Source organism: Diadema setosum, chromosome 2 (assembly GCF_964275005.1).
Source record: "Diadema setosum chromosome 2, eeDiaSeto1, whole genome shotgun sequence".
Taxonomy (NCBI): domain Eukaryota; kingdom Metazoa; phylum Echinodermata; class Echinoidea; order Diadematoida; family Diadematidae; genus Diadema; species Diadema setosum.
The window spans coordinates 23,699,770-23,821,665 of record NC_092686.1 but is presented as its reverse complement, the minus strand read 5'-3'; the positions used below and the strand labels follow the sequence as shown (position 1 = coordinate 23,821,665).

The window sequence follows — 121,896 nt, the reverse complement described above, 5'->3', positions numbered from 1 at the left end:
TACCTCTTTTACTGTATTATCTGCATCTTCTATCGGACATCTGGTTAAATCCGTTTATCCGTCTGTCTGTCTGTCTCTACCTGTACACCTATCGATCTATATGATAATTACAATACCTATGTACTATTCACCTATGTCCTTATTCTTCGCCGCAAGCATGCAGCTTTTCTTTGCAAGTTTAATATAGGGCCCATCCTATACGTGTGGCAGACCGTACATGTACCGGTTACAGTGTCTCGTACGGCAAGGCGTGACATGGGGATCTGCTTCGAGTTGCTTAATGACATCGACACATCACCCCCACTGCACGAGACTCCGTGCATCAGCCGGCGTACCTCAGTCATCCATCAAACACCGGATAAAGAGCTAATGACCCTGGCACATGTCTTGCATGCTAATGATACAGACACTGACACAGGCTCATCAGGCAAAAGCTATGGTTCGTGAATAGACAAGCAGACTGTAAAACAATGTTGTTATGCTCCTTAATTTCAACAATGGCGGCGCCTTTTTGTTTGCTCTGAAAGTTTTGAAATAATACAGGATGAGGAGGCCATGCCACATATTGTATACCACGACACCTCCGCGAAAGAAGTCTTACGTTTGTGTTTCTGATCCAACCAAAGCGTTACCTGCCCATTAGAAGGACCCTACAATGAAATTTCGAAACAAAGTCATTTTTTTTTTGTAACATTATTCGACAGAGTTTTGAAAAGCTCTTTCATAATGATGAAATCATCATACTTTGTGATTTTTGCTTCTTTTTTTTTTTTTTTTTGAGCGCGCAAACCTTAGGGCTCTTTCGTCAGGCAGGTGACGAAATCTTTCTCAGCGGAATTGTGAGTTGCAATTTAACAGCTTGACACCTGTTCGAAGGGGTATTAATGCATGGAACCATACAAAAAAAGAAAAACAACAACGTTATAGTCTGCATGTCATGTTATATTGAAGAAGACGGTTGCAAGCTCCATGACGCCAATACCAACACTGAGATTGTACGTTTGCTGTACGTGAAACACAGACACACTGGGACCAAAAAGAGCGATTCTGATCGACATGATTGATACACTTTATAATCTGGCAACAAAACCTCAACACTTTAAAAGTATATGAATGTAAATGAAGACGTGACCGCATTAAGCACTCTTCTCTTCCAAGGCAAAGTAAGCGTATACATGTCTTCTAAGCACAGTCAAAAAGGACTGAGCAAAAGAGGCCAAATTATGGAAAGAAGGAACAAAGATAAAATGTCGCTTATAGAACCATGACGATAAAGCTGCCATGACACTTTTAAAAATAATGCTGACAGAACTGATATATTTAAGAGGAAATTAATAGGTTGAAATGGGTATAAAATAAGTAATGTGTCCGTTGAATTAGAGGACATTATTCGTTCCGTTTGAAGCGTTTGAAAAAAAAAATAACAGAATCATGTGAATGCAGTTTCAATCACACTCTCAAGACAAGGTTATATGTTTTCATGATAAACGTTAAACATCACGTCGACACAAACAACTCTGATCAGCCAACGACATGGCATTGGCAATTGTGTTTTCTAGATCTTATTTCCAGTTCAGCACAAAAAGGTTGCACGATGATCACCTTGAAGTAAGCTTCCAAGGTTTGGCGATTGACAATCAATATCCAACCATTATGGACTGGTGAGAAGAAGATAATACAGGCAAAAAACCCCGCAAGGCGCTGTAGATAGTCGGGATAAAGTTACCACGAACTTGTTCGACCAAAAGGCCATGGGAGCTGGTTGCAGAATCCGTGTCAGTCTGTGCCGGGGTAATCCGAGATTCGAGGCTCGGCAATCTAACAGCTGAAAGATTCTCACAACCTCTCCAGCACTGCCATGATAATGCAGTCGGTTTTAAAAAAGGACATAGGAAGCGGCTATCTGATGTGCATGGAGGTATCAAACGGCAACCGTCATTCACAGCATGCACGTCACCCGGGCAACCCATGAAGATATTCGCGGTCGCCACTTGTTTCTCCACACACGATCGCTTATGGCGACGAGGGGAGGAATACTGAGCATCTCTTCTATCTCTCTTTCTCTCTCTCTCTCTCTCTCTCTCTCTCTCTCTGTGTGTGTGTGTGTGTGTAGGTGGGTGGGTGGGTGTGAGCTCACCCGCATAGAATAGGTAGTTTTATGTAGCATTTCATTCTTATCATACAGATTTCTTTGGTCATGGTAAAAAAAAAAATGTGAGTCCATTGAGGTTCAACTAATATTAACATTTTGATGTGATTGAATTTGATTTCAAGAATTTCATGCTCTTGAAGAAAAACAGAGAAACCCAAACTAATTAAGTCGAACAGTCGAATGCGCTTGAAAACTTCCCTGATATGATTTATCTACAAATACCTAAAATGAATAATGTTCTTAGGTGAATTTAACAGTCGCTCCTCTAATTGATCATCGGAGTCATGACGGAACTTCCTTATGCTCTCTTTCTGTATTCGGAAGTGTTTTTGGTTTCCAAACATTCTCTATCCGTGATAATGGGCAGAACTCTCTTTTAATAATGTACCAGTCCTTCGTTTCTACGTGTATGTTTTTGTCTGTTGAGAGTATCAGTTATGAATATCATATCAGGAGTAAATAAAGAAAAACATTATTGCTGCATAACAGTCTGTCTTCTATGAAAAACAAAAAGTTTGCCCAACTGATCGTGAGTCAAGAGCGAATTCATAATTCAGAATGGAACAAAAGCAACTGCAAAGAATTTTATACATACTATAGTGATGAGCACACGTAAAAAAATTGACCCTTCAACATCAACTTAACCAGTTCCATACTGAATCGTGAAATGCCCATAGGTGAAATGCCAACAGGTTCCGTACGGAACGGGTTAAATTGATGCTGACAAGATCAAGACGGCGAATTTCAGAAGCTTGATTCGGTGGTGTTTGTGAGATTACATGAAAGGCCAGTCCTGGAGTGACCAAACGAGGAAAAATACTTGACGTCATTGTGTTTCGGAGATAACAAGAAATCCAAAGAAAAGTTAAATGAGTTCATGTGCAATGTAAAGGCTTGATTGTATAGATGATCAAGGGAGGGATACAAAACCAATAACATGAAATTAAGCACTGTTGTGGTTATAACACACGTCACATTTATTTAAAAAACAACGTGCTTTCAAAAGATCTTTATTAATATGTCTCAAGATACCAAATCGAAACCAAGTGCGTAAAAAAAAGAAGATAACGCAATTTTTCATCACATATTCCAGTTCATGTTGTAGCTGTTATTCAGTGCTCCAGGATATTATTGAACGCAATGCTTTCTAGATGAATATCAATTTATTGCGGTTTTATTTTCTGGAATAGTTGTGTCAAGCAATGTATAGGGATTATGAACATGACCGCGAAAAGACAAATGATTATTGACGTATTCTGCCACTTCGGAAGCAATGACTAGTCGTTTATTACACTTTGAGGACTCCGATAGATGAAATCTGTGTTGTAATTAAACTTCTAATGCTAAACTTCATAATATTTGATTATAAAATACTTAAAATGTTACATACTTCCAATGCAGTGTTAAGTTGGTTTTTTTTTTGTGCTGCTTGCGTCATTAGAAATTGTTAGACGATACACGACGATTGTTAGACGTCCTTCTTTTCCTGAAATGACTTCATGCGAAAAACGGTTTAAAGTTTATATTTGCTTTGATTGTCGGAGAAGTGTTAACACGGCTGCTAAATATTTTGAAAGAACACTGTGGTGGTTTCTGGTCAATAACATTCACCTCTACGGCTGTGTTTATGCGTTCCAAACAACATGTTGACAAGAAACGTTATCCTCCCCCCCCCCCATTTCTTTAACATTGTTGCTTTTATGTAAAGGTTTTTGTGTACTTGTTTCAGTCACCTTTTAAATCTAAACGTATGTCGCGCGAAAACTCTCCCTGATAATATGGGCATGGGGTGCACGTCACGAGACCGACACCCACGAGTCATACAGCCCACAAGTACAGCCCATAAGTTATACAGCTCACGAGTTATACAGCCCATTAGTTCGACACTGAGCCAACAAGGCCCACGAGACCGACACATTACGCGCCGTGTTGTATCTGTCGAACTCGTGGGCTGTTTTTACCTAGTGTCGAACTCATGGGCTGTATGACTCGTGAGCTGTATGACTCATGGACCTGTTTACAATATCGAACTCGTGGGCTGTATGACTCGTGGGTGTCGGTCTAGTGGGATGACCCCTGGGCATGTTGCCATGCTCAATTTAGACTTGTAGGTCACGTGCAAAGTCAATAACTCCAGTATCCTTTCTGGCATTCCCTTTCACGCCTGTTATCCATCAGGAAGTGTCTGCGTAGCTGGGAAAGTTAGCAGAAAAGAAAAGAAGAAAAGCTGTTTGTCAATGCAATGACATCCTTGCACCGCCTTGACAATGCCCCTCGAATAGATGCTCGAGGGTCAGTTTCCTCGGTCGGAGACATTCTCCGGGATTTGTTTACTCGCTGGACATGGCGGCAGAGTTTTTGGCGTCAATTGAGTATTTCAGTTTCCCTTCCCTCCTCTCCCTCCTCCTACCCCCCCCCCACCCCCATTGGTCTCTAGCGTGGGCGATAAAACAGTAGTTTGTGCCATTCTAGCTATCCTGTTGTTGATTGATATTGGCATATTTTTATCGAGCAGTAATATAAGGCGGCATTCTCGTTTATTCCTCCATATCTGGGGAGGAGACCTGGTAAAATACTGAACAGCTCGAAATGAATCATCTCGAAGCTACTTAAGCGGTCAAAAGAGGCTTAGTCACAACAGGTTTGTATTGGAGGCTCTGGATATAATGACATAAATTACATCTTGATTCGGTAATCATTCAGCGTCTTGAATGCCTAAAATCTCTTTTGTGTTTGTGTGTGTGTGTGTGTGTGTGTGTGTGTGTGTGTGTGTGTGTGTGTGTCACATCAATATTCTGATAAGATAACAGTTTTGGACACTACTCATCATTGAAAAGTATAATGGTGTTGGTTTCCATTAAAAAGTATTTTTCATCTCTGAGTGCGGAAATAGGACTCACTTTGGTCTGTATTGCACGGACATCCAAACAACACATGCATAATCCCGTCTTGATTTGAGATAGGAGGTTCTTTAATCTCACATTGTGATAATGGAAACGTTTCATTGATGCGAATGAACAGACTTCCAAAAAGTTTTGACGTTGACTTAAAGTGAAAACACCATCTGTGGTTTTGACGTAAAATAATAAAAGTGAAATCAATCAAAACAACTATTACAAGTTTCAGTTTATAAAGTTTCGCACGTTTTCACAAATCAATAATATAACATTATGTAAATTAGATGAGATAGTGATGTCACTATTCTGGCACATGTTTACCAAACTATTTTCTTTTAGTGGATAATGCAAAAAAAAAAATAGATTAGCTCTACATACATTGTGAGACTGAAAATCAAAACTCTCACATATCGAATCTGTTATATTCTCACTGTATACATGAATGACGCAATATGTTTGCAGACTCTAGTGAATAAGATGAAATTAAACAAACAAATTTTTATTTAGAAAGTACATAGTATCATACCTCGTTTTTCATCTTAAAATGGGTGTTGATGACAATTTGCAAATGTTTGTAAAACGAATCCTCGGACTCATGATCAATCTATTCCGCTTAAGTAGCTGTCGTTACAGTCTCCCCAGCAACGCCCATTAAGATGTCAAAAACATTCTAGCCGTCAGTGTAATTCGACAACAGGAAGGGAAGAAAACATGCCATTTTAAAAACCGGCGACTAATTGAATTGCCAGCTTTATCTTGATGAGCCACAATATACTGATTGAAATGTAGGAACCAGACGATTTTTGGGGGTGTTTTTTCCACTTTCCTTTTTTCCCTCTGCATGAGTATCATGTCGATTTAAAAGGAAAACAAACTTGATTTCAAATGAGGCCAAAATGATGGTAGGGGATGCCCTCAATCGCTCTGTTTTAAAATCACGTTCGGTGCAGCTGGTAGATACATTTTTTCTTTGTTCAGCGGTCAGTTCCCACTGGAGACAATTGTTTTTGATATTGTATAGCACTGACGTAAAACCAGTACATTATAATAAAATTTAAGCAAATCTGGACATAATGTTATCATGAGACATTAATCGCCATTTCATTGCTGGAGAATCTTTCTTAAAGAAGACAAAAACACACACAAAGAACAACGTAGAAGCGCTTGAGAGCAATATTACCGTACATAATACTATAGCATGCAGAGAAACTTCTTTAGAGTATAATGCATCAAATTAAAGAGCTCAGCATCCCGTTTATACTGATTTTCAGGTCCCTTAACCTTCAAATTATTATACCCTTGTATCTAGTTTATTTCAAACAATGCCTTGTGTAAGTTGTTTGTATCATTCTTTTTCGTTTTCAGTGGGTTTCTTTTTGTTTGTTCGCCCTTTATTTCACGTTAACATGTCCCCTTTAAGAACCGGGTGTCTGCATTCAATCTTAATGCGGAGGAAGAGAGCATGCACGGTTCAAATGGATTTGTTTAGCCTTCGCTGACTCCGGGCGGAAACATTTTGGGTCGGACGGCTTGTTTGTTTTCAGCCCTCGCATTCGCATCGATCTCTCGACGTCGGATAACGGAACCGCTCATCTAATAAATAGGTGGTGAAAAGATATTCAAATCAACCACAGGATCTTACATTTACACACACACACACACACACACACACACACACACACACACACATGCACACACTCTCACACACCCACACTACACACAGATAAGAAAGGACTTGGTAGATTATGTAAGTTTCGGAGAATGCATAAAACTATGTCTATTCAAAATTGTGATTACATAATTATCTAGGCCGAACTCTTTATAACCAAAGGGAGTATTTGAGAGCAACGTCTGTCTCAAACCTAATTTCTTCCACATATAAACACTAATTTTACATGGGACACTGCGCACGTTCAGGTCGAGATCGATTTCTCGCAAAATACCACGTCTACATAACTTTAGAATCAAAATAACAATGATAACAATCATACTTGTATTTGTAATTTGTTGAGCGTTATACCCTGCGCTCTCCGCATCGTTGCGGGCTAATTAGAAAGGCACACTGCCACAGGCTGCACTCGGTTGGAATGTAAGAGGAAGGACCTGTCCAGAGCATCAGCCAATTAGTTCGCTTGGTCGAAATACTGTCCGTATCTAACATAGTGGACAGGATCGAACTCGTCTCTCCCACAACAATATACCTTGGTCACTGGCATGGCATAATTTTTGTGTGGCTCTAAACATTTTTTCTCTCATCTTTACAAAGCAATGACACATCAGGGACTAAGAATGTATGGTCGGGAGATTATGTATTTCATTCTTCAAGCTCCTCTTTCTCCTTCTTCTCATTTTCCATCATTATCATAACTCTGTCTCTCGGTTCATCTATATTTCGTGGGTGCATAATCAGCCGACACCTTGCGTTGTACGAGCTGTGCATTCCACATCAGACACTTTCATGGTTTCGTGATTTTAGGCGAGAAAGCGCGATGCCGTCTAGATACCTGATGTGTGTGTGTGTATGTGTGTGTACGTTTGCCTGGTGTATGTTGTTGAGTGAGCGCGCTTTTGTGTGTTCGTCTGCGTGCATGTGTACGAGTATTTAATGACTTGTATGCTTGTGGTATAGGTAACCCACACAGGCCTACCTCAATATTTCGTATCCTGGAACTTCATCAGATAATAGTAAATGGCAAGTAACTGATTGTGTACTAGCCAACCGTTGCATAAAGAAAACGTTCCGTTTGCACGTCAACTGTCATATGTACACGTATATCACACTGTCAAAGACATATGGTGCGGTGCTGTATTAACATTATGGCCCTTTGCACTGCCTTGAATTGCTTTCTGTAAACTTTTTTTTTTTTTGAGAGAGAGAGAGAGAGAGAGAGAGAGATAGATCCCAAAGCGGCTTTCAACACTCTTGTGCCTCTGTCATTGATAATTCAAACATGATTTACCACAGCATTATGGGATTTTTGTGGTTTCTAATCATCAATAACTGATTTTTATATTATACTTTGGCCTCGTTTCAATTGGCAGCATAATTACTAGTATCATTACAGTGTTGATATTCACTTCCTATATAATGATATTACGCCCTATCCTGTTACAACTGATATCCTTATTATTTCAGTTACAAATGTTAATTATCATTGTTGCTGATACTTATACTTTAACTGAATGTCTGCGAAGTGCTGGGGTCGATGATGAAAACTGCATGTGTGTTTTGTTTATGTTTTTTGTTTTCGTTTTTGTTCTTTTTTTTTTGGGGGGGGGTTGTCTGTTGAACGGTGCTTTTATTGGATTATAGTTGGATGATATACGTTTTTCCATTATGTTACAACATTTTGTGTTTTCATGTTGGCCTAAGAAAACTGCAGAAACAAAAAAATCTGCAGAAATCAAAAATCAAACGGGGAAGACCATTCATTACCATTGAAAATAGCATATTTATGACCCTCTGTTGTTTTTAATCTTCGTCATGTCATTGCTAATTCATGAAATAAATCAAGTAGTGTTTCAGTCATATTTTTTAACAAAATTTTCTCAGTTGAAGATTTAATTTGATGATGCTTTCATTCCAACAGTTGTAATCCAATTAAGATATAAACAATAACGGCCTTTAAGCCAATATCTATAGTATTCTTGAGTTTGTAGCCAGGTATGTAACGCTGTAACGACGGGACAGACTTTTTAAAAATTGATAAACAGAATTGCGATAGAACCCCAAGAAATACCCCAGCGAAGTATTTACATTCTCTAAATTATAACTCAGACATGACTGCGAGGGGATTTGGCATGTTTGGTGTAATCAGAAGCATTTTATTATTTCCACCAGGTACATAATAGTGGGACTGTTCGGACGAACTCGGGACCCCGATATCAATAGGTTTAATTTGTATTCACAGTTGGAGTGTCGCGTTTTGGGTTCCCTATAAATGCTTTACAAGTATACACCAAAGATAAGCGACTGAAACGGAAAAAAAAAAAAACAACTTAATGGCAATTAATCCAACACCATTGCACCAATTACCCCTCGACTCGGTGACACGGTGGCAAAATTCTATCTCTCACCCGTCTGTCTAAACAGGCTTTGACAATAATCAAATAACAGGCAATGAAGGCTTGTGGGAGGTCTCTCCACGACCAAACAGGGGGATCAACCGTAGAGATAGGGATAACCTAGAGAAGACGGACAACATTAAAGTTGCTATGCCATCATGGAACGCCATTAATAGGAAACTGTATCATCTCGCCTGGATGTAGGGATGATATTAACACTCACTAAACTGAAACAAAAAGGAAATGGCACATGTCTTTCTTTCTCTCTTAAAAAAAAAAATAGGAGAACGTCAATGCTACAACTTATGTCAGGTTACATTGACATTACGTTTACAGTTCAAGAAAACTCATGAATTTGCCCGAAAATCGAGGATTCACATTGCAATGATATAGCGCAGCGTAAAATGGGTCACTGTTAGGCAGAGCCTTTGTTATTTTCAATTTCAATTCTAATTTATTTTCATATTTCTCAGTGAAAAGATACATCAATCATAACAAAACGATATGACATGATATCCAGCTAGGAAGCATAACAGAATATTGCAAACATAATGATAGAATATTTTAGTGGTCAATATATGAAAGTTGGAATCTGAAAATAAATGCTAAAGAAATATGATGGAATCAATTTAGAAGCAAGCTTGTTGAGCGTATGCCCCAGTATTAAAATCGAGTGTAAAGAGCCTTTGTTATGAGCTTTTTGAGAAATACCACTCTCCCGTTGTTCTTCAATGAATGTCTACTGGATCACTGCAATTTGTAGAAAGCCCTATCTGGAATATCATATCAATCACCTATTCAGAATGGGAAAATAAAAAGAAGCCAATTTCTTTATTGTCAAGGACGCACTTTACGATATGAGAGTAACTCAGTAAGTCAAATTTGTCTATTTTTGTCACAAAAACAGCCACACCAAAACAACTCCTTTAGAGTTTTTAACCAAAGAACTGATCATAACACATGTAAATCGAAGAGGACACCATTGATATTTGTGAACACTGAATGTGTGGGCGGTTTGCCGATATTGGCGGTTTGGGCCTATGCACCCCTTGGCTATAGTATCGACCACAAAATATTGTGGCATCACGAAACTGTCCTTGTGCGGCTTCTGCGATCAGTTTAAAGCCCAGTTATTCGGGTTGATTCTGGGTTGTAGCTTTTTTTTTTTTTTGGTTTCGTGAAAGTCCTGCTAAAACCTACGAAATGTCGCCGTTCTCCCTGTTACTTTATTGAAATCTGTCTGCCGTGTATGTGGGTAAAGACCTGTCTTTTTTGACCTGATGGGATTCACCCTTTCGTCACTCTTCAGCCAAATCGGTAGAACCAGTCCAGCGGGGAGGGTTAGCAAACGTAGCAGAAATACAAACAACGTCAAGGAACGTGTTGATGATTGTACCAAGGGGGAACACTTTACCGGTGTTCATCGCAGTCACAATGTACTGTGTGGATCCTGGGACAGTTATGATAACACTGGCACGAGGTATTGAGCGGCACCTGCCTGGCCCGAGGAGCATTCTGCTTGTCTCATACGCCTTCCTTCCTCCTGTCACACAACTAACTTTTGGACTGTTTGTTGCGCACACGTAAATATACAGTACACCAACACAGATATACAGACATATAGATACACATACACACGCACACACAGACACACCAGACACACCATACTTTTTTCTTCTTTTCTGTCTTTCCTCTTTCCTTCTTCCTTTCCCCATTTCTTCTTTCAGACACCATACACACACACACACCATAAGCATTCACGCACATCTGCACCCACATTTTTACACGATGACACATACCAGCACACGCATGCACACCACTGAACTAGAGTCATGCACACTATATTACATTTGTCTTTGCGCATGCGTAGGCAGCATCCACAAGCCCATACATTTTATGTACCCATACAAGATATTGATTCGTTATGTAATTTTTACAAATCAATTGATGACAAGCAAATTTTAGAAGTAGTCGTGAGACATGAAAACCGGTCGCATACATACCAAATCTCCCCTCCTCCGCCAGTATCCTTCTTACGCAGCGTGGTAATGATGTACTATTCTGAATGCGAAATAATTGTATGTTATGCCTGCGATGTAATGGTATATTTGTTGATTCAAACTGTGTAATCTTCTCCTTTTTTAAGCCACTGGCCGTTGATCGTTTTGTACTCACTAAAGTAAAACTAATGTGTTTGTTATCGTCATCTCTGATTATGCAATGATTGTTTTTCTCTCTGCATTAAAACTTGCTTCCTCTCTCAGTTCTCTCTTTAGTTTGTAAACTTCCTTTTTTTTCCCCTTCACGCGTTCAGGCGCAAATTACTCACTCACACCAGGGGGCACCTGCTGCATAATTCAAGGAACAACAGCAACAATAACAAAATGCATCGTCATCAATATGCACTCACTCACCCCGATGGGTCTCATTCTGTTCCCCTGACTATACCCCCTTTAATATCCATTTCCCACGATGCCGTCTGTGAATTAGCGTCACGAACCGAACTGGAACGTGATAAAGTAGAAAAGAAAGAAAAAAAAAATCAATACCCGCATCGAGCGTGTCAGCAGAGTGACCGGCCTGCCTGCGAGCCAGTCAGCTAGACGGGACGTGATTACTCCATGCACCACGGGGGAAAAAACACCCTCAGTTTCGTGTGCGGAACGTATAGGCCTTTGTATCAAAATGCAGCCTAGTGAGAAAAGAGATGCATACACTCCAGGTATTCAGAACATTATACATAATCTTATCAAAACGTTCATGAATTATACTTTGGTCCCCTTAGTCCTTGCATACATACTGGTGCACGTATATGTGTATGTGTGTGGTGCGCGTGTGTGTGTTTGTGTCTATGCGTGCGTACGCATGTACACGTATAATATATATATTTCATAATATATGTGCTTGAAACATATACACATAGAAAGACGGCAAATCACTTTAAAAATGTGAATGTTTAAATTTCTAAGATTATCAATGTGTTCACACTGCGTGAATATTCTAAACGTGAAGGACAATAAAACTAGGCGTATATCTATCATATTATTGCACGCGTTGAAATCTTACGATGGAAACTTTCCAAATTCTCTGTGAAATTACTTTCATCTAATAACCAAAATAGAACCAAATCTGCCCCCCCCAAAAAAAAAGCAGAGTCAAACGCAATATCAAATGTCTTGAATCATCAACTTAAACGAGGGAACAATAGAACATTCGGTTCTAATGATAATACTAGTAATATAATACACACAATATCAAGTCTGTTATAGTAAATAGCTGTGTTATATAGTGAAAAGAGCCTGCTACAGTACACGAGAATATGCAACAGGAGCACAAACGGAATCATGGAGGGTTCACTTGACGTTTAACATATCAAAACAGAATATCATACTTTTGAGATATATGCATGGAAATTTTCATCTCGCATGATTATGTTGAACCCTTCGAAAGGCTTTATAATGGAAGTATAGGAAGCTATCGGTTTGCACAGTACATCAACATCTACTGCTGATAGCACATGCATAAATCATTTCGGTCCTAATCAAACTTATTGGGCTGTTGCATGGCATCAACGAATCCGTGGAGCAGCATGTTATTATTATAGTGAAATCCTATCACTCTTCAGCGGGAAACTGAATTTTAGCATGTCAAAACACACTGCCTAGTCTCAGTCTCAGCAGACTCTTAAAATCCGGGTTTTTGCCTAGTCTCAGTCTCAGCAGACTCTTAAAATCCGGGTTTTTTCCTCATCTTCTCTTTATTTTTTTTTTATTTTTTTTCCTCACCGTCTTTTTGATAAACTAACGGCACGAGTTTTTTTTTTTCTCAGTAGCGGATCACAAATGGAATCCCCGTGCATGTACGCATGTTGGGGAGATGGTTTATTACAAAACATAAGAATGTTCCCTGGTGGCAAATAAGTGATGATAAGGTCAAAGTTCTTTGCCGTCTGCTGGGCAGGATGTTAAGAATTAGATCATGTTATGTGAACTCTGCTGATGAAACACACGTTCACTGTTGCAGGTCATGACTCCGGTGGAGTATGGAGATAATCGCAAATAACACAACATTCAAATATTATGCCTTTTTACAGCAAGGATTAATTCCTGACAAAAAGGAAGCTTTTCCAATACTTTCTCGAGACTATTATGATATTAAAGGGATGGTGTAGTTTTGGTAGGGATGGGAATTCAGGTTTTAACTTTTTGCGAGATATTTAGAAACCAGATATATGAAATATCAAAGAGCTTATAACAATTTGAGAATTTGATGACAAAACAAAGTGGTCCTAATAAAAGGTGGGATCCACCTTTTATTAGGGCCATTTTGTTTTGCTCTGTTTTTCGATACCGCAGAGATTTTAGAACCGATTTTTATCAAATGTAGATTTTATTCCTCTATTCAGAATATAGTTATACGCTCTTTAATATGAGTATAGATAATAGTAATGATTATGATGATAATGCAACTAATGATAACAATAATGATGATAATAACGATAATAACTATGATAATGATAACAATAGTGATAACAACATTAATAACATTGTCTTTATACTCTATTTAGGGTAGCCTTTTCATTGTTGCCACTGCTCTACCAGGGGGCCCCTGCAATTTGTACCCTATAGTGTTGCCAGGTACCCATTTATACACCTATGTCGAAAGACCCATGGTGCGGTACAATCATTTTGGCAAATTGGTATGTTGACCAAACTCCCAGACTTTTGGGCCCGTACGGCCCATGACGAACAGAGGCGCCATTATTTCTCTCTTTCTCGAAAAAAAAACCCTAACTAACAAACGAGACGGAAATTGTGTTTGGGAATGATCATCAACCAATGCAAAAACAACAGTGTGTGCAATTATGCTCAGACACTAATTTGCCCTGTATCAGAATCGTATGTCATTATCGTTGCTAATTCATGACCCAGGACACGACAACTAATTTGATTATACCAAGGTTGGGTGCTAGGTAAGGGAGATGTGTTTTCGTGAGGTCGAAAGAGTATGAGTCATGTAAATGTTGAAAGAAGCTCGTTCTAAATACATTGTATTGATAAACCCTTTTCTACAACATTTTGGACTCTTTGTTTTCGCTATGTTTCCCGGTTGTGCGATATAAAACTTTGAATTCGTAGAGGGGAATGGATATTGTATATTAATGTACTGTTGCAATCCATTGGTGCATGTTGATAATATTCATGCGGTCGAAGTGCATTTTCAGCTGTCGTGGTATTCTATGTGTTACTTGGTAGTGCATTATTATCATAAATCAGTAAATAGAGTGCAATCGAGATCATACACTTTTACGTAATAAATTCTTAAGTGGTGATTGCGCGGCCGTACGTTTAGAGCGAATTAGATGTTGTTACTCGTCAGGAAACACTGATATTTCTGGTGTTGTCGTTTCAGCTAATTAATAATGACCTCACCTAATATGGCTTGTCATAAACCCATCTCAAACAATGGCAGGGGTGATCGATACAACTGATGAAATCAGTCTCTTATGTTATCATCAGTCAATATATACTTTCACAAACTGAAAACGTAATATGTTGGAAAGTTTATTGACTCGAAGGGCGTTCGTCCGTGCTTTGAAATTACAACACAGCACCAGTTATCCTTGACATTTTTACTCCGTCGGGTCGGTATACAAATTTCCTGCTGATCTCTACGAAGAAGTGACCATGGGAGCCATGGCCATGCAACTTTGTGATAATATTGAGCTCATACAGAGAATAGATCAAGAGTCTTGATATATTTCTCTCTCCCCCCCCCCCCCCCTCTCTCTCTCTCTCTCTCTCACTCTCTCCCTCTCTGGCTAAAGGATATATTCTCCTCGCTGAATGAATTTCACCTTGTTATTAAAAATCGCGTTATGAAGAGAGTGGATTTTTTTTTATTTCATGAAAAAATGAGAGCATAAACTGAGAATATGAAGGGTTTATTTTTCTTTCAGGCTGAGAGAGCCAGTGAGGTAAAGGGGAATTTCAAAATAGATATAACACAGTAGTTTCTGTTCTGGGTGGGCATAAAGAGTTTCAAGTGCACCCTTATCTACATGGATTTTGCATTAGGACTATGGCTTACATTTTGCCAAATTTTGTCCGAGTTGTTTTTTTTTTATACATTTCATTGATTTCATTTTCAAAGAATACAAGAACTATACATAGAACATTGGAACAATACAGGAAAAAATAATGTACAATTTTCCAAACAATTTGACAAGAGACGAAACACTACAGGAAACAGTTAATTCAGTTTGTGGGGATCAGCATAGACCGTTGGTCTTTCTATGGCTGATCCCAAGAATTACAGCTAAAATAGCTACATTAATGCAACACAAAATACTAGAAAACTATACTACAGAAAGAACAAAATACAAAATATTATGATGAGTGGATGTTCATTACTCCTAATATCTTTGAGAATTGTTGTTATTTTGGGGGGAGATGGGTGATTTTTAAATGTGGATATAAGCGCTGAATATTGTATGGAAATTGATTTATACATGGTATAAGATTTAATCATTTATAACGTGTTAATGGCACACCACGTATAATGATTGCGTACGTTTGAATGGCCCCGTGGAAGAGAGCCTCATTGGGGTCAAGTATGAATAATAGAAAGAGGTAATTAAATGAAATAAATAGGTAGTAGATTGGTCGACATGTAGATAAACGAGTACCCAGTTATATAATACTCGTTTTATATCCATATATAGGGTTGACTGTCACTTATCTTCTGCTGCTCATGTAAGTACCAATATTTCTATTGATAAAGACAGAAACAGTCCTCCTCTATATAAACACTCATCCATATGTAAATTTTCTCTCTCTCATATATATATATATATATATATATATATATCATTATATACTGTATATATATATATATTATATATAATGTGTGTATAGTATATATATATATATATATATCATTATATACTGTATATATATATATATATTATATATATATATCATTATATACTGTATATATATATATATTATATATATTATATATATATGTATAATGTGTGTATAGTATATATATATATATATATATACTTTCTAAAAAAACGAGTGAAAATATTCACTCTTAAAGGAGTGAATACAAAAAAGAGTGAATTTTGAGTAAACATTTTCATTTTCACTCATTTTGGAGTGACCTCAGGGATCACTCGAAGATTTTGGAGTGATCCCTGAGGTCACTCCAAAACGAGAGAAAATGAACATTTTTACTCAAAATTCACTCGAAATTCACTCTTTTTGTATTCACTCCTATAAGAGTGAATATTTTCACTCGATTTTATATTATATATATATATATATATATATATATATATATAATATATATATATATATATATATATATATATATATATATGCGTGTGCGCGCGTGTGAGTGTGTATCACTGATGTCGGGGGGGGGGGGGGATGTATAAAAGCTGCCAGCGGCCAAATTACTGGTATATGCATCTGAGTAGACAATATAACTCGAAAATTTTACGCTTGGTGGACATCTCAGAGTCATGTAGTTCCTTGACATGTCATTTGATTGGTTGCACGAATGGGCGTGTGCGAGTTGAGATCGAATGCAATTGGTAAAACATACGTACATATGAAAGAGAGAGAGCAATAGATAGACAGGTACTTAAAGAGAGGGAAAAGGTGGGGGTGAGGTAGGTAAGGAAGATTGCATTCATTAGCAGGAAGCGGATCATTTTGCTGTGCTTCGGTGCTCAGATGCATAAAATACTGCGGATTAATATTGAGATGAAGCGAATTGATGCCGGCATCAGAGCGTGTTGGGACGGTCCTGCGAGCTTTTCCCGTAAATGAGTTTCGATCCATCTTCCATATACAGTGTAGTGCGTGGTGAGCAAGGAATGTACACGAACCCAATGTTATCACCCCCTCCAAAAAAAAAAAAAAAAAAAATATCGTTCGCCCAGTGAAGCAGCAGTGCACGCTGTAACATTGTGCGCGGAGCTATGGAGTGCATTGGTTCCATCATGGGATATGAAAATATGTATATTATGTTGTTATATGACATTGCGCTCGCCACGTATCACGAGACCAAACAGTGACAGCTTCGATCGGTTTCACATTGTACTAACGTAAACAGTGCACAACATCAGTGCTTTAATATTTCACGTGTATGATAGTATGAAATCGAAAATAAAAGCCATAAATCGATGTCGAAGAGTTTTGCCGCAGAAACATTATTTTGAAGTTCTCTAACTTTGGCATAAACCCCACCAAATAAACAGATACATACAATAATCTTCATTATCGTCTGTTGCAGAGAGATTAAGGAAAGATGTTGAATATTTTTGCAAGCATATTATGGGATATGCTAACATCTTAGTCTAGTCTGTCACAGCATGAAGTTAGACATTGTGTTACTAGCATTAAGCAAGATTTACGCTGGAAGATGCAAAATTAACGATAGTCCTCTTCATCGCTTCGGGAGGACTAAGGTCAAAAGATACTAGTAGACGAGAATAATGTCGCCAGTGGAATAAGTTCTTAAAATGTTTGAATTGTACTTCAGAATCCAGTGTATAAATGACAACAAAAAATACCAATACCAATGTCACAGGAAGATATTTGAATCTATAAGCAATAATCCATGTTTGCAAAACTTGTGAATGAAAACTAACAAATCTTGTGTTCACTTACACAAGACTCGATTTGGTTTTGTTCCATATTTTTGATTCCGTTTGCTTCAGTCTATATCATGTATATTATGCCCTTCTTTGCTGTCAAAATATAAATTTGCTCTCGCGACTCAATTAAACACTCGATTTTGATCTCCCAGTTACAGTGCTCTTCAAATACACATCATTTTTGCCTATCTGCATTTTATAATCATACTTTCTGAGACCCTAAACAAAATGAGAGAAGCTTAACACATTTCTTTTTGGGGGGCGGGGGTGGGGGAGGGGAGGGGTTTAGTGACTGTCCAAAAAGCAAACCTCTCTGTATGTATAGATCAAAATCTTGACTTTGCGTTTTTGAGGCAAATACAAATCCACGCCCACTTTAGCTTTCTTAATGTTTGCATAACCCAAGAAATGTGCCTTGGAAAATTCGGCTGTTCGCAGATTCGCACAGATTAATACAAAAGAGAACAAATTTGAATAATTGTCTTCCGTAGCAAATTTGCGTTGAACTGTCTTTTAAAGTTTAACATTCCCTCATCTTTTCTTGTCTTTCTTGCGATGAAGCAACTTATACTGAGTACTAAGTACTTTGATAATAGTATTTCTCCTTCGCTGATAAATCTGGCTGTAGCGGTTATTCTCTGAATCTATCTGGCTCTATTCATCTCTCGGATTATTGTCGGACACATTGCTCATTACAAACCATTTTAAAGCTTTGTTAAAATTTGAGCATGCGTATATAGATAAAGGTCATTGCAGACCTTCCCTTGAAATTGACTTGTAATTGAGATATTTAAAACCTTGAAGAGTCTTCATCTAAACTATGTGATGAAATATTCATTTGTTATGAAACTTGGTGCATTTAGGAATGTACAGGTGAAAGTGCATTCTGTTCAACCAAATTAACAAAAGACTTTCATGCGGTATTTACGTGTAAATTACCACTTTCTGCTGGGCAGTTTTCAACTGCTCTTCTAACAGACTATTCCATGTTTTGTAAAGACTGTGGTTCCAGAGGTCATTGCAGACTGTACAGCATGTCCCCCCCCCCAAAAAAAAGAAGAAGATACAATCGGATTTCGCAGTGATAACTTCCAACATGATCAAACTCTATAAATGTTATACTTCAAGGTCTTCAAATATAACATCTTATCTTTATTTTGCAGAAAACCTCATTCAATTTGGTTGAATGGTCACAGAGAAAAGTGGATCATTGTAAAGCATGTCATATAGGTCTGATTCTTCCAAATTTAGCACATGGATGTTCTTGGAACTGCATAATTTGTGAGCACAACGGACAGAACTTGGAGGGATGGGATTCCTATGACATGCTTTATAAAACTCCTCATTTCTCTTTGACCACTGAAGCAAATCGGATGGGGTTTTCTGTAAGATGTGGATAATAAATTATATTTTCATACCCTGAAATTGTATTTGGATTGATTCACTATCTTTAAAGTTATCATTGCGTAGGGTCCCGTTGTAATTTTTTTTTATACATACGGTAGAGCTAACTGAGAATTAGCTTTAACATCATGTCCTCTTTATCTAGAAAAGAGGATGTTACCCTTCCAGTTAACTGTAGAATGAGTAATATTATAATAGCAAATCATGCTAAAGAAAAAAAAACACAAAAACCTATGACCCTTTAATCAACAAACACATATTAAGGAGCTTCTTATGCCAACGGTGTGGGCGGAAAAAAAAAACCTCAAACGGATGACCATTCAAAATGGTGCCGAAACATTGATTTGTTTTTAAGGCCCTCAAGAAAAAAAAAAGATATGGCCCCGAGAGACGGGGAACCAAGTTTGCCGCCCTGCATGCACACGGGACTGTGATGAGAAAGACGACAGAAAATCAGAGATCAGATAAGATTAATGGCAAGCAGCGAGCGATTCGGCGATGGGGGAAGGCGAAATGGGTCGCCAGTTCTGTGCAACGAGAGACAATATTGCCATTCGAGGGAGTGAAAGGGTGTGCGGTGACTTTTGCATTACAATTAGTTGGTAGATCGGAAACTCGTCATTCTGGATATGTCTTCTTGACTCAAAAGGATTTATCATAGTGTATTCTTTAAGTATCTTTTCAGTTAAAGTCTTAACTTCTCTATTCACACCATAGACGATATGAATGCTTGAGAATATCCCTTTAAAGAACAAGCCAATAATTTGCATATGATCGTTTGTGTGTATTTATACATGGTTTACCACCTTAACTAAATAAAAGCTGCTTTATTATGCGTAAAGTCTGTGCAAAGATTTAGAAGTTATTCTGGCTTTCATACGAAGAGATCAGAGACTATAGCATTGCTCCTTGTTTTCATTAGCTGAGATCAATGTTTCAAACTGTTCGAAAAGGCAACTTTTGTAACCATGGTAACACTAAAACCTGGCTCAACTCGGGTTGAAAAACAAACCCCGAAAACCTCTCAATTCAGGTTCACTGATCGCGAGCTTCATTGTAAAATGCGTGGAATCCTGAATGTTTTTGTTTTTTCCTCCTTTTTGTACGCAAATGGAGAGAAAGCTTGCGGTTATAAAGAGGCTGAAGCACGTAAACACTAGACGAGCTTTTCTCCGAATTTCTCTTTCCAGTCGTTCTTTATTTCGTTGTTTGGTAATCACCACAATACTATTCTAGATGTACATTATTCACCCGATAGAGAATGCTCATGATCAGAATACAAGCAGCGTGTCTTTCCTCGTAAATTTTATGTGTTTGTTTTGCGCAGACTAGTCGTAAACATCTTTCGTGTGTGTGTGGATAAATGAAGTTGAATAAATTGTCTAGATCAATTGAACCTTGGATCCTCTGACAAGAACAGTTGAGTAGCATATTAGGATACTGTGAAGGCTTTATATTCACTATGTTCACAAAAATGACAAACTAGCTGAATAATCATACACACTCACATCATATAACACTTGTAAGAACACAGCACAGGACAGTTACACGTAGATACAATGAAAATGTATGTTTATTGCCTCCTCCCCCATTGTAAACAGTTATATATTTCTGGAGTTGACCATGTTTATGCTGTTTTGAGGAAAAGTGACCATTGTGGATAAGGTAATCATGTACCTTTGTATGCGTGTGTGTGCGTTTGTATGTGGTGTGTGTAAACATGTGTGTCTAAATGTCAATTTTGTGTGTGTGTGTGCATATCATGCATGTGTGTAACCATGTGAGAGTGAATAGCGAGTGAATTTGCATATGTGTTTGTGCCTTTTGTGTAATCACGTTTATCTGTACATGTATTATGTGTGTATTTTGATGTGGTTTTTATGTGTGTGTATGTGAAAGCGCGTGTTCGTTAGGGTGTGTGTGTGTGTGTGTGTGTGTGTGCGTGCGTGTGTGTTTGTGCGTCTGTATCTGTGTGTGGATGGGGGATGACTCGCAAGTCTAGTGCAAGGACCTTGGGAAAGGAAAGCCAGTTAGCATGCAGCCATACGGAGATCCCCCGTGCTGTCTCTTCCGCTCTCGTGAGCAGATGCATTCTCCTTGTCGACGTGACGGAGAACCACATGTTTGTTTTGTCTTCGAAATTGGCCTCTTTTTTCCTCCCAATTCACGCCGTCGTCCATCACTTTCTCCTCATGCACCATGCAGGCTGCTTTCTTCCCAGCACCGTTGTCTCTCGTCTGCTAACATGCAAGATCCACCCCACCCTACCCAGCCTTATTTCCCGCTCTTTTCTCTCTTTTTCTTCCCTATACCAACATACCTCGTGTAAGATTTGTCTCTTCTCGCTTCTACCTGAGACTTACTCGAATGCATGAAGTGATCCAAACGGGATGGGACATTTCGTATCTCTCCCTATCTCTCATTCGATTTCAGAGTCATGTTATATTGTATTACATTTCCTCTATTTCACAATCGGAATTTATTACGCCGCGCAGAACTGCATAATATAACCGGATTTGATATAGACCATAATTTGTATTATATACCCACTACGCTGGATCCGCTAGTTCCTTTCAAATGCCGTAATCTGCACAGGCAATGGGGAAGACAGCAAGATTAATTGTTATGTATCTCCACCACCAGCATTGCTATGTATCAAGCCATTGCAAGTTGGATGTTTAAAGGACAAGTTCACCTTCATATACATGTGAATTGAGTGAATGCAGCAATATTAGTAGAACACATGAGTAAAAGTTCGAAGAAAATCGGACAATCCGTTCAAAAGTTATGAAGTTTTGAAGTTTCAGCGCCGCCATCGCTGGATGAGGAGACTACTGCAGTTTGTAATGTCACATGTGTAGAACAATATGAAGAAATACTGCAGAAAAATCAACATATTTTACTTTTCTCGCATAAAAGAACACCTAACTTGCCGCTTTCAGGAGAGAGGGGAAATGATATTACCCTTAACATACGTCAGTAACAAATTGAGGGAATGTGTCCTTTTTTTTTCAGGCAGAAAATGATTTTTTTTTTTCATTCTCTCTAAATTTTTTTACATTGTTCTACGCATATGACATCATAACTCGTATTGTAGTCTTCTCATCCAGCCGTGACTGCGCAGAAACGTTGAAAATGCATAACTTTTGAAGAGACTGTCTGATTTTTCTCTAACTTTCACTGATGTGTTCTGCTAATATTGCTGCATCCACTCAATCCATTTACACTCATCGTTGTTTACATCCATACCATTTTACCTTTGCTACGATTAAGATGTATATGTTTAGTTCATTAAAAGAGATATGACCGTAATGAATCCATATATTACACTCATAATTTATGAGAACGAAGATTTTCATTGGCTACCAGAAATCAATTCAAGCCCTGGATTTCCTAGTAAAACTCACAAGTGAACGCAAAGTAGATCAGATTCAGGCTTTAACATGGAATTGCAAAGTACTTTCAACTTCCAAATCCAACAGAAGCACCTATAGATATTTTTGAATATACCTTGGGAAACACTCCTTTACGATGGATGAGCAGAAATCGTATCACTGTAGTAACGACAAAAACAAAACAAAACACAAACAAACAACATCTATATACACGTAACAGTTATAAAATGGTCACACAAGAAAGTGCTATTATTATGTGATACCACCTGTATAGTTATAGCCTATTTATCACCAGTGGAAGAGTTCTGCGTTTGTAAAGCCTTCTTACCTCCACGCACCAAGGAAAGGGCGTTTTCCCAAACCCATTTGCACAACACGCATGCGCAGCACCCGTCAGGAATGCCATGACGGGTAATGACGTGCTTATGAAAAGTGCTTCGAAACAATATTCCCCGTTAATGTGTCGAGTTTCGTGGAAAGAAAATGTGAGATTATCATGCCTCATAAGTAGTAGGCAGTGGATTTAATTCCATTGACAGGGGGCTAAATCCAATCGCAACTTTAGCAACATTTTCACGTACTCATAAAATAGTTTTTCCTTCCTTTTTAATTCCATACTGGAGAACTTGTAGAATTTCGTTTATTGTGCGTTCTAATAATAATCTATGCACTGATTTTCTGTGAAATCTCATGAATCTGTTGGATATGGAAAATGAATGAATGAATTAAATGAATGGAACTTCAGCAAATGCGCTAGTATATGATTTCGGTATCCTGCATGCATGCTAGACTACGCATCGTTCTTAATGATTACTGCTGTCTTTCCGCCAGTTTTCACAACCACCTCCCTCTCCCCACCCCTTTTGTACCAAGGCGCCATGTCCATTAGAAGAATGGATAGCGGACAAAACGTTAAGCTGATGAGCGTATTTGTTTATCGCATTGAGTGGACGCTTGAGCTAATTACGCGTATTCTGTTTCTATCAGACGCCAAAGTCGTGCAATTTTTTTCAATCAGCAATGAGTTATTAGTTCTGCATGCGTATTTTGATCATGTCTTTTCAAACCCAGAACCAATGTCCCAGTGATGAGATCCGTAAGAACATTAGACACACCGCAGGTTGGTTGATTGACTTGCATTTAATGGAAGGAGGACCCCCGTGCCGGCAGGGCGTACAGTTGAAACCCATACAGTAAAACATAAGGTAGTGAGTTGGTGCAGTTTATCTCAAGGAGTACGCTTTCATTTCTAATATAATACAATCCTACTTTTATTGCCACCTATAATGTATCAGCATCATGCACAGATTAAACAACGAAATAATGAATACCTGGATGTATTAACGCATCACAAAAGTGACAGCGAGAAACATTGATTCTATAGAGTACAATGGATAATTAGCTTTGTTGATAAACAATAATGTAGTGGTAAATTATGTAATTACAGCAACGGTTACACCGAAATGTTATTTGAGTATATAGTAGAAGGCTTCACGGCACGCCACGTATTCTTTCTTGGGTATGTATAGTGGCCCCTAAAAAGGGCCTACCCACTCCAGACGTTTCGGCAAGCATCTTCTTGCTGTTTTCAAGAGAATGAAAATGTTCCTGCTATATTGTTGACATTGGAAGTATTCTCTTCGTTGCCACAAGAGATATGGAGATCTGCACCTTCGAGTTTATTTGTTGTTTTCAGGTGTGTTTTCCCCTAACACTGCTGAATAGAAACAAACCAACGATGTATAGGGATAGATACAAATTGTAAACAAAGAGAGCTCTGTGCAAGTCCACGAACGACCCGTTAAACCGTGACAGACTATCTTTATTGCAATGAAGTAACCTATTGTTAGCATTATCCTTTAATGGAAAAGCTGTGAATGATTCCAGCGTATGGGTTAAAAAAGCGGTTTCTGAATTTCAACATGGCATGTGGTGTGATTGCTAGATTTGCAAGCAGTCATATATCACAACAGCAGTTCTTGATAGCTTTCTTGCTCATATTATTTTCACTACTCGCTTCATGCTTTTTTTAAAAAGGTTTTTCAGCTGTCAAGACATAAAAAATGTCGAAATCGTCAAGTCTTGGGATTAGACTTTGACATGAGATTAGATTTTGCCATATGAGAATTGAATGCCACTTTTCTTCTGACTTTTCTAGACGTCCTAATTGCATGCACACTTCTTGCAGCTCGCCACTCCATAAGATCTAACATTGCACATGCATTTACGGGCCATGCAGCGAGGACTGCATGCTCCTTTGACGGATGAAAATCCTTGCCTTATCACCGCTGATTAGCACACAGGTGGTGGGCACCCATTAGCACACGGGACGGCTTGTGACGCCAGGAAGCGAAAAAATGCTATGAGTTCAAAAGAGATGTGATTTTTTTTTTTTTTTTGGCACTAAAAGGTTCATATTTTGACAGGTTTGATGAATTACTCTACGCACACAAACACAAACACACACACACAGAAATACATACATACATACATACATACATACATACATAACATATACACATAATATTGCAGAGGCCTATAACACAGCAGGATCTTGATTAAAATCATGAGATTCGTGTCCTACATATCAGCTGCATATAGGTGAACATTATGAGCAATATAGAAGCCAAGCCAAAAATATATTCAAGAAGAAAGCCATACATACATTCAGAAATACATACGCTGAAATGGTACGCACATGAGGCCTACACATAATATACATACTTTTTATGCTTTTTTAAAGTTTTATGCATATTATGTACACACACAAACACAAATCATTCAGTAATAAAGTATGTATGTACAGAAAGAGAGAGAGAGAGATAGAGAGATTAAAGAAATGTGTCAGAGCGACTAACGATGTAGATATTTATAATAGATTATCACTGTGAGCGTAAGTTTTAGTGGCGTATGAACGTAATGCAACCCCAGGCTAAAATGTAGTCATCAAATAGCAATTATTATTATGATCCCAGTGTCACTTGCTCTATTAATGTACCGATGCCAGACTTGTTGATGAGAGAGCAAAAGTGACACCCCCCATACGCGTAATTTGATGGAATCGTGATCACAATATACACATCTCTACATGCCATTCGAGGGAGGTTGTAATATACTGCACTTGCATCGGGGCAGAAGGTCACACCTCGTTTCGCTCAACAAAGCACTCTTTTTATGCCTAGCGATTCCTGGTGTATTCTGGGTGACGAATACTGAATCACTTTAATTGTCACGTTGTCTTGCTCTGCCCCCACGTTCGTTCCATCAGCCTCCTTTTCCATCCGCCCCCTCTCTCATTCTCTCCTTCTATCTGTCCATCTCAAACTGCAATCATACATTATCTAGTTACGTCTTCCCCTTAACCCATCATGTGCCAGACAAGATGATGCTTTATTGGATTCAGCAGTTCCGAGGTCGTCAAAATTGCCTATTTGGCAAGCAGCGTTTTAAGGGAAGGGTGGCGGTAATGGACACGGCACGATTTGCTACTCGGCTGGGTTTGCTAAAAAAGGATCTGATTTAGATTATCTGGTGTGGGTGTGAACCACGTCGCTGTATGTCAGCCGAAGACCCACTTAACCTTATGAGGAAGAAAAATAATCCCTCGAAAAATCTTCAACTTAAAGAGCGAAGCATTCGGGACAAAATGTGTCCCAGTCATGATCTATAAGCAGTGATTATTGGTCTGTTCGGTAACATGCTCAAAATGTGCTCTAAATTTAAGGGGAAAAGAGAGACACCTGCGAATTTATTTCATCTGAACTTGGACCATTCAAAATCAAATCGACAGTTTCAGGGCAATGGAGGGTGGTCTTGGGTAAATTAAGGATGCTCGAAATTAACTTCAGTCCTCCCATTTTCGCTATCCATATATATATATATATATATATATATATATATATATATATATATACATATATATATTTAGCACTTGGAAAGTACACATCTTGCATTATTCGCGTAGTTTGTAAACTTCAAATTGTGAAACTAGAGGTTAATTTTTGGCTTGCCTGGTCTTGGTCTGCACCATCTTTAATGTAGTCCCAAGCTGGGATGCACATATCCACATACACATGCACACTGGAAACTACAGCAAGCTGATCGAAACTTCAAGTGCTTTCATCTAGTCACTAAAAATAAGTTTCTGCTGTTATCCAAAGGTGAAAAGATACCATATGTTTCTGTTGATTGTGCTGAACTGTAATAAAAATGATTCAGCTAGAAATTCTGTTGGATTTTGACCTTTATACATGCTTTCTGAATTCATGTAGAATAGATTTCAATCTCAGTTTCAATAGACTGTTACAAAAAAATTTATCTACGACTGAACGGTTTTGGACGTGTTTGGAATAGTGTAGTTTATTTCATAACTGGCTAACGTGTTGATTAAAAAAAAAAACTAACTCGCTAAAACATCTCAACTACTACAACAACAACTACCAAAAAGACAATAACAAAAGCTTCTAAAGCCATCACTGTAGGAGTAACCCTGCCTACAAATAGAAAGGAAAAATTCTACCTTTCGTTCGATGCAATGTTTGCTTATTTTCAGCAGCAATATGCACGATATCCGAGGCAGCCACTGATTTATCCATATCTACCGAAGATAACTCTCATATGCGCCATTTGGGCAATTAATTACGCCGGTTCCTCAGCCCAAGCGATGGGGAACGTGGCGACATAAACTGCAATATCTGACGATTCCCGTCGGAAGCCAAGCGTTAGATTATAAGTTACCCTGCCATGCTGATTGAACAAAAAACAAAGAAAACAATGTTCGCTTTTTCAAACCCATTCCCCTCCCTCGCTTCCTCATCTTCCTAAAATGCCTGATTTCCTGCTTGTAGAAGACACAAAAATAGTGAAATTGCTGCATTTTAATGTCACATACTGCCAAATGCTCGGCCATACTCGAAACGCTCGTAGACAAGCGAATGAATTATAAGCATCAAAATGACAGCATTGAGTGAAGACATGGTTGTAAAAAAAAAAAAAAAGCAGAAAAAAGAAGTAGTAGAAGTTAACTGTGTATTCAGTTGGACGACTAAGTACATGGCATGGTGAAGCTCCCTTCGACATAATCTAGTTTCTCTATAAGGATGCATTCAAGAACTCCCCGGAACTCTTGAAATACCAGGGGCAGTCTCCGACATTATTGAATAAAGAAAGCCCTGCCATTTAATGTTCGCTTTCTTATTGTGTATAGCTGCCTACATTTTCCCCCTTTATTTCCTTCTTTTTCTCAAGTCTGTTTTCTCCCTTTTGTTAAAAACTCTGATTGTTGCATGTACATTATGCACAGTCAAAAACAGTGCGATGAACAATGATTTTTTTTTTCATTTCTTTTAAAATTTGTTTTTGGTGGCAGGTTCGTGCCACAAAAATCATTTCATTGTGTGTGTGTGTGTGTGTGTGTGTGCGTGCGTGTGTGTGTGTGTGTGTGTCCCGAAGTATAGAAAGTATAAAAAATGAAATGATTTACTGTAATAAAACATTAGAATATACAATAAACCTTGACACCATTGTCAAGCAAATTGTTAGGTGTGATAAAGGGCTTAAAGATATCACGTACTGTGCGACTGAAGGGCCACTACTAATCTCGAGCCTTGCATATATATTCACATATATGTATTATATATATATATTCAGATTCAGGTTGGGATTCACATTTCATTTTATTGTCCAATATGGGATTTTTTTTTCTTCTGCCATTTATACAAACAGCGATATCTACATGCATAGATACATAGATACATACATAATTATAAAACAAAAAATTCATAAAAATTTAGTAGTTTTCAATATACAATAAAATCATATACTCAAAAATAGAGTAAAAGAAATACATGATTACGGGTTTATTGTTCATTACATGTAATTCATTGTATTTAGATATCGGGAGCGGAACAAAAGAGTTATTAAGGAATGTGAAGTTCGTATGTATGTATATATTTATGTAATAATAACATTCGAAGTCCGACACGTGGAAAAATCCAAGATGTATATTATATATTGAGACAGTGTAAAGAAAATGTGTACTAGGCATTATCAGCTGTAATGCACGGACTGAATGTAATATAAAATAGGTAAAATGTAAAGGACAATAAAGGACACACGAAATCTTCTCTCTCTTATTAAGGTCCTGTCCCATATCGTCTAATGTATATATATATTTTTTTTTCATTTATATATATATATATACATAATGCGCATACATAAATGTATTCCCGCACATATATATCTATAAATCTCTGTATATATGTCTTTTTTCGGGGGGGGGGGGGTAGGCCTTTTCGTACACTCTACATAATACAGTAGGGCCTACACAGGTATGCGTCTGTGTATGTCGAAGTGCAGGGTAAAGAATGTGTATAATAGAATGCATGCAACGCACATGAACATACAGACCATGTCAAACACGCCCATGAGCAATGGCATTCAGAGCCGTAGAGATTTATGTGATTCGTTCGTTGCAAAGACGGCGTGACTTTTCAAATTGACGTTTTCCCTTAGAACGGTTTGTTGCCCCAACCTTTTTTTTTTTTTTCGCTTGGAGCAGACCACTTGCGGACCCTGGGGGATGGCAGAGAGAGAGAGAGAGAAAGCATTAGCATCAGCATCAGGCATGAGTGAGGCATGCAAAGCTTTATTTACTAGTATACGACAAGAGGCAGTCGAGGCATTGCGTTGCGAAGCGAGCCAGGGGAGCATCGAAGACGCGCGAAGTCCCCGCTCGCGCACAGCCGCCATTTCCTTATACAATGAGATGGCAAGAAAACGCTTGATTTATCAGGTGAACCCTGGCCAAGCCCGATTGGCACACAAGGCCGCTTGACGCGTTATAAACGTCGGAGTACATTGGCTACAATAACTCATTACAACGTGCTATTACACTTTTTCATTCAGCGACGAGAAAGATATGCTACGCGCTATATCCATGTATACGTAAATACACATAATGTATAAAGGATTACAAACACACACACGCGCGCGCGCACACACACACACACACACACACGTCTATGATTATAATTATGTATAAATGTATGTATATAATAATCATGTATAATAATCATGCATGTATAGATAAATCATGTTAGTGTAGGTTTTGGACGTAACTAAGCGGTTACACACCAATTGCACACGGTCAAAAATTCGTCATTTGAATGATGATTCCAGTGAAAAATAATTCTAATGACGAATTTTTAGCACGTGTGGAAGCAAATTAGAATCACGAATGCTAATCACAATCACGAATTCAAATTCTAGTCCGGAGGTGAATTCCAGTGAAGTTTCACTCAAATTACGGTGCGAAATATGCGTGTGTAATGCTTGATCTCCAAAACATCTTTTGAGGGGCGGAGCTTACGTGACCTTTCAAGCACTTCCAATACGCGCTATAGGACCTCGTTGTTTTGATTGACAAGTCACCAAGGATTACGTAACGCCTTCGCTCGAGAATTCGAATTCTAATCACAGTCTTCGAGCGAGCGTGTGTAAGGTCCGATAATTCTAAAGACGAATTGCAATCATCATTACAATGATGATTCAAGTTACGAATTTTCTCTCGTGTGTAACCGATCTAAGACTCTTAATTTCGTTTAATGTTTAATGTTTATTACAGCTTAAACATTTCGTTTAATGTTTAATGTTTATTACAGCTTAACCAAAATAAAAAAAAAGTTACGTTCATGTTTGGCAGAAAACGTGGAAAAGATTTGATAGATTTTGTTTGTATATTTGATGTTGTTGTTGTTTATGAAAAAAAAAATACAATGGGGCCCAACTGAAAATTGATTTACCCCAGACAATACTGAGGTCAAATTGAAAAGCAGCTCAAACGTTGTTGTTATTGAAAAAAATGCTAATAAAATGTTTAATTTTGGTCTCTATATATTCTAATCTTGAACGTTTGACTCAATATTTTGTTCCATATTCATATTCTTCATTTTGGTGCGGATAATTTCAATTTCGAGTCTTATCTAATGACCCTTTGTGTCATTCTAAACAAATTATGTTCCTTTAACAAACAAAACTCGGGAATTCTATCATAGATATTAAAAAAAAAAATAATAACCCTAAACAAATTTGCAAGTTGAATAATTTCAAACCAGCAAGTACAGTGTTGCTGTTGTTGGGTTTTTTTTTTTTTGTTCCTTTAATCAGACCTGCGATGCTCTACCACAGAAGACAAACCCGGAAATGAGTCACTTACCATTCGACAGGCTTGCTTGTTTTGGTGATGAAACTCGATGAAATAAAAAATAGAAAACACACTAAGAGACCTTCACAGACACAGACACAGACACAGACACACAGACACACGCACACATACACACTTACATACACACACTCTCGGCTCACTGTCCTGATGTCGGTCAGGCTGTAAATTAATAATATTGGAAGCACAATGATTATTTCTGATTTTTTAGTGACAAAGTGCTTTTTCATTTTTCTCAGACTTTTGCTGGCGCAACATGGTATCAGCCTCCCCCCCCCTCACGTAGTTTCTGTACAGAATTTGCATTTCCGACTGCACGATTCCATAAATAAAATAATGGCGGTGGTGTTACGACAGCACTCAAAAGCGATGGATTACATAAATAAAGCAGAATGGTTGAGGGAACTTTTGTCCACGGGGACGGCGATATAGTGCAACCTCGTTAGCATTGATATGTCATGATGTGTATACTGACTAGGCGCCGGCCCCTGTTGACACCCCCCCCCCCCCCTGCTCCCCACCACCATCACCACTTGCCCACTCGGACGTGTGTCAGCTCGAGACGGGTATTGCTCGTTACGGGGTTTGAAGGCAACTATACGACCTCCCGCTGAGATGCGATATAGCGCGCTGATCAAATTACTCAAATGTGTTCCATGTCCGCGTTAATCACGTAAAAAACCCCGAGTAATCAGTTTGCAGATAAGTAGTTCATGCACATATAATGAACCACGGGAGCTCACTCACCTCTGAACAGGTAATTCTCTCTCTCCCGCTGTCTCTCCTCTTCTTTTTTTTTTTCTCTTTGATGGCGTCAAAAGAAAAAAGAATGGAAAGCTCATTAAAGAAATGCTCTCAATACATATAATTACAACTGTACCGCTCCTGATTTTCGATTAGAGACTGGATAACCAACGATTGTGCATGTTCGAAGAAAATCGAAGAAATTAATCAATATGTCTAACAAATTTAAACCAGACTCTTGTGACCTATCTGCCAATAAGTTTCTCCTTCCACGTATACAACTCCCTCCCCCCCCCCCCCCTCGTGGTGACGTCACAGGTCAAGTCCACTTGGGGTATGGAAAAGCGAGTTGCCAAAGTAAATATAACTCACCTATTCTCGAACGTGAATTGAATTACGTTTTGCTTGATTTTCACCGGCGCAAAAAAAAAGGGGGACTGGATTCGGCCCGTGTTTACCTTGGTTGTCAAATTACACCGCGCCGCGGAAAGCTGCGTTAATAGTTCACTACCGATGCTGAATTATTGTGCGCTGGTGGCGCGCGTCCTTTTTCTCGGCGCCATGAATGCCAAGTGATCGAAACTGAGTGCGCATGGCAAAGCGAATGAAGACATCGTCGCTGGGCATTTAATATGTTTTAAACATCACAGGCACAGTTCATAGGGGAGGGAGAGAAAGAGATAGACAGATAATATATATAGATAGAGAAAAGTAGATATTGAAAGATAGATAGATAGATAGATAGATAGATAGATAGGCGCATGGCAAAGGGAATGAAGACATCGTCGGTGGGCATTTAATATGTTTTAAACATTACGGGCACAGTTCATAGGGGAGGGAGAGAAAGAGATAGATAGATATATAGATAGAGATAGATACATATTGATAGATAGATAGATAGAGAGAGAGAGAGAGAGAGAGAGAGAGGGGGATAGATAGACAGATAGATAGACAGATAGATAGATAGATAGCAGGTAGGGAGATAGATAGATAGATAGATAGATAGATAGATAGATAGACAGATAGATAGATGGGGGAATAAAGAAATACAAGATTTCCAGTTCCATGACGAAAATAATTGTTTGCACATTCAAAAGGAGTAAGTGTTACTGTGCATTACCATTATAATGACAGTGTCAGCGGTGAGAGAATTCAAAACGAGTTACTGTGTACAGCTGCCACTGCTATTCTGATATTTCAAACTCACTGAAGCTCTATTCAATCAGTGCTTCATGATTTAGATTGAAATTTAAAAGGAACGGTTTTGATCATTTAAGTCTGTAACAGTCTTACTTTGATAAAAAACAAACAAACAAGTAATCTATCTTATATTAAGACCTCTTGGGAAAGTCTTTGTATTTTTGAAACTTGACTTGAATATCATTGCTGACATTTCGTTTAAAGTTTTCTATTTCTCTGAAGTTAAACTTTTCCACTGACTTTACTTTAAATTTCATTTCACCACACAGAACTCAATAAAAATAAATTATATGATTCCCTTGGAGCAGTTAAGAAAAGTCATTTAATGTCTATATGAATAATAATTGTATTATATATGTAAATATATATGAAGAGCTTTCAACCAAAAGGCGCTAAATCCATTGAAAAAAAAAATGGATTTAACGCATTTTGGGAGCAAGCTCGTCGTCGTATAAATAATTGGACTATATATAGATTATATACAATGTATGTATATATAATTATATATCGATCTCTCGCATTATGATATATATATATATATATATATATATATATATATATATATATATATATATATATGTGTGTGTGTGTGTGTGTGTGTGTGTGTGTGTGCGTGCGTGTGTGTGTGCGTGTGAATAATGCCTATTGGAAATGAAAGATTTTCTAAGGCAGCTAAATATCTGTCACAAGACTTGCAAATGCTACTATAGATGGCTTCCTTAATTTTCAGCACTCCTCAGCTCTTGTCTATGAGATGATCATAAATATGATTGTGCTTTAACTCAACTTTTCATTTGATTTTTTTTTTCCTGCCAGTGTGGTATAATGTTGATTCCTTTTTGTTCTTGATAAATTTTGTATATTTTTTCCTGCAAAGTGAACCACGATAGCTCAGTTTCAAACTCTTTCCCATTACAAACAATTTACAAGTTCAAGTCATCCATAACCTTGACAAATTAACCGATGGCGAGCGTGCACCGAGATATAACAAACATTGTTTTGTTGTTGTTAATGGGAGCCAAAATGGCGTAGCATTATCACTACAAAGTGCTTCCTTACATACGGCATAGTGAACTGATGTGATACGGTTAAAATGTGTTGGAATAGGAATATTATGAAATAACTTGGAACAAGGTTTTAACTTGTGATGGAACAGAATAATTCTTTGTCTTATATTCATTTACTTTAAATTAGAGTAAGTCCTGACAAAATCATTCTGAGGACATTGCAAAATTTCGTAGAAGTGGAACAGGACAAAAAACGGAGGGAGAGAGAAAAAAAGAAGAATCAGAAAGAGAGAGAAATTAGAGAGACGGACGGATAGAAAAAGAGGGGGATTTTCAAATACGTTGTTTTTACTGCGCCTTATCCCGTTTGGGGGATCTTATTGTTGTTATCATCGTAGCCAATTTAGTTAGAAATTGCATACACTCGATTTGAATCCTTTAGCGTCATCCGGAGGCAAAAACCGGCAAGCCGGGAGAGAATCAATCCTTCATCCTTGAAAAGGTTGCCTCTCGAATTTACTCCCCAATTTCTGTGCCACAATATACAGTCATTTATCCAGCCGAACGAGAAGGGGGGTTTCTTATACCTTTTGCTTTATTTTCGTTTTGGGTTATTTTCATTCTCCTTCTTTCTTTCTTTTTTTTTTTATACAGCACACGCGGGCAATAGCTGGGATCCAACGACTTCTCTCTCTCTCTCTTCTAAAGAATGCATTTCTATTTTAATTCAATATCAGACATATCCACCTCTTGAGCTCTCCGTCTATTTTCTCACCTTCGTCATCTGCCATCTTTCTTCTTTCCTCCCTTATAGGATCCCTGAACTGCTGTGATCTCGGCTGTATTTTCCCCCCTTGGAGCACTATTATCTTTTGGTTCCGATTTCCTTGTTTTCTTTCTCTCTCCCTCTTCTTTTTTTCGTTGTTTTTATGGCATGTTTATGATTATTCTCTGGAATTTTGCAGGAATCATGTTGCCCTGAAGATTTCTATTGATGTTTAACACATGCAGTCTATCTGAAACCATACATGGATTGTATAAAAATACATTTTTGATAAAATATATAGTAAAACTCTGCAGTCAGAGTGCTAGGTTTGTTTGTGAACATGTCTGCTTGTACGATACATGATCTAATAGTATTCTATTTCAATGCATAATATATCTCTTTTTTTATCAAGGAGAAGAGGGATCGAATAGAATGTGAGATAGAAAATATAAAGCTGTCATGATATATTTTCAAATTATCAAAATTTAACAAATCAATGATTTTTACAAATCACTCTAACAAAACCCACAGTAACACAGTATGCCGTTGAGAAGCATGATGCGCTTCGTGGCAATCAATAATTGTTTCAATTCAGCATGCTAAGCCGTCATTGCTGCCACATGTTAATGTGTAAGATATTAAAACATGATCTTCGCGGTGATTTTCAAAAGCAACTACAAGATTCCCGAGGTAAATCATATGTTATTGGTAGGAATGCATATCAGAACGTTACCCCCCCCCCTTCCCCCCTTTTGACACGGTATGCCAAGTTCTCTGAAGCATAAATATTTCCTTATGGTGACTAAATGAAAGAGGAAGAACATTGAATTGCTCCGAACAACCCTTGTGCATTATATTCCTCCTAAGTAATGCCGGTCCCCGGGGCACGCACGCTCGCGAGCAGACAGACCACTGTCCTTTCTTGTTTAATTTTATTCCATTTTTTGTCTGTTGACTCAGGGCTCGATCACGTTAAATGCACACGGTCCCTTGCCTAGCAAGTGTGCATAATATACAATACTGACTGGCAACGGCAGATAAGCCACGCATGGCTGCTACTTCTTCCCACTCATACTATTCCTTTCCTTGGTTCAATATAAGGCTATGGCATCGGGATATTTTTTATGAGATGTGAGAGCGTCGGAATTCCGAACACCTACTGTTGCACGTTACAGGTCATTACCATCAGTGACAAGCTTAGCGTAATGCTAATGACATTGCCGCTTTTGTTTAGCACTTAAATGTTGGAGTCTCTTGATGACGAAATTCTGACAACTTACCCGGGCAGCTTTCATGTTAATGCGTAAATACAAGACTGCATAACTTACATACAGCACAGACATAAATACGTCAATATGTATATTGTATGGGTTAATTGTTCGTGATAGTCAATACTGTAATGGTGTTCCGGCGTGCGCTATGACAATGGATTCTTGCACGATTAAAAAAAAATAAAATAAAATAGTACTACTATGTCACGCATTGTTTTACACTATAATGCACTCAAAATAATCAACATGCATGCTGGCAATTGTGTTTTACTTTGGCCTTCAATAGGCCTCGTTAGAATAAAAGTACACCTTGCTGATTATAAATTTGTCACGCCTAAAATATAGTGTAATATCATTCGCAATCGTGCACTATGCATTCACGCGTATCAGCAATCAACTGGGGGCTACCAATCAATGTTGTTCGTATTACGACGTCCTGAGCATACTGAGTACTTCTCTTAGTTGTATTGCATAACCAAATATTCGGGATTTTCCCCCACGGTAACAACGTCTCGACTACAGTATAATATATCATCGTGCTTGTCATAGGCTGTGTCGAGGCCTACACTAGTTGGACTTCGTTCTACGACGCAGTACATCAGTCCGGGACATCAGTCCAATCGAGACAGACACACTGCAGCTATTCAATATTTACAGGTCATGGTCATGAAACATTGATGTCAGCCCTTCCGAGCTTTGTCGCGGCTGTGAATTCCAATGAGCTGGCAAGGCGATGTATAACCGCTGCGTCGTCCTGTCCGATATAAGACGTATAATAGAAGATGGTCGTGATGATCTCGTAATGTGCGAGCACACGCAGAAGGTATCTTCGATTTAGATGCATGCACATCTGCTGAACTGAAGGGCGCTGTCTTCTCATTGGTCCTTGCCGACCTTCGGGTGATAGGAGCGCGTCGAAAAGGAAATTGAGTGGCACATTAAAAGGGGAGGTAGAGTTGAGTATAATCATTCACAATTTTCGCATTTTTTTTTGTTCATGTGTATTCTCCTTCTACCGAATTTAATAATAAAATACAATATCAATTTAAGACGAAAGAGTGAGCGTAACATTATATTCATCATTGAAGTGATTCTGTTATGTTGGTTATACATTGTTTTGAGTTCATACATGTGCATGAATCATAATGTATTCACGTTTTACGACTGTTGAAAGAACGTCAACTGTGATCATGTAAATCAACTTTCTTGTACCGAAAGTGAGCTATTCATGTTTATTAGCCTTGATTAAGTGTCGATGTGGCGTCTGTCTCAAAAACCATTGCCTTCCAAAAGATCATGCGTTTGAAATGCTCGCATCGTTCTTTATAGCCTATTGCTTGTTGATGGTTTAGTGTCATCAACAGTGTTTAGAGTGCAGGCAGTAATAAAATTGTTAGTGCTTAATACGCATTCACTGCCGCAGAAGAACTTATACATTATATTATCATATTATATAGACTCTACCTTTAAGACTACTTAGGCTTTGGAATGATGGCAGTCAAGATTAGCGCCACCTTTTTTAGTGGACCAGAACGGCGCTCAACCACGTCGATCGGTGTACATCGACGAACTGACAGACGTTCGTAGGCCCTACATGCCTTTGCGTACAGTATGTACAGTCGATGCATACAACATCCACTTTCATTACCCGTGATGCATGTATGAGTTGAGACCATAGCAAGGCAATGGTCACCCGATCTCTTGGCATGAAGAATTTGGTCGTTTTGACACATTTGGTACAAGATTGTACCCTCTTTGTACAAACTATTTGTCATATTGTTTGTACTCTTCTCACTGGGACGCAATAACCTGCCGTTGGCAAAATTGCATTTAGAGTGTAACGCCATTCCATGATTATAATAACTTGTAGAGGTTTCTTAAAACGAGCAAAAGCTAACAAAATGTATTTTTATAAAGTTTCATCAAAATCGAACATGAAAAGTAGCGGAATCTTAAAGTATTACATAATATTTTCACCAATTAGCGATGTTGATCCACACTATGCAACTTAGAAATGGCGATGATGTCATCACCTCACAACGTCTCCATATGATATGGTACCGCTATCTACAAAAACATCATTAAAAACATGTCTTCAGTTATTCTGGAATATAATGCGACCAGACACTGTTGCGGAGATATTGTAACAGTTCAATAACTTGATACGACAGATACAAATATTAGGCCTACTTTGTTTATATCATTCATTCCCTGCACTTGAAGAAAAAGGAAATCCGGTGAAGGCTTTTCAGTAGACTGGTGGGATACTTGTGAGGTCATGACATTATCAACTCATCTAATTTGTATATGGGCAGGTGTTGGAACTAAAATACTGTTTTGTCAACATATGAATCCATGACTCCCCATTCTTCTGTCCGATTCTGCTCAATCTCCCCTATACCATCCGCTCTCTTTGTCTGATTAAACTCCCAATCATTTGAATCAACTTGACTGTGGATGTGAAATTACGCTTTGATTTGAAAAAAAAAAATAAATGATTGCCCAAACCCTTGGTATGATGTGAATCTGAGCGGCACCAACCTTTTCATGTGTGCTGTAGTTTTGCAGTTTGTGTCTTGTGTGTTTGTGTCTCAACAGCTTTGTTTCAACGCTGCCATTCACCAAAGAAATCAGTCAAAATTTCATGCACTTAAAAAGAAAATGCTTCCGTCTCGTATAACGACGACACACTTTATAAACTCTTCAAGGTACACAGGATGACTGCTTTCATATCTGAGTAAATAAAAATATCATTGCATCTCACATTCACCTTTATCTTCACTCACGCTGCTTCTTTTTCTCGGAAGCTTTATTTGCCTTGCAGTCGAATGGAAAAGAAAAAGAAGAAAGAACCAGCAACCAAAAATGAGTGTAGATGCCAATGCACATTGATTGAATGTCCCAAACTGCTTTTAAATACTGTTCGATGTTTGGTTTGTTTGTCGTACCATGGCACCGCCATAATGCTTGGATGCAGAGGGAACAGTGGTTGTGCAACCTGTGTCAACGGCGCCGTTCGTTTATAACGCAATCGGGCATTTGGCGGCAGGCCCCGCTTATCACACGCCACTCGGCACGGAAACGAAGAAACAGCCTCGACGAAGCCGCATTCGTCATAAACGTCGTAAGTCCTGTTGCATTGAAATTTGAGAAAAGTTCGCGTCTTGCACTTGCGATGTATCGATGTGGCTGTTCAGTTTTTCTTTATTACATTTTCAGTTTGTAACATGTTTCTGACTGGTCTTCAAAGCCGTGCTAAAATCGCTTGTCGCCTTGTTATATTTCGAGAAATCGGAACTAAAACGCTTTTTAAACTTCTGTCTCTATGCCTTCAGTTTCGTGTAGATGGGACGTAACCAGTCAAGTCTTGCTTGCGCCCAAATTTAGTATGCTTTAAACATTTCGCAGTCTGGTCTATTCTGCATGGTCCTTGAGCAAATTTAGCTGTTTCGCAGGTCTTTATATCGTATTTTTTTTCTGAAGTCTGCTTCCGCTGTCTTTTTTATTTTTAGATTTATTGTGAGCGATGTCCTTTTTTGTAAATATTTGGTCAATGGTTCCCCTTATTTCAGTTCAATACAGCCATATCTAGAGCATGTTGCATGGATCTGACAATACGAACTTCTCAAATTCAATGCACAGCACTTACACCTTTTCAATTTCAGACTAGGTTCTTTCTTTCACATTATTTACTCATGATAACCTCGCATTTACAAGCAATCGCTTGATAAGTTAAAATACGTATAATATTCGGTTATAAAAAATCAGATCATCTTTGGTAAACTTATTTTGGATTGCGAGTACTCATATTATTTAAAAGAACAACGAACCAAACTACACTGTCCACTGTGGCACGTATGTCTCACTCTTTATGCACGACACTGCATGTCTCTTTTTTTAATCATTATCAATTTATCATCATGAATATTTACCCGACATCAAGACCGACCGCGAGGGGGGTTGGTTGTTGCAACTGCCCTGGTCCGAGCGACAGTCCTTGCCTCGACAGTCGGTGTCACCGCAGTTGGGTGATAAGATGATTTCGAAGTTGGATTCGACGGGGCGTGGAGAGAGTGAATTCGATTAAAATGGTCGGCTCCCGTAGCGAGGACTTCACCGCAGATGGCCGTCTGCGAGCTATCAATAAAATGACGACGGCACAACGGAAAGTTGTTGCCACTGGAGTGTCCAAGGCAAGGAGGAAATTATCTTACGAACAGGACTGAAGTTCTTTTTTTTTTTGTATACATATTTCAGACTTGCCCGTGTATACGTCTTGTTAAACAAATTTATTTTTTCTTCACGCAGTATCCTATACACTGTGCACTAGCATCAGAGTGGAAAGGTATTATGTATCAGTGCATATAATTTTGGTCGGGGGGGGGGGGGGGAGGTAGCAACTCAGGTTTCTTGTTCTATTTCTGTCGAATAATAACAAAAAAAAAAAACCCCCGACAACATGAATAGATGAAGGATGGTTATCTTAGATTGGTGAAATCACTGGACAACCGCTGGACGCAAACCTCTACAATAGTTATGATGATAGAGACTTGGAGAGACTTTTTGCTGACACTTGAACATGATATTGCTCACGGGATCCTCGATAACAGATCCTATAAAATGTAATATGTGATGGGCATTTCAGAATCTACTTAGGTATTTTTCGAAATGCTTTCGCCTATAGGTTGAGACGTGGAGAGTTGCCTAAAGGTGTCTATTAGTGTGTCTAACGCTCCGGTTACTTCGCTTTGTGTCTTGTATGCTCGTGCTCTGTGATGTATAAATAGTGACTTGGATGTAGATAGACTTGAAGTAAATGGTATTGAAGATGTGGATTAGAATATTATTTGATAGTGCGTAATCATGTTGTGTACATAACTACACCGCAATAATTAACAGGTCAGGAATTTACCATCGGGAAACACTACATACCCCCCCCCCCCCCGAAAACCCCCCCCCCCCCAAAATCATTATGTGAACGCTGTCCATGCAATTAAGGAATCAATCTTAATCATTATATAGAACGGATGATTTTAGACATAAATTCCTTTCATCTCAACTGTCTTCAAGTAAAACTGAACCCAGGGAGAGGCTGTGATCAAAGTAATGCTGTCAAGTGCATACATTCTACGCTCATCGGTGATATACCACTTGGAAAGTTTTTAAAACTTGTGTGTATGAACAACGCAAACCATCCCCAAAATAACAGGAGATTTTTTTTTTTTTTTTCATTTGACTTTGGTCTCAAAGAGACCATCACATCTTTTGCATTCGACGGGTACACATTTTAAACAGAAATGACTCATAAAAGAACAATATGAATATTTGGTTATCAATAACCTCATAATACAGAAGAGATTTTGCAGTTCGTTCTTAACAGTTGTTCTTAATTCCTCCTCATGACAAGACGTTTTCTTTCAATCTATATTATAAACCACGCTTTCAAAACAATAATCGCAAACTTAAAGAAATGCACTTCCGTAAACATAAGTTTTCACATTTTACAAATTCGTATGTGGTAGTTATAACGTGCATCGTTCATCTTTTATAGTATTGCCATACAATGTATCGACTCGATGTTCAGTTTTCTTTCATGCTTACAGTCTTTTTTTTTTTCTTGCGAGGAGAGCAATGACATGAATATTTGGATGTAGTGGAAGTATCATTATGTGTCTAGTAAATTTGCATAGACATCAACACCTATTAATAATGCTCGTATAGAGAACAACGCATTTGCGACGTCTGATCCAAGGCCTGCGTTAGCATTTTGGATTCAATGCAAAGTTACTAAGGATTTCATAATTTGGTACGGTACGGGTTAAATGCTTCAGCAGTCTCTTGAGTTTTTGTTTTGTTTTCACAGCGGACTCTGCCATCATGTCAGCCTTTCAGCATTGCCAGTTACCGACTATGATAGTATATACACACGTGTAGGACAAAATCTAAGGAACATGGTATATAAGATATTGTGTCCATAGGTGCTGGAAAAAATTAGAAACCCAGAAACTCCTTGGTACGAGGCCCGTGTCCTGTTCACCAACGTTAACCACATACCAATAGTTTTTGTTTGTTTGTTTGTATGCAAAGTTTTTGTTTAGCTTCATTACCCGGCAAAAAAAAAAAGAAGAAAGATAATGATTTTCGTTATTGGTGCGGGGCTTAATGATCAAATTGGAGATGGATTTTGACTAACCATACTGTAACCACCATTACGCTATTAGATAGTTACAATGGAGTTATGTCATTTTTTGTTTAGCATGTGAAAAACACAATCTAGAGGAGGACTTGTAAGACGGCTGCTATAAACGAAAATGCCAAAGCATGATCAAACGAGACTATTCACAGCGCCATCGGATTCACATGCGCGTGTGCGGAGAGCGTTTTGGCGAGAGAGCATCAGAGGAATGCGTGCGTACGCTTGCGCACTACTGCGGAATGAGAAGACCAGTGGCAACGAACTCCGCTATGCAAAGTAAGTGACTTACAGCAGTCACGTGATTGGCACGCTTCGCTGGCCCGATGACGCCAATGCGATAACTTTCCACTTGACGCCCCATGTCTGGGAAAAGACATCGATCTGTCATTTTCTCGCTTTAAATTCACCGCAATTGATACGTTTATTTCTATTTCCGTACTCCCTTTTAGTCCCTCCAGAGTTTTATTCGTCCCCTTTGTTCCCCCTTTTTAGAATGCGCTCATCTGTCGAATAGTGATACCTTACCCGATGCTCATCATAGGCGCATTGGGGATTCTTGTTCACTACTGTGGCGCCGCGTTCACGCAGGTGGTCAGTTTGAACTAAATGGCATAAAGACATGTAGCATTGTGTTTGTGGTCTCTTCATGTTCTTGACAAACTTCTGGGTAGTACGTATTGATCTACTCGACATTGTTTTCAAAATGTTATTTCACTTTTATAGTCAGCTGCTGTGTCCTGCTTTTCTGTGTCTTGCTGGAGTTACCAAGTCCCCCGACCCTAACCTTGTCAATGAGAACAAAACAACAACAATAATAAAAAAAAGAAGCAAAGAAGAACTCCCCAAAGAATGGCGTTCCCATTAAAAGTGTCAAGTTTGTATTTAGTGAAATTTAACAACATTTAAAAAGAGTAATAGGTTGTAATAGCTAAGGCACTGCAAAACATGTAGCATTAAAATGAAAGAAAGTAATATTTAATGCAGAGAAAATCAGAATGCGAACGTAAAAGTAGTCCAGACTTCAGTCAATGAATATGTTCATCCTCTGCATATGCAACTAGTCACCAAAAATCAGGGTTTTATTGGGCCTGTTTCCTGATCGCAAGTCTGCAACATCTGTTTGATCTAGAGAAACAGAAATTAGAAGCTGGCCTTTTTAAATATTATATTTCTAAATTACGAGATAATAATTCATAGTCGTATATTTACGATGACCTTACGCAGACGCATCGCGCGAGAAATGCAAACTATCACCACCGGTGGGGTATAATTTATTGGCGGCATAACCAAGCGCCGCGAAGGGGGTAATTACGGAGTGATTTCTTTCCCCTTGCTGATTATTGGATATGACATTGCTGGTGGCATATCTGCACCGAGCCGATGCGAGGGGTATGTAGGTGAAAGATTAGTGGGGAAATATGGCTTCATGTTTGCCGCGGTGATCTTGAGAGACGTACAATATGTTGTAGATGGTTATCAAATTTCTGGTATTATTTTGATGTTTCTTAGATTTATGGAATAAATGAAATGAAATGATTATTAGACTGTAAACAATTCGACGAAAGGAACTGCGGTAGTAATAATGATGATAACTATAGTATGATAATGATGATAATAGTAATTATCATAACTTGATAGAAGTAGTAGTAGTAGTAGTAGTAGAAGTAGTACGTGTAATAATGATGATGACAATAATAATAATAAGAAGAAGAAGAAAAAAAAAAGAAGAGTGGTGATGATAACACAGTGATAACCATAATGATGAAGAAGATATGATGATAGCAATCATCAGGATCATCAGAATCATCAAAGTCACCATTTTGATGACCATCAAAATGTTGATACCATTGTGAGCTAAACAGGCAATTCGTCACCAGAATTACGGATATAGTTATCAAGTAAGATAATAGTGTTATTTGTTATTATACGATCAGTCAAAGTTAATAGACATACACTCCTGCTAGTAAATCGGTCTGCAGTATACCATATTACACTCTTAACGCAATCGTTATAAATTCAATGAATATTCATCAGACATTCTATCTCGATTCTATCTCTCTTGAGTGGTAAAGACTATAAAGTCAAAGAAATCAAGTATTTTGATAAACAATGAAGTAATAATCAACGTTCCCCTTCAGTCCCCTCCAATCCAAAAAATGTGTCTCGGCTAGTCCATCAGAGACGCGCAGATAAACACAACTTCGCTCGATCGGGCGTTCTTCCGCGTTCCCAGCGGACCATCTGGCCTGAGTCTTCCGCCGCTTCCACCCTAATCTTTGGGAATCTGCAAAAACAAAGCAGATTCATACATGCGGCATCTGCACTTGTTAAAGCTATGATACATATACTATTTTACGAGTAATTTGAAGTTTTCCCAAACGTGACAAAGGACGGATTTTAGTACGTGCGTTGTAGAGATATTTCAGCAAACAATAGTTACTTCTCGACAGAGTGAAGTGGCAATAATGCTGTCGGTAAAAATAAAATGAGTAATAAAACAGCACCACTTGATAGTGACTGGAGCACGTCAGCCTCTCGGGTAACAAACTAAGTGTAAAGGCTAAGCCTTCGACTCTTCTATATGGTAATTCATGATAGCTTTATAACAAAGCTCACGGGGTACACAATGGGTTAGCGGGATGAATAGCTGTTTGATGTTATTTGAAATATTTTCAACTGATCACAAATCTTTCTGAGTGCCTCTTATCGTTTTTAGTATGTATGAATAATAACATTATGTTAGTTTTTTCAAGAATTCTTTCATTTCTGCAAATCGGTAGACGAAGTAAGATGTAAACTCTTCAATGCCCATTGCGTGTGCTTGAACATCGTTGAAACATGACACGACTGCACAGTAATGTTTCAGATCTGAAACTTTCAAATCTTTTCTTTAAAGTAAAATAACAGAAAATGATAGAATCTATTAACATTCTTCATACAAGCATTGCCATTGTTATGAAAAGGCATGCCTTGTATGCATTGACTTGTTATTTCACTTATTTTGGGGTTGTGGGGATTTTTTTTTTCGAAAAGGGAATTCAAATGAAATTCAAATGAAAAAAAAAAGTGCAAAGTTCGGATGGGTTTCATATTGTATGGGTAGTATGGTGTTTTCCAACACCAAAACTAATCAATACGTAGGGGATGGTGCTAACGATCGGTGCTTACGCCTTGTGACATAGTACACACTTTTGAAATAAAGCTAGATGAGACGTTTCTCGAGACAGAAATGGTATACCACCATCTAGAGGGGAAAAAAACCCATATTGATGCATCATTATACAAGCGATTGGCTCACTTACAACATTATTATCATGTGGCGGGGGCCACATCGCTCGCTTCTTCCTTGGGTTTTGTAACGATCGTTTACCTAGAAAATAGGCATCTCTAGAGGAAAGGATAATGTATGATTCTATTATGATCTCCATATACGGTCGACATTTTGGGCGAGATGAAATATAGAGGGGGTTAAAAATCACATTTATATACTGTCTGTCGCATTGACGCCATGCTGGCGCCTATAGCCGTCAATTCATTCACGATGGAGAATGAATTTCCTTGCAGAAGTCTAGTGGAAGTCACAACTCGCGCTCTGCATGGGGGCCTGTTTTGTGGGGTATAATTTTGAGAAATGAAAATAAGAGATAAAAGCGAGGTAGGTTTGTGAATTCACGGAGAGCAAGTGAGAGGAAGAGAGTGGGGTGGGGGAGGGAGATGCGCATAATAAACTAGAGTATGCGATTGATATATATATACCGTACATGGATGGGTAAAGACAGATATGATTATGAATAAAGAGATGTTGTGAGATAAACCAAAAGGTCGATCTATCGCTTAAAAAAGATATGCGCAAATGCGTATACCTTAAACTGAAATGGAGTGAAAAATTGCATGTGAATATCCTCATTTTTATCTATCGATTGATTTAAGGCCCATAGAGATGAGACATATTTAAGTAGATAGGGAAATAATAGATGGAAAGAAGTAAAAGTCGCGTTGTTTGAAGAAATGGTGAAATGCTGAAACCATGGCATCAGCCCTCGGCGGTTATCACGTAAAAACGAGAGTGTAATCCTCCCATACTTGTCAATGCCATCTATAGTCTATCATAACAGTTCATGGAAAGAGCGTTTGTAGTATTAAAGGGATCGTATAGTTTTGGTTGAGACCTAATTTCAGGTTACTAACATTTTCTGGCGAGATAATGAGAAACCTCTCATGAAATATGAAAGAGCATGTAATTCTATGAGGAATTTAACGTTTATTTGATGAAAATTGGTTTTTGAAATGGCTGAGATATCCAAAAAAGGGCGATTCTAATAAAGTGTAGGACCCACACTTTACAACGATCGCTTTGTTTTACTTTGTTTTTGGATGTTTCAGTCATTCCAAACCCGATTTTCATCAAATAAACTTTGAATTCCTCTTAAAATGGTATGCTCTGTACTAAATCATAAGTGTTTTCTTGGTATCTCGCAAAAAGTTAAAAGCCCAATTCTCATCTCCACCAATACTGTACCATCCCTTTAAGGTGTAGCGTGGATCAAATTTTGAATCAAAATTTTTGATCAAAATAATGTCGTTATTTTTGTTTTTGTTGAAAACTTATGTGTTTTCTAGTTTCCCTGCGATAAAGGACGGGTGAAATGAAATTGGTAAACAACAGCAACAACGTGACCATGATTTCTTAGCTGAAATACAATATTGTTTCATAAGTCGTCATTACGTAACTTGAAGACTTACCCTCCTTGGAGTCATTTCATTCAGAGATGTGTACAACTAGACCTGGGCCCCGTTGCTAGAAACTTTGCGTTTAAACGCAACTTGCAACTGATTGTCACTGGCCAATCAAAATCATTGTTGCATGCATGTCTTCTTAATAGGGCAGACCCTGAGCCAATCAGAATGGTTGTTTCAAAATTAGCAATTATTTGCAATTGATTGCAACTTTCTTTCAACGGGGTCCTGTTTATTTTAAGCCCAGAATGAATACATCACTTTAATATCGTTCTGGTATTCTCGTCACTTATGGATAGAAAATATCCGCATCCCGTAAAGCTGCCTATTGCTCTCAAAAACGTATACTGATTACACATAGGGCTTTCTCTGCATATTTTCCATATGTTTCAACGGTGTTGTTGATACCGTTTGTTGCCATTGTTGATTTTCAACATAATCATGCCCACTTTTCGATTTCTATATATACCCTCCAAAATTGAGGTAAGATCGTTCAAACAGCGTTTACAGCACTTGAGAGTTGAGTCATTGCACTTTTTGCTATATCGTTGTCTTCAATACCTACAATTTTTTTTTTCTGAGAAATTACACATGCAGCGCAGAATAAGAAGTGTCACTCTGTAAGATAAGCACATTCTTCATGGTGATTATATTGAATTATGTCAAGAAATCGCTCCATAAGTCAAGAGAAGATGATGATTGAAATCGACGGCTGAAAACAACTGGGTGAATAATAATGCGCTCTGCATAATAATAAGCTATATTGACATATTGACATACAAACATATTCAAAGAGATATTATGTATATCACAGCGGTGCGGTAGCTCACACTATGTACTTTGATATCCATCTAAGTGTATAGAGACTTGATTAAATCAAAATTTGATCATAATAATCACTGTTGTATAGATCATATCACCTACATAATTCTTTATAAGGAAAGCACAAGACGGGCTGATTTTTTTTTTTCAGTGCAGTTCACTTTATTTTCCATTTTTCATACAGAATTGCAAAATCTTTTTGTTGGCATGATTACTATATATGAATTATGTATCAATCATTATACATTATGTGTAAATTGAATTGAGAATACTTTAAGCTTTCTTGACCAATTTAGTTTTCAGATGTCAATGAAGTCTATCCAATAAATCCACTTTAAAGACATAACTTGTTTATTGCTTCATGGTTCTGTACAATCATTATAATCATGTGCATCTTGAAACGAAATGTGACCCATATACGTTAATGTACGATTGATCTTTAGCGAAATCAAAATGAAATCTGGGGGCAGGTCTGAGATATCTGGTATAGGATGTTCATATATATATATATATATATATATATATATATATATATATATGATTTTTATCTTCATCTAAATTGACTACACGCCGAACCTTTTAGAAATTTTGATGTAATGACTGGAATTCCGCATTGAAATACGATGTTTCACTGGTATTGACAAGATCGAGTATTTGACACTGGTTTGGGTGAATTATTACGAATTATTCCGAATGACTAACGTCGAAAAGCTCTGATGAAGCGCTTACAGGGCGAATGCAGTGTACTTATTAAGCACAAATTTCCAACGGTTTTTGAGGATGAATGAGTCAAGCGTGTGACTTTATGAGACGAATCATCGATTATTATATTTTTATGAGACGAATCATTGATTATAGATCAAAGGGGACCGTCATCATTATGGTGGCACAGGATAATATAGTAATGATGAGCTTCATAATACACTGAAATGTCTCACACCTTATACTGAATTCTAAACACAACGTGTACTTCTGGATACTGCCACCTGTTAAAAAAATACCGGCCACCTACCAATACCTTTCATACACATAATAAAAGTGTCTGTTATTCAGAGGATTGTTATCTTTCGTAATCTATCATGCCATAACATAAACTTTGTATCTATTTTTATAAGCAATTATCATTTTCATTTAGAGGGTGCAGGTGGGACTGTTTAGAAGTATATCTGTAATGCAATAACAACACGAAGTGCAATCACAATTATGAATGACAAACTGTCATGAATACTTCGTCTAACAATACATAACTTCTTTTTTTTTTTTTGATATGGTCTCACTTATTCCTATGTCATGATGATTGGAAAATACTTTTGATTTTCGTTTCTACAGTTTTAAAGCTCAGCAGAACCCGAGACGCTGTTTTCACAAATTGCGTTCGTTCCTATATTTGGAGCGTATTACTGTATCCCAGTCCAATCAACATGCATCCGGCTTTGGCCGACTTGACCAGATCGCGGTGATATTCGATACGGCGAGGCCGATGCACCACGTGATACTAAAATGGCTTCCGAAGTACGGATCAGCAGTCTCCTGTCTCTCTCTCTCTTTCCGTCGTCTTGAATTCGTCGTCTTCTTACTCTTCTTACCCTTCGCTGATACTCTAGAAATTTAAGGATTTCCTTGAACATTCTTACGGAGAGATTTCTCCCCTTTCTTTCCTTGCTTCTATCTCCTTTAAACCTTTGCTGAACATGTCACGCACTACAGAAAAAAAAAGAGTGTGGTTCGATAGTGCAATTCGCATCTCTTGGTATACAGAGACTTACATGAGACACGGTGTTCAGTGTTGTATCATGATGGAAAGATTATAGACCTCAGTTTTCTCGCTCGATCTTTTCAGCATTCTGCAACTTTAATGCTGGGAGCGATTAAACCGTGACGACAGAAGGAATAAACACCAAATATTGAGCCAAATTGACTGCATCCTCTTTTCGAGTGCGGAGCAGTGCACGCCATTTTCTACGATAGTGTCACCGATCGTGCTTCGTAAGCACAAAAAATTATAATTATTGTCATGAGACTTGTACTCCTTTTCGTGAACTTTTCTAGGAATTATTTTGAGGCTTTGCTTTCAATACTCTTTCACCTCTCAAGATTGCATATTCCTCATTTATTTCGCAGCTCCCTGTCCCCGACACCCTATCATTGTGGCTTCTTTTTGTTATGTCTTTATACTAGCAAAAAAAAAAAAAAGGCTTCAAACTACAATAAACGCGCGAAAACTCGTGATCGCATATAAGATTACCCGTTATTTTGTATTTCCCTTGTGTCATCCAATTCCCAGTAAATAAACTAGAACATAATATCAAAGGATTGAGGACACATCGTTAAAAATCCTGATGCGGGTTTCTCTGTAAATACTATACCCCTAAATAGAAGGGTTAGTTTCACCTCTGGTTGTAGCATATACTGGTGAATATGAATTAAGTTCAATTTCCTTCTCTCTGTGTTTAACATTTTCACCGATGTAAAGTTGAATGGCGCAGCATTTCAAGATATCTCAGTGCTTATCTACCTGCTGAGATTTACGATCTTTTTTATTTCATACATAGTAGATGATGCCATTTGCTTCTCCTCTTGTTTATGACGTTGGGGTCGTTATCATGATGGAAACGGTCGTATATATGAGATCATCTGCTGGGTATCCCAACGGGCCTAATGCGGGTACATTTGCATGCTAATAAGGTACCGGGTCATTTGGTATCATTCGTCTAATCAGTTACTGTTGGGTCTACATTGCCTTTTTATGTATACCGCCCTCCTTTATCTCCCCCTTCTCTCTCTCTCTCTCTCTCTCTCTCCCTCTCTTCCCCCTCTCTTTCACTCTTATCCCTAAATGCCTTTTTCTTTTTCATTCTCATTCGCGATCTTTCATTATGATGAGATTCATGTCCATGAACAAATACAATTTGAAGTTCGTGTGTGATTCCTTTCATGAGCTGGTATACTATATAATGGAGGTAGGTATGATTCAGAATTTTCCTCAGAATGATAAAACTGGAAACTTATGTATAATGGAGGGGGAAACAGTTCTATAGATTTCCAGTCAATCCATCCTGTCCCAACCGTTATTCTTGGTACAAAAGGGGAGATTGACATGGGGTTACTTTTTTTTTTTAAACTCTGTTGGGATAAGATTTATATCACGATGTTGGGATGCGTTACATTTCAGCCATGCAATATTTCGTGACGCTTGCAAAAATGATATGCGACCTTCGAATGACGCAGTTCTTTCTTTTCTAAAAGCTGCCATTCGCACGTTACCAAAGCGATAAAACGACGTTGTGTTTACTGTGGAGCTATATGCTGAGTTTAAATGCAAAAACAAATAAAGGCCATTTTCAAAGTTTTTCAGGCATTACTTTATAAGGTCATCAGCTAGAAAAAAGAAAGATTGAATCTCTTTGATGATACTGCACTCGTTACACGACAAGACATATTTTGAATTATATCATTAAGATCGACACTTATAATTATACTATTTATCAATCTTTTTGCTAGCTTTAATGATTGACAAAATGAGGAAAATTTCAACCATTTTTGTTTCTGGTAGGTACGAAATATTACCACCCTTATTCTAAAATGGCATGGCAGGTATTATTGTATGAAAGGGTCGTATAGACGATTTCACATACAACTTGGACGGATTTTTTTTTTCATTCTTTTTTCTTTCATTCTCAATAACATCTACACCCTCGCAACCACAATATTATCGATGTGCTTTTGTGTGAAATGGAGAAAAATGTTAATGATATAGCATTGTGTTGTGGCTCTAGAGGCGAAACTGCATGTAACAGTCGGTGATTCATTGTCGGTAATGCCCTTGTTTTGATAAAATACGTACTTTCCTCGTTAACACCAGATGACTACTCGTATCTCATAGCTGTGAGAATGATAATGCCAATAATTATGTCCCTCCCCCTCCCCCCCCCCCCCTCGCTGTACATGATGAGGGCATTGCTCCCTCTTCACAGGCATTAGCTATCAGTATCCATCATTCGATGCGAAGGCAGACGTGGGCCGGTCAACTGTATCCGTAGGGGTGTTTGATTTCCAGTCGTGATGACAAAACCTAGCGCGAATCAATTAATCTCCGCCGGTGTCAAGAGGCATCTGACACGATTTTCGACTCATACCGAGCACACTGTCGTCTTGCTCAATGTGAAACATACGGAGGACTCAAGGACAGCATGCTCGGAAGACACATTATACTCAATGAAGCGGACTTTGTCAGAGAGTTAATCTTTGACAGATATGTAGGTATTATGGTTTACCCCAAGATTGTTTAAATGGAACAGCGGACTCTTCGCGACCCCCCCCCCCCCATTTGATAATTGCCGATCACATTTCAAGAGGACTGATACTAAACCGCCTTAATGTACCATTCTCCAATCAACAAAATAATATATACCTTGTATATGCTAAAGAGAAAATAAGAGTCCTTTGTACTATTATTACAGTCATTGTAGTCAGAATGTATTATGTAGCGTTGTTTGTGCTCATTACAACGAGAATTTTAACACAGTTACGCATGTGCCCACAATAAACACACACACACATATACACACACACGACACGCACATACGTACGTGTATGTGTATATACAGAGGTCGACACTATTTTTTCTTTTAATTTGAAATATTGGTTACACGAAAAATAATTGTATTGACCTAAAATATAAGGACAAATTATCTATTTTTAAGAATACGATGCTTGAAGATGTTTAAAAACATAAATGGGTTTTGAGTATGCACTTCAAAGACGCAATGCTTATACAGTTTACTCGGTTTGAAACAATTTTCTCGTATTCTACATCTATCAGATTTCAATATTTCTGAATCTATACTTTGATTTTGTGCAGGGATCGGCACTTACTTCATGTTTGAAATGATGATAATCATGTAACGGCATTTGCAATGATGATTATAAATCAAATAAATTTATTGTTATCATTCTCGGCATGGTGTTGCACACCTCATATATAAGACAATTTTGATCCTATTAGACACGTTTAATAATCATTGTTGAACAGTGTAGCATCATGAAGCAAGAACTCTAAACGGTCCGGTCAATTCCGTCATTCCACCGTTTGGGAGACTGGGGCGTCAGTCTGGTGGATTTTATTCTAGCCCTTTGACAGAAGAAAAGTCGGGACCTTTGTTTCTATTAATATAAACCCATGCATGTATTTATGTTTATTGGTGTGGTTCTGTATAGAATATAATTCGTTGTGCGCTGTACCAGGCTTTGCTTCTGAATCAAAGTATATGTACACAGCTTATATAGGGCAGCTGCTAGTGGGTTATAAAGCTGACATCTCGATCTGTGGACATGATTCCCAAAGTTGCTTTATTAGTCATTCCGTTCAAGGTCGCCTGTGGACTTCGTCCCTTCTTTCCGTAAACCTGCTGAATATGACTATTGTATTGTGCTATATAGGGGAATCCGACTTCAGAGCACTGTAACTTATATATGGTGGCCATAACTGGGGGAGGGGTGGGCTTCCAAAGAGGAATAAAAGCACTTTCAATGAGTTATGCAATGAGCCAGGTGCGTTGCTATGTCAGTGTATAAATTATCTTTAGTTGGGCATACTTGAAGCCCCCAGTTGGAAATCACAATAAAAAGAAACAGTACCCAAATCGAATTGGTCTACACTGACACCATAATATCTGTTATTTAAGCGAGCTGTTCTCCTGAATTGATTCAATGTGCAGAGTACCTTTAACATTCATAACATAAGTTCTCCTTCACTATGTGTTCACTGTCGCCAAGTGTAAGTGATAGATTGAGAAGGTAATGTCTGAGCTACACGGATCACTGAACCAATGCCTCCACTTCCGTGTCCTTTTCTTTTTGGCCAAATCTCTCCTTTTATCTTGTATTTTTATCTACAACATCTTCTTTGGATCCTTACTGCGCCAAGTGCCAAGGCAGTAAAAATGCACCCCAAGTTGTACTTGTACCATATTAGATGTGCGTAGGCCGCAACCTTGCACGAGTCAATTTATCCATGCGGAACACGCTTTGCTCCCTAAAGAGCAACCGTCTCCATTGATATCCAGCAAATTAGCGTGGCCGATTGACATTTTCCAGTGAACTTTCCATTGATTCAAAACCCTCGCCATATACGCCTTATAAAGCACAGCATATGATACGGTTGGCATGATAGACGCAGGAAGGCGAAACGAAACTTTCGTGTCTGTCCTATACGATACATGCAGTGGCCTGTAATAGTGCTTTGCTATTTTTTTAAATAGTCGTCGGACATGATTAAGAACGAAAATATCATTTATACAATAGCAAGATTTACAGGTACAACAATCGACAATGCACTGGTAGATATTTCTAATAGAAATAAATAGAAATAGAACTTCCTGGTCCCTTCTCTTTGTTTGGTTTTGTTCTTTTCCTCTGCAGGTGTTTTTGTTTTAAATCAAGGAATGACATATTCAGTACGATTCAACAACAAGAACAAACAAACAAACTAACTAACTAACTGAAAATAAAACAAAAAATTGAAGGAAACAGAAGTTACAAAGTGGATAACCTTAACCTAACTTTTGGTTGATCCAAGTACAATGTAATACTTTCCTTTAAACTATGGTTTCGAACATATTTGTTCCACACTTTCATTATTCTGTATCTTTATATTAACGTCTACGACACACCGGGATGGCTATTTGACATTCAACAAACTCGATGAATTCCGTCATCGGTTCATTCCGATGGGATTCACTATTTATTGTATTTCTTTACATCCATCTCATTCCACAGACAGTGCTTGGGGTGGCAGTGTGACAGACACGGCGTGATATGAATGCCCACCAGTATCATTTTTCTTGTTATTAGTATTCATGAAATGGCTGCGTCCAGCTGTCATGATGTGCGGATGAAAAATGACTAGATTGTGTTTGGTAAAAAACAAGGATCATTAATCTTTAAATTATCTCTCCTTCCTCCGTTTCTGTTTCCGGTACATTTTCCGTTTTGGATTAGAGACACGTAATTCTATATCTTCCATTAGAGTATACTAGCTGACAAATTGCAGGTTGGAGGTTTGTTTATCCTATCTGCCCTCCATCCAAGAGGCAGTTATTGTGACGTGTTGTGTAATCTCGACTGTCCTTTAAAGTACAGCATCCATCAGCCTTTTGATTTTTTTCTGATGTGATGTACCCTTTTAGTGGTCGTTGTCGACGTGGTAGTATACCCCTGTGTTTTCCAGCACTCGAACGTGGTCCTGCCGTTTGTCACTTTTAACAGCCAGAGCAATCCGTTACTCGCCGCCCTTCTAGCAATGACGCCACGATCCAATTACTCCAGTTTAAAGCGGTCGTGGCGCAACGTAAATGCTACAACAACACCGAAAGATAATGATCAATCTTGGCTGATGATTGTCTGTATGTCTCCTGTGTGTGAGTGTGTGTGTACTCAATCGAAGATACAGTCGATTCCATTCCTCTTTTCCTTTTACTGTGATTTGTATATGAAAAGAGGGAAAGGGCCCAAATGGTGGACCGCCTTGTAAATGAACGGCGTGTTGATAACGCCTTTGTTTTTTCATCTGCCATTTGTGGCTCCCACGCACAATACACGTAGTGAATATGGAAATAATGACGGTCTCCCCACGAATTAGCCTTCCACCGAAAAGAGATGTACGTACCCACATCCTCAAGCATGTACAGACATACTCAAGTACACACACAAACACTAACACACTCGCACTCACACGATGTAGGTTTATTTTAAGCATTGACAACACAAATTTTGCTTCGAGTCTGTACATTCTGAACAGACTGTCACTCGCTCGTAAACGTATGACTGTACATCCATGTAAAGACCAGCAATCTGAACGCGTTTGTAGCTATACACATTGAGTCCATTGCTAAAGAAAATTTTCGTCTGTGTATTCCCATGTCTTCTCTAGAGCCGAGAAAGGAGAAAGAAACTCGAGAGGGGAGCGTCATTCTCTGCGAACGAGGATGGAAGAAAGCCAAGATCGACACTGCATCGAGGCCTCAGCGAGCAGCATTCAGCGCCCGTCGGGGGGCTCCAACATCACCCTCTAACCGAGGTGTGCTCTTCGTCCAGCGGTAGCCTTGATCCACACAGTCAGCAGCAGCAATCACCGGAAGGCAGCTCCCGTGAGTATAGACATTGCTACAAAAACCCCTTCCTTTGCAGCTTCCCTGAGTACAGAAATTACAGAAAAGGCCTACATCTCTTCCTCTGCTTCAGCTCCCTTGAATATGGTTATAACTAACACAAACACCCCCTTCGTTGTAGTAGGGCTTAAGTGTAGAGACCACATAAACATAATTCCTTTGCCGCTCCCTTCCATACAGAGAACATGAAAACACCCTCAATTTTCTCCACAGCTTCCCTGATTACAAAAATTACGAATGCACCTCTTCCTCTGCAGCTCCCGTGGGTATGAATTCAACACAACCCCCTTCCGCTGTACCCACGTGTTTAGAGACTAAAACACCCTTCCACTGCCCCACCCTTCAATACGGACACTACGTAAACACCTTTCCTCTGCAATTCCCCTCAGTGTATAAAGAATGCACAAAATCATATCCCTTATTTTTGCAACTCCTGCGAGCATCATAGTCTACAGAAACACTCCTTCGTCTTCAATTCCCTTAAGTATAAATATACTACACATAATTATAACACATGTTCCTTTGCGGTTCTTTTGAGCATATAGACGATGCAAACACACGTGTTTTTTTTTATTTCTGTGGACCACGTGTATAATAGCATACCTCGTGTAATATGCAAACACCTGTAGTCCTAAAGTTCCTCTAAAGTAACCTTTAGCAAAGTATATACAATCGTTCCTTCCTCTTCGACTCCACCGTTGTCCATTGAGTATAGAGATCACACAAATTTAACACTAACCATCTGCTCCTTTAAGTATAGAGACTACACAAACACTCTTTATCTGCAAGCGCCTTGAGTGCAGACACTACACAAACACCCTTTACTTGCGGTAACCTTGAACGTGGACTCTACACAAACACCCTTTATCTGCAGCTGCCCTGAGTGTAGACACTACATAAACACCTTTTATCTGCAGTTGCCTTGAGTGTAGACACTACATAAACACCTTTTATCTGCAGCTGCCTTGAGTGTAGACACTACACAAACACCCTTTATCTGCAGCTCTCTTTAGTATAGAGTCTATTACATTGAATATTCTTTCATATCTGCAGTTGAGTGTAGAAACTTTGCTAACACTCCTTCCCTTGCAGTTCCTCTGGGTGTTTGTGAATCTTCAACGTTCTCGATTTTCTTTATCAGAGAGACAAAGTTGGTGTAAAAGTGTTGTCATATTAAGTGTTACCTAGTCTTATGGTATGGAGTGACGAATTTCAGTGTCAGCGACGTAAGACTCTCATTTCCTGTTGCATTCACACACACACACACACACACACACACACACACACACATGCATGCATCAAATAGAACACACACACACAAAGAGAAATCTGGTGAAGATGTGAACATACCGAAATGAAACAGGCCATCACTAATATTGTTCGCTATAACAGATTATTACGCATGACCAAACCATCCCGAGATTACTCAACTGGTCATTAGGCGGGGACGGTAATAAACTAATGGTAATAGTTGCGATTCTCGCATCACGATGTTGTCATGGTACTTTAGTGCAGTCATCCCTGAGCAACTTCCCTGGCGGACTATTCTGATAACCGTTGTCGCCGGTCAATTACCCTTTCTGGACATTAACCCAGGAATATTTACCCCTTCAGGACTGTAAACACATGCGAGAGAGACTACTCTCCCAAGGTGTTTACGAAAACCCCAAAACCCATACTACAAGCAAAGGCGGTAAAGGGAGGGGATGTGTATCCCCCTCGATTTTAACACCCTAATATTCTAATTTGTCTATTTTGTAAGCACGTTTTAATTGGTAGAATTTGTGTCTGCGAACTTGTGATTGAAATAATTTTTTCAAATCTAAAATTCATCAAATATTTCAACAATTTCAATTCTAAAAATGAAAAAGCTTCCTCGTGCTGGAGGGGATACTTCTTTCCACCCCCCCCCCCATCACCTCCGATAGACTTAGTACATGATAAAAACAAAAACAAAAACGTACATGCGGAACAAGGAACAACAGCGAGGTGCCAGACAGACAACGTGATTTAACCATTCAGATTGCCTCTGGATATTTCCTTTTTTTTTCTTAATGGGGCAGGGGCATACTCCTTCCCACATCCTACCCTCGTTCGGTCGCTGCGCTCTCTCGCCTCCCCCCCCCCCCCAACTCGTACATGAAATTACCGTCACTGTTATAAGGATTAGATGGTATTTAGTTCTATTGAGTAAGTGAATTCACATTTACAATATGAACATGTGTAGAGATAGAGGTAACTACAGAATGTCTCTCGAAATTGACTTGTAACTGAGGTACAGTGTAATTATAAACTGGATAGGTTTTCATGAAGATTAAAGGAGACCTCCGGATGATTTTCAGACTTTTATATTTTAACAAAATATACCGAGTACAAAGTTTCAGAATTTATAGTGATTGGGTTGAGGAATAAGAATGTTTTCAAAATTTACCACAAATTGCAATGAACAAGAATGATGACATGGTAGCCTCACCATAAAGAATATATGAGTTGGGGCTTAAGGAAGTAGAACAAAAGATGATGGCGTGCATACATTCTACGTAGGTGAACTTGTTAAGCAAGTGGTATCGTAATGGAATTACACTGCTGCATTTCTAGAATATGTGAGGTTCCTATATGTCATCAACACTGTTCAGTGTAATTTGTTAAAGATTTTTCAGAGTATTGTTTCTCTGCTTAAGGACCCCAATAAATTCCACAAATCTATACATGGAGCTGTCAATTACGTACTACATGATGTGAAATTATGAAAATCGTCTGGAATGCCCCTTTAAGATATAGATATCCATAGTCTATGAACTGACAAAATGCATATCGGAATGTGCAGGTGAATGTGTATCTCTTTTGAACCAAATCAACAAATAGATTAATATGCTAACAAAATATGTTATGCAGCACTGACATACAGATTACCAATTGGCTGTTTTCAACTGCCTTCTCAATCAAAATATCAATCCATGTTTTGAGAAGTCTTTGGTTCAGAGGCCACTGCAGACCATTGCTGATTGTGCAGTGGCTTTTTGTTACAACTCACTTCAAGTTAATTGCATTTGCAATTAGTTCAGCAGAGTACGCGCACACATGATTGTGTACATACCAAAGAGATCTCTTTGGTACATACGCACAAAGAATAACGTTCCCACGAATACATTAAAAGTAAATCATGGAGCACATGACACGGTATTGTCTTCGGTCCAATTTGTAGAGTATAATCCTTCGATTGAGTAGTACAAGCTATGAACATTTAAAAGAAAAAAAAAATGATTGGAATAATGACATAAATTTCTCACGTGATTATGTTAATGTTTTATTCGCCAAAATTAATTGAATCAGAATTCAACCAATTCACAACCACCTGTTAAAATCTATCATATCATTATTTTCAAACAGTCAGAGTGCTTTGATCCCTCGCACAATGTTCTTTGCGCATCAACGAAATATCTGAACTTAATCTTCTTACAACAGTACCAAAATTGATTATGGATAAATCAGCGCTTTTCAGCTATTAAAGTCATCGTTGTCATATCCTTTATGCCAATGGTGCAACCAATTGGCTGACGCATTCGAAAAAACAAAACAAAAACAAGGATCTGCAACCTCAGAGGAATGTTTAACTGCAAACTATGCTCCTACCGTATTCCCCATTTTCCTTTTCTTTTTCTCTTTATAATGACTGCATTTTGGGCAACAACCTACACTGTAGTGGCGTTTGCCTGTTAGCATTATTTCTCATCGAAGTATCTCTACTACAGGAATGCCCCTAAAAACTCTTTGGAAATTGATTGGTACTGACAGCACGTGTTATCACACCAAGTCTAATAAGATGTATTCGATATTGCTTGCAAGCGAATTTCATATTCCTTCTACGTTTGCCAATGACACAACATCAGGTAATGATGTAACTTTTCACTGCTTTTTATAGATTTTAATGACAGTAAATGAGTTGGAATTTAGATATTTCAAACGCCGACAGGTGTGAAAATAGAAGAGTTTCAGAAAGACAATGACTTTTATGACATTGTGTGTTGCAAGCCTGAATTGAACACGTTTATTTCTCATCTTGTGAGCTTAGGACATTGAACTCACTCAAGGTATACATCAATATCTAACAGGAGAATTTCGAATACAGTATCTAGGTGAGATAGCTGAAAAAAATCTTTACGTTTTTTTTTTTTTTTTTGTGTGTGTGTGATTGAGACTTTGATATACATGTAGATTATCTGTCAACGAACTTCCTTTGAAAGAAATATCTTAGGCTACGTTGAAAAAAGGAATTATCTTAAAAAAACGACCCCGTATATCGTAAACACCAAAACTGATGTTCTAAAGTCGTAGGAGTGGATTTTTTTCTAATGGCTGTATAGATCATGCCGCATGCACATAAATGCATGTCGTCCCATGTAAGAATTATGCAGATATTCGCTGTCTGTGATATAACTCCCGATGCTATGGCAACCTTCAATACGGAACGTACCTAAACGGGGGGCTAAATTACCATAAACATCCCCAGGCAAAGCGGGTGCGATAGCTTGAAAAAAAAATATCTAGCCAGAATTTTTTATGCGGTATTCAATAAACGGTGCAACTCCTGTGCCTTGGTGTACAGCCCATCGCCCTGTCATAATCCCTGAGGTTTTTGTTTTGGCGCCAAATCCGATCAAAATCCGCTATGTTCCAGACGTGAATTCTAATCCTTCCTACCTGTAACATATTCTTTTAAGCTTGTGAGTGAGATTTATGTAATACCCCTTTTATTCTCCTTTGCACGAACATTTTTTTTCTCTCCTTTGCTGTGCGAGGGAGCACTAATACTGCGCTTTAAGTATGAGTCGATGGATTTGGTCCTACATTGAGGCTACTACAATGGTATGCAAATAACATCTTTGTAAAGCGGGTCAATCAATGATGGCGTAAATCAGCTTTTGCTTTGCGTGGGCAACCCTGACAAGTAAGAGTGTAAGACTTAAAGTCGCATATATAGACATGGAGTGGGCGAGCTGCGAATGGTGACTAGTGGAACTCCCCATGACCGATTATACACATCTTTTCTTCCCCCGTTCCCATATCGTTGACGCATTGTTTGCGCGTGATGCGTGCCATGAATGTAAATATCGGTAAATATCGCCCGTGTGGACACAGCTATACTGATTAATGGTCAGTATAGTTTTGCTCATCTGAATGTCCACGCGGGGTCACCATTCTCTGCCTGCATAATGATTTCTGTTCTGTCGTTACATGAACGTCGTTCGATCACTAAACTATTGCATAATAAATTCCAAATTGCTCCTGCACTTCTTTGTACCTGGGTCCACCACGTCCCGGCGTCAATAGCTTAGGTTTTGCCGTGTAACTTGTGGTGGACAGGGCCATATTTTGTACCCAGTTGAAACTATAGATAGCTCTCTTGATAATTTATGCAAACATCTGTTATGACTATTTTCTTGCTTGCAAATGTACTGACATTCATAAAAGAATAGCTTACGTTCACTGACCCGCCACCACTACCGTGCCCATGCCAGATCTATTAGGCCCTATGTTGTAGTACACATTGTCGCATTACTCATATTTTACGTCAAAATCCTACAAATGCTTTTCAAGCCTTGAAAATGTGCACAGATTCCGTGAACACTCTTAGGAAATCAGATCCACGGGACTTTTTCCTATTGTTGTAATTATACGTATAATTGATTATTACGTAATGTAGGCCTACATGCATAACATTTCGGCCCATCTTAACATTTCACGGAACCGGAAGCAATATAAAAAACCACCGGACAACAATAAATATCAATGCAAATACAACAAAACAGGAACCAAAAATTCATAGGTAAGACGTAATTAAGTTCTGCACACTGATTAGGTGCTGCTATTTCCGTATTCATCATTGTAAGCACCAGCTCTATCAAGTCTTACGTAACTGGTATCACTGGTGTATATTTATTTCGATTAGATAGCGCGAAACTCAACATGACACAGAGCTCTATAGTATGCTGGACTGGTAGGCCCTAGAGGCTAGTGTTCAATGTCTTTACTGTTTTTCATAAGAACTTCTGTATCTTTTGTGTATTGAATACATCATTATCTTAGTGTGACCGAAATGTGCGAGCTGTCATACTGTGTCAAAAGGAAGCAAATCACAATCCTCTAAACCCGGGTTATTTTTGAGAGGTTGATCTGGCATGATCTACATACTTGAATGTCAAGTTTTGAGCACAAGCCCTTGCAAATAATTATTTCATAAGTTTTTTTTTTGTTTTTTTTTAGTGGTTCACAATATACAAGCTTGCTTTTTAGTGGACCTTTCAATTCCTTTTTTTTTTCTCAACTGAAGAATAACTTTGTATTTTTGCCAGTATGGATGCATATTTTTATATGTATTATTTATCCTTTGCAAAGTCGAATGTATATGTTTATGCTATAATTCCTGATTCACTCTGTGTTATGTTTTGTTGGAAAAAGAAGAAAGAAAATAAATGTAATGAATTGAGCTGAATTGAATCCTGACAGAAATGACTGCATTAGAACTGCAGAAATATAATATAATATAATATATTATAATATAATACAAATAGAATATATAAGGTAGAAAAGCACATCTTTGTTACTTTCTTCTTTATGTTTCTTGTTTATTTTTTACTTCAGCACTCAAATCGCATGGAGGTAATGGACTGCAATTATCCGTATCATCAATTGAGTCGGGAAGGTCCTCACCTCAAAAAGGTTTGTAAAATTATTATCATCATTATTACTTTTATTATTATTATTATTATTATCATCATTATTTTGCATTAGTGCATAGCCTACGATGAATATACGTTTGGTTTCGCTGATGAAATCTGACGTAACAGTAGCATATTGCACCGTGCAAATCAAGAATTTAAAGGGACTACTCAGTACATGAATATACTGTAACTGTAGTTTGGACAGCTTAGGCAAAGTTTTTCGAGACAATGCAGTTGAGGTTTCGTTTTAACCAACTTATTTTTGCATGTAACCACAGGTGCAGTTCGTCAAGTGCATACTTATGCATGACATATAGTAGCTATCCTTCTGCTAAAATAGCGACTCAGTCTTATATACGACAATGTACATGTTATTATGACTATTTTTCTCTCTAAACACAGGTTCACAAAGCCAAAGAAACGGCGCTCGTTCTTCGCCTTCTTCCGCCGAATCGGCTCACTCGTCTCCCATCCCCAGTGGTTCCTCTGTAGTAGTCAGCCAACCGACAGAAGGATTTCAGGTGCAAAGGTCGACCGGAGACGATTCGAAGTCAGCGTCAAAGCCTAGCCCTGGTAGTCACTCCCAACGCCTTCAAGATTCCGTTACAAAGGGACCAACAAAAGGGACATCAGTCAGTCAAAGATCCCTAGCGAAAGATGTGGCAAATTCAGATGGTATTCGAGATTCTGCATCTAGAGAACCTCGCCTTCAAGAAAGAACAAGTATTCAATATTTGAATCGTCAAGAAGACGATTCGAAGAACTCTCAGCAATTTCAGCCTATTGAGACGGCTGAAAAGGAAAAATATACTTTGACCGACTCGTCAAAGCCCGATACGCCGGCTTCGCAAAGCAAACCTAGCATGCAAAATCCTCGAGGAATGGAAACGCAGGGAGGCAGAGAAGTGCCGAGAAAGACGGGGGAAGTGCAGAGGAAAATGGGTTCCGTGCAACAGCCCGACATTGATGTAGCCTTCAGTTTGAGCCACGGTTCACAAATAAACTCCTCCATAGCTTCCCAAGTAGCATCAAAGAGGTCGGAAGTAACAGCTCGTGACCAAAGTGCTGACATAGGTTTCACTCCAGTGGCTACAACTAAAGATAGCTCAGATAGGACTAAAGGTAATCCTCACTCAGCACCACGGAAGCCTTCTGCGGACGACTTAGACGAACGTTCGAGCAAAACTAGTGGAAACATTAGAGTACATGAAAGCAAATATTCATCCCCAAGTAGAAAGGAAATTATCATGGCTCATGAAGAAGGAAGTATTGACGATGAAGAAATGATGCGGCAGCTTTTAGCAATGGCTGAACAAGCTTCTCCAGAGAGGAAACTATTCCCGTCTATAAGAGAACATGATGATAATCCAGCTCGACTTCCAGGGGTGGACAAAGTGGACAAGAGCCCCTCGCATCGGCCCGAAGAGGAGCAAAATAGCAAGATTCACAGACCCATTCTCACTCTAACAGCAGACAGAGGCAGTCCCGTGGCTGCGTTTGTGTTGACTTCAGCGAAGGAAAGCCCGGTATCAGGTGATATGGCAGAGAAAATGTTTGAGCATGTGTCGATGAAAACGGAAGAGCATATAGAGTCACAACATTATGCAACGTCTACCAGGAAGGACGAAATAGATTATACTTTGCACAATCCGCATCACATAGAGGCAGATAGTATGGCAGAATCAATTGCAGTGGAAAAAGAAGAGCGAAATATTGGCCCCGCAGTGTCACAAATGGAGCGTTTGAAACGAGGAAAGTCTGAAGAAAGACCTCCAAGACAAGGATCACTGGATGACAGCCATTTTAATCTTAGAAGACGACCGGATATTACACCAACAGACTATGAGAGTTTAAGCGACAGTGAAATCAAAGCTGATCAGTCTCGAAGAGTTAGGAAGACTCTCCTCGGGGATCGACCGAAGCAGGTTTCCGAAGACTTATCAGATTTACCCGGTTTAACAGATTTGGGTGCGATAGGTGGTGATAACCTTAATGACATTCCCCCTCTCTGGCCACCGGCGAGTGAGGGAGCAGAGTCCAAATATATATCTGTCGAAGATCTCACGAAAGTCGGGCTAGGAGGCAGAGTTCCAGTGATAGGTCAGAAGCATGCGAATAGTAATTCCCGACGAAAACGTCAAAAATCGTCAGACACGCCCCTTTCACCCATTTATGATGTCGAAGGGGAGAGTCCAACCGTAGATCTTGCGTTTGACCAGCTGTCTTCCGAGTGTACTTCTCTTGCTGACGACTCGGAGGACGAAATCAACCGCGAATACTACGAAGACCAGGACTACATGACGGAAGATCGCTCGTATTCGAGTTTTGATAGCGGCGATGATTACACTGATTACATGGAAGACGTAATAATGGAAGACATCGGAATTGAGCATGAAGTAGTGGAGCACCTTTCCCCGTATCGAATTAAAGAGGAAGGACTTGCAACAGTGATGGAAGAACAAGAGGAGGTCGATGATTATTACATCGAGGAAGAAGAAGAAGAAGAGTTGGAAGAGGACGACGATGAGGTTGAGGAATATGAAAGTCGCGAGGAAAGGGAACGAGATCGCGTGAATATTCTCACGACTATTCAAGAACAAACTTCCGAGGATACCCAAGAGAGCCCTGATTATATGTCACCGAGTGATGATCGATACACTGCGTCTGGAAAAAGCGAACAAAGACTTTCTCGCAAGGATCAGCATTTGCAGGATGCTTCGGCATCCGATGACACATCTGACCTGTCAACAGATCAGACATTTGAATCACTGTCTTCCGCTTTAACACGTGAACATATTGCACCAGTAGCAGCAACTGTAGAAAAGGAGTTTTCGCAGCAGTCTTCAGCAAGGCCCCCACTTGATATTGATCTAACTTCAAATCAGAAGCTTGACAACATCGGTGTTTTAGAATCCCCAAGAACGCCAACGAAAGATGCTCGCTCCTATGAACGACCGAGAATTACAAGCCCTAACAAGCGATTTGATATATCTTCTCCACGGACAAGTCCGATATCACCCAGCTTAAAATTCTCTCCTCCTTTAACACCAAAACAGTGGATGTCTAAACGTACTTTCCCTGAAACAATGTTCCCTATGGAACATTCACAGGTTGAAGCCGACCCCGATGATGGAGCGGAGGGACCTACCAAATACCGTTCAGTACTTACAGAAATGGGTTCTAGTTTCGAGGAATTTGCAAACATTTCGTGGCCAGACTCTATATCTGAAGATCCCTCGCCTCCTAGTGCAAAAAGCTCCAGCAAAGAGCGCCTCTATTTGGAAGTGGGGAGCTCGATAAGTCCTGAAGATAGCACAAGTGCCTCAGAGAGCACCGTGATAGCATGTGGACAAATGGTCTCTTCCTCTGCACAGACGCATTCAGTGGTTGAAAGTCGGACTCAGACGACACCCCCTCCTGTAAGTAAACCACCCCTACCACCATCTAAAATCTTGATCGATGCAGCTGTTGGACCTGGTGCCGAAAGTCCTGATTCCAATTCAACTTCCCCGACAAAATCCGTTCACACAACAAGCATTGGCGTTGGTACTAGTCCCGAGCTATCTCCGACGTCATCCATTCATTCCACTGATACTGACTTTAGTGTTGCTGGCTCCAAGAGGCATCTGTACTTTGACGAAACTAAGCAGATGGTTGCTTCAACAAATGCATCATCCAGTGGTTCCTCAAGTCCAGAACCGACCGGATCGACCAAGCGGAATCCAAGACCAAGTAGGATGGATGCTGCTTCACAGAGTACGAACATGGATTCACTTGCTTCACTCAAGTTCACAGGCAAAGATTATCTCAAGGTAATCTCTCATACGACGAAATTATCTTTCACATTAATTGATATGTCTTATCAAGTAAGAAATGATTGTAAAGTACTGGCGAAATTTATTTTGCACCATTTTAATACACACGGGACCTAAGATCTGGCATATATTCAGGTTGATATATTCTTAGACAGAGTTGAATTCCTTCGAGCTGTTTCCGCCATTTTCCCTAGATTATATAACATCGGCACTATCCACTGGTCTCTGTTGAAATGTCAAGTCATGTATGAAAATATGTTCAGATGTGTTTCTGTCAAATTGATTGCGGAATTACAGATCTTTGTAACGTTTGATGGTCTCACGTTTTCTTTCCAATGAACAATGTTTAGTTCTCCTTGCTCATAAAACATGCACTTAACCTTATATTACAATTATCTTTTCTTCTTTCGTCACACCAGGCCTCTTCTAGTGACGCTGAGAGTTGTGACAGCGAGAGTAGCACACCCGCTAAGGTACGACGACGACTTCCTGTTGTTCCGAAAAACGTGCAACCAGTCACCGTCTCAATCAAGTCTGATCTCGGCTCAACCATAGACGAAATTCTTCGTGATTCAGAGAAGAGCGTCGATGTCCAGAAGGTTAAGGAACTCCTGGCCAGAAAGACGGCGGAACTGGAAAAGGAGCGACGGGAGGCGTTGCTAAAACTAAGGAAGTTGGCGTCAGATACCAAGCGAATTGAGGAAGGGAAGGAGAGGCTCTCCCGCCGTTACAACAGACACCACAAGGCCCGCGTTGCCGGGGTGACGGAAGGCAGCCTCTCGGACTCGGATGTGACCATAACAAGCGAGGACAGAGAAACCGAGGAGTTGGCTGCCTTACTTCATCCCATGTACGGAATGCACAACCCCTTTCCAACGGGGAAACTCTCCATCAGCTCTGATCGAATCCATGAAATCGAGACCAGCGACTTGCCTTCTGGAATAATCGTCTCGCCCGGAGACCAAATCAGACTGTCAAAGTCAGAGGAGGACATCATTCGCGAAATTGAAAAACAGATATCGGAAGCAACGGGTAAAGATTACAAGGCGTACAATACCTCTCACATTGAGAAAGAAGTTCGATCAAGATACAGTGACTCACAAGAGGACAGTCGGAAAAACAAGAAAGACACGAGGAGAAAGACGCCCTTGCAAGAGAAATTTACCACCTCTGAAATCCCTGACTACGGTTTGAAGACGGTGCGACATAAAATGAAGGAGGAGCTCAAACAGGTGACAGCCCATCGTAGGGCTCAGCTGGACAACTCACCACCCCACCATATTCAGTCTTCGCAGGATCCACAAGTAATTATACTCAGTCCCGACCGACACGAAGGGGAACAGAGGGAAGAACCGAATGGAGGTAAATCATCCGGGAGTGCCAAGGCTGGTAAGTCTGGAGGCAGCCTTCCAGTCCGCGCGTCGCCGCAAGCGTCACCACAGAGGCGAAAAGCCAGGTGGCAACCGACGGATTCTGTTGCACCTGCCTTCTCCCCGATCAAGGAAGACGTGGACTCGGAGTTCGATTTTCATCCTCAAACCATCTCTGATCACCGTAGTAATGGCATGAGCGACAAACGTTCTCATTCGTACGATTCCTCGGTGAAGAGCAAAAAGTCATCTTCTGGTCATACGAAAAGCAGAGAATCACCACCAGTAACATCGGTGAGAGGCACAACATATTTGGCAGAATTATTTTTATCCTTTCACGTGGGCACGACGGTCTACGAACAAAAGTTGATTTCCATCCCTTTCTTCAGAGTTCTCCAAAAGTATATATCTATATATTCATATATAATATATGATGTATGAGATATATATGTATATATATATATATATATATATATGAAGATACGTATGCATTTCAACAGATACAGTTTGACCATATGATATCACGTAATCAGGACAAATAACAAATGGCATATTTTGATCAGCCTCTTTCCTCATCACTTTGAAATCTTTGGCTCGCTTCTTTGATAAGTGGATAGATCTCTTTGATTTATAAATATCCATAGAATCATATAAACTTTGAAACAGCTCACAGGTCTGGACAAGTCTGTCGCCATTTTTAAGTTAAGTAGTGTACATAGATGTTCATCAATTAATTGAAATTAACGCCTTCCAACATCTTTACTTATCATTTGTCACAGAGCAAAATATATGCAAGTACTTTAACGCGCTGATTTCTTTTTAAACCTAATTAGGATGATGTCGAACGATTGAGCAAAGAAGGTGAATTGATCGAGAAACGAATTCGCGAGCAGACGGAGCGTCAGTTTCGGCAGGAATTGGACCGCAGGCGTCGCCAGATGGAGGAATCGGCTCGTAAACTCGAGGAGATGAAGACGAGGCGACAAACAGACTGGAGCGCCAGCACGTCGACGACGAGCGAACCCGTGATCTCGGCGAGCCACAGCCTGGAGACCCTCAAGGCGGCGTACGAGGCGGACAACTCCCCCAAGGATCCTCTACGATATGACGGACAGGAGCCGGTAACTTACCCACGGACGAAACTCAAGCGAGGGTCGCCTTTTCACTACTCCTCTCCTCAGCTGACTGATAGGGAGCGTGGAATCAGGAGGGATCAGCAAGGCCTGATTCTCCCCATCACAGATGGGCAAGGAGGAGGAGGGGGAGGCGGCGGAGCTAGTGGTGGTGCCGGAGGTGCTGGTGGGAGCGGAGGTGGTGACAGCATGAGCGACTCAGGGATGCCATCTCGACAAGGCAGCATTAACCGTGGAGAACGTATTGGGCGACCACGCATGATGTCGAGGGAGAGTAGTCTGGACAGCACGAACAGCGAAATGAGACTGTTCTCAGACCAAGATGAAAATGTCTTGTATGATGACACCATAACTCCGGTGAGTTAGCCCTTGAGGTATTTCCATGCTAACCCTAGTCATTTGGTAGATATCTCAGGTGATGAATATCAAGGTTATATGATAAAATGGGATGGCAAAACATTTTTTTTCTTGTATGATATAGGGTCACTGAAATCAGAATTGATACTGTAATAGGTAATAATCATGTTAATGTTATTTTCCTTACAAGACCAACACAAGGCTGATATTATATTCTGGGGTACTGGTAATTGAAACTGCGTGATCATTTTGTGTTTAACAGGAGAAAGCCGTAGATTATCGTCGGCCCGAGCCACCTCCTCGGCATCAAAGTAGTCATCAGCCCCCTCATCATCATCATCCTCACCACCAGGAGCAGCGGCGTGGTACTGACGAGGAGTGGGATTCCTCAGAGAGTGGTCCTCCACCACCACCACCACTGATGCCCAGGGCACACGGGGGCTCTTCACGACAGGGGCGTGGCCAGGAGGGCATCCAAGGGTCGCAGCCAAAGAGACATCCCGAAGGTCAGATGTCATTTCTTTTCATTTATTCTTTTTATTTGTCTCCGCTTTCTACTTTTACGACAGTGATTTGTCTTAGGTTAAATATGACACACCCAGTTTCCTCTATAGAGCGTTTATAGAGCGTGTTTCTTAACGCATTCTTTTCCAATTCCTTTTTTCTGCTGTATTTTACTCTGTCTTGTGATACCATATCAAGATGTGACATATACATGCCCTTTTTAGTCTGTTTACCCTCCAGGATAATTTTAAGAAAGACTTTTCACCATCATCACCATCTATGGTGAGAACATGAATTAACACATGATTTCTTGTAACTCTATATCGCGTCTGTTCCGACAGATTATTACTACAGCGACCAGGAGATTCGGGTGAAGGCCACGGAGTGGTCTCGACGAGCCGAAGACAGCGACGACAACGAGGTCGATCGTCGACTGCGGGCGCAGTATCACGACGACCACTTCCACTTCCACGGGGCTCAATATCAGCGTGGAACAGTGAGTATCTTTGTAAATGCCAGTGTGTTTTTTTTTTCTCTTTCCTCATTTTAATTGATGCATCGAAGCTTTGTGAAAAAATTTCAACAAATGAATAGAAAATCAATTTAGACAATGTTAGATGAGAATGTTCTTGTTCATCCATGCAAGCAAAAATATGTAATTAAGACTAACTGCATGTTATATTTTGTTAGAATTCATAATAAAAATATTTCAAACTTTCAAAATGACAGAACTTACATTCATCATGAGTTTGACAAGCATGTTGTTTAGTTCACTTGCTTCATTGATCTTAAACCTCAATTTCCCCATGCGACCCAGGTGTTGAATCTGAGATTTTAATGTCATATTCGAACCACAGTTATACGAAAAATCTGCAAATGTTAGAAATTATGTATACATATATATATACGTAAGTAGAGTGTGAACTGCAATATGGCTGACAGTGCTCAACTATATAGGAGCCCATGTAGTACAATATATAGTAGGATGGAAGGCGTTGCTTTATTAGTGACTTAGCTGGACAGTCTGTTTCGGCCGAAGCCTCGTCAGCAACTAAATCAGTTTCTTGTTAAAGTACAGTGTAAGACATACGGCTCTGGTGCACTCAAGCAAGCAAACAAAAGATACAAAAGATACAAAAAATACATGCACGTGGCTACTTAACAGCACAATAAAGTTTAAATGACACTGGTACTGGGCTTAAGGCAGGGGTAATACACTTGTATGGCTCAGATTGTTACATGTGGAAGCCGGGGAGGTGGGGGGGGGGGGGGGAGCTAGCCAAGCTCTGCGAGGGAAAACTTTTTCTTATGTTTACATGTTGAAATGAGTTCTGTTCTTGAGTTCAGGATTGCTGGTTTCTTGGCCGTGATGATGTGGTATTTCTCCCATAGACACAGGTTGCAGCGGTTTGTTTTGGGCGAGTACGGTTGGGCGTGCCTGACGATCCTCCATGTGAGTGAGTAGGGAGTGCCTTCATCCTTCAGTCCCCAAATGTGTTTACTCAGTTCTGTCTGGTGTCGCTTTTCCCTGTTTGTGAAGCTTGCCTTGTGTGTGGCATATCTGGATTTGAAGGAGGTTGAGGTGAGGCCGATGTATATTTTCTCATCGTCTGGGGTCGCTACCTTCGCTTCGTATATGATGTTCCTGGCTGTGCATTTCCCAGGGATCGGGCAATCTTCCTTCTTTCTGCAGTTGCAGGAGTCCCTGGCTTGCTCTTGACTGTTGTTGATTATTTTGTTGTTGTGTGCCTTTGTTATAGTATGCATATTGTCCATGCAGCTGTAGCTTACTTTCAGAGTGTTCCTGTTGCATATCTTGCTGAGCTGGTGTCCTTTAGGGAAGTGGTGCTCGACGAGGGCTAGATTCATATATATATATATATATATATATATATATATATATATACATATAATATCATACATATCATGTATAATCATGTGAAAGCGCATACTGACTAAGTAAATGAAAGAACCAGTGCCGAAAATAAAGAGTCAACGAGCAACACATTTATTGTTAATGGACGGAGCAAATGTTCAGTAAGCTGTTTGTTCCGGTTACTTTTATCTTGCCTCTTTGATTTACTTCTTTGTTGTTGCTGCTGTAAGTAATGAAAAAGCAGAGAACCACATCAGCATTTTCCAAACATTTTTCTTCTTCCCACGAGGAGCCGTCACCACAGAGTGTGGGTCGCAAGTACCGCCTTCTGAGGGATCCTCGCGACCGGACCAACCGCGGTAACGGGCTCGGTATGCGGGTCGTCGGCGGGAAGCGGATGCCGGGAAACGACCAGCTCGTGGCTTACGTCGCCGAGATTTACCCGGGAGGAATCGCCGATAGAACCGAAGGTAGGTTTCTTCTTTTATGATAAGAGGCAGGTGTGACAGACTGCGAAAGGGACAGAGGCTTTTTTTTCATGTTTTTCAACTCTAATATCACCACTTGAGGTACACTGAACACTTTCGTATCTCATTAATAATGATAGTGATGATGAAGATGACTAAGAATAATAATAACGACAATGACAGTGATGATAATTATGATACTACGGGTGTTTTTTTAACTCTGCGTAGCCTCTTCAGTGTTGATATTACTCTTCCAGACGGCCCTACCATTATTATTACCCTAGCGTTGGCAGGAGTCCATTTTCACACCTTGGCCGAGAGGGACATTGTGGATAAAAACATCTTGTCCAAGGGCGTAGGCGCTTGACGGGATTTGAACTCGGGACCTCCGTTACAAAGTCAATAGTCATATCCACTATATACCAGACTGCCCTTTTTTCAATGCTCTTCCCTCCGTTACTCAAACAATTGTTGCATGCTCACTAAACTGGTTGATTTCACAGACAAGTGATTTTATGCTTACTCTCTGTTTGTTTGTTTGTTTGTTCGAACTTATGGCAACATGTCGAGATATCCTCTTCCATCAGGTCTTCGGGAAGGCGACCAAGTATTGGAGTGGTGCGGGATCTCGCTGACTGGGCGTACATACGAAGAAGTGCAACGTATCGTGAAATCGTCGGAGAAGCAAACTGAAGTGCTTTTGAAATGGCAAGTAGACAAATCTTGGTAAAGTAACAATGGTCACTGTAATAGGCCACGAAATGGCAGTTCTTCAGCTTTCCGTCAAAATTGTAATGCAATGCTAAGCTTGCACAAAATTCACTCAATATCAAATCAATGGGGGGGGGGGGGGTAACTATTGTAAGTTTTGAGTGCAAATATTATCTAACAAAATAAATGTATCGAACAATTGTATCCTGGCGTAATGTTTGATTGTTCCTTACTTTGGCAGAGCTTACTTTTTCTACTTTTTAAGAATTATCGTATTGGAAATGAATTGGGCTTTTTACGATGAGAAACACACTGATTCATTCACGCGCACTAAACAGTAATCCGACCAACAAAATATGATATGGGGGAAAAATCTGAAGAAGTATACTGTATGGATGGGTGACACGAATGTCATTCTAAACTAACATCAGTCAGAGCTCTGAAATTTTTTAGAATTATATCAAATCAAAATGTCTGATTCGTAGTATCATCTTCAATATCTATCGTTTTCTTTTTACTGCGACAGCGGTCCAAATTTGCTCGATTCTCCTCGACCACGAGCACGACTAGCCAACGGGGGACCTCCTCCGCCTCCTCCGCCACCGCCCGGGGGTTACAGGAGGGGAGATTATGGTGGGTACACACACGTAGTTGCAATAAGTAGTTTCGTGATAAGTTTTGATATCTCACGTTTATCAATTATTATATGACATGTAGTCGATAGATGCTCAAAGCAAACGGATGAGATCAGGAAAGTATCAAAATGACATGCGAGGATTATTTCTGGTATAGTTTATCGAACGGAAGTCAGATACATATGGGAATTTAATATCAAAATAAAATGCTATTATATCCTAGTATTCCTTTCTAAATGTGCTTGACTTTGGACCCCATGGAAGACCAGCTATTGCAGCTGAATATGGACCATCCGGCCATCTTCTCAGATGGAAATGAAACAAGTTTTTAATCTTACATGCTGTGTGGTACAACTGCACATAAAATCTGTCTACATTATCGTCTTCTGAGACAGGATTTTCTTTCCATCTTTATTTAGTTTTACACAACAATTTAAACCACTGACACGTAATTGATAAGGAAGGGCTACATTTGTCATCAAATTTGCGATATAAAGAAAGGTAATATCAGATAGAAACTATATATTATTATTATTATTATTATTATTATTATTATTATTATTATTATTATTATTATTATTATCATTATTATTATTATTATTATTATTATTATTATTATTATTATTATTATTATCATTATTATTATTATTATTATTATTATTATTATTATTATTATTATATATTACTATTTCACAAGTTTTGTGAAGAGATGTTTCATATTATTTTGATACCCTTTACGCCGATACCACCAAGTTATCTCATATAAATTCATCACTTCCGTCAACAGGTGGTGGTGTTGATCCACGGATGCTGTCAGAACGTTTAGAGGGCATCACCTACCCCTCCTACCAGAGCTCCGCATCCCCTTCGGAGAGTACCCACTCATCACATCAGGTAAGGGGAAAACATTTAAAGTACTAATATTAAAATAGGAAAGATTGTTAGGATTGGGCGATGCGGAGAGACGCACATTATCTTGTGAGTTTTCCATATCTTAAAGGAAAATTAGAGGTGGGGCAGAAGAAAGTTTGCCTATTAATATTGGGAGAAGAAAGAGAAGGGCGGGTGCGGGTGGATAAAGGCTTTTCTGGGGCCTGTTGCATTAAAGTTACAATTATGGTAACTTTGCCATCCAATGGTAACTACCATGGTAACACTACTCAACAGCCGATCAAAATTAAGAACTCCATGGAAGTTACCACTGGATGGCAAGGTTACCATAATAGTAACTTTTATGCAATGGGCCCCTGGTGTCATTTTTATTCATCTATATTACTACACCAATTGCAGTGTGCAGCTCAGATGTAATCCTACCTCTTGCAGGCTTTCAGATTTTCTTGTTTTCCCCCCTTAATTTCTTTTTCTTGCCTTTCTAGGGAAGAGGAAGAGGACGAAAAATCACAGGAGAAATTCAGGTGAGTGAGTTATTGGTGTAAGAATTCAAGATATGTGATAAAAGATCCATTTCTGGGTGTAAGGTTGTAACTTGAATTTTACGTGTTACTGCGGGTGTATTTATAATGTTGTCTTAAATTTTGTAAGACATGACTTCAAGCCGCAACGTTTTCGGGGAGAGGGAAGTGAGTAAGGAGTTATCAGAATAGTATTTACTTTAGGAATATGCACCCATTTTATATCATTGTTGGAAAACTTGATCTAGAAAATCTGATTTTCTTTTGTATTTTGGTTTCAATATTGTATTCTTAAAAAAAAAAAGTTGCAAAAACAAATTGAAATTGAAATTGAAAATTGAAATTTCTGTCTACGTCATATTACCAACAACAATAATAAGATACAAGTCGTACACAGTCATACATAATTTCGGACATCATTTTAACTAAATGCATGTAAGGAGAAAGACGCACATCATAGCATGCTTCCACCATCGCGATTTCTGAGGATAATGTCCAGTGTTGGTGGTCTTTTAAGTACAATATGCTGTGCCATGCCCTGTACGTGTCTCTTAATACTACTTTACACACAAATTTCAAATCGCCACATGCTTCCTTCTCCCTTCAAATGTTCAATGCTCCGCCCAGCTTCAAGTTGCATACGACAGCCACCGTGCCGAACTCCTGGTTGGAATCCTACGTGGGCGTGGTCTGACTGCGAGAGATTCCACCAACCTGGCCGATCCTTACGTGTCCGTGTGCCTCCTGCCAGCCAGAGGGTAAGGCGCGCCCCTGGTTCGCATCCCCAATGACTAGATCGCTGGTTGACATTCTGTAGGCAGGAGCAGTATATCAAGAGACCGTAGAGAAATAAAGTTATTACGGGGAAGATTGGCAGATAGGTATACGTTGGTGGATAGAAGCAGAACATATTATAAGTGAAGTTATACATAGACATCTATACCGTTAGATGGAAGAGAAGATAAGAGAAGCAACTGTAGATAGACCAGTAGAGAAATAGGCAAATATGTACATATATATGATATTAATTGTATACATTGTTATAGACATATATAGAGATAGATAGATAGGTAGATAGATAGATGGATAGATAGAAAGAGATATACATGGACGTGTCACTGGCTGGAGAGATAAGTAAATATTGTACTTAACTCTGTGATTATTGTGTAGAGATTCAGGTATTCGTATGTTTGTGATGCTTCTGTTTTTATATCGTTAGTGTGTTGGTGATAGACAAGAGGCGCTATCGAGATAATTTAAAACGCTCATCTCCCAACCTGCACCTGACATGCCATCTCGAGGTGAAATCATGCTCTATCTCTTTGCCAGTTTATGTGTCTAACATCCCACCCCAGCTCATCGAAAACACTTTAGGCTAATGGTTAGCCTAAAGTCTGAAACACTTTAGGCTAATGGATTGATGTTTTTTTTCTTTGTTCCCTGTATCCACTCCACACAGTCCTGAGGACAGGCAGAGATCACGGTACGTCCCTCGCACGCTGACGCCCGAGTGGAATCAATCCATTATCTTCCGAAATCTGAGGCACAGTCAGATCAGATCACGCACCATCGAAGTCAACGTGTGGGACTACGACCGCAGCTCCACCAGCGAATTCATGGGCCAGGTAAACTCTTTGTTCACTGATGGCCAATAAACAAAAGTCATTATCATCGTGTTGTTGGTTTTTTTTTTTTCAAGAGGGGACAAGGATTCCCTGATCGCACTTGAATGTAACTCCATTAACCGAATCTCGAAATGTAGACTAACGGTGGTCTTATTCCCCCAGGGCACACTCATTCATTCATTCATTCACTTATTCATTCATTCATTCATTCATTTTCCATCTGCAACAAACCATGTAAATAATTTTTAAAGAAGATATAAATGCATATATGGACATTACAAAATGTAATAAGTGAAATTTATGAATATGCCAATTTTAGGAAGGAACGAACAATACGGTTCAGAAGATATTGAAAAGTTATGTCTCAGGATGATAATGGCTCAGATGAACTCTTCACGGCACCAACTGGACTAAACTTGCGTTCTCTTTCGATACAGGGTCGTATTAGTTTTGCGGACCCGCGATGTTCTTAGATAGAGCTAAATGATGACTAGGTATAGTCGACCTTCATCTTCTTTCTTACACAAGAATATCATTCAATCCTCTAAGATTGCCACTGTGACGAATTTATCTGTTAGGCATTTTTTATACAACTACTGAAAGATGAAATCGTTGCATCGTAACCATTTTAACCTTTATGCACGGAACCTAATCATACTAACTTTCATTCGATCCACAATTTTCTTGTTAACTATAGGTCATCCTGGATCTATCGGACGAGCGGCTCCTGACGAATCGACCCCGCTGGTACCGCCTCCTCGACGTGCCTAGTCACGGCGGCCAGCACCCGCCCCACTCTTCCGTCATGTCGCCTCCGACTTCGTCACCGGGGAGTCGTCAAGGAAGCAGACGATCGCATCATGATCAAAGGTTCGCGACAGAGCTATCGAACTAACAAACTTCCTCCATGTCACTTCACAATATTCTGAAGTGACTATAACAAATATAAGCACGCAAAGCAAAGATCAACAGCAAATGGTAGACTTCTGGGAAAAGATAAAAATGGCTTGAGATGAAGTCTCTTGTCGAAGTTCCTTATTGATTGATAACGTTTGGTGTAAGAAATGTACCGAAATTGTGTGTTTGTCGACGCCAAATTTTGTCAGTCAAGTGCACACATCAAAATCCGTTTCAAGTTGTTAACTTGAATCGCAGCTCATCGTTGTTTGTATTTACTAGTATCAGGAAGACAACAGAAACGGAAACAGTAACGAAGGGGGAAACACATATAGAGAAGTCGTAGAATGAGATGAGAAAGAAAAGAGACTGAAGGTAATGTATAATGAGGTCTCAAAACTGACATCTAATTCAAAAGATGTATTTATCGTTCAACGAGATTAGTTGCTATAGACACAAACTGATCTTTATGCTATGCTCTCCGCGTCTACTACAGTATGTCAGCTTTCCCACACACACACACACACACACACACAAAAGCTGAACGGGGTCCACTTATGCGCGTTAAATGTGTTTTCTCCTATTAAGGTCCTCTGAGGGTAGAGGCGATTCAAGGCCACGAAAGAGCAGCGGTGAACGCGACCCTCGGAGTGGAAGTGGTGGCCACGTAGGTGGACGCACCGGTAGTCGAGGAGCTGGCGGAAACGGTGATCGAGGAGGTGGAGGCACTGGGAACGGGGTGATGTACGACAGGCCATCCCGCTACTCAAGCCACCACCATCATCACCACCCGGACTCGGACTCCCCCAGCTCGAGATCGTCGGGCTACGAGTACGACACCGATCGGTCATCACAGAGTGATCGATCGATATCATCCACGCAAGGTAGCTTTTAAAACCGGGAGGGCGCTGCAAACCATTCACCATCAAATCATGTTTTTTTTAACGTCTCATTGCTTGCCAGTTTTTGAGTGATAGAATATAGCACGTGTGCTACCCGTCAGCATTTTATAGATACCTTACATTTTGATTTTGTTGACTTATAATTTACTTTCTTTTTCGTTTCCGTTTGTTGTTGGAATATGCTGTGGTTTTCACGAAAAATGTAGTTTATAGGTAAACTTTTATAGATTCACTTGCACTTTGTTACACATAATATCCTCCTCAGAATCGTAATAAGGAAATGACAATGATAAACAACTTGCACATCACGAAAATTGATCTTTATCCCATCGACAGATAAGATTAAATACTAAAAAAAACCCAGTTCATATAATTATAAGACAATACAATATTCTTTTCAAGTTCTCCACATGATCATTCCCTTCGCCGCTTTAAGAGGATAAAGACTTGTTCCCATAAAGCTGCCATAACGTTTTGATTTAGTCACTGTCTGTCATATACTATAATACAAAAAAAAAAATCATAAATACAAAGGAGCCTTCTATCCTATACAGCATTTACACCGGGACCTAGGACATAGCCAAGATTCCCCTTGTGTATGCGCATATAGCTGTCCCGAATAAACTGGACTAGATTAACCCCGACTGTCCTAACAATATGCCCCCTTTCCCCTCCCATCGCTGCAGCATGACGACTAGCCAACCAGACAACTAAAATCGGGAAAGGTAGGGAACCGGAAAACCCTTAAAACTCCGATTCTTCTTGCACCCCTGTATCCACCATATCCAGTTTTATTTACTTATTTTTTTATTTCTTTATTAAACTTTCTTTAACCGATGCCTATAGTTCTGTTGTTTTTGTTTTTTAAGTATCCTCAACGCAAACTTTATATACAGGTACCCTATTACATTCGTTTTCTGGTTTCTGGAATGCTCGTCGTATTCATATATATATATATATATATATATTAACATTTGTCCTTTTTTCTGTATAATAATAATCCCCATGTTTACCCTTGTGCAATTTCATCCCGCAGCTGTATTATATGTTACTTCTTTTCGTTTATGTTTCTGAAAATACTTTGCCATGACATTGATACTGGATTTTATCTGTCAAGATCGCAAGAGGGTTTAGAAGAAGGCTGCATATTAAGGCTGGGAAGTATGGGAAGAACGGAAATGTTACTGTAAATACCCCGGTAAAATGATTACAGGAATAACGCCATGCTTGCATCCATGCATCCATGCGACCTGATAGAAAAAAAAACCCGCAGAAATGACCAATCATTGACCTTTATTATAAGAAAAGTGATACGAATCGGTCCAAATACAAAAAAAAAAAAAAAAAAAAAAAACCCAAAGCAATCGAATACAGCATAAAGGTAGCCATGTAGCCATATTATGTCGAAATGCCTCCTAAACTGTATCCTATATTCGAGACAAGACTATGCTAACATAATTTAATCTAGCCTAATCTAATTTAACCTAATCCATATTTTTCAATATTGCACGGTCAACCGTTTGACCATAGTGAGACTACTATTGACCATAAATTTGACAAAAAACATTGACTGCACATATTGACCACTTTGTGACAGCAAAAAGATTAGAATGATCATCGGTCAAACCGCATGTAGTCTTTCCTTATGTTTCAATCCATATAAAGGCCATTGTGTATTTCGTTTATTTTTCTTTCTTTTTTTTTTTCTTTTACGACGAGTGGAATATATTTTCTTTTATATACTGTTATGTTTTCCATTGCAGGGTTGGTGACAGTTTTGGTGCCCTGTCTCATACGGTCTATGTTATCCTAGTATGTTTTGTAGTGTTGCAATTTCATGTTGATGTATCATTGATAGTGCATTTTTCTGTGTGAGAAGAGCATGCCCATGTATTCATTTGTTTAGTTCTATTTTGAATGCTATATCTATCTCTCAACAAAATGTCAGTATGAATGTATCAGAGCTTAACCAAATCTAATCGTTTGTCTGTATTCAGGCATTGAGTCTTAAAAGATTCGAGCAACACTACCCATGACAGTGTGGTATTGTTGTTGTTTTTGTGCGTATCCAAATAGGTGACAATAACGGAATTTAATCAAACTACTGTAGTAACCAATTTAATGTTTGCTTTCCTGCGAGATATAACAAAGAAGATTTGTCGTGTATGTGCCTATGTATATATCGATACCATCGAGTCACCCACGTGAAATTTCGGCATAAAACATTTTCTTTTCATTTCGAAATCATTCTTTCATTGTATAACGAAAGGTATAGTTACGTGGAATTACAAAGGCATTTTATGGCATTTCATAACAATTGTTAGATCATTGACATCACGTTGTCAAGGCATTACAAGAAGACTTTCCCTTTCTTTTTGACCTATGGGTACGACGTGCATAGTGCGTCCAATAAGCCCAAAATAGTTTTCATGTATGGCTTTCAGTTTCTCGTTTTTCCACGAAGACCGTTCTGTTGATTATTAGCTGACCTCGTTCGCAAATTGTCAATTCAAGTAGGCCTATATATGTGGACGACACGAATGATCAAAACGTTGTCAAAATTTCTTATCATAAACCAAACTGGCGGAAATTGACTGGAGTGTCGTGAATTAATTTAATGAAAAGGTGATACAGTGTGTGCTACATTCCACTGCATTAAGGACATCTTTTTTAATGTTTAAAAAACAGAAATGGGAGTATCATTATCTATTCCATTATGATGGCTATAGTGCTAGGCAGATCTGGTTCTGATTTTAACTTATGAAATAAATGTAACGCCACATGAACGCAGTCAAGATATTGGAATGAAGGTTTTTATACATACATATATATCACCCTCTGATGCGGTATTTTTGTCTTTGCGATTGGCTTTTTCTGATTCCTGATTATACGAAGACTCTTCTTTATTCACAAGAATAAATATACTGCGCATAATCCGCATGGTATTCATCATCTTGTACATTGTTAAGTACACCAGGCCCTAGATTTGTCCTTTTTCAATCAAAACGTGTGTATTGGAATCACGTGGCAAGAGTGGAGTTTTGTAGTATCTTGCAGAAACACGGTTACCGTTAATGATAGTTAATTATCAGTTTTAAAAAAGCAACGATTAGTTGTTTTTTTAAAGCAGGCAAGTGATCATCAATATCTAAGCGACACGTATGTAGTGTAAAACGCATGCACTGAAATGCGTCTCTTGTATTGAGCAAACACAAAGAGAGATATGTGTTCTAATATAGGCATATTTTACTTCGCTTCTTATTTTGACTTTCATTCATCCATACGTTTGGCCTCATAATTGCAACAAAAAAAAATACAAAAAACACCCACAAAAACATGGTTGGAAAACTTACTCAGCCAGTGACTCTCCATCGTAACGTAACATTTTTTCTTCCCTCATTATATTTGACGCTTTAATACTGCATACAAAATTTGACCCTTAAACCAACTAAAAGCACACGTTTAGTGGAGTCTTACACTGTCAGTGATATCTAAAGGAAAACGCTTCTTTTCTTCCCGTTTTTCTTTCTCTCTTTCTCTCTCTTCCTGTCTCACAGAGCACCATCGCAATAAGAAATTCGACCCCAGTCCACCCCAGCAACGAACCCACGTCCATTTTAGTCGCACGCATGAAAACGACAGGTATAAACGAGGTAACAGAAATGTGTACGCATAAGCATGATAAGAATTCCTGTTACTACTAGTAGATGAATGTTTGCAGCGGGAATTCGCATTGTAGTACGTATAGAGTCTGACCAGTTTGGGTTTGTTGGTCCCACCTCCATGTTGTCGAGGGTGCTAGTTTCTGTATCGAGGTTCGACAGTCGGTATTCAATAGGATTGACGAAGGCGGTAAATATTTGGCCTGCACGGGTTTTCTCAGTGGACCAGTTTTCCTCGTTTTGAAGACCTCGTACGTTCTCTTCTTTCTTTCTTTTTTTTTTCAAAAGCTCGTCTAGTATGTAGTGCTACAATGTGAGGGGTAGTACAGGTGTGGGATATAATATCACCAGCTATTGATTCATATCCATTATTTTAGATTAAATCGCTGGCAAAGTTTACTACACGTGTTTGTAATTTGTCGTTGCCAATGACAAATCTTTGTTAATATAATTTGTGAAATACTTGCCGCGTTTGTGAATCCGAAATCTAACAACCCTGGAAACATTAGGGCATAAAACTTCACGGGAAAAGAATGTTCATGTGCATGTGTTTCAAGACGTATAACCACCAGCGCGCCAATTCTTTCCCGTGGTTCATTAAAAGTTATCGTAAAAAACAATGTAAGTTTATCACATCAAAAGCTTGATATCCCAGCCTATTTCCCAGCCTGTGGGAAAAGTTGCATACAACTTGTAAAATAAATAAGTGCGAGTTGTTGTTGATGTTGTGCTTTTTTTTTTCTGAACTACGATTATATTCAGGCATTGATTCCGTGACCTGTCATTTAACCAAATTTGGTCACAAACAATTGCCTTGGCATGTGTCGTACCTATAATAATTTCCAACTGTTCACATCATGTGCTCACTATATACTATATCCAGAAGCCCTAAATCCTCGTGTTCTTCCACTGTGAGGAACAAAAAATTTGAACAAGACAGTGTTCACAACCAATTCGCTCTGTTTGGTGGTCAGTGCCTCACATCAAACTTAGTAGAAAGTAATTGGTCTTATGCAAAAAGTCGCGTTTTTTGATAGTCAACATTTTGCTTAGTATTACGTACAATCATTTAAGCATAACGGAAAATTTTATAAGAATTTGTTTTAAGATGAAAATTTATCTTCCATGACAACACACGGACACTACTTTCTAATATACATATATATATATATATATATATATATATATATATATATATACATATATATATATATATATACCTATATAAGATAATGGTTTTTCATTACACATTTACATGAAGTTCGTTATAATACAAGGAAATAAGTAGTATCAGATATATATCTACAATGAATATGATCACGTTGCAAGAAATTCACTCAAAATTGTCTACCACAGATATGAACTCCCTACCCGAGACTATCCCCGAAGCCCCCAGCGTAGAGACCACGCCCCCTACGACCACCGTCAGTACTTCCGTCAAAATTACCGTGACCGCCAAACCCATGTGCAGTCTCGCTGGGCAGCGGACGAGTAGCCTGCAGTCCGTCGTCAATGGCAACGGCAGGGTAAGCATCGACGCACGCTCCTGAAAGTGCAAAAGTCACTCCATGCACTGGGTGACTGTAGTACTCGAGTTAATAGGGCTGTCGTGTTACAAATCTTTCAAGGGGCCTTGCGAAAACTGTTTTTTTTTTCCACTTTGCATCAATACAACTTTAACAATATTCAGGACGAGTCAAATTACAGTCACCATGTATAAAGTGACTGTAAATTAGTCTAACATTTTAGTAAACAGGGCTCTCATGTCACAAATTTTTCCACGCTTCATAAATCCAAATTCAACAGTATCAACGATTAGTCTAATAGCATAGCATTTTCCACTCGAAACTTGAAACGGTACTCATGCGGGATTTTACCGCCAGTGATCTGCTGAATTCTCATCATTTCAACAATCGAATAAGGGGCTGTCTGACTGGAGCAATTCTTAACTGATCTGTCACCAATTGATTCGTTTTATTGTTCCTCTCTAACATTAGGTGATCGAATCGCTGTCGGAGACCAATGGCGTCGGCACAAAGACGACGTTCGAGCACCGGCCCGTCATTCGCGTCGAGGACTGTGCCGGCAGCAAGCCGGAGCTCGTCCGCGAACGGCAGGCCGGCAGCGGACGTGCGCCCGAAATCTCCATCTTTAATTACACCAGCACCGATCCAGCATCGAGAGCGCAAGGTATGGCAGCAAATTTTTCCAGGCTATACTCCTGTCTCCTTCCTCCTTTGTATGTCTGTTGGGGGATAGGGTAGAATAGCTGAAATGAAACGACGTGACTATAATGTGATCGGAAGAATTTTACTTTCAGACTATTATTTCATGTCAGTGTTCTATTTCACAATTACTCGATATATTATTATAATCTCGTTCCGATGGAGATATGCTTGACTGGAAAAACTAAGCTCTGAGACTGTATATCTCCAGAGCTGTGTCAGAATTACTCACTACCATGATCACTGAATAGCGTTTTCACAGAGATACGCTTGACTGGAAGACGCATTGCGTCAACGAACTTCCGGTCCACAAGCTTCTATGCAATTAATGAAATCACATTTTTGTTAAACGTTTTTCGATATCTACAACACGTGTCACCATTATTTTGGATTGCCACAAGTTTCTACATATAATAATGGTCCAAGTCACAATTCAAGATCCATTGCTTCTCAGTAAAGAAATGAACATGTGTAGATGTTCGTGGGGAATGCTGTCCGTCTATACTAGTACTCATACTTATTCTCGAAATGCCCCCGAGAAAAATATATAGTTCAGAGAAGTAAGAGATAAGTTTGGGTGTGCGCCCTAAGGTAGCTGACTAATTCATTTTGTGATCAATAATGGTCGTAAGCAGCCAAGCAGCGTTTTGTGTGTATTGGTGTGAACGTGAAATGAGAGGGATATGGGAGACAACAGTAAATGCAAAAATGCAATAAAATTGTGAGTGTGGCTGATAGCATCGTGAAGGAAACCTATGAGGGGGAGTATATTCTTTTCAATAATTTTGACATTTTTTCTTCTAAACTGCATGGTTACAGGTAGCCAATCAACCAAAGAGCAACCAACAACCAGTCATCATCGTGATCCAGTCATCCAGCGCGAAACGCTTGCACCCCGACAGACCAACAGGTGCGTTGCCACCCCTTTGCTGACAATAATGCCAGTGGTAAAATAAGTGGTACATAAAGGAGGCCAAAGAAGAAATCATGTCGCTGCCACAGGCCAAATCCATCTCTGCCATTTTTCCATGCAGAAGAGTTGTCGCAACGCACGATACAATATACAATCACTGAGGGAAAGGAACGAGCAATAAACGAAACGTATAATGTAACTTGTGGAAGGGTTTTGCATGTTGCAACTGATTGACAAATTGCCCTGCATCGACGTAATTTGCCATGTTTTTGAGAGTTTTCATAACCGTCAAACAAATGTATTAACAAAATCATTATTATGTACACTGCTTATTATTTGATGATTCTGTAGGAACCTATGTGAGCACCCGCTCACGCAACGTCTGCTCAGGATGCGCAGAACCTAAAGAAGACGGAGTAATTGTGTGTCTTTGCTACGGAGATGTTGAGACATAATATTATGAAGGAACATTCGAAATTTTCATAATGTACTCGTGGTCAAGAACTATTCTGTGTATTTGTACACTATTTCATTCATTTCATTCCATTTTACTTCATTTCCGACGAAAGTGTACAATATGACGTCTGCATATGAAAAAAAAATACAATGACGGAAAAATTTTCTTCGGATGTCAGTGGCTTCAATCTCTTTTCTTTTCCTTTTTTTTTTTTTTTGGGGGGGGGGTAATTATTTTCGATTTTGACTTAAGTTGAAAAACATATTAAGGAGCTTAGCGCCGATGTCAGTAACATATATAAATTGATTTCATTCTGGTCTTGTCGCCCTTCTTTATGCAGCCTTAAATTAACGCCAAGCAAAAACGGCCTTGCCTCTTCCCAGTACCGATCCACCGGCAGCTTGGAGATGCAGCGACCACGCCAATCCACCTGCAATAGACGTTCTGGTAGGATGTAGAGATATCAAAGTGATATAATTTGGTCCTCTTTAATCCAGTTAACCTCTTAAGGCAGCCTTTTCAATGTTCGTTATGCTCATTAAGAGAATCGTACAGCATCGTTATTACCAGAGCATTGCCATGTACCCATTTTATACTCTTGAGTTACGAGAAAGTTTTCGTAAAGGAATACACGCTCCGGTCAGGACTCAAACCTAGGATAAACCGTTAAAGTTCAGGAAGCTTGTCTTGTTCCTCAATTTTTTTTTCGGTACGTCAGTCATTCTCAGTGATGTTGATAAAAAGGTGAAAACACTTCACCATCTTATATCGTATGTCCATTATCCCACGACACGGTATACGTATATCAGTTTTGTGTCGTTATGTTATATAGGACAGCTTTCTCTGTACAGTACATAGTTATACAGCAATATCAATGAATATGCACGAATTTCTACAAGCAAACTGACTACGGCCGTTCATACCGTTAAAGTTCAAAGTCGCATACCGTTCATACCAAACGGACTGATTGTTTGTTTTGCAGGTCTGCTTCCTTCACGTATAAAAAAGAGTAATAACTGGACTAACTTTCGTTAGTTGTCTCCCCTCATACAGAGTCTGTCGCCGAATTGGGTATCACTGAGGTTCCAGAGATGAACGAGAAAAACTTACAAAACCACAAGATTTCATCCGATGACGACAGGTAAATATTTTTGTACACTGAGGGAATGCAGCAATACCAATACAACACAACAGAACACATGAATGTTGAAAGTATTGGCGCAACCATCGCTGGATGAGAAGACTACAACATTTTGTGACGTCACGTATGGAAAACGATATAAAGAAAATTCAACATATTTTTACTTTCCTAGCATAACGATAGAGCACTTGACTTACCTCTGTTAGAAAGGAAGGGAAATAATATTACTCCTATTACAAAGGAATATGTATTTTTCATAAAAAAGGAAACGTTGCGGAATTCTCTTTATATCTTCCTCACATGGGATTTTTCTTTTCAACGAATTGTCCGATTTTACTCAGAATTTTCTGATGTGTGCTAGTAATATTGCTGCATTTACTCAATTCACACGAATGTACACTACATTTGTGTTTCATTGCCCTTTTATTAAATATGTTGAATCGAGTAAATCGAATCAGCGGCGCTTTACGCTGACACACTAAACAATCCCTCAGACATTTGCCTATGAAATTGGCTAAACAGAGCTATTGAAATCATGAACATAATGTGCTTCAATATCAGATGCTTTTCTTTGAGTTATAAAGGATTGCTAGCATCGGACAAGAAATCATAGAGGAAGTATTTTCTATTTCTCATAACAGTTCTAGATGAAGCGTTACTGACAACATTGTTTTGTCTGCAGTTCATTACTCTCTCATTAATCAAATTAAAATAAAACCGTTGCAGGTATTCACCGTGGATAGAGAAGCAGAAAGTGCAACCTCATACCCAGTCGCTAATCGACAGCGCGCAGGAGCTCCCTTTGAAGAGCCAGATGAAAGCCACCCTGGTCACGAGGTTGGCACGAGGCGATCTCGGACCGGGCCAAGTCGTCGACCCGGAAATGCCAAGTATGTCCGTTTCACTGGTCTATATCCATTATTACTCTGTTTGCCGACTGACGTAACATAGAATTCAGATAGTTGTTCTCTCAGACTCCAGCAAAGAGCATATACGTCAATTCACTCTGAAGCATATACGTCAATTCCCCATTTCCAACATTCCCGTATACTTATTTTTTTTTTTGTAAACTTATCCTTTATTTTGTATTATGATGAAATCTATGTATTCAATTTCTGTAGTATATTTATATGTTTCTGTTGGAAATGAAAAAAAAAATGAAAGAATGAATGAATGAATGAATGAATGAATGAATGAAGAACTAGTCCTGTCGTCCAGGGTCTGAGGTCACGTGCTACTTTTGTTTTGTGCGTGTTGTCCTTTTTTCTATACATGCACTGCTCGGTACAATGGGGAAATTCTCTTCCACAAGTTGAAAGACACTATTTAATTAAGTCTATTTTCAAAATGATATTGCTCTGTTTTCTGTGAGAATGGGCTACAATGGCCACGCACATTGTATCATTAAACAGAAAAAAAAAAATCTTGGAGCGCTGTAAACACAACAGTATGACCTACACTCTGATGTGTTTGACGAGTATATACTAAGTTCTACGGCACGAAGAGAACGGTGAATCCAAGGAAAGAACGTAAATATCATTGTAATCGAAAAGAGAAAATGTCAATCTATTTATGCAATCTTTGTATTTCACAGAGATCATATCAGTACCAGTGCAGCAATTAGAGTTATGTAGGTGAATTGAATCAAACACTCCATTGGACGAAAAGTGACATAAACAAACCCTCAATGGTGTAAGTAATACGCTTCATATTAAAACACTATGAATCCGAACATGTGAAAGACATTTCAATCTTCTTCTTTTTTTTTCCGTAATTATCCTGTCTCTTTTTTTTCTCCATACGTAATTTCAGGACAGGTTGATCTCATACTGCTGAGAGGTAAGGATTATATTTTTCGTGAGCATGTAATCTTCACATAAAAAAAAAAAAACAGCAGCTCGTATCTAATTAATTTCTAATCCAATTTGATTACCAATATTTCTAATCTCAATCAATCAATCAATCAATCAATCATAGTTTATTTCCAATCAACGAAAATCAAAACGTAATACAAAGTATACATATCATGAAATGATGTTGTCTAAACTTTTACAAAAGGTTCATGTACGAAATAAATTACATACATCAACATATGCACAATAATCAGAAGGAACGAAGCGTATACATGTATACTTCGCGAGCTTTCAGAAAATAACTTCAATTTTTTTTTTTTTTTTTTGGAAAATAGCGATCCACTAAAAAGCTAAGCTTGTAGGACGTTGATCGCTAGATAATTAAATGTAGATTACTTAAGTCGTTTGAAAAAATATAGCTATTTTGAGATACACTGGCTTCGACAATAATAGGAAATAAGAAGAGAGTATCAATGCTAACGCCCAGACGGTGTTCATTGAACTGGTGTACCAAGAAAATATGAGGACAACACACTCGTACATACATAATCTCGTATACATTTATGTCACGACACCTGATTATTTATAGATTATGATAACGTCCCTGATAAAGCTCAAATTACTTTTTTTACTTGATCATTGCTGTTATACGATGCGACAATCTTAGAACAGAACATAGACATGTCAAACCGACAATCTTGTGCGGTTGCTTAAAGCTGCGTTTACACCATGTTCCCGGCGGCCACAGCAGCCCCGTTTGCCCAAAATGTAGTGCGCCGTGGGTAAATGAGACATTCTCCTGTTTTTCCCCCTTCGCATTCTAGTCTTCTTCGATTCAGTCCTCGCCCCGGTGAACATACTGCTATCAGAAGCTGTTCTCACGGCGTCTGGTCAGGTTAGACTATCAATATTTTCAGTCGCGTCCAGCTACGGACAGGCCTCGAGTAACGGCCTGTTACTAGTACGTGCTGCCCCGTTTTGTCACGTTCACCCCACTTTATCGCTGCATACAAGATTCCTAATTAGCACCGGGACTGCCGTGGCAAATTTTATGACAATCTAGAAATCTGACACGCGGCATCCACGGCAATCAGGGCCTGTCGCGTTTGCCTATCCCGTCTCAAGGCGTTGTTTCAAGTCCATCCCGTTTTGTCCACGATGGCCTAACGGGGCTGACACATGGTGTAAACGCAGCTTTAGATGACGGTAGATTAGAAAGTTAGGACAAGAGAGAGAGAGAAAAAAAAAAGAAAGAAGGGAAGAAAGAGGAGAAACTGTCAAAGTATTTCGTATTGTTGTCATAGTTACTAGACGCCTTAAATCTCAAACAACAATGCTATGCTTTGTTGGGGTTTTCTCTACTTTGTGTGAATCAACATCTCCTCATTCTACAGGTGAATATGAAATCGCGGGAGAGATCAAGGTCGGATTCAGGCGGGAAAATAAGGCCGACGGTGAAAACCTCTACGTGCAGGTGTTCCAGTGCCGCAAGATCAGACACAGGGGCAAACCCATGGATCACCCGGGTAAGAGCATGCATTGTTAGCTCGTTAGGTATATCGGTTTGCAGTAAAGAAGGTCTTAAAGATTCTATATTTGTTAAGAAATACATGAAAAAATACACTAATAAAAAATAATTGTATAACAATTTGTATGAACATTTAGTACAGACGGAAGTACAGATCGATCCGCGCGTTATTATGAGTGTTACAGCACGAAGCACTTTAATAACTTTATGTTCTGCAAGAGGAGGGCTTTCACTCCAGGTTTATGGACACAACTTGGATGAAATTGTCGAGACACTTTTTTTTATTTTGTTTGCCCCACAGACCTGTATGTGAAGGCCTACGTGGTGATGGGAGAGCGGAAGATTTCCAAGAAGAAGACGCGCATCTGTCGCCAGGAGAAAGATCCCACCTTCAACGAAGTCTTCGTCTACCACACCGGCGTCAAGGGTGTGGCCATTGAGGTGAGATGATATACGGGGTGGTTTGGCGATGAATAGCGATGAGATGTCGATCTCGACACAGCTATGATGGAGATGACTCAAATGGATAATGAGGACGACAGTGATGATGATGGTTCTTCTTACTGAACGAGAAGCAAGCACTCTGTTAAAAGCACTTTAACATTACATTGATTGTAATGGAAGTGTAACGGATCAGACTCATTTTGCTTTAGATAATTATGTCTTTAGATTGTTTTGCTTAATTGTCGTAAACAGACGGACAGACACATACACACACATACGCAGACGCACACAAACGCACACGCATATACGGACACTTATTGTGTTGCCATTGTTGTTGTTGTTGTTGTTGTTGTTGTTGTTGTTGATGATGATTGTAAAAACCGATCTCTTGACGTTTGATTTCGTCTTCCGTGTCCATCACAGATGTCCCTGTGGGCCGCGGGCGGCCGCTTTGGTCGGAACACGCTGATCGGCGAGGCGCTCATCTGGCTGGACGACCTCAAGCTGGAGCAGAGCGAGATAGTCGGCTGGTACAAGCTCCTCCTCTCAACCTCGGCGCCCAGCTAGCAACTACAGAACGCAGGTGGCGTCCTAACCACCTGCTGCCCGTCCCTCTTCACCCAATGTCTCTTTCTGCTCCTCAACTGGTGACAACATCACGCCCATTGTGTTGTCGGCGTTGTTGTTGTTGCTGTTGTATCTGCTGCTACTTCTGCTGCTGTTATCGTCGTTGTTGGTTTGTAACGTTAGACAGGTGTAAGGGGAGGTGACTGCAATCTTTTAGTGTTGATTACCTCTTAGATGCTGGACGGTGCGGTGCAGTTATAAGATGTGGCGTTCGAGTAATGATGCCTTTTATGAGATTGCCTAAGATGTCATTGTTTTCACCAAGGGTTTGAATAGACTTTTTTTTTCTCCTGAATGTTTCTCTTCTTTCAATTATACGTTGATTGATCTTTTCAAGGTTGAGCTATATGGATGAAAATGAGTTAAGTTTTTTTTTTATATAAAAGCAGTTAGGCAAATCTATTTTCATTTCGAGAACTCATATTATAATTCTTTTAATTTGAATACGTACAATTAGATTAGTTCCAAGTTTATTGAATATGTGTTTTTTTGTTTCCATAATCGCTCGAAAATTCTTCCCTGTTGTGACGTGATTGTCTGAAATCAGAATTACCTTCTTCCGCCTCCCATGCGCTCATGTAAGCGTTATGTATGTTGCTTTGTATTACTTTATATGGAAATAAGATCATTTGAATAGAATTGAATTTAGCATATCAGTGGCTTAATCAATCTCTTCATAATAAGTATGATAGCACAACGCTTGTATCCTGATGTCTTTGTATCTTGTATGTTTCCCATACCAGTATTTTGATGATGCAGTTTTTAGTTAGAAAACAGATCACTCCAACGCATCACTTACAACTTCATAAAAAAGCTGAGTAGTACATTTTCGATTTTTTTTTCAGCTGGATGATTGGTTGCTATGCTGTGTGGTTTTTCAAGTTGAAAAATTCTGCATTCGAATTCATAGTGAAATATGCTATTCCAGAACAAATCACGTAGATTGTCGAGTATCAAGACTAGATCGTAATTGGCATCAAGCACGCGGATTCAGTGATTGCTTGTAGTTATAGTATTATTTTAACCAGCATTTGAAAGAACGTCAACGGTTCGATATACTCTGTCTAGTGTCTACACCCATCGCCTTTAAGTTTCCAAACGCCTTTTCGATGCCAGTGATCAAAGGTGATTGTGAAACCTCGGTGGGATTTTCTCTACATTCAGTTCAATGAATAATTTACTCGGATTGAAAATAAACTTTGTCGAGGCAGAAAACGTTTTGTTGACAACATTGGAAGTACGCTGTTGATTTTGTTTCTCTGTTGATGCAATACAAAAAAAAAAATCTTACTACTTTCTTTTAATGTTAATGGTACGCTATAGTTTTTAATGACAATTCAATGCGCCGTTGGTGTGTTGCAAATGTTTTGACCGACAAAGGTTCTGCGGTCTCGTCATTGTAAAGTTAGAGATGGGTATATCGAGATGAAGCACGCGCTCAATCTAAAAAAAAAAAGAGTTCGTTGCGTCATCAGTGAAACATTATTCTGTCGAAAATGCAGCTGGTACTTTACGTGACAAAGATGTTGGTAAAACTCTCATAGCTTAGACTAGTTAGACTGCAAACTTTGCGTTTGTTTATCGAATTCAGGATTTTTTTTTCATCTGTCCGTTTCATGTGTTCAAAACGAAGTGCGATATTTGTTTCGATATCATCCTTTTGAATGTTAGTGATATAGTTTAATTTGAGCCACCAAAGTGGTGGTTGTGGTGGATGTAACTATTGCGATGGTCAGTGCTGCTCTCGTTTCGTGTCTTATAATGTCACGATAGCAACTAATTCTGGTATATTTAAATGGTTCGATCAAAATGTAGTTATCAGAGCTCGCTGACTCACTTACTTATGGTACCCACAGTTAACCACATTTAGAATTAGACAAGAACCGTCTGATACATGTATCGTTTGGTTTCAGAAGACAAAATACTGCTTTTTCTGTTAAGGGGTCCATCTTGGGGATCAATCCTTGCTTGGCCAAACAAAATAATGGACCACAGACCTCAACAACATTCATTAATCATTTTTATCAGTCTTTAAGAGTGTTGTCAATATATTTATCTTTTTTTATTATTATTCTATTAACATTCATCGTGACTTTTTTCTTTTATTTGCACTGAGGCAACTTGTGTTAAATTTCTCTGCAAAATCTTAGTAAATGACAAACTCTATAACCTTCTCCATCGTTGTCTTTCCCCTTGATCATGTTGATGATGGTTTGAACCGAGCTAACTGGCTTGAAACCGGCGTGCCTGTAACTGTGTTACATGTATACCATTAAAGCATGTCTTTTTTCTTGTATCTACCTCCAATTTTTCTTGGCGTTAATATTTGTTGGTTTCAGCTTCCTTTTATAACAATATTGAGCAGCCCATTGTTATTTCTCTCTGCATGTCAAAACAAATTGTTGTAAACCTTTCCCTGTTGAATTTGTAACCATTCGCGTAGAGGTATACAGGTGAGTGGATACTTGGACAACGAGCACGAATTACCGATGAGGACAGACAGCGAAATAATCGCTTCGTTCTTTAGATTTGTCACTGAATTGACGTTCAGCTCAGTGCCGCTTGTTTCCGATTATTGAAAACCTTTCTTTATTATTCCAACATACGTATATAGTCTCGCGTGATCATCAAAATAATGTCGTGATTAAAACGAAATAAACTATACAACGGCAAACATGTAAAGTAAATTATTTCTCTCGGAGTAGCTGGTTTTGAGCGGTACACATTTGTTGTTGCTGGTTCAGTGTAAATGCCATCTGAACAAAAGAAACCATCCTAATCAAACATACGGCCGTCTCCCTATCTCCTCAAGCGTACATGGAAAAACAAGAACAAAAACAAAATACAGAAAAAAAAAACCTCCGCAGCATCACTTCGACAAAAAAGAAAACAGAAAAAAAAAAGAAATAGGGCTTTGATTTTTTTTTTATTTTGTTTCAAACTACAAACACTGTCGTCTAATTATGGCGGATTAAATTGTTTCCCATTTATCCCATTTTAATTTGCTCTCATTATTAGCCGTAAAAAACAGGTTTCTCTCTCCAAAACATGACGGACGTATGGCTGTAGCTCTCACAGGTTATACATACATAAGGAATGAATTCCATTTACACCATTCAATTTGAGTAGGCAGCTTTTACCAGTGATATTATGTAACATGTGAGAGACACATTAGATGAGGTCGAACGTACGTATATGCATGCCTGTTCATATCTGAATCAGTTGATAAAGATTTAGTTTTTATAATTACCACTGTAGCGACAGCTTGCATTACAATAGAGTATCTCTTCTTAATTTTATTCATTTATCTTTTTTTTTTATTTGTATATTGATTTATTTTTTACAGGCAGTGTCTTGCTAGTTACCCTGTAGTTGCGCGAAGTTATGCAATGGTGCATGGTCTTGATAATCTCACTTGACATTATCTCAATAGAACTCGCCTGGGTCAACCCCTTTTTTCGCGTTTTTTTTCACTTTTTACTGTATTAAACTCAGATTGACAGTATTATGTAGATGACCGAGCCTGTTTGATTTGTTTTAGTCCGATTTCCACAGCATGTTCAAGTTTAAGTATACTTGTCACCTCTGTCTATCAAAACGGAGTACATGTACATGCCTCTGGGACTTGTATCACGAATCCATTGTCAAAACGATAATTCGTTTTTATTCCATAACTTTTTTAAAGGGTTTATTCTCTTTGTCTGACTATGTCAATTGGACATGATGCAGATTTGCGCTTTATTCTTCAGTCATTGAAGGAGAAAATATTCAAATTCAAACTCTCCTTACGTCTTAAAACAAGATAAACAGCATGTGCACGGTACATTTTTCACATATTATTATCCGCTTCCTTCAAACCTGTTGATTGTCTAAGAAAAACAAAAACAAACATGGGAAACCAAATCATGACAAGTGAGCTACTTGAAAATGGCAATTTCTTGGAAACTGTCTTTTTTCTCACTTTCTAATTGTCGAATGTCTGTTTTTACTACACTTCATATATAGCTAATAAGCTTGAAAACCTGCATACCAGATACCCGTCCTCTTACTCAAACTAAACCTACCCAGAAAAATATAAGTTATAGTCATTGATAGTGTAGTTACATAATTATACATACATACAAAAAGAAGAATCATATTATGCGAAAAAGGAAAAGCTGGAATTTGGGCATGAGAATAAACTTTTGTTATTTTGTACTTACGTATGTATAGGTTTATTTTCAATCATGTATGTTTGAGGAATTTCCTGTTTCAATAAAAGTTGTCTCATATTGTCTGTGTGTATACCGTGATATTTTCGTATGTGATAAAAGGTTGACACAGTGAAATTTATGTTTGACTGTTCCTATATCATAACATGGTACAGCTGATCTGTTACGATGGAAACTTAACAATATACATTTCTAAAGTATTCACAGATGTCAGAAGAATTGTCTTGTGTTGTATTTGTGATGGTATTTATATGCATTTAGCAAGAAACATTTTGGTCAATTATTTCAAATGGATGGTGCTCTTTCCCGAATGTGCTGTTATCGTAAACCGTATTCTTATTTTGACATATTTACATATTCATGGTAAAATGTTCTTATTCTAATATCATAATAATTATATGCATAGATAGCCCTTGTATGAAAGTCAATGTACGTAATTGAAATACATGTATACTAATCATAGTATTCTTTGTAGTATAATATGATAAAATTTTCTCTAATGTTTGGGGTTGTAAACAATGTGCATGTAATAAAATATGTAGATAATGTGATATTCTATATAAAATACTTTTATGATGTAGATAATCATTATACGCTATACCCTTTGTACTTTGATGAATGCAACTCAAAATATAAAATTCAATAAACTATGAAGAATTCTTGCCCGTCGTATCCATGTGTCATTAAGTCATGCTTCCAGGAAGACTATTATTCTCAAAAAGAAGATATTTGTGAAGAGATATGGTGTGCGAGGTTTCTCACAAAATGTAAGACTTATTCAGACATCAATGAGGAAAAGAATTAGAATTGTCAAACGTGTGTCTTCTCTCCCTCTCTCTCTCTCTCTCTCTCTGTATATATATATATATATATATATATATATATATATATATATATATGAATGAATGAATGAATGAATGTATGGAAAGGTATTTTTTGAATGAAAAGGTATTTTTTTATTTGGCAACATCTCTAGCAGCCCGCAGGCTGAATTACAGACATTTTACAGGAGTAAATGTGAGAACATAGAAATATGAAGAAAAAAAAAATAAAAGATGCAACGAACAAAAAAAAAAATATCAGGGATACAATATTGCACATGGAAATTGAACTTCATGAAAATGGTCATGTCATGTACCTCCACACGTGTATCTATTCCACATACACACACACATACACACACACACACACACACACACACACACAAATCTTACTATACTTGATTACGAAAACATGCAAAAAACAAATCAAATCAAACCAACGCCAGTACTGTAATTAGATGCACAACAATATTGCTCACTGTATATAATGCACGTAAAACCCATGAAAGTTGCAGGGCCTAGTGTGAAGTTGGAGAAAAGAGAGATAGAGAGAAAGAGAAAGAGAGGGAGGGGAGAGGGAGGGGGTGGAGAAAGGAAAACGTTTCATTGCGCGTTTCAAAACTGTTAATTGAGACCTAACACAAGCTTCCGAATGAAATTCAGAATTACATACGTATCAATAAATTACACTGAGAATGATAATATACACTTCATTTACATTTTAAAACAAATTACATACGTATCAATAAATTACACTGAGAATGATAATATACACTTCATTTACATTTTAAAACAAATTACAATGTTATAGATATATAAATTTATGAATATACATGTATATACAACCATTTATCCAAAAATATATGAAGGAAAAATATACAGCAAATTATGGTTACTGAAAAATAAACTTCCATCCCGCGTTTATAATTCAGATTATGCTATGTTATCTTAAAATTACATCACAATACCATTATGGTAGCTGGGGCGACAAGACCTTGTATCTCAAAATTTGGTGAAAATGACTTCCTCGCACTATTGGTCCAGACGGGTGCTGTTCGTTATTCCGAAGGTTCGCTATTCCGAAGGTTCGTTATTCCGAAGGGTCGTTAATCCGAAACACGCAAATTCCCTATACTTAGAGGTTCGTTAATCCGAAAATGAAAAAGGGTTCGTTTATCCGAAAATTTGTGGCGTTATTCCGAAGGTTCGTTACTCCGAAGATTGGTTAATCCGAAAATGAAATTCGGAGCAATGAACCTTCGGAATAACGAATCTTAGGAATAAAGAGCCTTCGGAATAACGAACCTTCGGAATAACGAGCTGTCAGACAATATTATGTAAGTCAAGCGATGTCCCGTTCAAGTTTCAGCTGCTCCACCCCAAATAAGGCCACCACGGCATGCCAAATATTTGACATTGCAGATACGAGGTCTTGCCGCCCCAATAACGACATACTTTGATTAAAACATACTACATGTGAAAATATCATTGCATTGCTGATTGTGATTATTACAATGCTTGATAATGATTCCGGAGGCTTACAAAAAAAAAAAAAAAAAAAAACCAGAAACAAAAAAGAGCTCTTCAAATCACAAGAAATCAAATTCATATCTCATTTTGCTCATTGTAATGCACGTAATGCCCGTGCATGTTATAGAATATAATGTGTAACTGGAGAAAAGAATGGGAGAGAAAAAGAAAGTGAGTGGGTGAGGGGAGGAGAGAGAGAGGTTTAAGAAGTTACAAAAGGGAGCCGTAATCAGACAATTCAAAAAAACCTATCAAAAACTGAAACAAACAAGCTTCAGCTTAAAATCCAGAGCTTATAACTATCAGAAATTACACTGACTGGTATATTATTTCCGAAAAACATATTTTGCCTGTTATATTATGTATATATATATATATATATATATATATATATATATATATATATATATATATATATATATATACATATATATATATATATATATATATATATATATATATATATATATATATATATATATATATGTATATATATACATACATATATTCAATCCTCACATTGTATATGGTATACGGTATGTGTATAATAATGATCACATGAAATTCTTTTTATATTTTTTAATATTCAACATCATCAGCCAGTGACTTATCAATCTGCAAACACATTCAAACTTAACAAATATCTTTAAGTTATTTACCTGTGGTGCGAGTTATTTTATGCTGCATATTATGTCAACACAAAGCAATAGTAAAATAACCTGTAGAACAAAATTACCACTTGAAAACTTTAGGCAACCGATCTCAAGCTGAGTTTTGAATCCTTGTCAAATAAGGCATTGAACTGTTCTTCAGTCCTGCACTTGATCTCCCTGAGTTTGTTGCTATGTCTTAGGGCTCTGTAGCTGCTCTGGGTCGGCGGAAACCAGTCTGGAAATCTCGGATAGAGTGAGGCAGCGAACCTCAGACACAACTCATCTCTTCTATCACAGAGTGAAGTAATGTTGCACATCACACAGGCCTTCTCATATGATTCATACCTATTACCCAAGATTATACGGAGCTCTCTTTTTTGAACCATTTCGATTGCGTTACTTTGTTTATTCGTAATGGATGAGTGCCTTACCGGTACACAATAAGCCAGTTCGTAGTTCCACTTTGCGCATGAGCAGAAACAAGGTCATTCGGACCAACAGGCGTGTTGGTTTTTAAATTTACTGGGATAAGCATCTGTCGTGCAATGATTATTCATGTAATCCTTATAAATGCCACTTGCCAGCACATCCACCTGTCAGCAAAAGTGCTATTTGGCAATATCAATAGAAAGAGAGCAAGCTTGAAAGAGAGTGTCAATACATCCAATGCAAAATAATGAAATGGATGCTTTCTCAAGTGTGAGTTGACAGATCATTCTGCTCATCTGGTCTACGCAAGTTTATTCTTTGTTTGAACGGGATTGATGAATCCCATAAATTGTTACGTAAAGCTTATGCATTATGTCGCTCTGAAAATGAGTGAAGTGCCCCTAACCAACTGAGAAAAAAGAAAGGTCATTCGTACCAATGTGCCCATGAGCTAACTCCGAACTGGCTTATACTCTAGGACTGGTCTGATATAGCTAGTGAAGATGGTTAGTAGGTCTTCAGATGGCGCCCTGTATCGTTTCATGACGCGGAGTACGTAAGAGCTTCCTCGCAGCTCGCTTGACAATGTCGTCAACATGTGAATTCCACCGGAGTTTGCTTTGGATAGTAACACCAAGGAGCTTGACCGCGTTTATTTCTTCCAGAACGATGTCGTTCAGCTTGAGCTGGAGGGGTGGGAGTAGTGTTTTGGTGAACGCGACACGCATCACTTTACATTTCGAAGGGTTCAGTTTCATGTCCGCTTCGGCACACTGATATACCGAGTTCCTGGAGGATGTCCGGGACATATATATGTATATGTATATATATATATATATATATATATATATATATATATATATATATAGTGTATACATAATATCTTCAATTTAGATCTATTTCATTTTCGACAAAAACATATATCACGTTCTTTCGTGACAGAAAATATACAGGTCAGCAAAATTTTACGTTACAAATTGCACAATCACAGAAAAAGCAGGAGTAAAGTGAAGAAGAAAGTGGAAGAGAAAATGGTATGTGTCTGTGTAATGGTGTATGTGCATGCTTTTCAATAATTCAGTAACGGAAAGAACCAAAAGTACTATTTGTACTCAATTAGTTTAGAAAACAATAACTTTCCACATAACTGTAACTTTTGACCATTTTAGACTACAAATATAACAACATTTCTTTCCGAAACATGATGTAAACGAAGCATAAACCTGGGGGCGTTTCATGAAGGAACTTGTCGGATAAAATGTCCGACAAGTCAATTATATCCGACAAGTTCAGAGAAATCAGCCAATCAGAATAAAGAATTTCTCAAAACTTGTCGGATATAATTGACTTGTCAGATATTTTATCCGGCAAGTTCCTTCATGAAATGCTCCCCTGGAGTACATTTGGGCGCAAACAAGACACGGAATGCGCATCAAGTACCGGCATTTAGTAAATCCGCATTCATTTGGTACTGTCTCCTCGTGTTCTTGAAAAGTTTCGTCCACTGTCTTCATCATTCCTAAACACTTTTGGACGTTCCCCCACCTTCGAGAGAAAGCAAAAGTTCCGCGTCCAAATTTTGATCGAGACCAAAATTTGACTCTCTGTCCGCAGTTTCCACAAAGAAGAAGAGTTAGGTTAGAAGCCAACCTCTTCAGCTCCTGCTGATTTAGTTTATGATTATTTTAACTCCATCTGTAACTGTAACTGTACACCTGTACCTCGGTGAGAAAATACTTTGCCATGCTTTGCTCTTCAGAGATCCAGGTGTTCTAACTTTGTGTAATAGTGAAAGCAGACAGACCTCTCCTCTCTCCTTTCTCCTATCCCTATCTCTATGCAAGTCATCCCTTCCCTATTTTCCTATATGTTATGTATTATGTACGAGGGCTGCATGCAAATCAAGCAATGCTTAAGCTGTAGCCCTTCTGCGTTATTCATTGCATCACTGTTCTGTTGGACATTTATGTACAGGCAATGAAGAAATGTATTGCTGTATATTCTGAAGGTAATGAAAAAACTCATTTTGTCAGCAATTAGTGTTCATGTATATCCATTTATATGTATGGTACCATTAATGTATATGATATATGTTTATGTATCTGCATGAGCAATGATATAATGCAGGAACCAATAAAATCAAATCAAATCAAATCAAATCAAATCTGTGTGTGTGTGTGTGTGTGTGTGTGAAGAGCTTGCTTCCAAAAGGTGCTAATTCCGTTGAAAAATGATGGATTTAGCGCCTTTTGGAAGCAAGTTCTTCATATATACAAATATATTCTTCTCTGTACCAATCGTTTCGTTTTTGTTTTTTGTTTTTTTTTTGTACAGGTACTACATATTGGTATGATATACATCTAGAGTCACTATATTGAGACAAAACAACCAGTAACGTTAACTCTTGACGAGGAGGTGACGTTTATACCCAGATACCTCATTCGTCCGAGAGTGGTAGCAGTGTCTAGGAGGAGGAGGAGGAGGAGGAGGAGGAGGAGGAGGAACCAAACATGACAGCTTGCAGGCATTATGAAAAAAAAAAGACCAACATTGGCGCGGAATTTATGATTTTAAATTACTTCCCCATATTATCCATGGTTGTCGACCATGTCGACTACATACAGTACCGGAATGACACGCTCGTAATCTGCTTCCGCGACCTTTTCCGTTAATCTTATCGGTGCTCTAGCCATGCTAGTGGACGTCAGCCCATTTATTTGTCTGCCTTAGATTTCAAAGAAAGCGTGTCCAGTCTCCAAGTCGAGTGTATTTTGTAGAGGGAACACTCTCGACACCTGCACAGGTGATTAGAACAGGCTGGTTTGGCTAATTTTGTGTAATATATATATATCTATATATCTATATATCTATATATCTATATATCTATATATCTATATATCTATATATATATATATATATAGCGAAAACTTTGAGCAAAGAAAATGGGTTTTCATCGGGATTCGAACCCGAGACCTCCGGATTACTAGACCGGTGCTCTACCGACTGAGCTATTGAAAGCCCCAGATCGGTCTTCGTCCCAAACCCTTAATTCTCTTTGCTCGTGTGGTCAGAAGCTATCATGTAGTGTGTGTATGTGTGCCACACACACACACACACATTAACCTGACATAAACCCAAAGGATGTAAATCAACTTTGGAATAAATGTGAGGGATCGCCGAAGCGATGCAGCTTTTTGTAATATATTTTGAAACAAGAAAGGGAAAACTGACCAGAAACAATTGTAATAATAGATAGCGAAAACTTTGAGCAAAGAAAATGGGTTTTCATCGGGATTCGAACCCGAGGCCTCCGGATTACTAGACCGGTGCTCTACCGACTGAGCTATTGAAAGCCCTAGATCGGTGTTCGTCCCAAACCCTTAATTCTCTTTGCTCGTGTGGTCAGAAGCTATCATGTAGTGTGTGTATTTCCCTTTCCCTTGTTGTTTCCCTTTCTTGTTTCAAAAAATATAATATAATATATATATATATATATATATATGTATATATATATGTATATATATATATATATATATTTCTTTTTTTTTTCTTTTTTTTTGTAAGATAAAGTGGTGGGACTTGAACTGGTTCGATTTCAGCAGCTATAAGACTTACATTCCAGGCAAAATCTTTTTCTTTCTGTCAAGTAGGCCTATAGAGAGCTCATCATGTATATACGTATAAGTTAAGTTTAAGAACGATTGGACATAATCTTATACAAGCATTCATTTCAGCAAGACTCGTTTCATCTCTTAAAAGGAATATGTTTTGTGTACAGATTATACAGCTATATTAGTGCCAATTTGCCGTGACCCGGGAAGTGTTATATATATATATATATATATATATATATATATATATATATATATATATATATATTTCTTTTTTTTTCTTTTTTTTGTAAGATAAAGTGGTGGGACTTGAACTGGTTCGATTTCAGCAGCTATAAGACTTACATTCCAGGCAAAATCTTTTTCTTTCTGTCAAGTAGGCCTATAGAGAGCTCATCATGTATATACGTATAAGTTAAGTTTAAGAACGATTGGACATAATCTTATACAAGCATTCATTTCAGCAAGACTCGTTTCATCTCTTAAAAGGAATATGTTTTGTGTACAGATTATACAGCTATATTAGTGCCAATTTGCCGTGACCCGGGAAGTGTTATATATATATATATATATATATATATATATATATATATATATATATATATATATATTTCTTTTTTTTCTTTTTTTTTTGTAAGATAAAGTGGTGGGACTTGAACTGGTTCGATTTCAGCAGCTATAAGACTTACATTCCAGGCAAAATCTTTTTCTTTCTGTCAAGTAGGCCTATAGAGAGCTCATCATGTATATACGTATAAGTTAAGTTTAAGAACGATTGGACATAATCTTATACAAGCATTCATTTCAGCAAGACTCGTTTCATCTCTTAAAAGGAATATGTTTTGTGTACAGATTATACAGCTATATTAGTGCCAATTTGCCGTGACCCGGGAAGTGTTATCAAGAGAATATATGATAAATTCAGCAAGGAGCTTCCTTGATTTTGATCAGTGAGGCGGAGGGGGGGGGGGGGGTTAACATCGCTGAATTTTGCAGAGAAATAGGTTATACAATAATAGTTTTTCGCTGAAATGGAAAAATCCGCAGAAGAATTCAACGCATAGAATTGAGCGAACAGACACAAACGAGCAAAAATGATTAGCTTAATTCTAGCAATGCCGTTCCATCGTCTGTCTAGTCACCAAGACTGAAAAGGGAAAAGCCATGAGAAGCTTAAAGCCAGCGGAGAGAGGTAAATGTCAATGGTAGCAAAAAAAAAAAAAAAAATAGTACTTTTTGTTTTCCATATTTACTTTAATATTTGACCTCTGGACTGTGCGTGCCAATGTCGAGGTCAGAGCATTCCTGCTTGCCTCACCGATACTCTGCGCTATTGTGCGCGACCATCGTTTTTCGTTACACGATTAGCCGCGTCGATGATTTTTTTTTCTTCTTCTTCGATCGCAAGACAAACCCTCCGCACACCCCACTCCGCCCCGTTCAGATGTGAATGGAGCCTAATCCTGATGTCGCAGACAAATAGATCAAACAACAGAACAATATTTATCGCGAACATATCGAACACTAAACCAGCCGGGGAGGCACAACTGCTATAAAAGGAAGCTGTCGACTGAAGTTGTCCACTATCTTGTGGCACTTCGAAAAAGTCATACTCAACCTGACAGAGGAGAGGAATTTTAAGAGATGTCCAGTCAAGCCAATAAACCCTCGGTCAGCGGGCTAGGGACGCCAACCCCTGGTCGCGCTATCTTGTGGGCTGTGCCTCGATCTCGCTCCTCCATTCTGGCCAAATGCCTTGCGGCGATGCCGGAGACTTCGGTGTGGTTTGCCAACTACATGCTCGCCGACTGGGTGAACCGCGTCTACGTGGAGCAGACCGGAGAGGATTTGCCCACCGAGTTTTGCGGGAACGAAGCGGCGTACGCGAAGGCAGCAGAATTAATGGTCAACCTGAAACACTTCAAGGCCTCACCAGATAGGATGGGGTATGTTTTTATGTAATTTTTCTCGTCATTAACGACAGCGAATTATCTCTATAAAGGTACATGCTTATACAAAAGCTAGAGATAAATGGTGTTTTTTTTTTTTCAAAGCGTTTGCTCTTTACTGCATTCATTAGCATTTTATGAAATTTTGACAGTCATCTAACAAGATGTCTACTGCTATCTAGAAAATGCTACCTCATATACACAATTTGCTTGTAATCTATCGATTGTGCTAGACACGCGTGACGGTATTCCTTCTGTCACAATATTTACTCATTCTATCATTGTATTTGTCCGTCTAACTTACGGCTCTTTGAAGAAGGGAGATCCGCGGTAACACCATGTGCACGTAATTCTTGAAAAGCACGTTTTGGGCGAAAGAGGACCCTAGAAAGAGAAGAGTGAATGAATTATGAATGAATGAATGAATGAATGAATGAATGAATGAATGAATGAATGAATGAATGAATGAATGAATGAATGAATGAATGAATGAATGAATGATTGAATGAATGAATGAATGAATGAATGAATGAATGAATGAATGAATGAATAAATGAATGTATGAATGAATGAATGAATGAATGAATGTATGAATGAATGAATGAATGAATAAATAAATAGATAGATAAATGAATAAATGAATGAATGAATGAATGAATGAATGAATGAATGAATGAATGAATGAATGAATGAATGAATGAAAAAGATGAAGGAGGGAGGAGAGGGTGAAGGGAAAGTTTGGAAATCACACATATTATGTATATCATATTGGCACATATTATTTTTTACATTACATAGCTTGTATAGTTTTCAACAGGAAATCTGAAAGTCGATATTCCGAAATCGAATTGATGACTTTAATGTATCAAAATCGGAATTATAAGACCTACTTCACTTATTCCCATCGCATGCACACTTCGGCGAATATCAAATACTGAGCTAAGTAAAGTGTCTATTGATTGTATCGGACTTGATATTATTGTTATCTTTTTTAGCTGTGTAAAGACAGCAAATTTATTACTAGTCTAATCTGATTAGATAATGCATCTAGCAACAAGTCTACGTGGAACGTGATGAAGATGATGACGACGTTTCAATGGCTATTTGAACTTGTTAAGCTTGAAGTCGAGTGTTTTCCACCTCATCTCCGAAAATAAGACGTCATACTGAAGATTTCAGTCTGGTTAATGAGAAGCCCGCACATAGAGAGAACAAATCTCGAACAATTGTTATTTTGTGTGCCAATTAAACGTTACCGCATTAGCCCCATTATAATGATATTGATGATCAATTTTCGTTGAGGATGCCAACCACTTTCATGACTTTCGAAGTATGAGATATGGAAACAGAGATATGTGTTATGTATGTTTTTTTATGTTCTTCCTAAACAGAATAAAAAGTTCTTTAAAGAATGAGAGCTCCTATGCTACCTGTAGAAACACTTATGACATGTATGAATGCTTAGCTGACGGTATTATCGTTTTTGTTGTTGTTGCTGTTGTTGCCGTTGTTCAACAGGTATGGGGATGTTAAACGACAGATTGAGTCGGACGATAGCAAGTACGTCTTCGTGAAGGATCAGGCACACGGCGTTTTCTCGGAGAGGGCGCGCCAGTTTGTGCCCAGTGGTTTCAACCACGTATTCCTCATTCGAGATCCTACCAGGGTCTTTTCGTCCATACAAAATGCCATGGTTCGCATCCTCAGGGAGCGAGGTGAAAATACCGACAACCTCAACATCTTCCGAGACGACCCCTGCATCTACGAGCATTTGGAACTCTACAAAGCACAACACGATCTCTGGCAGTACGTGTGCAAACACACCGGCTCCGAACCCCTGGTCATCGACTCCTACGACATGGCGACGAACCCGAGACCGATCGTGAAGGAGGTTTGCGACCGCGTCGGCTTTCCTTTCCAGGAGTCTCTGTTGTCATGGCAACCGTCCGGGTTGCTGACGACTGGTTGGAAGCTTCCGACACCCCACTACATGTACAGTCATCAGCAGTATTACACATCCGCATTGAAGAGCACCTGCTTTGTCTCTCCCGGCGAGGAGGGTGCCGGTCCAATACCACGTGATCAACTTACCGACGACCTCATCGAGTGCGTCGATGTCTCAATGCCATACTATGAGGAAATGTCTAAGCATAAATTTAAGGTGTAACTCTACTACAGTACATAGAGTTGCGCCGCTTGCAATGCCAATGTATTAGTCAAAAGGTGATGTTAACGTCAGAATTAGATGTAAAACTAATGAGTATACGGAACAGCAAAGTTGTGTGCAACCTCTTGTAATATGCGTATTAAGATTTTATGCTGATTTTACAACCAAACAAATCTCCTTACGGTGTACACACAAATATTTCAAACGTCAAGTTTTGACTGATAATCTAGCAACCTTAATCCTTCCGAAATGCAGAATCAGGCACCAATTAAGTTACTTACATGACCTCCTTTCTTCAAGCCCTTCTATGTAAAGCACTCGTCCCACATTGAAACTCTTCTCCGTCCCTTAAACTCCCTATAGTCTGTCGTCTATTTTCTGTTTTCGCCTGAAAACCTTGAATTAATAGTCTCCCAATCAAAGTTATTTACATTTTTCTTTTGTAAGAGTAGACTTGACAGTTTGAAATTGAAATATTGAACACATTTGTTTCGATTCATATCTTGGGATTTTGTCTCCCAATGCTTACTCTCAGGGCTACATATTGTGTCTACCAATATTCTTTGCACAAAGTTTCCTGCACCGTGTGAATGTTGTGCCATTTAGATAGACAACATGAATGTGCCATTTTCAGTCTCTGTGTGTGATGCTTGACGGAGCTTCGTAGTGATATAACAATACGAGCTGTTTCCGCGTCTCCCTGACGTTTTATAATTGACCGGCTGTGGTGTGACATTATCCTCAAAGCAGTGAGTTTGTTGCAGTCTTTAAACAGCGTGAGGAATTTGTTATGATAATGTGTATAGTTAATGTTATTGTAATGTTTACCATTAAGATATTCATATTTACCGCTCATGTTCGCTATGAAAGCATAATGTTCATATAATTATATTATGAATATGGGTGATAATGATGGTGAAGATGATTACCATAACAATAATTATCATCATAATAGTAATAATAGTCATGATGAAAATTATAATGTATTTTGATAATGATGGTGACAGAGATGGAATAGTATTCTATAAAATTAAGAAAATAAAAATTGAAAGTACAACTGAAAAATGCTGCAACGGTAAAAAGATCAATGTTTGTAAAGTATACGCAGTTTTAAAGACACGAAGAGAATGATGATTATTTGACTTGTAAAATACATTCTTATCTGTTAAAGAAACGCTTGGGAAAACTTTATTTCATGGCAATAATTTCTTTCACTATTTAGCAAACTTTTTTTTTGTGACAAAAGATATGTAGGTCTACGTTGGTGTTCAATATTATGCATATAACGATCTATAAGGTTAGTATGATATGCTATGGTATTGATTTTCAGGTCTTTGAATGTATATTTGATCATTTCTTGAGAACGGTTTCTCATATTGTCATAATAATATCATTTTGCGCATTCAGTAACTCATCATATTGTCACGTCATTTCTATAAATTACATTTCTCTTTTCATCACAATAAATTCTTATAAAAATAAACTACATGTATATATCTATAAGTTGAGTTATGGTTTCGCAAACTCCTTGAGCGATAAATACCAGAATGTAAATAATGTAAAGCTGAACATATTATGATTTGTATAAGCACAATGATATACATTCTAATCAGTTTTAGACAGCAAAAAACAAAAGACAAAAAACGGATAATCACGTTAAAAATGAATTGTAACAGTGAACACACTTATCTATAGCCTTATCAGCACTTCTACCCATGCATATGCTGTTGTCGTAAATTTTGCTTTACTGCCAAAGGTACAGATCCTATCAATATTTTGAAAATATAATGTTACATGACTTGTGGACACTATCCACACAACTTAGATCCAGGGTCTTCAGAGGAGTCACACATTATTATCACATGTATATTATGTATGTGAGGTTTGCCGCTCGATCGCGGATTAATATACTGCATAATAATACGCGGGCATGCGAAATTTGCCGTCTGTCTGGCCCAGGGTGACCATTCTTTAGTATGATGGCCGACATTTTTTTTTTCTGCCGTAATACCAATTATTCGTCACTTCAGATATATATAAATATATATCTATATAATTATATGTGTATCATGTAACTTTAGTTTCGAACGAACTGGCCGATTTTCCTCAAAATTCATTTTAATGTGTTCTATCAATGTGGATATCGTTACATTCACTTAACCCACGCATAGGTATACTATTTGAGTGAACTTGTCCTTTCAACATTACTAGTACTCTAGATCTCGGTTACCCCGACAGGGGTTGAAAAAACCTTGGCCTAGTGCCCTGCTGAGAAGCCCGGTCAACGGTCAACGTTCCGAGCCGGGCTGGCAGGTAAATACATTACAAACTGAACGAGAATGGGATCGACTATGATTACGTAGGTTCAAGGCTGACGAAGGAGGACGGAGAAAGAGTGGAGCAGGGACGGCTGGAGGAGGGACATTGACCCTTGACCTACCTAACCATGAACACTAACCCCCCAGCATCACCCTACCACGGTACCACCACAAAAACGTTCTGTGGCCCCTGATAATTACCGGTAATGTATAGATGACAGTGCATTAATCGTGGGTATTCATGTGATGACAATGCATATTGTGATAATTTTATGCGATGACAAATATGTGTATCGTTGGTATACCAGTAAAGTGATGAGAGTGGATAAATATTGTGCGTACAATGTATACGAATAACAGTCAGGCCCGTATTACTAATAAGCGGCGTGGTGTTCAGGGGAGTTTACTAACTCATTCTAAAATGTTTTATTTAAATGCCTCTCAGCTCCTAGACCGTACCTCGGATCGGTATACGGAAAATGTAAATAGGGAAATCGTTGTGCACATGTCGTTCACCTTTTGTTTAGCTTGTGCGTCTTCACTAAACCTATGGTCGTGGATAACGCTCAACAGCAGTGACGAAATGAACGCCAGTGAAAAGAGTGGTGACAGATATCACTATACAATGACATTGTATTCTCACAATAGAGTACGGAAGTGATGATGTCACAGCCTGGGGTGGAACCAGGTGTCATGTTCACAGGATATTCGGGCCAGATGAGGTTGTTCAGAACCAAGTTCCCCAGCGATGAATATGCCTATGGCTTTGACATCACAGTTTGGTACTCTCTAATAGTAGAGGATAACGAGATATGTGCTTAGCAAATAGGAAAAATAAACAAACCAACCTTTCCCCTCAGTCGCGTATAAGGCCATGGTCGAGTTCAGGTCATACTGGCTCTCGAGATATTTTACCTCGTTTAGCCATTATTCAGCCAAGACTCAATAAACAGTAAACGTCAACGAAGTGGGAAAGGGGGGGGGGGGAGGCAACCTGTAGAAGTTATCTGTATTGATTTAGATCTTCATAGAATTTGAAAAAAAAAAATCTTCTGTTGCATTTGGAGCCATTTGGGAAGACGGACGTTTTCACCTTTATTCTTTATTTCTAAATTTATTTATTCATATATCTTATCTACGCGGATCTCGCTCGCAAGGGGGGGGGGGGGGGGAGGTCGTTCCCTGAACGACCCCCTTTCCCTCATTACGGGCCTGGTAATTATGATATTATACCCAAAATTTTTGCATTGTCATTACATTAGATACACACGATATATGCATTGTCATCATCTTAAAAATGGCACAATTTATGCATTGTCATCACATCAGGCATACATAATTCGTAATTATGAACTACGGCTGCGAAATGATTCGACTTATAAGTGACTTTTGCCTTCCGCGCATGATACGTCAAATTTGCCTCGACTTATCGACACTGGACTTTGTAATCGGTGTTGAAACTGCCGAGTGTAATGCCGATCGTTTACTTGTTTGTCAAAGGTGTAATCAAAATGCGAATAAATCAAATGAAATGAAAATGTCAGTCTTTTTGTGAATGTGCAATTTCATATTTCTTGTAAAAGATGTTAATTCCTCAACAACAACAAAATCACTTCAGAAGAATACAAAAGTTGCATCAGGGTATGAGTGCTGACCTGTATTTTGCTCACACGTGCATGCCATGCGGAGATGAGTAAACACTCTAGCTCTTCCAACGCTCAGCATGACAGCAACGTGCTGCCATAAACACATGATGAGCAAGGAGTATTCTGTTGCTATCTTCTTGTTTTTATCCTGGCTACAAACACCAAGTAATCGGTGCCTTGTTTACGTCGACGAAGTGCAATTTTTTCAATCAATATATGCAATGGAAACAACTCGACGCAAGAATCATAAGTTTGAATGGGTAAGGCGTGTTGTGCGTACTATGTGTAAGTGTTATACGTATAGATGTGGGTGTATTTTACACACTCAGTGTGAAGGAGGTTCAAGAGATGGAATTCCAGCTGTGAGTATTCAAACAGTTGCCCGTTTTCTATGGATGCACAAAAGAATTCAATTGGTGCATTTATGGCTTCGATGATCGGGGCTCGATGCCGCCATCTTTCTGAGCAAATTGAATGTGTCATCTTCAACGCTAACAATATCGGGTATCTGCTTGTTTATCAAATGAAATGAAACTTCACCTAATGATAAAGCAAATAGCAAACAAACAGACAGACAAACAAACAAACAAACAAACAAACAAACAAACAAACAAACGAACAACAATAAAAACAATCCGGTCCAAAAATGTATGTGCAAAAGTGTAAATCTGAGCTGTATGTTGTTAAAATGTTTGCAATTGTATCCTCCCTTATAGAAGCCGATTTTATGGCTTTACCGATTGTTTCCCACAACATGAAACTGACACGGTATGATTTTCAAGTATAGGCCGTATTTCTTATTATGTTAGATAAGTCTACAGACATGTCACCGTGTAGTGATTTTTTGTTTTCATATCAGCAGTATTTGCGATTTTTTCGCGCATCCTCGTGTCTTTATCAATGTTATATTGTATACTCCTCACCTCTTAGGGATGGCGGCAAGTGCCATCATAAAGACATAATTATCTTCCTTAGAGAGTGGTTAGTCATTACGAAACGGGACGTGAATCAATCTTATTGTCTTCCTATCTTGAGGGCAGATTCAGTTAATACTTCAATTATTTTTTTAAGCGGCGGCATAAAGCATTGATGACTCCATCTCTTGAACCTCCTAACTGGTGGGAGGCAGGATCGTTCTGATCTCGGAGTGTTTACAAGATTGGTGAGGCTGCCTTTGCCGCCTATGCGTACCGGTAAGTGTTAGTCAGGGAATATGAACAAGGATGGAATTTGCTTCGAGTAACATGTGGAAAAACAAACAAACAAACAATGAGTTAAAGACTAATGAGACGGAGGATTTCCCATCGAGATGATCTAACTGTACGAGTATTGCTTCGACTCATGCATGTTTTAGGAAATACATGAAGAAAAAAATCGTAGGCCCTAGTTTTATTTTGCTTAAAGATGAATGGTGATTATTTTAATTCAATCCAGTGTTATTTCTGCATTGCATTTTTAATACAGTATAGCAAGAAATAGCAAAGTGTCGGCATAATCATACAAATTATATATACATTATAGTGGTATATAGTCGTAGGAAAACGACCATCTATGCACGGCACCGTAGAGAAAATGTGTAGTTGAGATCTTGTGGATCGGCGTCCACAGATTTGGTTTCATCAACCGGATGATAGAAAATAGCGCACAAAGATTACTTACTCCTTCAAGTTATGTCAGTCAGCTCAACAGTCTATACTTCGTAGATTTCTTCAAGCAGGTAGAAAGAAGAAACCCCAACCACCGTTTCAGCAAAGTCAGTGCTTTGCTATGAACCCCAATGACCCCTATCATCGCCCTTTAACCCCAATGTCTCTTCCCTAATGGTCCACGTATAAACCCAAATGCCCTCTTTAGGACAAACAGCAAACAATGAGTACGCAGTTGATATATTATTTGAATGGTAATCTATTACAGAATAAAAGATATGAGACATAATATTCTTGACTGGAAAATAAACATGATATAGAACAATATTCCTGTAGATAATAATTGTCATTCAAGCAGTGTTGCCAATCGAGTCTTGCATGTAAGCGAATGATTTGCAAATAATAATGTAGTATCATCGTAGGTAGGGCCTATGTGTAATTTATATGGGACATTAAAAAAAAATAAACACTGGCTACGCCTTATCAACCATCTGTTAAGAGCCCCCATGCCGTGTCCCGTTTCCCTTGAGCATTTTGTATATATATATATATATATATATATATATATATATATATATATATATATATATATATATATATATATCTCATATATATATATAGTATATATATATATATATATATATATATATATATATGCATATATTAGTGGTAGGGCCTACATGTTTGTGATACATCAAAAGTGTACGAGTGAGGTAAAGACATAAATTTCTTGAAGTTGATGATTCTATGAGTGTACATGTACTTGCAATAAGTGCAATCTACACAATCCGAACTCAAGTGGTACATAATGAAATATCTGCTACGATGCTCTTACAATCTAGTGTATAGCTGACAAAACAGTAAACTGAGTGCATTGTGTGAAATTTGACCCTCAAAAAGTACATGTAATGTCGTCAGTATCAAAATAAAAGGGTCGGAGTAAGAAGAACATAACACCAACAGGTGTGTAAAAACAATTTTGTAGAAATGTGGGAGGCAAGCTTCAGAAAGATTAAGAGGTCAGATGTGAAAAATCTTGGGCAAACAGTAAATAAAGTACAAAAAGGTCCCAAATTACCCAAAGAGACACTTTTGTAGTATCACAGAAAATGTTACCCATAACCTCACACATCGACGTATGATCAATACATGCCGTGCAGTTCACTTATGGAGAGTTGTCGTCTGGGCTCCGTCCCTTTTTCCTTAGTGCGATATTTTGCCAATTTTGACATACCAAGAAAACTTTCTGATTGTGATAGCTGGAGGGGTGGGTTCGCGAGCTTCCACACAGACCAGTATTATAAAACCTGCATGATATGATTATGTCAGCTTGTGGTCGGTATTTTAGGGCTACTGTAGTGCCTAACACCAAAGATACCAAGATCCTACACACACTGCACGGCTGCTGGTGAAGCGGAAGCAGTATTTTGGCAGATGGAGTCTGCCGCCCTCTAGCGTTGAGCGGGGATAATCGAACAAGGGTCAGAAGCACTGAACTCTACTTCAGTCGTCACAAGACTTCTGACAGGCTGTCATCAGTTCAAACTCTTATAACTAAACATTGCATTTACAGAATAGAGACGGGTTACATATAAACTGAACTTCTCTTTATTTGGAATTTTATGATTGAAACAATCACAGTAAAGTTATGACAATACACAATATTGATTCAGCGTTACACAGACATTCTTTATTCAACTGAATACGTGTACAAGTGCAGACAACCTAACTTGTAGTACAGTTTGTGAGACACTTTTGGGATTTGGCATGTCCCAAAATGTAAACGATTAAACCTAGGGAATAGGGTAGCCCATAGTCCCTACACATTACACCTCCGGGAATGTTCTGCAAACATGGGTAGCAAATGATGGGTAGCAAAAGCAATCTCTTGGTACATGTAGTTAAACGAATGAATCTCATACAAAGCAAAATTTGCCACATGTTTGTTATCAGCCAATTTTAAACTTTTCAGAGCTTCAAAAAGTGAGCGCATGAAGCCAATTCAACCCTGCTGTGTGTAGTACATGTATAGCAAAAATTGTCTTTCAAGACATTTACCCCAGTTTATAATCTTTGACATGTACTGGGCATTTGAGATATTTCACTGACAAACCCCTGTCTTCGGGGGGGGGGGGGGGGGGGGGGGGGGAGGGGATTGACATGAAGCTATACCATAATACAAAAATTCTATATTACGGATGTCAGATTCAAATTCACATGGGGTGGCAACAACTCCGCAAAGCAGATGAGGGTTAGGCATTTATTCACAAATGATCAAAATTTACCACTGCATATTAACAAAATGCCTCACATTACCAGTCAGGGATAACTGTCTGTAAATCTTTTCTTTTTTTGAATTTTATTTCAAGCCTTGACTTTACTTGTTTCTCACTAGCTCATGGGAGTTCAATTTGTTAGACTAGTAAAGATTAGGATTAAACTGAACATGGGAAGTTTTCATCACCTTTCAGTTCTTGCTCTTTTCTTTCTTACTACATGTACATTCAAGCAGAGATTTGTTCTGGAATTTAACAGCAGAGAACAAATTGAATTCTACAAAATAGGAAATAAATGTTTCCTCTTTGTTCTTTGCACATAGATCACGATGAATGCCTCATTGGCTGGCCTCTGCAACTATCCTGCCTGTAATTTTCTCCCAAAATACCAGAGCAATGGAGGTGCTTAACAAACATCCTCTCACACATTGTAAGAAATACTACCAAGTAATCAAAGGGAACTGTGAGAGATCCAAAATTTGATGTGACTGAAGTGGAGTACTGTAAAAGCGGATATTTTTGCGCTCGGCTGGGTAAGAAGAATTTTGTGTGTTTTAAATTTCGCGGAATCAAGACATCAACTACTGGAACATATGGCAGGCAAAAATATTCGCGTGCTTTTATTTTCGCGCTAGTTTCCGGTTGCGCGAAATGCCTGAAAATTTCAACACTGTGAAAAATTTCCACGTTTACAGTATGCTTTGCATTTTGCAGGCCTCCCTTACATTTTGGTCTTGTATGATTGGACAACGACTTCTTTGCCAAATATCCAGCAACATAGACCAAAGCATTTTGACCTGCCCTATCATGGTCTTGATCTTGTGGTTCATAAGCAACCTGGGGTTGTGCACCTCGAGTCTTGCTTGACTCGGGTGAGAAGGGCCTGCTAGTGGTAGAAAGTTTGGCACTGTCAACAAAATCCAACAGATAGGCGAATCCTCATCTTTTTCACAATTTTGAAAACCCAACAGTGCCATTAGCTTGTTACACATGACCTCTTTCAAGGCATACTTGGAATTCATTTGCTGTTGGATTATCCCAATGACCTCCCCGACCCCATATGATGGAAAACAGATTTTCAAGACAGCCCTGGTTCAAGTGATTGGTAAGCATGAACTTGTTATCTAGTGAGATCATCAAACAACTGAACAAATGCGCAGTTAATTAAAACATGCTACTTTGGCAGTTGAGCTATCCTTTATCTTCCATTCTTTAATCCAACCATGGAGCTACTAACAGATTTTAGCTCCATGATCCAACTAATGCAGTCCTTTCAAAACTGGATATGGGAAGAACTATGTTTAGCTGCTCTCGTGTATTCTTTGTTGTTGTTGTTGTTGTTGTTATTAAGTGTTCTTGAATTGCACGAGTCAAATAATTGACCAACCCTTTCTATGAACTGGGCAGTGTACACTGCCTCTGAAGGTAAGCTCCCTAAAGAGCTAAGAGTAAAAATTTAACTCTTACTCTGCATAATTATGCATCATCACTGTGTATGTACTGAACAAGGTCTAATGAGGTAAAGGGAGGGTGTGGGGGGGGGGGGGGGGGAATGCCCCTCCCACTCAACGGAGCTTTGGTGTTTTTAGAATTGAAATAAGGCAATCTGAAGCACACTTTTTGTGGAAAATTTGGAAATCACCATTCCCCAAAGTGTACTAAGTCTATAAAAGGGACCAAGCACTGAGATGGCGGCAAGAAACCTCTCCAATAATCAAGGGAGCTTTTTCACTTTTAGAACTGAAATTCAACGATCTGGCACACACTTTTGTTGGAATATATGGAAATTTGTCAATCAGAGAAGTGTAGCAAATCTGTGAAAGGAGACAAAGGAGGATGTGGGGAGGGGATAACCCTATTCTCCCTCCTACATGACAGAGATTCTGTATTTTATGATTGAAGTTAAATGTTTTGGTGCACACATTTTGTGGCGTACTGTAACAGCCCCAGCGATACAGTGCAATTAACTCACTGTTAAGAGGCCAAAGCTTTTGAATTCGTAACAGTCATCGAGCACTGTGCGGAGGGAAGGACAAAAAAAATCTCGAAAGTTCACGTCCTCATATCTCCCTTATTTTACCACCCTTGAAACTTCACACATATATCTAATATGGATATATCATCCTTCATATGATTTTTGGGCAAAAATGCTGATGTATCTTCCGAAATATACGTGTTTTTCTGTTTGAGTCGACCGTGGGAAAGGGTTACAATTTTTTCTGGACATAAGTCTGCACCTGCATGAATATGCATTTGATTAACATATTGCTTGTCTGTATACACCAGACTCACTACCAAAGTTTCGTGTTTGTACAATTAGTAGTTACGTGAAAATAAGAGCAAAAAGACAACCCAATTTAAGAGAAAATACTGGTCATGCACAACTATAGATCATCCTCCTGCCCATGCGTTCTCTACTGGTCAGTGCACGCTTAGCCAATCAGCAGTGTCAGGTTTGGCGCAATGCGACAGGGGTCGATTTTCGGTCCACAGGGTGGTGAGTGGGCAAGAGAGGAACCCTGAAATGTGCTTCAACTGTTTCATGCAGCACGAAAACCGATACATCAGACTGCGTACTGTTTACGCTATGGATTTTACATGGGTCACAAGTGACGGTGATCTCGATTTTTTCCAGACATAATCGTGCGCCAAATGATACAGAAAAGATATTTGGAACACAGCATGGATATACATTTGTACTACATGTACCATAAGTCAGATACCGAAGTTTCATTTTTGGGCAATGAAGGAAAATGTGAAAAAATAGCATTTGTTTTGAGACCAAAATTTTCTGTTTTGGAAGCTAAGTTTTGATGTTATTTTCACAGGTTTATCCTCAATAAAACCCAGAATAACTAACATTGCGAGTTTGAGAATAGTTTCTTCTTCAATTTGCTGTATAGATTTAATCATTTGATGGCTTCTGAGGTGAGATACTGCGATTGTCCTGCAACACTTCCCCTGCAATTTAGCGTACACAAGCTGTCTACTTTATGCAAATGAGGCTTCGAGGTCACATGCTTTTGGCGAGTTAATTGAACCATATCGCCGCGCCTGGTAAAAGCTGATATTTTCACGCAACTAATTTTGCGCTTGGCTGGGTAAGAAGAGTTTCGCGTGTTTTTAATTCCGCGGAATCAAGACATCACACAAAGGAACATATGGCAAGCAAAAATATTCATGTGCTTCTATTTTTGCGCTAGTTTCTGGTTGTACGAAATGAGCAAAAATTTCAACACCGCAAAAATTTCCACTTTTACAGTACGTGAGTATTTGGAAAACTGTCTATGTTCAAAGTGTAGCCATAGTCTAATAGTATGCAGGGGTGGGGGGGGGGGGGCGAGCAGGGAGAAGGCATGGGAGAGTGCTATCCCCATCCTTTCCATACTGGGGAGCTCTTTTTAAAGTTGAAATTGAGATATCTCGTATATGCATATTTGATGGCATATTTGGGAAATTGTCAAAAAATTGTTCTAGATCTGATATGGGGGAACTGAGTGAGGAAAGGGTTGATTAAAAGGGGATATTTCCCTCATGCATGAGGGAACTTTTGAGTTTTTTTCAATTTCAAGTCTTAGGCACTCAGAATAATTCAGAAATTTTTGTCAATCTGAAAAGTGTACTAAGGCAGGGGAAAGAGGCACACGGGGGGAGGGTTTGGGAGGGGGTATCCTCCTTCCAAGCAAGGGAGATTTTGCAATTTTAGATTTGAAATCTAACGATCTGGTGCACACTTTCAGCGAAATACTGAAAAAATTATGATCTCACTTGATAAAAGGTTGAAAGGGACACCCGCTTCATGTTCATGTAAAAGAGTATACATGCAATTTTTAATTTTTTCTACCCACCTTCTCCAAATTCCCAGTCCAAATCTGGGGGGGGGGGGGGGGGGGACTGCCCCCATCGATCCCCCTTGGCTATGCCAGTGTTTCTTCAAGAGTTAACACACAGACTCAATCTCTCCGGGGCATGGATTTTGCAATACATCAAAGGTGATGCCATAGAATCAACGTTTCTTCTCAATCTTTTTCAGAGGTTTCAGAGAAGATACACTCGGCAGAGTAAATATCTTAAGCTTACGCAAGAACTTATAGGCTTGGGGCCCATTGTTGTAGAGTGCAAAAGCAAGGGCCTTGTCATCCTGTGTATATTTATGTCCTTTGGTTCTAAATTTTGATAATCGTAACTGACTAGCAAAGAATTTTAGGGACATTTCGTTCAGATAGTTCTTGGCAATGTCAATTGCTTGTTCGATACTGTTTGCATTTTTGTTTGCCCCTTTAAGTGCAGTTTCGAGTTTTTTCACTTTCGCTCTTAGCCTGCAAATCTTCACTCTTGCATGTCTTGGCACTGAATGCGATGTTGAAGGCTCATTCCTGCTCGAAGTGGTAGGTTCCTTTTCTGATTTCTTGTTTGGGGTTTTCTTATATGGAGGTGGGGCTGTTTGAGGGGGGGCTGTTGGAGGTGGGGGTGTTGGAGGTGGGGGTGTTGGAGGTGGGGCTGTTGAAGGTGGGGGTGTTGGAGGTGGGGGTGTTGGGGGTGGGGATGTTGGCGGTGAAGGTGGTGGAGCTAGAGTTGATGAAGGCGTTGGTTTACCTGCAGATAAGACGCCAACAAAGAAACAAACATAAATTTATCAGTATGTAATTTTTACGAGTCATTTTCAATGAAAACAATGTATAATTACAGTGATAAAGTTCCTGCAATAAATTTCTAGCACTGTAGTCCCACTGCATTCACCTTCTCCAGGGCTTAACTGAAAGGCCATATATTTCTCATTACGATCTAGAAAAATTCACCTCAATTTTCATTATACAATGTGTTTTCAAAGATATAGCAGAAAATATAACTTTTTCCGATATGCAGAATTTGATTTTCTTATGTATGACAGATTCATTCACAGTGTAACATACTTATTTTTGCCCCAGGAAAGAAAAAAAAAATCAAACTGTATTTAGGTGAAATCAAAAAAAAAAAAGGTAAAAAAAAAAATTAGCTGAGTGCAAAGTGCACATGTCAAGAAAGGTATGGGCATGAGCTATTTAGTGAACAAAAAAGAAGCATGACCAGTTGTAAAGTTATCATTTCTTGCAAGACATTGCAGTAATTGGGGACTTAAAAACAAACAAAAAGAAGAACTTTGGGGTAAATATTGACAATTTAGGTATTTACCGCTAGCATGGCTGACACTGTTGTTGCAGGCTTCTTGCTCTGTACTTGCAGGCTCAGTAGATGCCCTATAAGGATGGTCCTGGTCTACTTGAACTTGATGAAATAGAGCGGTCACTGAGGTTCCTGATTATGAAGAAAATGTTTAAAGCCGGTTTAGAGGCCATTCATAATGTGAGAATTTGTCAAGAGGGTTGAAGTTGGGGGGGGGGGGGTGGGGCGTGGGAGCTGAATTTTGACTAGTGTGAGAGGGAAAATACATTTGCTTTTTTTTTTTTCAGGTGGAACTGAAATTTGAATGATTTTACAGGCCCGTAGCCAGAAAGGCGGGGAGCAGTGTTGCAATGGTTCCATTCACTGAGAAGTTGGACTACACCTTATTCTTTTTTCCCCTCTAATTTGCATAACTTCCTTTATGTAAATTACTGTAAAAGTGGAAATTTTCGCGCATTTCAAGCTACCAAAAGCTAGTGCGCAAATAAAAGCACGCAAATATTTTTGCATGCCATATGTTCCAGTAGGAGATGTCTTGATTCTGCGGAATTAAAAACATGCAAAGCACTTCTTACGAAAGTGCGAAATATTAGTAGCTCGAAAATATCCACTCATACAGTACCTTGCCCATGCCAATGAATAGTGTCTGCCAATAGCCCTGCATGTGCTGCGGACCCCTGCTTCCTCTCAAATAGTCCTCCCTCCTTCCTTTTGTCGCATTGTTTGTTCTGTCTATGTTCTTGTTTTCTGTGAGCGTCTTGCCCCTCTGTGTGTGTGTTTGCGTACCTTTACATTTTTTCTGTTATAATTATATTTCTACAAGCTTGTCTTTTACGTGGGTCTCTCTTTTCCAATAACGCAATTATTTTGAAAAATTAGTTCAAGTATATGCACATACATTGTTGCAATACACTGTATGTTTTGTTTTCTTTAAATTTGAATTGATAACAAAAATGTGTAATTGGAAATAATATTTCACTTGAATTTGAACGTGAAATTGAAGTATAAATTTTAGAAGATTTTCTTTCCAAGTTTGTCCTCCACCCTCCCTTATCTTTTTTTTTTTTTTTTGAATTCAATACTTAAGATCTCCTATCTCTGCATCGTTTTGCTTTGGGTTCGTCACCTTTACATCTTGTTGGTAGCTTTCTCTTTGGAGTTATTGCCTTTGGTGGATTGGGTACATCAAATTTAGTCGGTACTGCATTCCACACAAGTCGGCCTGTGGACAGGATCTGGCTGTCTTCAAAATGCTTCGAGCAGAGTCTACAATTGTTGTAGAGATACAATGGTGACTTTCCCAACAAGTCTTTCCTCCTGCTATTTTGGACCCATCTAGCACATCTGTGGGGGGAAAAATGTTGAAAAAAATCATCATGTCATTCATCATAAACAAAAAGACAAAAGACTGCTGAAAAAAGGAACTTAATACACACATCCATAACTTACTTAGTACAAGTATATAGGTCTACATCTTTTCACTTTCGCTCATAGCCTATGCGGGGGGGGGGGGGGGGGGGGGCAGTTGTCCCTCCCCAGAAATGTCGAAAACTACACAGAATTCACCAAAAGTGTGCACCAAATCCTTCATTTTCAATATAGATTAATGCAAAGCGCCCCCACGATGAACTTGGCAGCTTTGGCCCCTAGCTTTCGAGTACCTTCAAAAATCTGTGCGTAATCTGAATCCAGACACCAGAGGCCATGACTTGTGGAGGGGAAAAAAGAAATAACATGAATATAAACGCAGTCTTAATTGACTCAAAGTTACAGACTTGCACAGTTCGACCTCGATTATCCGGCCATGTCGGGACCGGCGCTCATCCGGATATGGGAGACAGTGAACCGAGACACAATGTTAATATGTATAGCTGCCGTCCAAGCTGCCGTCCCAGTGAACTGGCAGCTAGGCAGGTAGCGTACCCCGCAACGGTAGTGTAATCTATGCTAGCCTGGGGTGTGTTGTGTCTGTGCTCCTAATTTTTCTGTTAGCTGCCTCAATGACCGATCGCGATATGGCCTCAACTGCGCCGTGATTTACTGACAAGTTTTCCATCCATGTTCTTATGGTGAATTTATAGATCATGACTGCTTACTTTTACGATGATAAAGTGGTGTGAATTCATGTTAGTTCTGTCGGGAATATTGTAGACAAATCATGTGAGTTTTGTAGAAATTTTGGAGTTTAAAGTCACTGTTTTTTCTCAATTTTTGGATGAAATGAAGTCCTTCACTGCATGAACGCGTCCGGATAATAGAAATTTCCGGATAAAAAGAGGCCGGATAATCGGTCGAAAAGTAAGGTCTAGCCTCTAGGTAAAACCTAGCCTAGACCTAGACGAGTCCTCGGCAAGCCTTGGCTAGGTCCATTCCTACTTGTCCACATAAATAAGTTGACTGCCCGTCTTACTCTACAGTCATAGTAACATTGCTTACGGGTATTCCACACAACACTTAAAGGGTGTGTACAGTTCTGGTTGAGGT

The 121,896-nt window shown here is 38.8% G+C and overlaps 1 protein-coding gene across 1 annotated transcript; it reads left to right on the top strand.

Moving 5' to 3' along the window:
• The first annotated feature begins 255 nt into the window (after positions 1–255).
• LOC140243418 (uncharacterized) lies at positions 256–90,932 on the top strand. Its single transcript, XM_072323101.1, has 29 exons — positions 256–439; positions 54,736–54,896; positions 55,479–55,695; positions 62,841–66,250; positions 66,673–67,917; positions 68,457–68,892; positions 68,935–69,113; positions 69,376–69,619; positions 69,959–70,113; positions 71,783–71,963; positions 72,548–72,668; positions 73,198–73,304; positions 74,094–74,200; positions 74,683–74,721; positions 75,346–75,476; positions 76,178–76,343; positions 77,041–77,213; positions 77,829–78,124; positions 81,700–81,795; positions 83,161–83,330; positions 83,802–83,994; positions 84,849–84,939; positions 85,740–85,846; positions 86,453–86,540; positions 87,267–87,430; positions 88,353–88,379; positions 89,788–89,919; positions 90,223–90,362; positions 90,789–90,932. Exons 1-29 carry the CDS (start codon positions 256–258, stop codon positions 90,930–90,932), a joined length of 8,904 nt encoding a protein of 2,967 aa, XP_072179202.1.
• The last annotated feature ends 30,964 nt before the right edge of the window (positions 90,933–121,896 follow it).

Bases quoted from the DNA above. Each gene is read 5' to 3' on its own strand.
- LOC140243418 (XM_072323101.1), top strand. From the start codon at position 256: ATGGGGATCTGCTTCGAGTTGCTTAATGACATCGACACATCACCCCCA. The intron at 72,669-73,197 runs GCAAGTAGACAA...TTACTGCGACAG, and splicing joins ACTGAAGTGCTTTTGAAATG to CGGTCCAAATTTGCTCGATT. The intron at 74,201-74,682 runs GTAAGGGGAAAA...TTGCCTTTCTAG, and splicing joins GTACCCACTCATCACATCAG to GGAAGAGGAAGAGGACGAAA.